Here is a 124,605-nt window from a genome sequence, read left to right as displayed (position 1 = left end):
CCTTACGTCCATATTCACCATTCGACAACTTACAGGTCTGTATTGATTATAACCGTGGCTTAAGCCTCCCGTAGATCATATTGGTGCGCTTTCTTTATTTATATTTTATGCGAAATGTTTATTTTTAAGGGGCCTTAATACTTTTTTGCGGCTCTGTATATTCGATGATATTAATTTCTTACATCGAAATATTTTCAAGCATATGCTTACACCTTCAAAACTCCAAGTTTTATGAAAAAGTAGTACCTTGACCATGAATCATTACTGAAATTTCATTTGTTTCCAAACTTCAAAGTGAAAGGGAAGAAAACTTCGCCAGTCTTCAATGTAATATGTCTGCATAAAAATACCCCGGGAGGATAACGTCACTTTGTCACTATCATATTTATTACTCCTATATTTAGTATCATATCTACAATGCTGTAGATGGCGCTGTAGACCGGCTGCCTTTTTAGTTTTCTCTCAGTTTTTACAACTAATTTTCGTTCTTATGGCGTGTTTTAAAGCTTGGTTGTCTTAATCTTGCTTTTAAAGTGTCCTAGCATCAAACGGTTCGGAGGAAGACGTCATTTGTCGCTCCAGAGACTGTAAGTTTCTGCTTCTTTTCTTCGGAGTTTCTGACGCACTTTGTGACTAGTTCAACATGGCAGCGCGTACTCTCCTATTACGTCACAGCCTTTGTTCTTCACTGTAAAAAACTTCAAAACCCCGTGGACGCAAAGCTGGACGGAAACATCCTAAGCCAGTATACCGTATTTCGACCATCGTCACTACAGATCGGACTTCCAGGCTACTACAGAAAAGTGTTCGAACAAGTGTGCTTCAGCAGGTATGTGTTCAAGATATTGTATACGGTGAGCCTAAAGCCATTGAAACTCTCGTTACAAATCGTACCATTCAACCAGGTGCAAAGAAGAGGCAACCGGTGCTGTTGAAAATTCCAAAGTTCTCCACATGTTTTCAAAAACTGCAACTGAATGCTGCCCTTTGGAATGCACGTTCAATGACTGGAAAAATTGGCGTCATTGCATCAACTCTGATCGAAGATAATCTCGATATCTTAGTCATCACAGAAACATGGCTTAAGAGTCAAACGGACCCTGTAATCGCCGATTTTCATTCTGCGGTCAGTGGCTACAATGTTCACCACCAGTCTCGCTCAAGTCGAAGAGGCGGCGGTGTCGCTGTGATCGCTCGCTCCAATTTGCGTGTTACAGAAAAACAATCTGGTTCATTCAATTCTTTTGAATCTCTGGACATCAAACTTCAATCATCAAGTCAGACAGTGCGTATCATCACCATCTACCGCCCGCCGAAATCAAAGAAAAACAGTTCGACTACAAATGATTTTCTCACCGAGTTCTCCACACTACTGGAATCTGCTGTACCGTCACCAGGCTATCTTGTCATTGCTGGTGACTTCAACTTTCATTTTGATGACGGCAACTTGCCCGATACAGTGAATTTCACCACCCTACTGCACTCTATGGATTGCGTCAACACATTCTCTCGCCTACACATAACAAGGGACACATCCTAGACTAGTTATTACACGTTCAGCAGACCAGATTCTCCACTCCGTCAATATCACTAATTCAATGAACTCTGATCACAGTCTTGTACGGTTCGGTTTGACCGTTCAGCGTCCGGCAAACAGTAAGGTGAGGATCTCGAGGCGAAATTTCCGTAACATGAGCACCGATGACTTGCGAGACGAAATCGCTGCCAAGTTCTACACCTATCCACGTGATATCGACATTGAGCGTCTATCAAAATTCTACATCGACTCAGTCACGGACATATTAGACACTCTCGCCCCCATCAAGCAGAAAGTGGTGACTGATAAAGTAAGAGCTCCATGGTATTGTGAAGAGTTACTATTGCTACGGAAAACTGTGCGACGACTTGAGACAAAATATCGCGCCACAAACCTTGAGATTGATCGTCAGATTTTCCTGACATGGCGGAATGAATACTTTCGCCGCGTGTGATGATTTGAAAGCTGACTACCATAGGACTCGCATTGAAGAGGCAGATAGCAAGAGGCTGTTCAAGATCATCGCTGAGTTGACTGATGCGAAGGCAATTCACGCCAAAGAGCTACCTTGGCAAATTCCATCGAAGGAAATTCCATCTGAATTCATGAACTACTTCAACACAAAAGTCTCTAAACTTCGCGAAAGTTTACCCAATGTCAGTGTTGACAGTGACTGCGTTTTACCATCCCACACATTTCCAGCTTTCAGCGATGTGTCTGCAGACCAAGTTAACACCCTAATTAAACGAGCAGCGCCAAAATCATGTGATCTTGATGTACTGCCAGCGAACTATATCAAGAAATTTGCCAGTGTTCTATCGCCATTCGTGGCTCATCTTTTCAATGAATCGCTGTCATCTGAAGTGTGCCCAGTAACTTTAAATCTGCCGTCATCCGACCACTGCTAAAAAAACCGGACCTCAACCCAAACATCCTGAAGAGTTATCGACCGATATCAAATCTACCATTCTTATCTAAAGTTCTTGAGCGCATCGTTGCATCGCAGTTGAGCAGTTACCTCAGTGATCACTCTCTGTTTTCCAAGTTCCAGAGCGCATATCGCGCTCATCACAGTACAGAGACTGCCCTTCTGCGTGTCCATAATGACATCATGCTTGCTCTCAATGACAAAAACGACGTTCTCCTCATCATGCTAGACTTGTCGGCGGCTTTTGACACAGTTGATCATGAGATACTACTTCATAGACTTCAATTTCGGTTTGGTGTCACAGGTACAGCTCTATCGTGGTTCAAGTCGTATCTCACCCATCGCAATCAGTGCGTCAAAGTTGGCTCTGCAGCATCAGCTAGTACACACATGAAGTATGGTGTTCCTCAGGGCTCAGTTCTGGGTCCGATTCTTTTTACTCTGTACACATCACCACTTGAAGACATCATCGTCCAGCATGGTTTTAATCCTATGATGTATGCGGATGATACACAGATTTATGTTGTGTGTAGCAGACCTGATGAAGTTCGAGTTTCTGTCGAGGTATGCGCCAACGAAATCCGCTGCTGGATGAAATCCAATATGCTAATACTTAATGATGAGAAGACAGAGGTTGTTCAGTTTTCGTCTCGTCTCAGATCCGATGCAGTGAAACTTTCAAGTTTAACCCTTTTCCTGCCAGACAGTAATAACTGTATCACTTCCCCATCAGCCAAGTCAGTAAAAAGCGGTATTGAGCCAAAACATGACGTATTTTCACCCACTTGGCTTGGTATGTTATAGCATCTTTTGTCCAAAAAAAATCAACTTTACAGTATTATGTTTTCAACAGCCTTCAAATGTACGGTATTATGTTAAAATAAATCATATAGAATACGTAGTGTTTCGTTAATTTTAACCATCTTGACCTGGTGGTGAAATATGGACTTGGCAGGAAAAGGGTTAAGGATTGGGGAGTCAGATATTGCCCCTTCTGCTACAGTTCGCAATCTCGGTGTGAAACTTACCCATGACGGCTCGATGTCAGACCAATAACAGCCACATCTGTAAGAATGGATTTTATGCATTGCGTAGAATTGGCAAGATCCGTCAATTGTTGGACAGACCCACCACAGAAAAGATGGTCCATGCATTTGTTACTTCTCAGCTGGATTACTGCAACAGTCTTTGTATGGTGTTGGGAAATTTCAGCTCGGACGCCTTCAATCACTTCAGAATGCTGCAGCTCGCCTTGTCTCGCGTACTCGTAAATTTGATAATATCACACCTGTTTTCATTGATCTACACTGGCTGCCCGTAGAAGCTAGAATTAAATTCAAAATCTTGTTGACGACCTTTAAAATAGTTCATCATGTTGCTCCACTTTATCTCATGGATCTGATCGAGATATACACCCCTGCCAGAGATCTCAGATCGAGTGATTCCTTACGCGTAGTGCCACCGCGTGGAATGTTCAACAAGGCATATGGGCAGAGAGCTTTCTCTGTCTGCGCACCTTCTCTATGGAACTCATTGCCCCCTGAAATTCGTAATGCCAAGTCCGTTGACTGTTTTAAACGCGTTTTAAAGACTCACCTTTTTGTAAAGCACTATTACTAATGTTTTGGAAGGGTCACCATTTTACCGTAACCGCTGATGCTTGTTTTATTTTAACGTTTTCTGGTACTTTGTAGAATTTTAATAATGTTTTTTGTAGTTTGACTGTTTTTACTCTGCAGAAATTTTCATCATTTTTAACCATGTACGTTTTTAGCCTAATTTGATTGTTTTTTACATTTTAGTTTGTTATGCTTTGCTGGTATTTTATCAATTTAAATGTGTAAAGCGCACTGAGACGTATGTGTAGTGCGCTTTAAAGAAATAAACATTATCATATTTATTACTCCTATATTTACTAAACTCTTTCCGACTTGCACGATTTGGATCTCGTTTCTTATTTTGCCCCGACCTCGCGCTTTAGGTCGAAGAATGGTGTCAATTTGGGGCTCCAGGTTCTCTACGATTTCAGGAATATGGTGGTAAAGAAACTTTGTGATAAAAATCCCGAAATTTGACTAAAATTGCGATTCTTTAAACTCTCGTTTCAGTCTCGCGAGAAAGATGAAAGTTTAAATATTCCATCAGTCGTCGCTACCCCTTTTCGAGGTACCGGTCGTGAATGGTTAATTACAGTGATTTTTGCAAAACAAAAAATTGAAATTGGTAACCCCTAATTTGTATGTCATTAAATTTATAATATTTTCATTTGCTAATTTCTCGATTTTCGGCAGAATTTGCACTTTTCTGTAATTTTCACTCGATCGGTCGAGCGCGTCGGTGACGCTCTTCCATTTACTGCCTGACACCATTTTCGAACGTCGTTGATATTTATTTATTTATTTAGCCGTGTACATTGGCATAAAAAGAAATACAAAAACAAAAGAATTACAAGATCGAAAACACTTCGCAAGAGAGAGATGAAAAAAGTCATCTCAAAATTACATGTTATAAGCTTTCATCAGCTCATTAAAGAACTTTGCAGTAATATGCACAAAGGAATCATCTGAACTAGACATTATGTAATTGAAGAAGGACATCTTGTCAAAATGTTTCAGCTGAGCCTGAATCTCAAAAATAGAAATACAGTAAGTATCTCTTAAACCTTGTGCAGGTGCACTTTGACAAATCATAATACAATGAAATTCATCTCCAACATTTCTTTTGCATAAAGTGCAAAGTCTAAGGTTTCTAAGAATATTCTTAAACGACCTACTTCAACTGGGAAAATATGATTTGAAATTCTTGTTTTTGTTAATGTTATTCTATCAAAAGGATTTTGTACAAAAGACAGATACTTCTCATATTTGAAAACAGTTTTAATTTTACAATAAATAGTTAGTTTCTCATTACTTTCTATGGCTTTCTTTCAGACTTCAACAAACTTTTCTTTCAAGGAATGTTTCACTGTCCTAATAACTGTAGACAATTTACAATTCTTCTCTCTCATTAAGTGAAAACAATCACAGAATGCAAAGACAGATTTAACAAAGTCTAAAAAAGTAGATTGACCCTTCTCATGTAATTTGTTTTCAAGTTCAAATGCTACGGCAAGGAGACTATTGTTTTAAAGGCTTTCTAAACGACTCCAATATTTATTCACATTAACAATAATACATAGCAGAAGTGGGAGACGCCCAAGTTCTCCCAAACAGGCATGGATGCATGCACTTTTATTAACACCAAGAATATGTTTGCATGCCTTCATCTGAACAATCTCACATTCACCGTTAGGTTTCAGGAAGTAATCATTAAATCTTTTTGAACTTACTTTTCTAAATAAGTAACGCCCCCAAACCTCCGATTCATACACTAACACTAGTTTGACTGGAGAGTAAAAAAGATGCAAGTTGTACCACCACTAGTGTCGTATATTTAGAGTTAAAGGTTTTCATAAAAGCAAATAGAGAACGCGGTGCTTTGTTTTTGATACGTGACCTCCGCCCCGTCGCTTACCCTATGCACTTCTGTGGTTTTATGATGCAGAAGGAAAACAAATAAATGGCTTAAAATTGGCACATCTTGATTGATTTAACCTCTGAGATATATGTTTTATGTTTATCATCATTTCGCAGTTTGAATGAAGATTTACCTACACCTATCACGACGAAAAGTAATGAAACTCGACATGTTACTAGTGTATCGGTGTGTGTCCCCCTGGTGTGGTATACTAATATAGGAGTCATCGAACTCTCAAGAAGAGTTTACGCGCGGAATACTGTACATCAGAATGGTCCATGAGTGCGAATCTGCAGCATTGCCTTGTTTTGTTGCTAAGGATCTGGGTATATTGCCTGCAGTTGATATCACCCATGTTGACATTTCTGTGCTACTCAAAGAATTGAAATCTCTTCGATGAGAAATAACTCGGTTGAAGGAGTCACACACTCCTTCACAATCTGATCATGGACTTGTTGAAGATTTGCAGAACCTACGCCAAGAAGTCAACAATTTGAAAATTTGTATGAAATCGCAAATAAATAATGATGAGAACACTGACGTTGTGTCACACAGTCCTAGTGTCATTGAGGTATGCGCGGAATCAACAGGTGTCAATGTTACTCGGAAGCCAGTAGCTGCTCCAGGTGACACGGTCGATCGGAATTCTACAGTGAGAGTGCAAGACAATGTTGCTTCCAGCAGTTATGCTGATATTGTTGGGTCAATTATACCCAATAACGTGGCTGACAGTGCTCTTGTCCGGGGGTCCGATAAACGTATGCAGTCGGTGTCCAGTTCTGACCACACAGGTTCCAATGCGGCCGGTTTTACAACTGTGACCCGTCGTCGTAAGAGGCGCCCTGTACCATCGATTGGCACTGCAAATGCTGGTGAAAATTGCGCCATTAAAGTTGTTAACACCAACCAAACCTTCAAAGTCTTTGTCACAAGACTGGCGCCGTCGACTACTGCTCAAGACGTGCAACGGTTTGTGAAAAGCTCGCTACAAATGAGTGTCAAATGTGAAAAATTAAAGACAAAATACGATACGTACGCCTCCTTTCTTGTTGAAACCACACGTGAGTCGGTTAGTCGTATTCTTGATCCTGCATCATGGCCTATGGGCATTCTCATCCGTAAATATTATTAATCATCATGGATAAACTTTCAATTACCTCATACAATTGTCGTGGTATTAAATCATCAATGCGCACAGTCAATGACATTTGTAAAAATAGTGATGTCTGTCTTCTTCAGGAACATTGGCTGAATAAATCTGAACTCAGCTTATTGTCACAGATAAACAGTGATTTCTATGCTGTTGGAGAAACTGCCATGGATGAGGAAGTCGGTCTCCACCGAGGTCGTCCATACGGAGGTGTCGCAGTGTTGTGGAGGAAATCCCTTGATTCCGTTAAAGTTAAACGGTTTAATGACAGTCGCTTGATTGGCCTCGAGATTTCTCATTCTGGTGGTATTCTTGCAATTTTAAATGTTTACATGCCGACCTCTAGTAGTGATAATCTTCATCTCTTTGTTGAATATTTAGCCAAAATTTATACTTGTATCGATGACTCTCCATCTAATAGTGTGTTTGTCATAGGCGATTGGAATGCCGATATCAACTCTGAATTTGGTAATGAGATGAAAGCTTTCTGTGATGCAAATGATTTAATTTGTTCAGATGTTAAACTTTTAGGTGGAAACAGAGTAATTTTACTTATTATAGCGAGGCTCATCATACAACATCTTGGCTTGATCATTGTATTTCCACTCATAGAGCGCATAGTAGTATTCATGAGATCAAGATTCTTCATGAGTTTCTCGAGTCCGACCATTTTCCACTGAATGTGTCTTGTAATATGAATTTTCTTCAAAAATATGATTTTTCATCCAGTGAGCAAAACTTCTCAAGGCCCATTGATTGGTCGAAAATCGATAATGAGTCTTTGCATTGTTACTTTAAGGTGGTTGGAAAGGCTAGAGCGTCAGTTATAAATTTCAACAAAACTATTAAAATATAAAAGTAGTCAACATTCTCTGTGGAATAAAAAAACTAGACATTTGGGCACAAAGGCATTGCAGAGTTATAGCCTTTTAAAACTTCTGAAAAACTGACCAAATAAGAAGAAGTTGGGGAGTCCTCAGTGTATTAACTATGGTAGAGGTCCCCTAGCTTTTAATAATGTTTGAAAAGGGAAAGTCATTATTTGCTGTTTTTCAGGAAAGTTTGACAAGGCGGTGCTGGCATTCTGAGTGAGTGACTGCTATTGTAAATGCATTTTTTGATTCTTTGAGTGTCAAAGAGGTGTCAAAAGTGAGATTAACCAAAAAAACTGCTCTATGACTTCAAAAGAGGGGTGCAAATATGGCTTGTTTTCAACATTTTTGACAGAATAACAGTTTTCCTACATAATTTTATACCAATTTAATCCAACTTTGAAACGAGATATGGACATTGAATTTTTACAGCCTATTAACAAGGTTACAGATAAGATTTGTACTGCACAATTTTCCTGTATTTAAAGTACTTTTTGAAAAATCACATTTTGAAATTTGAAAGAATTTTTAATAATTTTTTGATATATAAACCCATGTAAAATCATAAAAACAAATTTTATTTACAAATCCTGCCGTACAAATCTTACAATAAATAGTGTCAACATATTTATAACTAATTTGGTAATATTAATACTATCCAATTATTATTAAATTCAAATATGTAAAAAAAATATGAAAAATTAAATTTTAATATTTACTGGTGCAAATATACAATTTTTATATTCTTTGGAGAAAGTATTAACTAAGGGAGTTATCCTGAAAATTTGAACTAAATATCTTGATTCTAACACTTGAAACTTGACATTAACTCTGAGAAAAGAATTGGTGCAAAAATAGCCTTTCCAACCACCTTAATTGTTCAAACAAGTATCTGAGTGATATTGAAATAAACAAGGACGCTTTTACCTGTCATAACCCGCATTGTAAAGACCCTGTTCATATTTCGTCTATTGCTAAACTTTATGATGATATTGAGCATGCTTTATCTTTGGCTTCATCACACTCCATCTCCAGTAAGTCTTATTCTAAATGCAGAGAGAAATCTATCCTGGTTGGAATCAGCATGTTAAAGAGTATCATTCCATTGCCCGCGATGCCTTCCTTTTGTGGAGAGAAAGTGGCAGCCCTCGGTACGGTCCAATTTTCGATCTTATGAGAAAGACTCGTGCTAAGTTCAAATTAATGTTTAAGATGTGCAGAGATAACGAGTCTCGGATGAGAGCGGATGCTCTGGCTGACAATCTTTCAAACAAAAATGTTAAGCAATTTTGGAAAAATGCTAGTAGCAAACATAAGTCTGCACTTTTGTCTTCTTCTATTGGAGGTTGCAACGGGCATAATGATATAGCGAAAATGTGGCGTGATCATTTTGCAGAGTTACTATCGTCTGTTTCAAACTGTAGTAATGAATCCTTTGTAAAAGATAGTTTTTCTATAACTACTTTTGATGATGAAATGATTACTTCTCCAACTGCCATCAGTGAGTGTATTTCTAGGCTAGCAAGTGGCAAAGCTTCTGGACCCGATGGTTTAGTGGCGGAGCATCTGAAATATGCACATCATCGTCTTCATGTTCTCCTTTCTATCTTGTTCACTGCTTCACATGTTCATGGGTATTTACCTTCCCGTATGCTTGATACCACTTTGATCCCTCTTGTTAAAAACAAAAATGGTGATGTGCGTTATCGTCCAATCGCCATTGCTACAGTTATTTCCAAGGTGTATGAAATTTTGATTCTTAACAAATGTGACAGGTTGCTTGAACTCTGATCACCAATTCGGGTTCAAAGAAAATCACTCAACTGATATGTGTGTTTTCTCTTGAAAGAAGTTGTTGATTTTTACCATCGGCACGATAGCCCTTTGTTTCTTTGCTTTTTAGACGCCACTAAGGCGTTCGATAGAGTGAATCACTGGACATTATTTCGAAAATTGATTGATAGAGGGTTACCTGTTTTCATAGTTAGAATCTTAACTTATTGGTACAGACATCGAGAGTTTCGTGTTAAATAGGGGTCTGTTTTATCAGAACGTTTCCCAGTTCGCAATGGTGTTAGACAGGGTGGTATTCTATCTCCTCGTCTCTTTTCAGTATACATTGATAACCTGAGTAATTTGCTCATCAATACAAAAGTTGGTTGCCACGTTGGTGGTATGTGCATTAACCATCTGTTATATGCTGACGATATTGTTTTGATTTGTCCAATTGTTAAAGGTCTCAATAGCCTTTTGAAAACGTGTTCTAGTTATGCTGTTATTCACGACATTATCTTTAATCCGAAAAAATCGAAATGCCTTGCCGTTATTCCAGATCGACTTAAAATTGTCCATATCCCTCATGTTTACCTTAATTGCACTAAGTTGTCTTTTGTTGATAAGCATTCATACCTTGCAGTAATTTTGAATTGTATGGGTAATGATATTGACGACATGAAGCGTCAATGCCAATTCTCTTGTTCGTCAATTTTTGAACTGTTCCTATTCAATCAAAATAACTTTGTTTCAAGCATATTGTACTATGTATTGTTTGCATTTATGGCGTCTCTTTGCGAAAAAATGCATAAATGATGTCCGAGTTGCATACAACAACGTTTTCAGAATCCTGTTACGGGTTGATCGAAAATTGAGTATAACGGGTACTTTTATAAATAATAATATCATGACCTTTGAAAGCAAGCAACGCACCTTGCGTTCCAGGTTTTATTTAAGATTGGAAAAAAGTGAAAGTCCATTAATTGCTGCTGTGTCGTCTATGTATGTGCGTCTTAATAGTGCTTTTTGGAAAATATTGTACAGAGATTGCTTTTAAATTGTCGCTCTGTTGGTTTGTTTTAGTCTTTTTTTTTATTAGTTTTTTTAGTGTGTCTTATGAGCTGGTTCTCGAAATAAAGTTTATTATTATTATTAATATAAATTTGCAGACGGACAAGCGGGAGTTTTCGTATTCTGCGTATAGGGTCCTCAGGCTCCGATGATGATGATGATGATGATGATGATGATGATGATGATGATGATGATGATGATGATGATGATGATGATGATGATTAAAATATTAAAAAAATTAAGAAAAATAAAAATATATTTAGACTCAGTAAATTTGTTGTTATTATTATTATTGATTTGCCTTGGTCATCTGTAAAGATACATTTTTGTCTTTTAACGTGAGTTTCGACACTTCAGCATTTTTTCTGTATATCGGTTGCTCTAATTTTTTGTATTCCCTTCTTAGGATTTGGTGGCCATCTTCCCTCAAAGAGGAGAAGCCAGAATCGTTTATGAAAGAGTCAACAATTGTATTGACTCCATGTGCTAGACTTCAAGTCGGAGATTTACAAAAAATAAAAACATTTATAATAATTTCTCTTGTATCTCTCCTATTTCGCACCAACCTATTCGGAATTTGGCAGCCACGGCCAGGTTTTCTCAGCGATTGAATGCGTTACCTTTGAGTCTGCGCAGTAGTGAGTTAGTTTCTGCCTGCTGGCTGGAGTGATATCACCGCCGACCCTTGACCCGAGCGCGTTCGATAGACGGCGCGGCACTAGTACCACTTGCACTGCGACTCAGCTACCATGAATAATGATTAACATTCCAAAATCCAATTTATTGCAAACAATCCATCTGTAACCATCGTAGCCTAATCAAATAAATTAATATCAACAATCAAGCAAACATAAAATGGAAGAGGGTACATTATTGGTAATATGTTTTGCCAATTCGTGAAAGAAAAATATATGGACCTCTTGCAGAGACCAACCATAGTACTTCAAGGACTGTGTATCACGACAAAAAATTGTATATAATTTTTACAGTAGGCAAGATACAGAGTGTTGCTATCACATTTACTTTATATCAATTTTCAAGATAAAATGCGGCAAGTTTTTTATCCTTTTTGTGAATCATATAAAATCATGACGATGATGAATTACTATCAATTATTAATAATAATTCTGAAATGCATAGTAGATCCCAGTATTTGAAAATTGTACCTATATTGTTTTTGAAATGTGTGTTTGAGAGAGAGAGGGAGAGAGAGAGGAGGCAATGACTTTTCTGGTCAAGCGTATGTATTGTTGCTCTTGGTGTTATCGATCGCCGTCTGATTTTGAGATATTTTAGCTGACAAGAGGGATACAAAGTTGCACTGAACAATGCAAAAGTGATACATTGTACGATTTGGAATGTTGACCTGGGTTGGTAACCCCTTCGATCACGCAGTTGAACCTGCTTCTTTCACGAATTCTTTCACGAATTTTTACTGCGCGCTTTCCTAATACATTTTAACTATGCGGCTATATGATAATTTTTTGAGGGTATTGAGGGGGCGATCTAAAAAAAAAAAAAGATTTCAATCGCAATTTCTCAAGCTCCCTCCCCGCCCCCCCCCCCGTCACCATTTTTTGCTCATGTGTTTACACACGTGAGCATATGTCGCAGCGATGTCTGTCTGTCTGTCTGTCTGTCTGTCTGTCTGTCTGTCTGTCTGTCTGTCTGTCTGTCTGTCTGTCTGTCTGTCTGTCTGTCTGTCTGTCTGTCTGTCTGTTGGTCCGATATCTCAAAAACGACTTATCAGATCAGAATCAAATCTGGTACATATATTCAGTTAGCAAATGGCAAGAACTGATTAGTTTTTGGTGGGTGTGGCTTGCATACTTTTTGCTCATTTGCATAATTAATGATTTTAGAAAAAACGGATATACATTAAAAACGACTACACACAATTTGATGAGATTTGCTGCAAATGTTGATCACACCAAGATATATCAGCAGTGGGAACCATTAAGGGGTGACATGAAAGATAAATGCTAATTTGCATATTTAATGAACTTTCCTAACTAGGGATATATGTCTGATTTGACTTGATCAAAATTAACCAAACTTGGTATGTATATTAAAGATACTATGATTTAACATTATTGAAAGTCATTAAGCGTTTTAACTTCAGCCAATTCCTAATTTGCATATTTCATGAACTTTGTTAATTAGGGATATATATTTGAAATGACTGGACCAAAGTTGACGAAACTTGCTACATGTATTGAAGCCACTATGATTCAACATTTTTGAAAGTCATTAAGCATTTTTACTTCAGCCAATTCCGAATTTGCATATTTAATGAACTTTCCCAATTAGGGATATATATCTAACTTAACTTGATTGTAGTTGTTGAAACTTGCTATATACATCAAAGATACTGTGATATAACATTATTGAAAGTCAAAAGACATTTTTACTTCAGCCAAAACCTAATTTGAATATTAAATGAATTTTCATAATTAGGGATATTTATCTGAATTGACTTGATCAAAATTGATGAAACTTGCTATGTACATTAAAGAGACTACAATACAACATTATTGAAAGTCATTAAGCATTTTCTCTTAGGCCAATTCCTAATTTGCATATTTAATGATCTTCCTAATTAGAGATATATATCTGAATTTACTTGACCACAGTTGACAAAATTTGCTACGCATATTACAGATACCATGATACAATATTATTGACAATCATTAAGCATTTTTACTTAAGCCAATTCCTAATTTACATATTTAATGAACTTTGCTTATTAGGGATATATACCGGGATTTACTCGATCAAAGTTGGCAAAACATGCTATGTAGATTGATGATTATACCAGGTACTAGGTAAACAATATCGAAAGTCATTTCACATTTTCATGTCAGCTAATTTACAATTTGCATATCTAATGAGCTTTCACAGCTCGGCATATATGGCTTGAAGGACTTGGCCAACAGTAATTACACTTGCTAGATAAAGTGGTGATACAATAATAGCAGTCAAATAACTTTAATATTTTTATTTCAGCTAATTACATATTTGTATACTTCATGACCTAATCGGCGGTGATTATTGTTCATTATGTGATCATAATAATTTCAATGAAGTTTCAAACATGTGGCAAAGTTTCAAATTTACACATAACCTCAATATATAATGAAACACGTGAGCATTTACAGTTCATATCTGGTTTTTAATGCAGCCTTTACCGCTAGCTGTTGAAACGCAGCTATCTGTTGGCGGGATAGCGTGCGTCGCTATGCGGCATGCGGATCATCAACAAGTCAACCCCGCCACGGATATCCGTGGCGGGGCATCTTCGCGTGCCAAGGTCTCCGCTCCGGGCAGCTGGATGCTTCCCGAAATCAGACGGCTAACGAGCCGTGCGAGCGGACGATGGTGGCGGGGTTGACCTTTTAATTATACGCACACTATTCCGCCAACAGATAGATGCGTTTCCACAGCTATCTTACCGCCTGGGAACCAAGTACTGGTTTTCAAAAAATAAGAAAGGTACTTTTCCTTCCCCTAGATTTCAACTAAACATGAAAAATGACATTCTTTTATTTGTTTTTCCTGTTGAACACGATAGATACCTCGCAACCTCCGTTGTAATTTAAAAAAAGCGACTGCAGTACGTACACAGACTGTTGGATAAAATTTGAAGTTTTAAAATTTGAAGCTATACAGCCACAGCACAAGCGAGCTGTATACTGGGTAGTTTGTATAAGTGTAGTTTATGCTGAGTTCCGACGTTCTCTTCCGTAGCCTTATCACAAGAGAACGTCAGAACGTAGCATAAACCATACTTAAAAAAACTACCCGTAAACAGCACGCCTGTGAGCCACAGGCGCTCCTTTAATAGCAGGGTAGTTCTGCTAAGTAGATCGATTTTCTGCTCGATCTATCGATCCAGTAGTCGATAAGCTTATGCCCGCCACTACAACCTAATGTATGTATGTATTAATGCATGTATGTATGTAGGCCTATGTATGTATGTATGTATGTATCTATGTATCTATGTATCATTATGTATGTATGTATGTATGTATGTATGTATGTATGTATGTATGTATGTAGTATGTATGTATGTATCTATGTATCTATGTATCATTATGTATGTATGTATGTATGTATGTATGTATGTATGTATGTATGTATGTATGCAGCGTTGGAAACTACTGCCCGTCCTCCCGTCCGAGACGGGTAACTTTTCAGTCGGACGGGAGGAAAATTGTACTTCCACGTCCGTGTGTCGGGCTCTCGATAGTAGCCCATACGGCATACCCAGTAATCTCATCGATCAGCTGCTTCTAGATGTTGTGTAAAATAAACGAAATGTAGTATACCAATACGTCCGACTTCGACACGCTTATGCTACTGAAACTGTGCAACTGTGTGACGCCGGAACGCGAGACATGTAAACATGGGTAAACAGGAAGTCGCTCATACTAGTAAATTTCACACTGAGCGAGCTTTGCGCGATATCAGCCAGTGCTATATATATAAAGATATAAAGATATAAAGGATATAAAGGAAAATGAGGGCAACTCCACACATCGGCTCTACCAAGATTGTTTAGTATTACGATATGGTGAATAAAAGGATCATTGCATTTATTTTGTGTGGAATACATGGCGAGACACCGGTGAATCGATAGTGCTTTGACCCTAGTCATGTGATTTGGGTCCCCGGTAAACCGGTTTGTTGATTGAGTGATTCGTCTTAACGGTGTTTCGGAACCAAAAATGGGGTTCCTTCATCAGTCGCTCTCTTGTTTTGTATCCCATCCGCTTGGTTGTGTGATGAAGTCATCTTCGTCCTCGAGGAGGAGAAGTCAGATTCGTTATTGAAAGAGTTAGCCCTATATTGACTGACTCTATAGTGAGCATTCCGGTGTGTGGTGTCATATTATAATTAACATGACCCAGCATCATCGACAGGAGTTTCTGGACGCTTATTAGGATTTTTGTTTTAGGGCATATTTTGAGCGTTGCTAGTGCTCGTTATGTTAACAGTAAATGTTGTACTAATCTGTCAAGGATTAGTTTGTTTTAGGCATTTAAATCGTTTATCCGAACTTTTAGTTTTGTGTCAATTTTTCGTGGACTTTGTAATAGATTTCGGGTCGATATTGGTGCCTGCTTTCCGGTGTTTGAAAAGTATGTTGTGAAAGGCTGCTTCGAGAAATAAATCTTGTTTCTCTGTGTTTAGCCATTCCCCGGTTTCATAGTTTCGTTAACAATATTTGCTGTAGACGGCCTTTGAAATCCGTTTGGTCTGAGGAGAGTATTGGTTTATATAAAAACATGCCGCAAACTTTGATTACTTATATGGCAGCTCTCTCAGTTTTTGATTTTCTTTGCCAGATGATGTTTTCTGTATTGCTCAGCAATCTTTTCAGTTTGGTTGATTGTTGTACCAATTCGATGACAGATTGCATCTTGGTTTTATACGATAAAGTGGCATAAAATGGAGACAAATTAAAAAACAAATTGTTTCCCTCTTGTTAAAACCGCTATCGTGAAACCTTTTAACTGTTTGAGCGATATGGGCAAAGTGTGTTTGAATTAACTAATTAATTAATCAGAGTGTTATCAGCTTGTTATTGTAGAAATTTTGTATTCAAGTCCGGATTAGAATTCATTTCAAACAGTGGAATTCAGAATAGTTTGTTTGTAAGATCATAGTTAATACTCATGTTGAAAATAAAGTTGTTTACAGTTTGAAGTACATAATGGTTTTGTGTTTTTTGAATGAATGGATTTGTCAAAAATTCAGGACAGGCAACTTTCTGGCAGGACAGGCAAGTTTTGAAAGTTACCAGTCCTGATGTCTGGCAAATATTTTGGCCAGTTTCCAACACTGATGTATGTATGTATGTATGTATGTATGTATGTATGTATGTATGTATGTATGTATGTATGTATGTATGTATGTATGTATGTATGTATGTATGTATGTATGTATGTATGTATGTATTAAGTTGTGTGTGTTACGTTTGTGTGTGTAATCTAAAGGATTCTGTGAGCAACTTAATATATCCGTGTATGTCTATCTCCCGACCGACCACAGTCACTTATGATCTATTCCGCTCTAGGACTATTCGCCCCATAGCATATGCCTGAGAGCATATGTACACATGTCTATGGGGCGCATAGTCCAAGAGCGGAATAGATCACAGGGGACTGTGCTACCAACTGCAGTTTACTTAGGGAAAACTGAAGGTCAAAGTTGGAATAAAAGATTTCTGAACTTTAACGCGAAAAACAATCTCTCAGCACTTTGACTATCCTCTGTCAAGATCTGATGCTATTAAACGGGGATCGGCCATTCCCCATCCCTCGTTCGGACCTTTACTAATGCACTCTCATTGAAACTTTGAAGCTTTGGCTGCGTTCACAAATGACGATTAGGAGGGGGGGGCTGGAGGAATCTCGATTGAAATCTTTTTTTTCAGATCCCCCCCTAAGTACCCTAAAAAATGTTCAAATGCCCTCCTCTATATGGTCAAAATTTTTCAAGCCCCCCCCCCCCACTATCACAGGCCGCATATTTGTAAAGGATGTGAGCATAGAAAAAATAAACATGTATTGCGCCGTTCTGCTCACAGGTGTTCAACACTACCTGTATTAGCACTTTGTATAGTCATATTCCAAAGGCAAGTCCTTTAAATGCATCAGTGAATTTTTTAGATTTATTAGTCTAAAAGCTAACTTAAGTTAATCCAACTCTGGCCAGGTCAATTGCTCCTGCTGAAGAGCACACATGACAATCATGAGAGAGTAGGCAAATTGTGAATTCTGGCTAATTGCAATATTGCACAGTGACCTACCAAAAATTTGTTTCAAAACTACAAGACATAGGCCTATATGGATTAGATGCTACTCAAAATTGATAATACTAGAAGGTTTAAATATTCCGTCAAATAAATGTTTTAATCTCTGAAATTTTGGGTGTAATAATTGCAAATTTGGTTAAAAAAATAAATAATTCCATTTGGTCACATATTTTTTCTTTTACTATTTACTGTTCAAAGTTTTACTTCTGTATCATTTTATAACAAGAATGTGAAAATTTAGAAAATCAAACATGGTGACCCTATCTTTTTTCTTTAAGATTTGATTATTCTCATTTGCCAGAATTCAAAAATTCCTATGTGTTCTTCCATGTGTTGCTCTCTGGCCTGATCTTGTGTACAAGTATGTCTCACTGTCATGAGCGTCATCTGACCCAAACTCTTCTTCAACTACCATGTACATCAGAGTCAGAGCTATCTCTGTCACTGTTCAGGTATGCAGTGACAGTGACACTGCAATAGCAGAGCATTTATGATAGTGACACTACCAATGGGCAGTAGCTGTATTAACTTTGATAATTTTGGCAATATTTTTGTTCAGTTTTACAACTGCGTTCTTGTTCTACTCCCTGCAGCATGTTGAATTGTCAAGTATTTAGCTTGCTATCACAGCCTATGTATGTGTACCATGCATTTGTATCACTGACAGCTGACTGTCAGTCTGGACTCCAATTAAATTATCACCAAATACATATTTATATTTATATATACAGGCTTTGTCGACAAACTAAATATTGTGTGTTTGAGCATGCTGTAGGGAGATAGCAAGAAACTATAGTTGTTATATTGCATAGAAATATTGCAGAAATCATTAACAGTTGCAGCTTCTGCCCTGTTACTAGGCTCGTTTGTTTTTTACGACAAATCACACGTTTAGATTTTTTCGAGATAAAAGTCATGAAATGAGACAAATGGTTCTAGATTTTGTTAAATTATTACTAACATTACAACATTTTGATGACATAAAAATGGTATTCATTTTTCATTGAATTACCTACAAATTGGAATTGGAAAATGTAAAACACAAAAGCGAACCAAAAATTTTCAAGCCCCCTGAATTCCTCCGCCCCCCCCCCCCGCCCCCCCCCCCCCCGCAATCGTTTTTTGTGAACGCAGCCTTAGGCTCTATACTATTGAGTCTTGGTAATTTTTTTGCAGGGGGGTGTATTTTGTTTGTGTGTCTTTAGTTCTCGTGAATCAAACAAGGACGTTCGATGTCGTTCCTATGTTTTTCAGCAGTCCCGGGTAAAATATTTAACAACTGCGTTGACGCCATTACAAAGGAAGGACGACCATGATTGATGGCAAAGGGCAACGACTTTCCCGCGCTTTCTACACTGTGCCGGGTGATCAGCTTCATTCATAAAATCCGCGCCCCTTCTACATGTTTTAAGCTTTAAATGTTGCCAGCCCGGCATTGGCCAAGTCTAAGTCGGTTCATGTCGAGCAGTGTGTGACGATTTAAATCATGAATGATGACAGCATGATGCACTTCGTCACAGTTTTGATATTCGAACTCTAAAAAAAGTTAAACGGAAGAGAGATACATATGAGTGTCATCAGTACATACATGTACCATGTCGCGCAACGATCGTGTCACATGAGAATGTTTACAACTCACCACTGAGGGGTGAACCATTTTATTACCCTGGTGGGGGCGCAAAAGAACTGAGACAGGCATATCCTTTAGAAAAATCTATGTGATCCTTCATCGACATATTTGTTTTGTTGAATGACACAGAAATAGAAGATAAAACACAGAGAATAGTAGGCCTATAGTCTTGGTCACTATTGCTACTTTTGTTGTTGCTTATGTTATTATTGGGTGATAAAATTGAAGAACACAAGTATTTTCTTTTTTATTCGTTTCTATAGCGAAACTAACATTTTTTACTGATTTGCCATCGATACTTGTAGATGTATATTTGTAATCACACACAGGCCTGTCCATGCCTGCTTTGATATGATATGAAATCGAACTTGGGCGTTTCCCTAACGGAACTGAAGTTTTGGTTTCATCCACAATTTTTAAACGACGGTTTACTTTACAGTAGGAATGTTCAGCATGTAATCTTAATAAATAAATATGTATATATCCAAGAAAGGTTTTTCTCCACTTTTCAAACTAACTTGGTCACAGTAAAATCCGTTTTTGCTTTTAAGTTGCTTTGGTAATTGATACCGTGATGAATACCGAAAACTATATATTTACTCAAACTCCGTTGCTGGTCCATTTAATAACACATGACATGGAATAAAGGCTGATTGCCTAGCTGCGAACAAGTTGGAAAATCATGCCGTTTTATATATATATATATATATATATATATATATATATATATATATATATATATATATATATATATATATATATATATATATAGCTGCAACCTTTGCTAACAGAAAAACTCCATGTACTTTATTCAGATAGCAAATCCCTGAACAAACGAGCAGAATTCCTCTCAAAATGCAGACACCGAAGCAAATTCCTCCTCATTAATAACTGACTTGCCATTGGCCACAATCCGTGGCATTATTAGGCCAACCATATTTCGATGTGGAAATCAGAGAAAGACATGATAATTATGTCTAAATTGCATTTCGTCACAGATTTTAGACCCAAGGAAATGACGTTTACCAGCTAATTTTACATAAACCACTGCGATTTTGTGAACGAATTCGAAAATTTAAATTGCGCGAGGTGCGCGATACATTTGGCGGCCAGGCATCTTTCTAGTTTGAAAGAGAAAAAAATTTGTGTGGAAACGGCTTTAAATTGATATTTACGAGTGTTGACTAGCAATATTGCGCATGAAGTAGTTGCTCTTGTGGCGACGTGTTCTGTCTTATGCGTGAAACAAAATCGAATATTGCAATTTGATACGCTGCCCCTTATTTCGGATATGCGATTTTCGATATTGGTTTGGACCCGAAAATGTTCCAATTTTAGTGATAATCCCGTCTCACTGAGACTGATACATTTTAGACAAACTTAAACATCCATCCGCCCCTATACTGTCGACGGTTTCCTCAATAGCTGGTGTCTACATGTAAAAAGCGCGCTCCTTCCTGCCCTTGTGGAACTTTCTGATAAAACTGCAAAGTTAGTGTCTATGCTGAGCTGCTGTTTACTCAACCTGAGGCTGATTTGAAAGTCTGGCACAAGGACAGCTATGGATGTAAAACAGCAGTCAGTCGAAGATAGTTACATAAGAGCACTTCTTGATCCCGGGAAAAGTGAAGAAAGAAAGTAAGAAAAGACATCGAGCTGTAGAGAACTACAAATCAATTCCATGTTTATCAACCCCCATCAATTAATTATTTTATTCTGAATAAGGAACGCATCTAGCCGTAAAGTAGTTACCCTGAAACTTTGTCCTCTCTGGCACACGCAACTCAATAACAGCTCTATTGGGATGGGGGAGCATGGTGACCATAAGCCGTCTGTTTTGGAAACAAAGCAGAGTAACTCGTTTATAATTAAATATGCCTGAATGAAACGTTCACATTTAATGTAAAACTTATTATGTTTGGCATGGCCGTCCGACTTGTGACGCCAGGTCAAGGTCAACATCAAAGCCGCAATTTTCAATCCCAGGTTCTCGCATTAGTGGAGTTCTCCTCCCAGTCAAACACTTGGCCAGTATGATGTTTGATTTCTATAACATTAATTGATTAAACTGATCTCAAACTTTTGGCTCCTTTTGCTAGTCCTGCAAACAGAGTTTACACGAGAGTTTGATTGACGACCGGTTCAAATCGCCAACGGTCATTGATTTCCCAACACCAACGCTCGAATTTCCTAAAAAATCGTCTTCCAGTCGCGTTAGAATTTGAATGTAACGCACAGTTCGGTCGGCAGCAGCTTCGCGCTGACTGCTTGGCAGTTTTCTGCCCTGTTGCGGCCGGAAAAAAACTAAAAAGTGGCAGTTCTGGAGCGTGTGCCCGCGTGTTGCCTATTTGGTGTCCACTTACACAGTGAACGCAACCACGGCTTCGCGCCCTTTTAAAAGGAGGCTCCGCCTTTACAAATGAAACATTGACAAACGAATTAACTTCCTGTTCTACACCAAATTTCGATATTCGATTTATTCCTAGCATATTGCAAAGCGATGGTCCTTACATATTCTCACTTGTTTCGTGCGAACATTGCATATGTGCTGGATTTCGAGCTAATACGCGTTTCGTTCTCTAATATCATCATCATATATAAGCTGGCCGCGTAATGCACGGCGTTACATGTAAAATCCGATGTTGGAAATGCCAACTCTAAAACGACAATCACAGAAAAGAATATGACGATATTTCAGAATTCCATCTTCGATTTCGACACATTCAAATTCGGTTGGCCTAAAAATGCCACGGATTGGCCACAACCGCTTATTTGAATATGCATACTCACCTGCAACACAATATAAACAGTTCCATTCCCGCCAAACCCTCACTCCTGTTGATTGCTTAGCGCATATATATATATATATATATATATATATATATATATATATATATATATATATATATATATATTGATTAACTGTTAGATGGCCTCATCCCAACCCGATTTAAATTACAAAAACAAGTATATTTGTTCACTACAAGTACTTCTAGAGTAGTGTAAGTTGATATCTGATATCGGTGAACGAATGCTCCGCATCAACTTTATCTTGGTAGAATCTTGTTTTCAAGTTATGTTCTTGAAAATGTTAGTTTTACTGAGACTTTGTCACTTTTTTGACACGGAGATAAATAAATACTAGTATTAAGCAAGTTGTTAAAATATTGGCCTATGGCATGTCCATAATATATCGAACTGAATCCTCCGAGGCGGGGACAGTTTTCTTCCTTTAGGCCCTATGGCTAAACGTAACTCTCATAAGCCTACATTAGAAAATGCAGGAATGTAGAACACAGATCTTCCAAAATTGAGCCAGTCGGGAGCAGGATTATATGACGGTTGTTTACGCTTTTTCTGTATTTCAAGGTTTAAATTAATTTTTTCGCGTCTTATTTCGTCTATAAAGATGCAAATATTGTCAAAGGAAATCAAGCCGACCGCTCAATACCCATATCTCCCCCCTCCCTCATGTCACGGTCCACTGGCCCCTTCCACTGCTGTCGAGTGTTCCGATTTTGGGCGTTTCACAATGGCTTTATTTCATTGGTTAATATAATCATGTGATCGATTCGACTGTGGTAGGGAGAATATACAAACCTGTACGCTAAAGATTCCGTAAAGTTACATCTTTTTGCAAATATCTTTAATTTTTATCCTTTCTGTACAAACTGATATTATAAATATTGCATTGATCAGAAATTTTGGAAATAAATCAGTCAATTGTCACCGCAATTATTTGCATAGTGTACTGTTTATAAAATATTCTCAACACAAGAATAACATTTATCATGTACATGTAGACAGCTATGAATCATGACGCACGACCAGCGACTGACTCGTGACGTCGCTTTGATAGATTGCCAAGACTATATTTAGAACAACAACAAACTCTGGTTTGCCGGGCTGTAGTATACAATATACCGGCATTTTTTCTTCGAACCGAGACGAAGACATTTACGACAGGGGCGCTCAGATCATCGATCCGTCGAAGTAATTTGTGGAATATTCAGGTGAGAGAAAGAAATGGCATGTCTCACACGTTTCTTTCGTATTTTTTCGTTTTGTTTTGAGGAAATTACAGCCTCACGGGAATATCGGCCAAATAGGAACTGCGTTGAAATTGTCCTTTGTTATTGTCAGTGTCACGACGCTACGGTTTACAATACCTATAGTATCTATCCCTTCTGTTAAAGCTTGACAACAGTCCAGTGTCCGCGCGCGGTTTAACTCTATTTCACTCCACCGCATCGTACCACTTTTATCACGCCACGTGCTCATGTTTCGGTCATCCGATCAACCTTTGCCCCACAGTTACGAGTGGAGTGATACGTACCGGCCGCCGCGTTATTATATGCATAGTACGCGGCGGCCGGTACGTATCACTCCACTCGTAACTGTGCTTTGCCCTTTGAGAGACACACATGATGCATGATAATGTGAGGCAGGCACTACATCAATATTTAACCCACAGAAGTTCGTTTACCCACCTCCATGGTTTACCTTTCATCGCGTCCTCGATGCAAATATTGTCAAAATGGGCACATCCTAATCATAGACACAGTGACTGTGGCTTCTGATGATCATACGCCGTTTTTTTTTACGGCCGATTCGGAGGGCTTCATTTCCCCTTGCCTTGTACGAAACATTGAGGTACAGTAACCGGAGATTTTTCGCTACTACCTCCTCGACCAGAGCCATTGGAGAGGAAGATCATCCGCTCGAATTATCTATGCTTGCAGTGCTCTTGCACCAACCATAGATGTGAAAAACCCAGAACCATAGCCCCTAGGGTCTATGCATTAACGATTAACCACGGGGATAGCACACACACCAACCATCCAACTGAAGGTGCGCGCGCTTGCGTACCTTCCGCTCCACTGTCCAACACTGTCCACGTTAATGCCACTCTTGGCAGTTGATACAGACTATCTCAAACGAGGGATAAAACTGCAACAAGTGAAAACATGGAAGTGGGTGTTTTTTTGAATGTCCGTATATTAAACTTTTACTCTGGTAAACACCACAAGACTTAGTAATGAGTGAATCTTGGATTCAGTGTTTGTGATTACCATTTCTCGTCATCTATTAACTATATGGGGCTTTCCTCTGGTCATCTATTTTTATTACCTGAAGGGTAAGGAGGGGGTGCAAATTATGAATTACAGCAAACGAGAGTAGAAAAAGCGATGTGGTGTTGCTAATTTTAGACTTGTGGAACCCACAAAAATCAAATCTGAAATCTCAAAAATAAGTTCAAAACTGTGAAAGCTCTTCAGCCTCGTTGTCCCCCCCCCCCCCCCTCATTTTGGGTGAGTTATTTATGATACATGTACCGCGATGCGATGTGGCAGTCACAATATCCTTCATTTCTGACTTTGTCTGTGTATTGGGGTCCAAAAGATGAAAGTCCGACCTCTGAATACAATTGAGTCATTACCCTCCCTGGCACCGCATGCTCATTGTATGTAGATAGCTTCAATCATAGAGGCAACCTTGGCACTTACTGTAATTTGCCACGATTGAAGAATTTTGCAGCGTTCTTGAGGAAGAAAAGTAAACATGTTGACAAGATGTAGAAGGGCTGCATGGCAACTTCCTGTCAATACGTAGTTTTTAAATAACTTTCAGGTGCAGTCATTGTACAACTTGTGGTAAACGTCTGACTTCCAAAGTTCCATTGTATGTATATGATGTTTCCAGTGATCCATCATTGCCTTCTCTCAAAGTCTGACATCACTCAAAATGTTTGTCATTAGCCCCCGTACCTTGGAAAGAAATACACATGGTGACGTTCAGCAGTCAGGGTATGAGCGTACCACTAAATAATGCAGTTTGCTAAGCTCTGACTAACTAGAGTGCATTTTCACTTTCTTCCAGGACACTAAGCTCTGACTAACTAGAGTGCATTTTCACTTTCTTCCAGGACAGTGGAGTACAATCCAATTAGTAGAAGCTAGGTCAATCACCCGGAAGTGTAAGGTAATATAGCTTCTATAGTGTCCACAGTACCACTTGTTGAAATGTAAATCTGAGTGGGTGTTTTTTTAAAACATTTTTTTTTTTCATTTGAGCATTCGATACTGCTTACAGATTGTCCATTCAAGTACCCAGGGCAGTTTCCTTTGCGTTGTACTCTCTAAGTCTCTTGTAACAGCTACTGGTCTATTCTTTATGGGTCACTGCTCCTACTATGAATGAGTACCAGTATTTCCTTTCGTTTGGAGTGAGTGGGTGTTTCCTAATTATTATACATGTGTACAGTATAGAGGAAAAAGCCGAAAGATTTGCTTGCATATGTAATTAGAGAATCATCCCATGCTTGAAGAATACCTTGCCAATTGCCATCTCATCATTTAGTGATTCAAAAGGTGATAATTTGCGTAAGTCTGCTTTTATGATTATATTTTATGCAATGATGTAGGGTTTTCCTAAGCAATGTACAAGTAATAATGATAGGCTATTGATATTGGTGAAGTGCATCTCGATGATGATGTGTAGTTAGTAAAGTGGTATGGACATAAGACTACATGTATATCTCCTTGTCAGTATTGCTTAAGGTAGAATGTGCCCTTGGGACATATATTTGGACTCCCAAATTTTTTTTCTGTTCTGATCTTCCATTTGTGCGTGGGGGCATATTTCAAAGCTCTCTGAGTAAGAAGAATTTTGACTTTGTTTTTCGATAATCAGAATTTTTTGTTTTTCCTCATAGAATTAAAACATGGATGGTGGCCATGTTGCATTTCAGATATTGGTAAATGTTTGATAATTTGTTTCTCTAGTTTCAATTTAATTGCAGAGTGACCCCTAATTTGTATTCTTAATTTGATGAGAGAATGATTGAAAGTTTCGTTTAGGAAAGCTCTTTCACTTTCGAGGCACATACAACCTTAATAAAAATGTATGGAGATCATGTCTGTTGTTGGACAGTTAGCCAGTCGTGTAAATTGTTAAGCTTATATTTTTTAGAATTGCACAATCTGCCATGCCCTATAGTGTATATTCTTTACATAAAGACAAGAATATAGAACCAATACACTATTTATGCTGAGTATGTCCTTCTTCAAAAAAGACCAAAAACCTGAAACCATATACATGTCTGTATGATATCTATGCCACTACGACCCTGCATCGTATGTTTTGAAACACTGACACGTGATGAAAAGAGAAAGTCAGTCTCACACGCCGCTGTGTAATTTCCCAGACATAGATACCTTATTTATCAGCGACGTCACAAACACCAACTGTGGTATGGTATGCGTAAAATGCACAATATCAGTGTGATTACACCGTCTGACTTCTATAAATATATCGTTGTAATATTGTACATCTTGCCATCACATGTTTTATGAAGGAATTATTGATGGCATATCGCTGATATTTCTGTATCATAGCTGGACAGACCAAAATATCTTTATGAGTCATTATCATCATGGCAGATATCACAAGAGAGAGATGTGAGAAATCATATTTAGTTGCAATTTCCCCCGTAAAGCATTCTATTCATGCAAGTATTTTACTTTAACTCTGTAGGACTTCAATCGTCTAGTAATATACTGTCAGCCAATGACACCCATCAAGACTTTTTGTAGTTATATGCCGGAATTCAGTTTCCATCACTTTCATTTCCCTGTATCAATTTTTCTCTGAAGAATTACGTCTGCATGGACACAATTACATGACTGTGTGCAAAGTTTCTTTAATAATCCGGGAAGAAACTAATCGAGAAAACAGGATATAACCGTCAGTCCTCTCACGGATCTCAATTTATATTTTCAACATCTATTTCATTATTAATCTAATGACTTAACAGGGTGCATCCAATAAGTCATATCTGATCAAGGTTTTGGCATGTGTGTATACAGTAACCGTACATAATTGTCGACACCAGCTATCCAGCATTCACAAGTTGTGTGACAGCTAGTGGAATATACCTAACATTAACAGGGTAGTTATCATCTTCGTATTAATACAAAGTTCATATCTTCGTATTAATACAAATCATAGTCTATCAGTAATTGATAATTAATGTATATCACCGTCTGATGACAAGTTTTTACATTTGATGTCCTGTGCATGCCGTACTGTATGTATCGTTTGCAAGAAATTAGGTTGAATTATGATTAAGCAAGTTTGTTTGTTTAGCATGTTTTGATTGCAAAAGCCTGAGTTGAATATATTATTATTTAAAGGCAACTGCAGTTATGTACAGTGAAATAATCTCTTGACTTGAAATAAAAAAGCATACTTAGTAGGCTTCAAAGTGGCTTGTGTGCAGTAGGATGTGTTTCTTTTCCCATATCAGTGACTTTGAAATAAGGATGGCGCCTACATCTTTGCCAGCTTGCATCTTGCTAACTGATTTCAATCCAAAAGACTTGGTTGGGAGATATGAATGCATGCAGTTGTCACAGACAGGACCTGCATGTCACATCTTGGGTAAAGCCGCAGCAGACATTTTGTGTTGGATCCCAGCCAAGAGTGATACATGATGTTTCTACTGTATTGATACCAAAAAAAGCCTTGCTTGTTCTGCTCAGTTCCAATTACCATTGCCTTTTAATATGAAGTGTTCGTAATAAATATGAAACTCTCTCACAGCCCTTCACTGGCTGCACCTTAGTATGGCATGGCTCAGCACAAGCTGGCGAGTCTGCAGGCTGCACCAGCTCTCTTAGACAGGCTAAATCAGCAAAAGTGCATAGCCAGGGAGGGGCTATGAGAGAGTCTAAATAAAAACATGTTTAATATACATGTATGTTAACTCTTCCTGCAGCCTATGTGAATAAATAACTCAATCTAAAATCCAGAATAAATTCACATAATGATACATATTAGATCATGTAAACAACAGAGTGTACTGTACATCTATATTTAGTCACAAGAACGTCCACTGTCGGGTTGAAGTCTTATTTAGATTTAGCATATGAATATCATAAAGCCCATCACCGCATACAGAAATGTTGTATTTTTGGTTAGTTTCTCTCTCCCCTTTGTCAAATTCAGATAATATATGTTCCTGTGACACTTTACAGATAATTTCTGTGTGATCTTTATTTATTTGATTTACCCAAATTAGTCAGTATTTCTGTGGGATACTACCTGTAGTCAGGATTTAAACATTCATCCTACCGACTGGGGTCCAGTCAGACCAAACATGGTATTTTTATCCAGGACACAACAACTGTGTGCTTTACAGGTGCAGCCTTTTATGACTCAAATTTGTTAAAATATGTATGCAAGACTATTCTGGACGTAACTTTTGGCATGTAAATACGTGTCACTTGTTGTAATTACAAAAAATTTAAAATTATCTTGTATTCCCTCTGTTTCTATTGTCAATAACACAACCATTTGTCGCACTATAAAGTGTCCAGGCTTCAAATCACGAAAGCACTTCACCGAATTGAAAATGTGGCAATGAGTAAGATCGGTTCTACATAATCAAATTATGAATTAATTTTACTCTACTCTGTCATGATAATGATTACATAATATAATATAATACGCTGTACAAGTGACAAGGTTGCCACAACCATCAGATTTAACTTATATCCTACCAACATACTTCACATTTAAATATTATGAACTGGGGTCCAAAACTGGACCCCCCCCCCCCTCAAACTGTACTTTCCTCTCACTTATATCGTTCATCAGAACTTACATTTTCTAACTTGATGATATTTGTTTATAACAAAATAGTCATATTTAAAATGTTTCAGTTACAAACACTTTTTATAACATGATATTTATAAACATAATACATTGACTAGAATATTCACAATACACAGCAGTCTAGGATAACAATTTATAAATTACAATGCATATGACATACATACGCTTCTGGGGTCCAATTGGACTCCATTTAAACACTGAAATAATTAAATTAAAGTTGGCAAGAAAATTTGACGGTCCAGTCAAGGAGGTTTGTCGGAAATTTGAATGATTTGTCACTGCTGGCCTTATTCTCATCATAAAATCTTTGTTATCAATCGGTTAATGAAAAGAAGCTTTGTAAAACTGTGCATCTATTAAGATAGTGTTGGCTGGTCATGCACCATGCACGTGATGTGTTCTAAGTCCCTCTGTCTGAGAACATTGGACCATAGTTCTATTCATTGCGTATGATTGTTAAGTCATAAATTTTTAATTTTTTTTTACAAAAAAGTTGCCCCATCAGGTCTTTGACCAGCCTTAATATTCTGTAGGATTTCTTGGTAAGTTTCCATGAGACAACCTTGCAACCAGCCAATCATATGTACATACATGTACACTGGCCGTTTAAGCAAGTATCAGACTTTGTACGAGGACATCCTTTCAAGAGCTCTCCAGTATTTCGTCCACAGGGAAAACATTTAAGGACGTCCATCATCAAAACAGGAAAAAAGTGGTTCCGGCCGACTTTCAAGTCTGTCATATTGGCCTTATTAGGCAAATACATGTAGTGAATGGTGTTGTGTGTCTGATAGATGGTACAAGGAAGTGTCAGTTAGTTTTGAAAAAAAAATTGATAATTTTCCAAAATCTGATTGCAAATTGAATCACTTTTCCTGTATGCTTCCAGTGAAGGACACGCCCTTCAGTGCAGTTTAGACGTTTGAAGATGGTGGTCAGAATCAGGATTTGCAATTTTTCTGCCTTCCAAGACTTTTGCATCGTTTGCTTTTCCGTGCAGAGACAGATCATACAAACTCACCTTTCTCCTCCTGAAATTCCAAACTTTGTTTTTCACTAGTAGCGTGAATTTTTTTTTGCAAAAGAAGAAAAGATGAAAAAAAGATAATTTTTGATAATTCTCACTCAACTGGATTATACCATTGCTGACCTCCCTACCAGAAGATATCCATGTAGCGGTGTATCCCTAAATCCTGTAAGCAAGCATGGCACTGAGTAAGTTTGTTTATCTTCAGTGAACTTTGGCCCCTCACCTGATCCTACTAAGGTTGCAGGTCTAAAGGTCAATGTAGTAATTATAGTAAGACAGAAGCCAACAAACTAATACTATTTGGTAGTTCAATCCTGGGGTGGGGAAGATAGTGCAAGGCCTGGTCTCTCTTGTCTGTCTTTCCAGATTAATTATTTCTCTAACATATGTCCAAGATTGAAGTCAAGGAAAGCACAACATTTTTATCAGAAGAGTGTAGACAGAGAAGACTCAGACTTGTACACTTTGATGAGACAACACCCCTCCATTAAAATGGAATGTTCCATTGACTTCTGATGACCTCTGTTTAATAACTGGATCACCCCAGTGCTGTGAGGAGGTGCCCTTCATGATCACCTTAGCTAGGAACTGAGGTGATAGGACAGTGTGTGCACTGGACTCTCTACGCTCATCCTAAATACAATACAGGTGTTGGAATAATCACTGAGAAGGTAAAACTGTCTATGTTGTGGTGATGGAAAGTCAGAATTGATGCAATGGAGGATTTCACATCATAGATGTTGTAGTCTCTCTTTGATCTCCTCATACAATGAACTGGAGACTTTGGCCCGTCCAGAGTTTGCAACATTTTGGTTTATTGGATATTGGACGGTCTCCAGTGAAAACGAATATTTTGACTGAGGCTAGATATACACCTCTGTCTGGCTTCCTGAAAGTTTCTCATCACCAACTGAATACAAATGTCAGGATGGTGATCTCATTCTTGTAGTTCATGTTTATGTATGTGAATGCCTCTGTGATTGTGTGTACTTAATTTACATGCGTGTTATATCATGTGCCGATTGTTTGCCAGGAGTCCTGAATGCATCCATTCATTTATCCATCCATCTATCCATTCATTCATACATCCCCCTGTTCCAAAATCCAAGGACCCCCGCATCCCAATGCAGTAATGCGGGATAGCACAAACGGGGCCTCATGGTATGATATTTTTGTTCAATGACTGCCAACTGCAGATGTGGCAAGGAATTTTAAATAGCACTGTTTATTGAATTAGAAAAAAAAGAGGTGATATTATAGTGTCTGTACACGTATCATTTCATAGACTCAGACAAAAAATGGTTTTTTTTGAGAATTTTTTGCCTCAGCCACCCGACATCTGAGCAGCCAAAATGCCGACATGCTCTCAATGTATCACATGCAAATGTGAGTAGAGATTTGATAAACTGCCAAGATGTGTGCGTGTCTTCAACGATACAGGAGATTTATTTATATTTGCAAATTTACATATGATGATACATGTATAGTCTGACTGAAACACAGGGTAGCTGAATCGTCTCATATCATCAGAATTAACTGCAGTGTGTCATGACCAACCAAATATATATAAATTTAATATTATTTTCTGCTCTTACACATTTTGTTCCGTCACATTTTCTTCCAACATTCATCATATTCATGAATAGACGTTGTAGTTTGAACCCTATTGTAGATTTTTAGATTGAAGAATGTGCTACAATGTTTTTAAGCTCACAGCTAATGTTTATCATGGTTAATACATGTGTTTCCTTTCCATTAACTTCTACGATGATTGGCCCGGGCTTAATCAGCTGATGATAGTATAATGTGCTGCCCCTGTTGTTGTATAACACAATAGTTCGTTGAACTGTGAGCTGCTCATGACACGCAGACATATCCTTGATGCTGCTTGACTAATTCACCAGCGCATGTATCTTACTTGTAGCAATTCCGTGAAATTTACATCATGTTACGGATATCATGATATGGTCTACAAAGTGAAATGTTTATCAAATTATTCTGGAGGCACGGAAATCATATTTATACAGCATCAAGCATGTTACTATGTATGACTTCTATGTGTAGTGCTTTATAGACTCTATGGTTAACAGGAAATTTTTGGATGAATATTGAATGTATTATGTTTTATGAATATTGTATGTTTTTAAATACCAAAGGTCATTATATCTGACCGCAAATTCACTAAATGTGAATGACTAGTATAAATAAGCATTGCTTGTGAAAACATCGCATTAGGAGTATTTACAATTACAGGTTGGATTATTTTTGCCCATCAGTAAATTTTCATATGTCTACAATGTGTGGGCTAGCCTCCAATAGCTGTCGACCAGTGTTTATGGAGTTCAGATATATTTTTAATAGCCTGCTGTATGCTGGTCTCAAGGTCGAATGACCGATATAGCTGCGTAAAGAACTAGTCTCAAGGCTGATAGATAAAACTGCATATAGAGCTATGAACATGTAGCTCCATGGTGATAGCGTTATCACTGTCATATTGCCTTGTATTACTCTGAATTGGTATGTATACTATAGCTATATGACTGAGTATATTCATACATGCATGTGTATCATGTGTAATTTTTCCCACTGATATTATAGTGCAGAATTTTACCAATTTTTATGAATTTTTCTGTAATTTTTTGATAATTTATGACCAGATGGACATGACATTTCGTAGGCTACAGTTTTTATCAAAATTTTCGCAAATATCTGAAAAAATTGACCGGAATATATTTTTTAAAGGCAACAAAAATTTACTTTGGTGCTTAAAGGGTCAATATGAAATCAAGACAACAGTGTTTTGAATCAGTAGTGGGCAACCATTGGTGTCCTGCTAATTTACAATACTGAATGAATTTCAGATTAAGAACTTGCAAAATCTGTTACAGTACTTTATTATAAATAGTATAACAGTTTGTTCTGGAGGGACTAAAGCAAAGAAAAAGCGTGAAATTCTTCAGTACACGTATTTACTATATCTTAATTGAAAGGAGAGCCCAGACACCCAACAAATGTTTTACATTACAGTGTGGAAAGTCATCATGTAATATGCTGCAAATAATTTATGATCAGAAAAAACTCTCTTTATCATTTTACAAACAAGATATTGATATAAAGTCTATTGATAGCAACATGTTCCAAAGTGTAAGATATCACTCACAATGAAATAACAGTAATTTCTGCAGAGATTTACAAGCTGAATACATGGATAATTAGTTTACGGCCTATCCATTATGACTACTAGGTGGAAGTATAATGTATGCAAAAAAATATTATGTCTTCTCAGATCAGATTTCAGCTTCAGAAATGATAAAGTAATAAAAATACAGATACGGCACTTACAATTGAATATTTAAATATGGCACGTTCTGCAAAAATTAAAGTTTGTATAATTTATGGATCAGCCCCAGATTTACAAGTCACAAAGCCTACTTCAGTCTGATTGGCTGTAAAAGTTTTCAAGTATTCGTACCAGGACCCCTATATGGGCCATCAGTACGGGACAGCAAGGTCACAAGTTCAACTGTTCTGTGTCCCGGATGTTCCGTTTACAGCCACAATCTACCGTAAAAAGGTGCTTTCAATGGCATTGTACAAATCCTATTTTACAGCAGATATAACTTTTAATGTACAAATATGAGTTGACATATCTCATAGAGCAGTCTTGAAGGTAAAATATTTGTGAGTTTTAATCTGTTGCAAGTTTGTGTGAAGTATGGTATTTCATATTGATAGTCAAGGTATCAACGTATATATACAGTGTATATGAGCACTTTGCATAGCCCCTCATAAACTTTGTGAAGACATTGTAAAGGAATTGGTTACACGCAGTCAGTGCGTGTTAAAGAGACTCATGCAGACTGTGAATTCCCACTCAAATTGCTGTGAAGTGGATGTCAGATGATAACATCCATGACCCTATGGTAAATATTCATCACCGAGCATGCGCTGAGAAGCACTGCAAACCCACCGAGACAAGGGTCACAGATCTGAGTTTTGGTCTATGCAGTGACAGATTTCATGCTGCCACTGCCGATGACTTTGTCCACTTTTGACCATACATGTTTTATACATGTGCCAGCATATGATCATAAATACAACAGTAATCGTACATATATTGAATCATACATTTTCTAGCATGGAGCATGTGCATACGTTTACATAAAGCTTATTGCTCAGTCGGCGTGCCAGGAGGTGGCAAGTATTTAGGGTTATAAATCAGCCAAATTACCCTGGATGTGTAGCACTTGATTAAACTATTTCATTACATTTTACCTGAGCTTTTTGTACCAAATCCATATAAAACACTAGTTGGTGTAAAATTTCATCAATCATTGACAGTTTTCTGTGTATGCTGTGGTGCAGTGAAGAAAGCAAGGTTGAATATTGTCACCTGTCTCAAAATTCTATGGATTAACTTCAATCTCTTCAATGCAACAGAATTTTCTCAAAAGATCATATGCCAATGGATAAGGAATTTGATGATTTGGTTTATTTACATTATTTGTATTAATGTACAAATTCACCGTGCGACAAAAACTCTACTTCTCACAAAGGCAGTCTTCCTTATTTTAGTCTTTTGACTTGACTGATGCAAAGATCAAATTCCATAATTTCTCAAAATCACCAGAGTCCTCGTACACCGTAGAACGTTTCAACATTTTTAATGCATTTTCAAACAAAAAGAAAGAGAAAACTATTTCTTATTCGTGTCTCACATTATTATTGACAAGGTTTACATGCTTCCTTCCTGCCCATTCCCCCCAAAATTTTTTGTATTTGAAATTGAATGAAAACATGAAGAATGTCTTGTGCTAGTATATCACAGAAATGTTCTGACAATTAAAACGGTAATTTTGTTTGCTTTTTGTATTAACACAAGATTAAACCACATAAAAGAATCATTATGCAAAGTCTAGAATTCATTAAGTTAAGTTCCTTTCTGTCCATAGTTTCCAGGCAATTGTCCCACAGAACATTTTTTAATGGAATTTCGTGCTTTTTGCATCGTAACATTGTCAATTTTTACAAACCGCTGGCGCCCTCAGGATTGCTAAATTGCCTCGCAACTTGTCCCTGTACCATTGTAAATGGTCTTGTATTGAAATCACAGCAGTGAACTCACACTGCATAACATATCTCTGGCTTGTCTTACGAAATATTCGGTGTTGCAGAGATATATGCACACTGAGTGATACCTACATACTGTAAGCTGTAAATTTTGAAATCAAAGTTACCAATGAAAGTGTTTGAAGTATGTTTGTGTGGCTGTTATATAATATGTAGTAATCAATAAATTGCAAACATTCTGATCAGTGATTTACTTTGTATCAAACATCGGAAGTGTTATGTTCAGACATACCGTATTAACAAAATATGTCACAACCTGTTCGTAAAAAATCCTTGATACATTCTTGCAACCATTTTCATAGTACCATAATAATTGAAAAAGAATTCTGGTCACTGATAGCATCAGGCTGTAATGTGTTGGTACGTGTCTTCTGTACCTGAACAGCTGGATGTACAAACACCACTCGTAACTGCATTTTTCAGTGCTATAAAGATAGGGAGGATATGAATGTAAGTATTACTTGCATGTTAATTCTCTGGCAAAATCAAGATAGGTGTGTCATATTTCACTAACTTTTATGCAGTTTTTCAGTCAATTGTAAAATTCTTATATGGATTCTAGCATGTTCAAATTGATGAAACAAGGTTGGCACTATACATTTACTCTGAGCACGGACCCTTGAAAGAGGGCTCTTACCTGACACTATTATATAAAGTGTATATTCAGAAGCCGGCATTTAATTTTAAATAGCAGTTCTTACCAGTAATGTTCAGGTACTGTGCTTTGTCTAACAGATGTTTTAAGAGAATGCACACTTTCTCGCCCAAGTGCCTAGCAAGATAAAATCAATAGGACAATGGCCAGGCAAGGTGCAATGCATTAGTCTGTGCGCAAATTATTTGTTCTGTATGCTAATTCTGCCAGCTGATGAATTCGCCAATCAATACTTTTGTAGGTTGTGTTTACATCGGCCCAACTGTCTGTTTTCATACCTGTTGCATATGTTTTCAAAGAGATGCTGTAACATTCAGTGGCAGTTATTCCAAGTTTGTGTGTGTTTTTTTTTACAACAGGTATGCAAATCCCAGCTGTCTAGGTACATTCCTCGGGGGTTGAAATTCTTTTGATCAGGAAACTGGCATTGTCAACTTGCACTGTGATGTGTGATTGTGTGTGGCAAGTTTGATGCACTTACGCCTGAAATTCAGGTAGCTGTCAGTATTGCATTTTTGGCATAGGAGATTTGTGACGATGAAAAAAAGTAATCTTCTGAACCGACAAGTGTACCAATCGGAAAAGTACTCATTCCTGTTTGCATCAAATCACGGCAAAGAGATAAAACCATCACAAGCGTCTCATTAACAGCACCTTTTAAATTCTTTCTGTGTTTACATCCTTCAGGTAGACAAACTGTGAGTTACCGGAGAGAATTCTGATCAGGAAACCTTCATTGTCGTCAGGAACTCCACTTGAATAAATTGAGGAATATGAGTGCCGATACAGACAGGGCCTACAGCCCAACCGATGCTGTTAATTCGTCGACCGTTTCAAATATTTCCGTCAATGGAATTGATGAAGCAGAGTCCCCTCAGTCTAGGTAGGTCAAAACTTAAATTTGTCAAGGACATGGCAAAATTTTGTCCAAAAGTGATGTAATACCTGTAGTACTGAACAGGAATCCTTGTGAAATGTTGAGCATAGCTGGTTTTGTAGGTCGGACCATGTCATTGTATAAGATGAAAATTGATGTTTTGTCGTACGGTGAGATTACAACAGAGACTTTGCAGAGTGTATGGGAGAACACATTATTGTTTACATGTAGTAACAGTATTTGTCTATGTGACAAGGTGTTACAGAGTAAGTGTCAATTTCTTGTTGCCGAAATAGCTTGGATCACTGTCCCTTCTTCTTGAGGGATTGTGCTTGAATATTGTCAACAGCCATACGCAAAAGTACAGCATGATAGGATCAGATCCTGAGACGCTAGCAGTGAAAGGTTTGCAATGTTATTATGACTCCTTGTTTTTCGCATCTTGGTGGCCCCCCAGCCCGCTGAAAGCGCCCGACAAGAAGATATCTCCAGTGGCTGTCAACGGCTCTTCACTGGTCAATGGCACTGCAGATGAACCAGTCAATGACCATCAACCCTCTGTGTCAGCAACCAGTGTGTCGGTGACAGTACAAGCCGACTTGTCATCGTCAGAAGAGGCGGACTTGAAGAAACCAAAAGGGGGTAAGATTGGCAAGAATCACTTTGACTTGAGATTTGAGTGTTCTCATCCCAGAAACTCATATCGGGAATATATTTATATTTTGTCAATGATCTCAGTCGGCAGAGATCTCCTTGAGAGGGGTCCATGTCAACAGATTACATAATGCATTCAGGATGATGACATTTCTGCATTTAAAAGCCAAGTTCCTTTTGTTGGTTACATGGAGAATCAGCCAGACTGGCAAAAGTAAATTGGTACAAGGATTTGAAAAGCAGATCGTCGAAAATGATTAATATTTCCTCAGTGTCAAAACAGGCTAAGTGTGTCATGTATATGCTTATGTTAAACCTCAGCGGTCTGAAGGGGGTACTTATGTATGTAGTAAACAGACTTACCTTAGTGATAAACCAAGGCACTGAAAACTGACATTGTCTTAGGTGTTGAAATGGCAGGTACTGAGCTACTTGAGGTCATATAAGGTTATTATGCGCAATCAATTATATCTATAGGATTGGCATGTAGTGCAAAAATCTTGTCATGGACCTTTGGAAGTAGGCAAAGATTTACCTGTGTTCTTCCTACGTTATTTTTGGAAAATGTTATTAGTAAATGATTTGGGAACCCTGGTAACATTTCTGCTGTCACCTAATCTGACTGGAAAGACATATGAAGGGGACCTCAGTAAAATGACTAGGGAACCTTGGTGACACCTACCTGCATCAACATTAAGCTCTCTTTCAAAAAATTTTTAAGAAAATTGTAACATTTTTTGAACTGCAGTGTACAAAATCAGAGTCGCAGATGGTAGTTTTCAAAACTGATATAATTTCTACTTGATGATAAAATTACTAATTATAAAATTTCCGATGTTGAACTTATCCTCTTGAGCTAATCTTGTAAATGCAATTTTGTGCTCCTCTGTCAATGGTTTACCCCAGTCACTATTTAGCCACTCACAGCTTTACCCAAGTGTAGGTTTAATTTGCATAGTGTCACATGACCACCATTAAAATTGCCATATGTCCTTCGCATAAAATAACGGTCTTACTACCGTACAACTTGTGGTGTGTGTGTGGTGCTCTGAGTTCTATGTACACAATGCCCCCTGGCAGGATACCCTATACATCTTTCACATGGTCTTGCCCAAGTGGATAAAATGCCCTGTTGGAAAGGAACAGCAAAAATAACAGATTTTCCTGAAGAAAAGCCCGTTAACATGTGGAGCTTTCAAGAGACAGGTGATGTGCATACAGACAAAGGACATTACATAAGCTGAATGGCTAGTTTGAGTGTTTACAGTGTTTGAGTGGCAAATTGTTGTACTTTCTCCCTGCATGACACTCCTAATATGGTTCAAACATTTTATGATCTGATACGTAGTTTTGATTGGGTGCTTATATTTAGATATTTCTTGTTGTTGGGGAAAGTGACTGTGTAAATCTTCTCAATAGAGCAACTGTCATGACTTTTTCAACATGTGTGCATTATTTTGTATTCAAGTTGTGTAGCCATGGTTACTAGGCCAGCAGCCGGGGCATGGCAGAGTTCATTTTGTGTTTTTTTGTCTGTCAATAATGTCAATGCAGTGATTTCTGCAGTTTGAATTCTGTGCTTCTCGTGAACAATGCTTTTTATCTCAAATTCGTCAGATGAGAACAGTATACGAAAAGGCAAACACATATTGTTATTATCATTGAATCACCATGTCCTGCTCTCACAACTCACATTGTTCTTTCCAACGTGGTTTAATCAACAGAGTCAACCTACACCATTGAACCAGATGGAGCTGTCAAATTGCGAATGGAGAAATCCGGCCCCGGATCGGTACCCCCGATTACAGTACATGAATTTTTCATGCAGTGCGTCAAGGAACTGCCTGAACACACAGCTCTAACAACCAAGATCAATAATGAGTGGGTAACATGGTCATGGAAGCAATATTATGAAGAAGTTCGGAAAGCAGCCAAATCATTCATACAGGTGAGCCTTACCGTGGCTTGGAATCTTTATTGTATGGTCTTTTCATTAGAGGATTTTCATTGGGTTGTTGTTATTTTAATTGTGTTCAAGGACGGTCACAGCGTCACAAGGGAACTTTTGTTATTGGAAGAAACATTTCAAGACAATATTATTCGATGTTCATCGTGTAGCATGCTACTTCAATCACAGGAATATACCTAGCAACAAACCTTTGACATGAAGAGTGTATAAGAAAAAGCATAACTACTGTAAACATTTGTTTTGAAGATCTTATCACAGTACTTAATCATTAATGTACAAGCTGTTAATAAGACAGTAAATTGTTTTGGAAAGATATATAATGCATCTGAATATCTAAGCGTAGAAAGTGGATCAACTATCCACAGTATATGATCTAGGACTTGACTCAAAGTCTGCAAGACTTCATACCGTGAATGAGTTTATTGATAGTGCTCCAGTAGTAACTGATTTAGTTTAGCAAAAAGAGAGGTTTTCGTGGACTTCTGAAAGATGATGACAATTAAGGTAGTTAGCGCCTCAAAAATGAAAGACGTAACTTTTGCTCAGACTTTCCCCTGCCAAACTTTCAACCATTCTCTTTCAAGATCAAAAAAACAAATTGTATGTCACTGTGCAAATTTTCGGACAAAAGACACACATTACCCAATATATACCGATATTTGAAATTCAAAATGGCTGCCATCCCTGTGTTATCTCTTGGGGGGGAGAGGGGGAGGGGTAGAATTCCAGATTTTCATAGAATTGGTGTACAACTTATCAACGCAGCTAGGTGTCAGTGTATGTCTGTAATGTCTAATGTTATTGTTGACAATTGAATTCCAGTCCAGACCACAGGCGACCCAATAAGTTCTGAGTTTTTCACACTGTTTTCTCTATTATTTTCTCTTCTTTCTTCATGCTCTGAATGATCGGAATAAATAAAATAAATGGTTTATATAACCTAAAGTCCGTGGACTTTAATATCAGGGATTTTACGGGTGGTCAACATCGCGAAAGATAGGAATGGTTACTAAAACTAACCCCTTTTTCATTAACATCACTATCTTTCCGATGTTGACCAACCTCTGATAAGTCCACGGATTAGCATAATTAGTTGTGTTGACTAATTAATTACAGCATGTGTGTATGAGAGATATACGTCCTTGTAATGGAGTGTAAATAAATAAAGAGTCACAGAGGCTAGGTTAGGTTATATAAACCATTTATTTTATTTATTCCGATCATTCAGAGCATGAAGAAAGAAGAGAAAATGATATAGAGAAAACAGTGTGAAAAAGTCAGAACTTATTGGGTCGCCTGTGTCCAGACTGGAATTCATTTGTCAACAATAACATTGAATACTCTGCAGAATGCATTGCGTATGCATGGCTGATACATATTACATGTATTTCAACATAGTACAGAGAAGAAAAAAATGTATTTAGTTTCTAGAAGAAAATAACTATGAAAATTTTGTAAAAATCTACAGATTGTGTCCCTTTGAGGAATTACCTTGCCCATTTTCATCACGTACGGTATATAAATGATCGTGGATTGTCTGTCAACTAACACATGTGGTAGTGCCTTTGATGAACAAACTGTTTTGACACAACAAGTCATCAACAAGAATGTTTATTTTTTCTTGCAAACATAAGCTACTATTGTGTCCCTGCACTCTAAAACAATTTTCCAACTTATGTGTTTTCTTACAAGTACTCTGACTCTGTAGATAAAACTAGGGAACAATGTACAGTTGGTTTCAGTGCCATTTTACTGAACCTTTCTGAGGAAAAAAAAACACTGATGGTACTGAATGTCGTTGCATGAAGATTCTTGCATTGTTGCCTACATTTTAGTCAAGTGACATGATTTCAATCATGTATAGGCTGAACAGAATTAGCCGGTCTGTTGGTTTATCCTGTAAACCAATACAGTAAACCTCTGACTTCTGATGAAAGAATATTTTCTTGTGCATTGTACTATTGATAGTGTACAATGGTAACCCAACAACGGGCAATTCCTAGAAATTCAACATTAAGGGCCAGAAAATTTCATGCCCTAAGGGTTACATTAGTACTGATATTTCAATGTTTTAATTATAATCCTTGTTTTGTTTTTTTTTTCTCTCTCTGTGTCAGCTTGGCTTAGAAAGGTTTCATGCAGTTGGCATCATTGGGTTTAATTCACCGGAATGGTTCTTTGCAGATATTGGCGCAATCTTTGCTGGGTAAGTAGACATACTGGCAACAAAACCGCTGTAGTCTACCATGCTAGATAAATTCCCAGAATGACAAATTAAACTTCATCATCATTATGCCCAGCTACATTGAAAATGGTGTCAAGTTGTTTTTTAGAACAATCTAAAATCATGTAGTTTTCTACATTGAGGCTAAAATGCAGATATTCCACTTAGAGTATGTCAGTTTGCATTCATACAAACCTGATATTAAGGCAGACACAAAATTCATTAATTGTCCTATCAATGATTACACACAAGGTTTGGTGTTCAATCTTTTCACCGGTGATTCCCCGTCACCATTGACAACAATGTGTTTAGCCCAAACCATGTTGATGAAAGGGTTAATGCAGACCAACCATTAAGATTGCAGATTTATATGTATACTAGTGTAACACAACCACCGCCCCCGTAGGAAGTTTTCAAAAGCATTGTCTGATGTCGGCCATATTACTTTGATCATATAGAGTGATCACACAAATGAAATACTATATTCAATAGTTTTGGTACAGGAAAACTAGTCTGAGCCATCCCTTATCCACTATGCTTTTATTTATCACACCATACGTCAGACATCACTTTAACATTTTGTATTGTTGCATATTGTCCAACCCTGTACCACATGCAAACTCAAAATGTATGAAATTTTAACCTCCCAAAATAAACTTGGTATGTTATGAACAGTTAATAATCAGAAAAGGAATGATTAACCCTTTTAGTGCTAGATTCAATTTTTGTTGCCTTTAGATGATGAAATCCCGGCAATTTTTTTCCAATTTTTTTCCAAAAGTTTGTTCAAAAACTGTGAACATTGAAAAGTGATGTCTTTTTGGTCCAAAATTAGCAAATAAATTGCAAAAACTTCGTAAAAATTGGTAAAATTTTGCACTAAAATTTCAGTTGAAAAATTTACAGCACTCAAAGGGTCAACTGATCCAAATACCTGCATTTCCAGAAATGCCACATTTTCCCTTAATTGTTTATTCTCTATGCATTCAAACAGTGCACTTAGCCTGACAGATATATTTCAGCGAAAATTTTTCATCAACAGAATCACTTAGCAATGTAGAGCGATCAGTCAATATTGTTCTGTTCTCTGTGACTGCTAAAAATTGAACACATGCATTGCCAGACAATTCAAATATTTATGAGCCGAAGTTTGATTTAGAAGAAAATTGCAATAGTATACGGCTGTGTATCATTGATAACGATAGCCTACATACATGTATTTAGATGTTTAACAAGCTGATTTTTGATTAAGATTTGATCCCCAGGTTTAGTACAAATGATTTTAACCAGATAAGGTGTCACAAAGAGATATGCCGGTAACCTAAATATGCCAATACAGATTCAAACTGATGCATAGATTGTAAATACCTGGGTTTCAGGGTTGTTGTGCTTGTACATGTACTGGTAATTGTGGGGTGACCTATATTACCTACCACCTGTTGATTTGTAGTATTTATTCATACATGCAAAAATGAATTCGGCCAGAGTAAATAAATTCTTTGTTTTGTGTCCGATCAAATTTCCAAAGTGTAGGTGGGTAAGCGGTTGAAAAACACTCTCAAAATTTAACTATTTGACAGATTTTTCATACAGTTGTGTACTCTTTGCTGTAACTATATGCTTCTAGAGAATGCTGTTTTACTTCACTATATGGTTCAATTGTTGTAATATGACTGCTGTGAGGAAGTACCAGTATTTTGTTGCGTTGTAAAGACATGTCTTTATTTTACGACAGAATGTTGTCAAGAATGGAAAATTTGCTTCAAAAGTTGTTTTTCCTGGAAAATGTCTGACACCTACATGTGCACACGCCAAACAAAGAATTTACTTACTCTGGCCGCATCAGGCAAGATGTTTCTCTTGCCGTTTTGTGTGATTTGTTTCATGATGTTTGAAGTGTTAACTGCAATCTAAGTCTAATTTCATGTAGAAAATCCATGGACAATAACAAACAGACATCCTGCAGGCAGGTAGATGCAACTGGAAAAGTTGCCTGCCTGAGAAAATGTGTGCATGCCATGATATTTACGACTCACGTATTATACCAGTTATCCCTTACTTATCTCAACAAACCAAAATTAAGAAATTATTTCCTCTTGTCCAGCAGGTAATTGAAATTTTTTTTGACCTGCCTGAAAATTAATCTACCCTGGGCAGCCAGTATTTTCTTGCTCTGGTCTAATTCCAATCCAACCTTTCTATTTCTCCCCTAACGACAGAAGTGAGCTTCCAAAACCTTTGTTTTGGTCACTTCTCATACTAGTAAACCATACCATTCTCAAAAACAAGTACATTGGAAACTTTGATGGAAGGGAAATTCAACAAACTCCAGATATTTTTATGAAATCTTTTCTTAGAGACATGCTGGTCACATGAGGTTGAAGTGAAAAAACATTGTAAATGTTAAACATAAAATGAATAAGATCATAAATCTCAAAAAGTTTGCTTACCTCGGCTAGTCATTTTGTTAATGATTGAACCAGGACTCATCGATCTGCCCTCTTCAAATGGCCCCCAAAATATGACAGAAATGGAAAGGTTAATACGTCCTCATAAAACTAAGGCCCTGCTGTCATATATCAAGCAGATATTGTTTCATAAATGTTGGATTATTGATGTGAGTTCACTCCATGTCCCCATGCACTTACCACCACCAAGAAGCCATTGTCGCTCACTACTACATGTTCAACAGCCACTCCCACAAATGCAGTACAGCCACCTTTCTGTTTTATTTTTTGTGAGCCATAAAGACTTGTCATGTTCAGTGCAAAGAATCAGATGAACTTTGTCGTAGATTTCATGTGACCAGTTATAGTGAATTCTTGATAATTAACTTTTAAAAAGTTTTATGACATGTAGCCATAAATGGCTATAAATCATGGCACCAGATAACCTCATACACAGTGTCAAGGAGACCTATTGTTTCAGAATTCAACCATGATAAATTTGCTATTAGCAGAGTGATTTTTCAAAATTCTCCATCCCTTGCCATTCCATCATTTGATCACATAGGGGTCTCACTACACCAATGAATACAATAGTATCATAGTTCTCCACATGGGGATTTGGAGGAGTTAGCCACCCCTGTGTATTTTGGGGCAAATCTATTCACATGTTCAGGGCTACTCAAAAGACCTCATTTGCACCACACAAGAATATACAAATCAGGTAATTGTCGTGTAAATTAGCTGTCCCTCTGTTTTTCCAAGCTGCAGAGAATACTGAGTATTTTTATCAAATCATGATGCTGAAAGGTTTTGGATAAGGGAAGAACAAGGTACTGTACATAAATAGAAAATGCATGCCACATACAGCTACATGTTCACCTGACACCATTTGTAATCAAGCAGGAACTTGCCCACGTTGTAACCAATAAAGTCGTTCTGTAAAACACATGGCTTCCTGTTGAATCATGGGACATGATCATATTGTAAATGATGCTTTAATACATATATAGCATATTTTAATCAAGAGATGCTGCATTTTAAATCGTTCCCTTTTTTATCACAACTGGAAGTTGTGATATAGAGGTGGTTTCAACCGGTGTTTGATGTCGTCCATTTCCGTAAACGACAAAAAGTCAAAAACTGCTGAACAGACTGCGTTGATATTTGATACCGATACATAGACTGGTTCCAAGGTTCCAATTCGGAAAAATGGAGCCAAACGGAGTGCCGGTTAGATAGTTTTGGGAAATTTCTAACCCCCCTTTTTATCTAATTGATTTTAGGGGTCTTTCATATATGTAGTTTTGGAATGTACACCAATCCTGCATTGTGGACTGTTTTATTGAGTTGTTGAACAGAAATGAGGTTTTGATGAATGTTAGAAATATGCAGGATGGCTGATTCGAAGTATAAGAGATTTCTATGGTCTTTTGGGCATCAAAGCATTAAAAAAAACATATTTCATAGTTTAGATCCTCACTTTTGAGATGACCCTAGGCATTTGTTAAGTAAACATCCTTGAGTCAATATACAGACTTTGACATTCCAGAGATTAAGTATCCACAACCTCACATGTTACAGTCTTTCACTACAATGGTATGGCCCAAACCCATTGTTATCAATGGAGAGTGTGGACCTGTCTACAGGAAATTGGGGTGAACAGGTTAGACAATGACGTTACAAGTTGTAGGTTAGTTATCAAGGTAGCACCAGCATAGAGTCCTGAGCATCTGTCCATGTGTTCTCACAGCAAATTGCAGGGAAAAAAATTATTTGAGAAGTTTCTCTCCTTTAAACAGAAGTATATTACAATTTAAACCTGTCATGGATGGATTGCTCTGAAATGATCTGAAACACAGTATAATATTGCCCATTAGCAACAAATCTACAGCAAGATTTATGTAAAGTTCATGAACTTACACAAGGTATTAGACAAAAGATGACCATGACTTTGCTACTTTTCAACATTTATTTCATTCAGATTTCCTCAGCTTAGTGTATAATTTTGTAATCTTAATTACTGTCAACTTAGCTTTACTAACTTACTCTAACCTCATTATTCTTACACTACTGTTATACCTTATAACCACAAAATTTCAAGAGATGCATATATGATTGTCACTTAACAAACAATTTACAAATATGTCTTCTGCTTTTTCTCCATATACATATACATGTCTCTTTTCTCATAAAAATGAGCTTAAAATCACAATGTGAAAAATAGTCTTTCAGCTATATGTTGCTCATTGACTTCGTGGTCTGTCTAATTCACAGTGAGTGTGTTTGTTGATAAATGCCGATAATACTAGGCGGTCATTATGTCCAAGCGCCATTGGCGGTATTTTTTAAAATAATGACCATAGGTCATTATCACATCTGCAAGTTGTGATATAGGGTTAGCTTCAACAAGTGGTGGACAGTGTCCATTTTCCGTAAACGACAAAAAGTCAAAATCCGCTGAACAGACTGCATTGATATTTGGTAGAGATATTCAGACTAATTCCAAGGTTCCGATTCCGAAAATGGAGACAAACGGAGCAGCGGTTAGATAGTTTTGGGAAATTTCTAACCCCCCTTTAACTAATTGATTTTAGGGGTCTTTCATATATGTAGTTTTGGAATGTACACAAATCCTGCATTGTGGACTATTTAATGAGTTGTGGAACAGAAATGAGGTTTTGATGAATGTTACAAATATGCAGGATGGCTGATTCAAAGTATCAGAGATTTTCATGCGCTTTTGGTAATAAAATTGATAAAAAACAACATATTTAATGTTTTAGATTTCTCACATTTGTTATGACCCTTAACATTACAGACTTGATGACATAACTAGCTGCTGGACCTGTTTACTGGCGCATTGATTTAAAGACAAAGATCGTTTTATTTTGTAATAAGGACGTGTGATTTCGTAAAACATAGTCTATTAGCCTGGAAATGTGATTTTTGCGAATATTGCTTACCCCACTGACAAACAGTGTGGTTTGAAAATGGCTGGAATTCGCTACTTCGGGACTTTGTTTTCTGTGTGCATTTACTGACAAACTCCAAACCCGCAGCACCTACCAATTCAGTATTTCATGTACAGGTGTACCCAGAGATAGAGTAGTTTCACAATGTGCCAGTTGTGATCAAGTGCCATTGGCGCTATTTTTTCTCAACAGCGGCTTTGCCACCGGCATCTACACAACCAACTCACCAGAAGCATGTCAGTACGTTGCAGCGGACTGCGAGGCCAACATAATTGTGGTTGAGAACACGGCACAGCTGAAAAAGATACTCAAAGTGTGGGACCAGCTACCTCATCTCAAAGCTGTAGTGCAGTATTCAGGTCCTCTTGAAGAGAAGAGAGACAATCTGTATGATGTAAGTCTCCAGTATTCTCATTTTCAACTTGTTGAATTGTCCCCTCAATGAATTGGCCAGCCTGTTTCAGTTTGTGTCTCTCCCCATTTCCAGAATACTGTTTAGTATGCAGTGAGGTACAGTACATCTGATTGATGTTAACTTTTTCACTGACATCTGAAAAGTAATACAAGAGAAATGTCTTGTCCATGGGAATCCATGGTCAACTGGACACACATTCTGATTCATATGCTGTCTTTACTCTCCTGCATGCTGTATCTAATGATTGCTATCAAAACTTAGACATCATACTTATTTTATTATTTACCTTCTGTTTTGAAAAACTTGATTAATATTTTTCTGTTGGTGTTTTAGCACTGGTAATTCATAGTTGTACAACTGCAACACCAAGTGTCAGTCAAATCTCTAAGTCAGCTCACCCTTCTTGGAACTAACGGTGTAAGGTGCTGAGTGCCTCTAACTTGTGGGCTTTCTTTGTCAGTTTAAAAATTTCTAGACATATTCTTTCATCAGCGAGACCTTTTGAGTTGATGGCATGTCAATTTGACTTTGAGGGGGCACGCTGGGGAGGTCATTATCGCAGTGTTCAAAAGAATGACTTTCTTCACTCTAATGATGGAGCTTTCTCTCAACATCTGCAGTGGGCACAGTTCATTGAACTAGGCATCAAGGTATCGGATGACGTCTTGGATGAAAGAATCAAAGGACAGAAACCAAATCAGTGCTGTACCTTGATCTACACGTCAGGAACCACAGGCAATCCTAAAGGAGTCATGCTCAGCCATGACAATGTAAGTTTATTTTTAGCTCCCATATATGCATATGTATATATGCAAATGGGAGGTATTCGTATAAGGTGAAAAATGACGTCTGTATGTATGTATGTATGTACGTATGTATGTGTGTATGTATGTATGTATGTATGTATGTATGTCCGTCCACATCAAAACTCCTAAACCGTAGCACCTACTGTCTCAGTATTTGGTTGTACAGGTGCACCTACATGTAGGGATGGAGATGTGAATTTGTTCAAATGAACATGTCAGTGCTAAAAATATGCAAATGAGGGGAAAAAAAGAGAAAATCCTGCAGATGGCTAAAACTCAGTAAGCATTGGTCAGATTTGGTTGAAACTTGGTATGCAGACTTCTTTAGGTATTCTAAATTATGTGTGCAAAAATTGGGATGAAATTTGCATGTTTGTATTTTTAGGGTATTTTTTCCGTTTTTAGTCAAAAAATCTTGTTCTCTGAAATCGCTCGTCTGATTGCTATGAAACTTAATATTCATGTTCCTCAGGATGACCTCAGTCATGCTTGTACAAATTGTATTGATATTGTCACATTTGTAATTTTGGGGCAATTTTCCCAATTTTTGATAAAAATTTTTTATCCAAAAACTACTGATTTGATAGCTTTGATATTTGGTATACAGGTATCTAAGATTAATCTCAATATAATGTATTGAAGGTATGTTGAAACTGGCAATTTTTTTTTTTTTTGGGGGGGGGGGGGGCAATTTTTGCCTTTTTTGGTCAAAAATTTTTCTCCTAAAACTTCTGATCTGGTAGCTTTGATATCTAGTGTACAGGTTCCTAGGGTTTATGTTAATTAGATATATTCAAAATTAGGATGAAATCTGCAATTTTGTATTTTGGGGGCAATTTTTCTCATTTTTGGTCAAAAAATTTGTTTCTCAAAATTTACCAGTCCGATTGCTTTGATATTTAGTAAACCGGTTCTTAGGGTTTTTGTTAATAAGATTTTTTTTGGTAATTTTATACCTACTGGAACTAAGAGTATATAATGTGGTGATTTAGTAAGCATTTGATATGGTAAACTGTATTTGATGTTGAAATGCGGTAAAAAAATCCTGGCAGATTTTTAAAAATTCCAACAAATGCCAATAAAAAATTCAGCCAGAGAAGGTTTGACAAAAAGAAAAGGTGGGAAAGTGGGGAAAAAAGAATGTACAATGGATCGGATAAAAAAGATAATGTACCTCATCGATCTTCCAGACACCGTCACTTATCAAATGGTCCACCCCGATGTATTTTTGTGCGCAATTAACCGTGCAGTGTATTTTAGTTTAAGATGTCAATTTAGGTAAGGATTTGAAAGGAATAGTCAAGTTCACCACAGTTTAACTTATCTCTTGTGTCATCATCCTTGTGTAATTGTTAGTTTGTAAGTTGTTCCAGATATGGATGCACCAGCTGTTCTGGAAGAAAACAATGTTTACTTTTCCCTGTAGGGTCTCTGAGTTGATGATTGTATGTTGAAATTCCTCCATGTATCTGGTGTATGGGCAAAGTGTAAACATTGGTTGCATGTTATGTATTTCAGTCTATGTCAAATGTCAGTCTATGTAATGTGGTTGTAAAAGATAACATATTTATCAATACATAAACTGCCTTGCAGATTGATTTTCTTAAAGATTATCACAGAAGTAGAAAAGGAAAGAAAACTAATCAAATTGCTGTAACATATTCACTCTCAGTGCCTGTATAGGCCTATACTTAACTATTTTATCATTATATTCAGCTGTTTGTTATATCTTTATCACTCTCCATGGGCCAAGGCACACTTGGGGTCGAATGTCATCACTCTGTGCCAGTCTGTGTATGTCAGTCTGTCTGTATATGTATGTCCATGTTTCATACAATTGTTGACTCGTTTTGATAACTATATGGGAGCGAACAGTGATGTTGTCACTATTTTTTTCTAATATTCTAAGTACCGGTATCAGCTATGTTTCAAATCATGGGTGCCAGGCCATGTTTCTCCTGATGATGTTAACAAGTATTGTATCCTCACGTGACGCAGTTGTGTTTTGTTTGTGTTGGTATGTTGTGGTTTGTTTGTTTACCTTGGTTTCTCAGGAATGAATTGGCAAAGTGCCATCACTCCTGTCTAAAAACAGAAGCACTTGATGTATTTTGTATGTATGTGTAACAGTCAAAATATTGGCCATGGCTAGCATGACCTGCATACTTCAAATATCAGGTATTTTACGTACAAGGAACTTTTAAAAATAACATCGCCTGCTCATACATTTATTGTGTCTCAACAATGTAGACATATTTTAAAATTTTGGTTTTTATTTATAAAAACAGAAGCACTTGATGTATTTTGTATGTATGTGTAACAGTCAAAATATTGGCCATGGCTAGCATGACCTGCATACTTCAAATATCAGGTATTTTACGTACAAGGAACTTTTAAAAATAACATCGCCAGCTCATACATTTTATTGTGTCTCAACAATGTAGACATATTTTAAAATTTTGGTTTTTATATAGCTTATCTAGCTGAGCTTCCCCGAAAAAATTACCTAGCCTTTCAAACCAAAATGAAGAAGGAAGTCTGAAAAAAATTAAATAGCGACAAATGAAAAGCTATATAGGCATTTGTCCTCAGTGTGTTCGATTGCGGGATATTATTGAAGAGTCATGTTTACTGTACTGACAACATGACAAGAAGTATGTTTTGACAGCTGTACTGTGGTGGATTATGCTATTATCAGATCATTTAATCACAGTGCTTCAGCTCATTCTTCATCAATATTATGATCAGTGTTACCATGGAAACGTTTACATAAAGTCCCAGTCTGATCCATACCTATTATGTTTAGATATTAATAAGGGATTTATGTAATAAATACATGTATGTTCAGAACCAGTGCAAACATGGAGTAAAGCTTCAGATTTCCACATTTTCAAATCATAGCAATTATTCATACAAATAAAAGATTACTTGTGGCTTGTTTTAAACATGAATATTTTTATCAATATAGTTACAGCAGAGTTTTGCTAAAGCGGTTGAAATCTGCTCCTCACGCTGACATAAGAAATTTGGGGGTTTTTTTGAAGTGACGTAAAATGTAAAGGCAGTCAATTTAAATGAAAACAAATCTTGCTCAAATTATCCGCCAATAAATCTACCTTAACGGTCGTACTTGTTGACATAATATGATCTGGAATGGAATTACAGCATTACCACGTTTGAAAAAAAAAATGATATATGCTTGTTTTTGGCTACCAGAGATATGACGTTGTTTTCTATTTTGAGTTGCCTTGCATACATGTTGTTTGACTAAGTCACTGGACACTTTATGAATCCAGTTTGCAGAAGTTGAGGTCTACAAAAGGTCTTTGGGGCAATACACATTGGAAATTTTACCAAGAAGTAACAATAACAGCTTTTCAAAAAAAGACATTCACTTCAATTTTCAGCAGCCATATCTGCCCTATATTTGAAAACTGACAATCATATATTTGATGAGTAGCAATATCAGAATTGAAATTTCCCAGAATGCCCTGGTATATGTGATTTGTTAAATGCATTGTATGATTTATAAGCATAAAGTTCACTTTTAATGGTATGTGAATAAAGAGAGAACAACCCTTCGTTTTCCTGATAGATTGAATAATTTTGTGTTTTCGATGTTAGCATTGGCAAATATAGCATGTCATGTATCTTATCTTTGCTTTACAATACCGTACAGCTCATCTGGACAGCTAAGATGTGTGTGGGTGCTGCCAAGCTGAAACACGGGCAAGACACCATCGTCAGTTACCTGCCACTCAGCCATGTCGCCGCTCAGCTGTTCGACATCTACATCCCAATGGCTGCCGTGGGAACCACATCATTTGCCCAGCCAGATGCTTTGAAGGTCAGTGAAGCCAATAAAACAAGACACAGAAAAACAGACAAAATAGGTTGTTCAGATGAAAATAAATTGACTCACTTTGTACCAGATGGCATGTGAATACAAGATCTGTGTGTGATTAAGATCAGAGTAGAGTTTGTCAACCTTGATGTCTGGACAGGTCAGGATGACCCGTCATTAACTGACCATGTCTTTTATGACCGAGCTGATGATTATCTTATCTGAGGCTTACTGTCTGTAAATACACATGTGCAAAGATTCCCTAGTAAGACACTCACAGTGTTACATTGCTCGCCTTCATCATGAATTTGTATGAAATGTGCTTTGCGAATTGGATGTTCTTTGGTCAATTTTCCATGTTGACCATACCAGCAACTTTCCCGTACCAACCAGTCAGCAATTATATATGCCACAATGAAAGAAAAATGTTCAATAATTAAAAGTGACTTGTAGTGTTGGTACAGTAAACTTATCATTGTGTCAGGAAAGCAGAGGCAATGGCTTATCCTGTTCACCCACAATTCCCTGTATACAGGTCCACAATGCTCATTGATAACAATGGCTTAGGGCAAAACCGCGGTGGTGAAATGGTTAAGCAAACTATGTTTCCTGTGAATCCATTCTGTGGTAATACATTGTTTCCTTAAACCTTGCTCAGCCACCTTGACCCTTTCACAATTTCCTTTTTTCAACTTGACCTTTCAGGGGTCACTGGTTAACACTTTGAAGGAGGTGCGACCCACGGCTTTCCTGGGTGTTCCCAGAGTCTGGGAGAAAATCTATGAGAAGATGCGTGACCTAGGGCGAAACGTCACTGGGATGAAGAAAAGAATCTCCACTGGGCAAGAGGTGTTGGCTATCAGGGTAACATCAAATTAATGAATGGGTAAGGAAAAGATAATGTGACACTTTTCTTATCTAGAGTTTTCACAGACCCTTTATGAAATCATCAATGCGGGCTGAAAGTTAAATCCAGTTTGCATTTGGCTCACATGCACTTTGTGTAAGGTTTTCAGGAAGGGGCCACCAGAGATTGAACCAACAGGCAAAGCTGCCACGAATAGTTTAGCGAATATGAATATCTGTCTATGCTGTCATTGGCATATTGAAGGTTGGGCCTTGTTCATGATAGTGTCTTCTTTAAGAAGAAATTGCAGTGCACCAGCAGCGTAGGTTTGTTCTGTGAAGATGCCAGACATAGGGAGATTCATGAACAGCGCCCTCACAGGTTTTACTTGCCATTTTCGGTGTCAGTACAATGTAGTTCTCTAACCTCAAGGATTTTGTCCTTTGTAAACGAGATTACAGTTTAAGGTGAAGTCAGTAGACTGGTAACTGTTTCATACTTAATCTAAAAAATTAGTCAGGTCTTATCTACAATATGTACGGGGCACAAAAAAGTGCACACAGTAATATCACCATTTCTTCTGTGAAGTACTTTAATAATCTTTGACTCACCTCGTAGGCTATTTTGTCTGTCTTCTCTTTATCCCAACTCTTCTTTCCTACTGCACACATGTTAGCAAGAAGAGCCTTTCAAAAAGGTGAGATGCAATAAACCATAACAGGAGAGATCACCTCCCTCCCAGCAACACAGATTCTGAGTTTTGTCTGAGCCAGACTGTTTAAATGCACGTTTCTTTCTCAATTTTGTAACTTTAGTTCTGGTTTTATACGATGGATTGACATTTTTGGTGGCATTCACGTATATTTTGACCTTGTTTCATGCATCTTTTCTGCTACAGCAAACCTTTTTTTTTCTAACGTGCATTTTTGTATCTATTGTGAACATATTTGCATTTATGAAATATGGTGTTTCCTTTTCCTTTTTGAGGTATACTTATTGTACATGTTTAATGTGAAAAGCTCGCTGTGTTTGCGCTGGCTGCGATGTTTTATGTTATATCAGTCATGCTTCTTGTATGCTAACTCTACCTATCTGAAAACAGTGTAGGGGTTAAAAAGTTTAGTGTTTCAGTTATTGCAGGGTTCTCCACAAGAGGATTGTGAGAGGTGGCCCACCCCCTCGGGGTTTTTTTGGAACAATCTATTGATACGTTAATAAATGTACAAAAAAATACATTTTTACAACAAAGGAATATGCACATTTTACATGGTTATGTAAAATGGCTATCCCTCTGTTACCAAGCTGTGGAGAACACTGTCTCGTTAATTATTTTTTTCAAGCTTGTATGGTATCATCCTTGTATCATGGAGGTCAGTTTGGGTATATTGTGGAATGTATTTCCGTTTTTGTGTGATTTCACTTTTTTTTTTTCATGATATAAACTTTTTATAGTTTTGCAAGTTTTGTACTCATGATATGAATACTTTTTTGGTTTTACAAGTTTTGTACTTATGTTTCGTGTCTCCCCATGATTCACAACTTTTTTTCATGAATAGTGTTGTATCTATGTCGCACATACAATGCTGAATGAGTTGTACCTGCCGATAATCAGAGTCCATCTGTTTTGTCATTGATCCAGTCCAAAGCCATCAAACTTTGTTCCTATCGATATTTACCTATTACTACCGTATGTTTTCTGATTTCAAACCCCTTTCCACTCACAACCCTCCTTGCATTGGAACAGTGTACAGCCTAAAATAAGTACTTCAGCCACTTTTCAAACCTTTTCCACATGCTCAGCCAGCATCTGATTCCTGTTTATCTCAATAGTTTTCGGCAAAGACAATATGCATCTTTCTGCTTCAATTTCTGTCACTTTTTGTTTCATCTGAGAAGTCGTTAATGTTATCCTCAAGAAGTAAATTGCAATGTGTTGCAAGTTATTGACTTTAATTGACTATTATCATTAACACTGAAAATGAGGTTTTCTACTCCAAATATATAAATTATTGTTACCATAATGAACTCTAGATTCTCTACTCTTCGAAAATATATAGTAATGGTGGAGGGGGAGGGGTTCATATCATCATTGACAAGAAATATTGCTTTGAGAAAAGTGTTGGTTAAATAAGGGACAAAGTCAGCTATTTTTCCATGAATTTTGTTTGATACGAAATACTATTTATGTTGTTTGACATGTTGACAGATACTGAATGAATGGGTGACCATGCATATATTCGACCCCGGTTTTAGACACGATACATTAAACCATCGCGAAAATGAAATAATGGTCATGACGATTAATACATTTTCGCGATGGTTTCATTTAATTTGTCTAAAATCGAAGTCGAATATATGCAATATATGGTCACCCATTCATTCAGTATCTTTCAACATAGTGTCTCGTATCAAACAAAATTCATGGAAAAATGGCCGACTTTGTTCCTTTAATTTCTGGTAGAAATAAAATCTGAACAATATGAAAGCACAGCTTCTAAGAATACAAACTTCTCAGGTTTCAATTGACAGAATAAGATAAATTTTTTTTAAGTGGAGACACTGTCAGAACCAAAATATTGTCAATGATATGTGCTCTGAGTTTTCCAATGGCTAATACATTGCTCTGTGGTTAAACTTTCAGACAATCAACACCATGGGGATGGACATTGGCTAACATGCTGGTATTCAAAAAGGTAAGGCGTCACATACCCTCTAGAAACAAATATGTGCCTTTGTGTGATATTGGATGTTCTATTTATATTCTATTTATACCTACATCATAAAAGCTGTTGCGAATCATGAAATAGGACAAGAAATATTCATAAAATTAAATATGTTACAACAAAAAAGTGGATCTGGGATTAGGGAAAGCTATTAGGATTATTTTGTGGTTCCCAGATCTGACCACTGTCGAGGTAAACCCAGAAGTTCGACAGGCAAGTTTTCAAGTATTTGATTTAGTCTTTACTGTCCATCAGTATCCACTGGTCAAGCAAGCCAGTGGAATGGCAATTTCACAATTTGGTTAAAATATTCATAGCCCCAGAGTTTCTACCAGTGTAACTTCTGCCACCTGTTGCTTTTCTCTCTTTATTCTGCTGACAAGTGCCCTCGTAGGTTATACTCACTCTGTTTTATAATAGTGCTGCTTCCTTTAATTCTCACTTCCTTGAATAGCTTTTGTCTTCTGTTTTAATAGGGGACAAGATATATATTGCAATGCATTGTGGGTGACAGTTGATTTCTCACTACAGCGAGAGTTTGAGATGGTGATCTCATATGTACTTTAACACAAATGTAATCGCTGTCATTGCCAAAAAGTTCTGTTTGTTTGTGGAACTAGCGAGACTCATTCATCTTTTTTTTGTGATTTCTAGTATGAAATCCCTTTATAACCTTTAACTTTGAGGCTTCTGTAATCTCATGTGTATTACCGATAGAGATCTGCCATATTGAAAATATGGCCAACCGCCTGCAACTTTAACGACTCATTTGTTAGGTTGTAAAATCATTTAAAGTACCAAGAATTCACTTGAGTTTCAAAACAGATATGAGGGTCTAGTTGAATTGAACGGTTGTTTAGTTTGCCTTGATACTCGCAACATATTAATGCAAGTATTCCAAATTGTTGTATCACAATATGTCACCTATCTATTTTCTATATTTCAGATAAGAGCTGCACTTGGCCTTGACCGTTGCTATCTATGTTTTAGTGGTGCTGCACCAATAGCTAAAGAAACTCAAGAGTTTTTTATGAGTCTTAATATTCCAATTTACGACATTTATGGAATGAGTGAAAGCTCAGGTCAGTCACTGTTTAACGTCACTAGTTCCCTCAAATCCCTTTTATTTCTAACTTCGGTCATTCTTTAAAGTCAAGCGTTGAGACTAGGCTCAATCAAGAACAAAGGGGAATCTCTAAATGGACACAAGAGGGCAGTGTGAATAATAGAAGTGCTGTAGGTACATAATCGAAGCTCAATTCAGTTCAGTTCTCTATCAAAGCGTACATATACTAAGTTGTTCTGCTGTGTTTATTCAACGTGACTTGCCATTTAAGATGAGGCTGATACCGTCAGTTATTTGTTGTGCCATGTATCTTATATAGGGAGAGTAACTTGCCATTGCCATTATTGGCAGATTTCAATGGAATAGCAAACCCATTGATCAAGTTTACTGTCAGTGACCATGACTTGTTTTCTTTTGACAGGTCCCCACACTATATCTTTGCCAAGTTTGCAATCAGTAACCGTGAGCTGTTTTCTTTTGACAGGTCCCCACACTATATCATTGCCAAGTTTGCAATCAGTAACCGTGAGCTGTTTTCTTTTGACAGGTCCCCACACTATATCATTGCCAAGTTTGCAATCAGTAACCGTGAGCTGTTTTCTTTTGACAGGTCCCCACACTATATCATTGCCAAGTTTGCAATCAGTGACCATGACTTGTTTTCTTTTGACAGGTCCCCACACTATATCTTTGCCAAGCTGCTTCAGAATCACCAGCGCGGGAAAAGAATTCCCAGGGTCTACCACAAAACTTGCTGATACTGACAAAGATGGCAATGGAGAAGTAAGACTCTGCTCTAAGATTTTCCAAGCCTAAGCTAATAAGCCCTGACCCATTGATGACCTTTCACGTTGAACCCTGACACAAGTGACCCATGACATCATGTAGAAATTTAAATTTGAACAAGGGGACAACGATTATCCTTTCATGTGTCCCAGATTTGTTTTTTTAACTTCAGAAATACAAAGTTTACATGCATCAAAAAGTATAAGGAGCTGTGGACTTTATAATCGCCACTTTTTTTGTTTCAATCAAAATATCTGTTTCCAAAATACAAGAGAAAAATCACCTACAGTCATAGCATTGGTAACTTTTTAAATAAGTCAATGAAAGACTGACCTATTAAACTGAACTATATTAAAATCAGTGTTAAAAGTGCGTGGTATTGCTGTGTTGTTCCTCATGCAGATGACAGTAACATTTGAAGCCCATACGTAGTACGTTCAAAGATTCTCAAAATCTTGTAGAAAATCATCCAATTTATTCCTAGATACATTTAGCGTAGCAGTTTAAGTATAGGGGAAGTCAGGTACAGCAATTATTCATCATGTGTTTCCTGTGGTTATGTAGATTTGTTATTCTGGTCGTCATGTGTTCATGGGTTACCTGAAAAACGAACAGAAGACCAAGGATGCAATTGACGAGGATGGCTGGCTTCACAGCGGTGACATCGGTAAAAAAGACGACAAGGGTTTCCTATACATTACAGGAAGAATCAAAGGTAAAACGTCATGATGTGTTGTGCGGGGTCCGTACGCATGTAATAGGTGTAGTCTGCCAACCAACAAGTCATGAAACTTACATGATGTAATGATGTTGATGTGTATTGATGCAAAGACAAATTTCAAAGTTAGTGACAACTTAAAAATTTGTTTGGACAAAAAAATATGTGCGTACACGATCTTTAAGAACAAAACATGCTAATGTTCATATGAAGGAGAGGAATGAATGCAAAGTTGTTGTGGTAGGACTCCCAAAACATATTAGGAAAATTATCAAGCTCTTTTGTTTTTGTTTTCGTTTTTTTAGAATTAATTATCACAGCAGGAGGTGAGAATGTTCCTCCAGTGCTGATAGAAGACCTGGTCAAGGAAGAAACGAAGATTATAAGTAACTGTATGCTAATTGGAGACAAGAGAAAATTCCTCTCCATGTTGGTCACTCTGAAAGTAAGTAGCCCAGTTCCACTTTGCGGAAAATGTAGTCTTCCTGCAGGGGTTCGTCTTGTTAAAATAAAATTCTGATTTTGTCGTCTTGATGTGTTGTGGCAGAGCCATAGTAATCATGAATGCAGTTTCCAAAACATAACTTTTTCCTTCGATATGCTATGGGAGGTACGTGTATCACAGCCCTATGGGTAGGGTACTGTACTTATGATCAGATTAATTGTCAAAGTATAGTTACCAATCATGTCATATCTAAAGAGTGACAATGCAAATCATTTTAGAAAAAAAGTGTATCATTTGATACCAGTCCATGCTTGTGCTCTGTCTCCAGCAATACAGTTGCTACATGTATTACTGGCTGACCACCACAATTTAGCTCTGTAGACATTGTTGATTAACCCTTTGAGTACTGTAATTTTTCCCTCCTCAATTTTAGTGCAACATTTTACCAATGTTTATGAATTTTTCTGTCATATTTTTGATAATTTTAGATCATATAGACATCACATATCATTGGCTACAGTTTCTACTCAAAATGTTGGCAAAAATCTAAAAAAAATTGACTGAGGTATATTTTGTGCAACAAAAATTGACTTTGGCACTCAAAGGGTTAGCGCTCATTCCTATTCACAGAGTCATTAAGAAACGGTATTGAGCCAAAACCTGTATAATATGTCCACCGACTTGGGCTGGTATGCTAGAGCATGTACAATCAGTAAAAGTCATGTATACAGTATCTATGTTTTCGGGCGCTTCCAACATTTTCGTCTTTATTCAAATGCAACCTACGGGACATGTTCATGTTCAAGTCTTTGTTCAAATGCAACGCACATCGTACCTAACTGGATTTTTAACTGACTTGACCTGATGGAGACATATGACACTCTCTACAACTTTCCTTGCAGTGTGAAATGGACGACGAATCACAAGGACCACTGGACAAGCTCACAGGGGAGGCCATGATCCTGGCCAAACAGCTTGGCAGTGATGCCACCACCGTATCGGAGGCGAAAGTCGATGACAAGATTTTGAAAAGCATTGAGGAGGGAATAGAACGCTACAATAAGAAGGCGACATCCAGAGCACAAAAGATTCAAAAATTTAAAGTCCTCGATGAGGACTTCTCTATACCTGGTGGTGAATTGGGTAAGTAGGCCCTCATCTTAGCCCTGCGTACAGTCTGTGTGTTTCCGGCGTTATACGGCCTCCACCACAGCCCTGCAATGGTCTAGGGAGATAACTGGCGACTCTGCGGTCCGGATCCCGATCCGGACCGCAACAAAAAACCGGTCTTTTTGGCCGAAATTCTACTGTATCGGGGCAAAATCCTTTCCCTGCCTACCTTTACCTCCTAACCGATCCCAGAAATGATGCGATTAACTTCTCCTAACGTCCAAAACCGCTCGTTTTTTCCTGAAACATAACGTACTCGACAAGTTGTTTACCCATGGAGATCGCCATTGTGAATCTTGCCAGTTATCTCTATGGACCGTTTCAGGGCTGTGGTGGAGGCCGTATAACGCCGGGAACACACAGACCTGTACGCAGGGCTAGCCCTCATCTCTGCATCACTGGAATTAATACATTCTTTTGAAATCCTGTCTGAAGCTGGGTCATCATGAAATAATGTGTCTTTTGCATAATATTCATATACTTTTGTTATGAAAATATATTCTATTGTGTAGATATGAACATGTAAATAGATTGCCTTAAAAAGCAGAAGGATTCGCCAACCCTCAAAAATCCCTTTTGGAGAGAACTGTGTGCAATCTTTATTTTTCTGTCACTTCAGTTTACCGTCTCAACACCATCAACCCTGGATATAAAACTGTAGGGCCAGCCAACCTATAAATAAACAATGTGAAAATATTGAGATTCTCATGAGATTAGAAGCTGCCATGCTTCTGATATCAGTTTGATTGCTGTTGCTTTACAACAGAATTAATTCATTCATTCATTCATGGAACAGATATCTGCTTAGTGTACTCACAATTCAAGATTTAGTTCACAGTCTATTGTGTTAGCAAGACATATTTGACAGCAAAATTTCAAAATACACTGTAATTTTGTAATCAGCATATATTTGTGACTCTTAGTGAGTAGATGTTTCAAGGTATTAGATTGAAGGGCGAGAAATAAAGCTTCTGTATTACTAATCTAATGCCAAAACGATGGAGACTTCATCCCCATAACACAGGGGCCGACTATGGGCCCTTGAGCTAACTTTGTCCAGGTTCAAAGACAGCTTGTATGCAAATTAGTTATTGCCACGGTTTCTGGACTATATGTAAGGCTACAACTGTTAAATATACAATAGCAAGAGAACTCCATGTGCACAAAAGTAATATATCTGTTTTTTTCTGTCTGTCCTCAAGGTCCCACGCTGAAACTGAAGAGACACTTTGTAGTCAACAAGTACAATGACCTGATCGATTCCATGTACGACGATTGATGTGATGTCACACTCAAATCCAAATTGTAAGGCAGAACGGAAAACAGCGCATCAGAGAGGGAGAGAGGATGAAGCTAATGAAATGCTCCCAGTGACTATTAGCTTTGAGGTGCGGCAAATAAGCAATGCAGTGTATATAATAAAAAAGATACTGAAATCTAAGAGAGTGTAATTTTTGTCGTGACATTCTATATTTTTTTCCAATTCTTTCCTGTTTATGTTTTCTTACAAGATATTGTGTGCTTTTGATTCATTTTTGTATCTTTTGAAATGGTTTGTGGTTTTCCTTCTATTTCTGCCAACAGGTTTTTGTATTGTATCGGTGTTTGAACAATATATAACACATACATGTATAGGGTCAATCTGGAGATTCAGTGTTATAGGTGACTGAAACGCAGACTTTCTGGTCAGATATCTACGCTACAGGCGCTCATTTAGCACACGGTCGCTGTTACACCAGCGATGTAGCCAATGTAGGGTACGTGAGACTTGAGTAAGTAATGTTCACTCTCAGAGGTACTAAATTGTTGAGGAGATGCATTTTTGCCACAACTATCCAAAGATCTTTTTGCTGTTTGAGAAATCAGGTTCTATGTTAGATCAGAAAAATGTGATAGCGTTAAACAGGATACATCAAATATCGTGTTTTGGTACACCATCGGTGTCCCATGACTTGTATTGCTGTCTTATCAATATGTATATATGCACAGCGGAGAACGCAAGACAGTGTGTGTATTTGATGCTAGTATCATCATGTGAACTTTGACCCGTGTACCAGCCCGGTGTAATTCAGTGATGCAGTAGCATAGACGTAGCAGGGGAACGTGAGAAACATCCTGGAATGTAGTGACAATTTCGTAGATATACAGCCACTTATATGTGAAATGTTTCACTGCAGTTCAATCCATTGTATTAGGCAAGTCCACGTTAAAAATAGTTGGGTGCACCTTTCGGCTGAAAAGCTGCTGCGCACCATAACTATTAGTAGTCAGATATAAAATATACAGCAATTGATTTGGGACTCTGTCAACTTCACACAGCAGTTTAACAAGCTTCTTGGTCAAATCACAAAACTGTGATCTACGTAGATCCTTAATCATACACAGTAGTATTGGTAGAGGTAGCTAGCCGAGTCAATCATGCCAAAATGTGAAATATAAAGGCACTTCTGATATCGTGAATTACATATGTCAATGTCAATATGGCACATTAGTGACAGAAATACAAGTCAGTTCAGTGTCAGCCTTCAATCATCCTATTCTCAGATTAGTGTTTTATTCATTGCTTTCATTCCATTTGTTCATGACAAAACGTTACCTCCAAGGACCAAGACTCTCTCTTTGATTATGAACACAACCAACATATGGAGTTTGATTGGTGTTCTTATGCAGCAGTCACTTTTTGTGGCGGATGTTATTCCCAACACCCTTGACTGATTGTGCTGTATGAATGTCACAGCCAAGTCAGACCCCCCTGAGTTTGCAGATAAAACTAGGTTCCATGACAACACCACAATTTTGCAGGAGGCATACTCTGTCCTCCAGCTGTGAGTATCAGTGGGTTATTCATGGCAAATCAGACAACTACAGTGGGCCTGCCCATGGAATGATTTGAAAATCAAAGCGAATTCTTTACTTAAATACTCGAGTATTCCGCATTGGATAGTGAAATGCCACTGAATAGGTATGGTTTATTCAGAAAATGCTGTCTCTATACAAAATGGCACAATTGGTTTGACTTGGTTGTAACTTTAGAATACACAAAGAAACAGCAGTACATATATATATACAACAATTGCAAACGCACAGCAGCAGCAGTATGATTTACAGTCTTATCCTACTGTGCATGTTAGTGTGTGAATGGAATGCAACAGGATTTTCTCTTTGATGGTCTCGGACTGTTTCATTCATGTGGTGTTTTTGCAGTTTCAAATAGCTCAGAGTAAAACTGCCCCAGACTCCGAGTATACTGCTGCTGTTGTGTTTTGATCAATTAGCAGATTCTACAACCCTCCCTCCCCATTTCTAATATGAATGAGTCCTCTAAGCTTTACCCAATGGGGAAACTTTTGGTTTTTGGTTCTTTCAATTGGAAATGGGGGAGATAACAGGTTTTACTCTACAGGAGTGAGGGTGCTATGGTGTGCTATGGTGTTTCTTTGAAATGTGAACCAATCAGGAGCTGGCACTACTATAGGCCTTTCACTGTCCAAAATTTTCCCACCAACCCTACCCCAAGCATTCATCATCATTACTCAAACGGCTCACCTTAGAGTGTAAATGTCTTTGGACAAGACCATTTCTGTGATGAGTAAGGGTGTGAAGGTTGGCTGTCTTATTCAATTTGATTTGAGTGTGATCAAAGTTGATTTCATTGTCAATAAAGCAGGTGCATTAAATTTTACAATTTTTAATTCACCCATTGCAATGAACATACAGTATACAAAGTTGTAAATAATGCAATAAAGAAATATTAGAGCTTTATATATTGATGGACTTAAATATAACGGAACCTGTTTGCGGTTGCTGATGTTGGTCAAGTATTCCTGAGTATATATGCAGTGGTTTTTGGTATTGACATGGTAGATAGCTTAAACTTGACTTGTAGCTGCCATAACTAGTTACAAAGCAGAATCAGTTGCAGTTTTATGTCAGATATTTTTGAATTGTTGGAAGAATTTGCATCCCTATGGGAGAGCCCAGTGCGCCCCTTAAGTCAATTTGGCACAGTCACCTACTCTAGTAGTAGCAGCATTTGTACATGATTGACTGAAAGAAATTTCCCAAAAAAAATTCTAAATTGACTCGGACCAAACAATTCAGCTGTGATTTGGTCCTCCACCACTTCCAACCTTTTGACCCTGGAGGTCTGACCACCTGCACGCAGCAGAATTGTTCTCCCTGAAATCTGCTGCTAGGTTCAGAATTTTGAAAAGTCAGAGAGTAGGATGGTAGAACCAAAGTGTTGTATGGCTTACATTGTTGTGTATAATACAGCTACAAGGTTCTGAAATGTTTGATTGTGGTGACATGAATAAAGTCACCTGATGGTGTTTTTCACATATTACAGAGTTTGTTGTTGTAACGGTCACGAACCACATACCATTTGTTACAGAGTGATTTAAATTTGTGAAAATTTTGTGACCAACTTCCTTCTACACCTTAAAATTGATGTTTGCTCAGGTGGATGTGTAAATTGATCTCGAACTCTTATAAAATGTAAATCTTGGTTTTGCAGATGATAGTATTTGTACACTGTAAATAGTTACTCTTTAATGCTGGCTGGCGGTTTTGAAATGAAATGTACTCTGTGCTCAAGTTGACAAGCCAAATGCAGACAGTCATTGGTTACAATGCAAAATTAGATGCATCCATTTATTCAGAGAGGTGAGACATGTCTAGAAAAAGCGATCTGCTGTCTAGTTTTTTGGTATCCATGCACTGAAGTAGACCATTTTCCATTCTGAGTGAGAATTTCATGCAACGGCGTGCATATCTATAATTTGTAGGTCAGTGTCTCACAGCAGAGGGCACACAACACATTGTTTACAAAATTTCGGACAGCACATAAAGTCTTAATTGTCCATAAATTGGGTAAAATTCCGAACTGCCATACAAAATTTTACTGGCATGGTTTTCTTCTGAACCATATATTTTAGATATCATGCTCTGCATGGCTCTCATAATGATTGGAAAATAGTCTACAGCGTATTCAACAACTACAGAAACCGTGAACTGAAAAAATGTACGAGTCCGTGACCCACACAGTATTAATCAAAGTAAGCATTTTTATGCCACACTGTATGTATCACAGTGTTATCAGTGTAATGAACTGTGTCAGGGATAACGTATTATACGGTACAGTGCACATTTGAATTTATTATACCCATTGTTACAGTAAATAATTTCCTGTATTATGCTCATGACAGCAATTGTATACCAAAGGATCATATTTTTTTTACCAAAGATATACTGTTCTGTTTGTATTTTTTGTTACATGTATTTCACATGATTTAGGTTATTTAGGGGAATCGGAATATTTATGATTTACCCAGTTTGTGTTGCATTTTTTCATTATTTTACAAGGGGTTGTGAGTTTGAGATCGATTGAGGAATGATGGTACAATTGTTGACGTATTACTGTTCAGTGGTTTTCAGTGCATTTCTCAGCTCAGATCAGAGAGTCCCTCTGCACTCGCTCTCCAAACGTGCACCGAACACCAACTATTCATGAATTTAATGGTACATATGGAGTCCTGTTTGTGTAACCATGGCCAGTGAAATAAAGGAATTCAATATATACCGTGTGTGTTGTGTCCTCTCTTGATGTGTGAATGCAATCCCTTACACAAGATGATATTCACTCAATGTCTGAAGATTGTAAGATATCTTATCTTTTCACATGGAGAATAGGGACATCCCGGCCCCCAGCATTTGCCAAGGACTAAGCTATTGGCCGCATGGTAGATTCAGCTTTGGGCTTATACATGAAGGGTTGCTTGAGAGCAACGTTGAAACTTTGAAGTACTAGAATTACCATATTCTGAAAGTAGGGCTCATTCAGGTTCAAGAAATGTACACTTCATGTCATACAGTACATGTCTGATACTCATTCTGAAAGTTTTGTGTGTAGCTCATTTGTTTTTAACAATAAAAGAACATTTATGAATCCTTAGAACCGGTCCAGCTGTCAAATCTCATAGTTTGTTGTCTATAAGCAACAACAAGGGCATTGGCAGTCAGGGCCCCAAATAGAAAGCCAACAATCCGGACCCCAAATAGAAGTATTTCAGCCAGAAGAACTTCATCTCAGGGACTGGACAGAAATTTCAGAGGGGGGGGGGAGGTATAGCAGTGTTTTCATGACAAAAAAATTTGAAAGGTGTTTCAATGAAAAAAAAATGACCTTCCCCAATCTTCATGTGAAAAGGCATTGACCTCCCCTGTATGGTACAGTCCATATCAATAATATCTTAATTGACATAGAATTTCTCATTTGACCTTTGGTCTTTCGTTGCATATTTTTAACCTTGTACAAATAATCATATGTATGCAAGGTTTCAATTAACATAATTAAATTTCGAAAACTACATGACATTTTAGGATGAGTAGTTCTATTAGCTACTTGAAATACACGTGCCTATTCAACATTAAGAAAAATATCATCTGTAGTGTTAACATTCATTTTAACTTTGGCTTGTTGTACAGAGAGCATATATTGGCCTATTGATTGTCAAGAAAATTATTATGTCTAGTCAACATTTAACAATCTATCAGCTTACTTGTAAATACACCGATAAAGCATAGACGCTTAGAGAAATTTGTTCCCTGTTCTGTGATGCATGCAGGCAAATGTGTGGCATAAAAATGCTTGCTAGAACGACCGTTGAGGGCGCATCACCACATGGTTGAAGATAAATCTGCGGAGCATTATTTACTGTATTACTTCCTTTTTAAAATATACAGTTTGAATATTCGAAATTCGGTTACTCTTGATGGGATTACAGTTTCCTTCAATCCTATGTCATGCAATTGAAATGTCATCTCTCCTCATGGATGAATACATTGTATTTCATTTATAAGATGATGAACAAAACTGAGGATTTTATCACAAAGTTTTCAAGCCTTGTAAGACTGGAAGGAGAAGAATGCATCCTGAATGCATTCATATGATGATCTTTGTAATCAAACAGCTAATTATTTGTTTTTTCACACAAGACGCATTGTAATTCTAACGCATTCACAGTTATGTAGATTTGTTTTATTTGTGACTATGTTGAAATAAATTTATCTTTTTCAAAAAAAAAAAAAAAAAAATCTGCGGAGCGAACGAGGGCACAGTAAGTGAGGTTACCCCTTGATTTGTTCACTCAGACATTTTTTGCTAAAGGCTTTTTCAATTTTATCAGTTTCTTAACATTTTTTAACTTTCAATTTTAGTTCAGAATTATTTGTTAAAACTATGTTCCAAAATTATTGATTATGTTTAACTATCAAGAGTAAATTGAATGAGAAGTCGATGTTTGGAGGTGCTAAAAATTGCACACTTGTCAAGATAAAGTTATCAGCAACTAAGATGGTCTCATCATACCACCTGTCAGACATGCAAATTTCCCTTGTTACGAACATTAAAAAAAATCAGTACCCTTTCTTTTGCCAACACAGATGCAACTTATTCCCTTAGTTTCCTGGAAAATATTGTGTATGGCTGTCAAAAATCTATGTCGACAAATTACAAAATTGCTATCTCCTCCGCGGAAAAGGGGTTGATCTACTTATATTATTCACAATCAGAAAATTATGATTATCAGAACTATGTTGCCAGAATTTTGAAATATGGACCGAGTTGCTCTGTGTACAGAAGAAATTTGCTTCAGTGAGTGATATCCGTGTGTACAGATCATGGTGAATTGTGGGTAGCCTCACTTACTGTGGAGGGGCTGTGAGAGAGAATAGAGACAGGGATTAGACCCGCATCAATGTCCCAACACGGTACCGCAATGCGAGATCAGCTGTTTATTGTTTGTGACATCCCACTTCAGAAGGTGCATTACAGCATGGAGGTAGTACTCCTACTACCTCCATGATTACAGCAAGTGCAAACTACTAGACCGGCACCACCGACATCTTCAACAAAGCTTCCTCAAGTTCCAGATCATCATACCATACACCATTCAACATTGTGCCGATTGTGATGCTCGCTATGGTATTTGGATGACTTTCTGGAAAGATGCTGTTGATTGTTTTCATATTTCTGAACGCGTACCTTGATGACCTTTAGAAGCTGTGACCACAGAGTAACATAGACATCTATCTTCGTGTATGCTGTGACACACAGCTACCGCAATTATCCATAATTGGGCAAAGTTTTGATCATTACCGAAATTTCAGCTCAAGTTTGAGTCATACCATATTGATTCAAATCAATCGAGAACTCTCCAAGATACAGGAGTTTAAAACTTGCGAGAACTGATATTCACTGACAATCAGTGAATATGCCATTCAGTGTATTTTTAGATTTTGTGAATACAGTATTTAGTCGATTTTACATCTTCAAGATCCAAGTTTTCGACGTGTTAGTTTATTTCAAATTTACTTGTTCAAATATTGGAAGGAACAACGGTTTGAAAACAGTAAAATTTTATATTAACAGGTCCTTGTATATGCGATGTCATGCCATGAAATGCTGTAAAGTTTTGCCTCTCTTTGCCAAAATTTCAGAGATGAAAACATTTATTTGATGAAATATTTTAACCTTCAAGTTTTGTCAGTTTTGAGTAGCATCTAATTCATACATGTCTTGTACTTTTAAAATAAACTTTTGGTAGGTCACTGTGCTCAGTTTTTCACAATATGACAATTAGCCAGAATTCAAAATTTTCCTACTCTCATGATCGTCATTATGTGTGCTCTTCGGCAGAAGCATTTGACCTGGCCAGAGTTTGATTAACTCATGTTGGCTTAGACTGTTAAATCCAAAAAGGTCATCGATGCATTTAAAAATGAATCACTACAAACTGCTAATAACAGGTAGTGTTTAACAGCTGCAAGCGGAAAGGCACGATATGTGTTTATTTTAGACGGACTACTACCTTATGAGCTGCTAACGAGGTATTTGGTCAGGGCGATAAACCCCCGCGTCAGTGATCGGCAGAACAAATTAATGAAGGGGATTAGGGAGGGCAATTAACAGATATAGACTGTTTTCTTTGAAATACTATCCACAGATAGCTAGGGTAAAGTAATAGGCACACACTAGACACAGGTAAGGCTTGTATAATGAAAAAAAGTTTAATACAAGACATTTATTGATCATATTCATAATTTCTAGACGAATATTGCTCGCCGGACCCTGTGCATAGACCCTCGAGGGTCTAGGTTTTAGCTAAAACTATAGTCATTAGGGGTGGACCATCTGATATCCTTAGGGGGGGCTTGGAAGATTTTTTTTCAACCGTGCAAATTATGGCAACTTGTTTTTTCACTCACTGTCTGAAAGAAATCATTTTTTTTTATTTCGCACACGCATATTGTAATGATCACAAGACCAAACACTGCTGTTGGTCCAAAAATTACCTAATCGCCTACCGTATTGAACTTATCAGGGGATCTTGCAATATACTAATGACGTTAATCCCCGAGGTTAACAGGTAGTCGATTAGGCAGTGAAGCAGATTACATTGTAAAACTAGTTTCCAGAAACGAGAGCATTTACGATATGAGTACGATATATCAATGCACGTCGTCCAAACGTAATAAGCTCTCGCTGCACTTGCAGTGAAGATGTATATGTTACACAACGTAATGTACAAATCCTGCAAGGTTTAGGTGAGAACGGTAGCCAAATAATAAAAATCATCGCAAGACTATGTTTTTATTGAGTCATTCTTCATATGATTTTAACGGCCTCCTTAGCTCAGTGGTTAGAGCACTGGTCTTGTAAACCAGGGGTCGTGAGTTCGAATCTCACAGGGGGCTTCACCTGCCTATTTTTGTGAAACCTTTCGATTTTTACAGTAAAATGTACTTGATTAGATGAATGAGTGGGCAGATATCGCACAGGAACATCTCTGCAACAATCAATCTTCCTGCGTTTTCCCCTTTACGATGCACACGCTACGTCTATTGTTTTGCTGTGTACGTGATAAAAGAAATATATTTTTGTATGTCACTTAACTATTTGTTTAGTGCGACAGGGTTTTTTTTGTAGTGGTCGCCCATTTGTACCTCTATTTATGTGTCAGTGGAAAAATGGTTGCATATTGGAATTATTGTGAGCAATCTTTCCTTGGAGAGGCATGTGGAATGCAAGCTACCCTCATTGGAACGAACTATTGGTCACAAATGCATGGTGTCTCATGCAACCTTAGTGAGTGGAATGTCTTATGTTATTGTTGATAACTGAATTATCGTCCGGACTAGAATTTGTATGATGACTGTAACCTGTATATCATACATTATGCGTTGTGTTAGTAAGGCCAACAATTTGTACTGTAACTTAATAAGAACAGACATTTACTTTATAAAACAAGAAATAATGATGTTATTAAGAAAAGATACAGGTATTATGTTGAACTAACGAGTGGTCGAACCTAGAACGGAAGAAGTGGTCAAATATCCATTTGCTCCAATAAGGAGTTTAAGTCTTCATCTCTGTAAGAAATACGTTTTTTAATGGTCATCAGCGTAATAAGCAAACAAGGAACGAGACAACATATCAGTCTGTTTAATACACACAGGATAAGTTCTTCGTTAATTCATGAATAACCAAAACTTGAGTTACATAAGAACTTTCTCCCACAGAGATGTCCAAAAGAACTCGATGTGATAATAATTGTAGGGAAAAGTAGACCTAACTGGAATGCACTGGCCAATGCTGACATATCATCAATGTAGGAGAGATATGCTGAACTTTCCAGTCCCCTATGACTTTGGCAATTTCACCTTGGATACCGCGTCAGTAGAGTGCCAACGTTGCCCCAACCATTGAAAACTGAGCGGATAAATTGGCAGACAATACATGTAGCCGACTGTAACCTCCATAAATGTAATAATCACCATAAATGTAACATTAACCACAATTGTGATTAATCAACCACAAAGGTTAGAAAACAGTCAACCATTAATGTAACAACCCGGAACCACAAATGTAATGAACAAATTAACCATAAATGTAATAAGACTCAACCATAAATGTAATAATATGATCATTTGCTTATCAATGCCCCGAGTAAATAAACTTTAATAAGACTGGTGTAATGTTATTTCATACTTCCGGAAACTGGGTTTCCTTTCAAAAAAACCCAGAATAGAATACATAGGGAATACTATCAGAAAACAGCGAGGTACCGATCAAACTGTGAGATAGAGGAAGTGGAACAGCAGTTATAGACACTAAAGACGACATAATGGAGAAGCGTAAAAATGGCCAGTCAACCAGTGATACCTCACACAGTTTACGACAGACGACTCAGAACAAACAACAGAGAAATATACAGAAACTTATGACATAAAACATTTTGACAAGAACATATATCTATAGTTCAATCAAGTAAACACAACGCAAACACAACTTTGAACACAGTAGAGCAAATTAGACATCCTAGCATCCCCATTGAAGGAACAAACATCAAGTGGGACAACATAGGAATACAGACAATCTATCAATTATTCCAGACAATTTATCCACTGAAGATTAATTTGAGGTCACTGATGAAGAAAATATGGCAAATTTTCAAAAAACAGTGTAAAAGGATCATCTTGTTATAAAGTCTCTCCACTTTGGAGTAGCGACTGCACTGGCCTGCAGATTACTGTTGTGTCTCGCTGTGGCCAATCAGTTCTACACACGTAACAGCGTAACGCAAAATACACTTTCAAAATACAAAAAAAAACACACTAAACGCAAAATTAGGATATGAACAAAGTGTTGAGTTGCTTTCCTTTATTACATACATAAATATTTAAGGGCTGCTTCAATTGTAATGTTAAAATAGATTTATTACATTTATGGTTGACAGGTATTACATTTATGGGTGATTTTTTTATTACATTTGTGGTTACCATTTATTACAATTATGGTCGGTATTTTTATTACATTTATGGTTGATTTTTGTTACATTTATGGGGATATTACAATTATGGGTGCATTTTATTACAATTATGGTGGATTTTACATTTATAGAGATTATTATAATTATGGAGGTTACAGCCGATGACATTCGAATATGTTTAAAATGCCAAGGTTGCACAGGCTATGGCAGTCATCCAACTTTCATTCCAAGCGTAAGGCTTTTACGTCTAACTGCTCCCACGCATTTTACCTGTACAAGAGCTTTGACAATTCATCAACGTGCGAACTTTAACTTAGTAGGTACTGACCCCCAGATGAACTTTCAGTTTTAAGTAAACATCCCCTGTGTCAACTTTACATACTTCCCTGCTTACAGACCTTATTTACAATGCAACATAGCATTTTTGTTGGAAAGTGTACGAATTTCAGCTTTTTTCAAAATATGGGGTTGCTGACAAGCACCCCCTTGAATACATTTAAAACTGAGCATTTTGGTCTTCCTCAGATCGGTAGTGGTAGTTATTTAGATTTCTTTATTTTTTCAACTCACCGTTGGTAAAGTTTGTGAAAAGTGCGCAAGGGCTGGCGGCCTTGATGGCTTGGGTTTAAATCTCTCGGGTGTATGCATTACTGATAACTGTCCAACAAGCCACTATCTACGTCACAGTCTGCCAGAGTATACTGCTCTAATTTACTGTGTTTTGATATTGGTATGTTCACAGACTTGGGGCAAGCCTATGGGGTCACATGAAACTAGCAAAATTCTAATTAGACGTGTGAGGGCGCTGGCATTTCCCAGACGTGTCTAGCGTCCTCGTCTTACAAGAAAACTCCAAGGGCGATTAAAACTCCAGGGCACAGTCCCTCCACCCACGGGGTAGGGGTTAATCCGAAATCTTGGAAATTACTAACTGCCAAGTCTTTCACCAAGCTCTATAGGGTGATTTGACAAAGGTACCCGTCCCCCTTCCCTTACCTGGTCTGCACCTGGCAAAGTTCAACGTTGATGGAGTTGTTATCTGTTGTTGTTGGTTTTTTTTCATTTTCTAAATTAATGACAACTTATTACTTTAAACTGTTGGGCCAATAGAGTTATCAGTGGTATTCGTTCGCAGTATATTAGACAAAAAAGACGTCAATATTAACAAAATTAGTTCATGGTAATCATTCTATCGAGCCATCAGGCTAAATATATTACCGATAAAGGCGATGGTAACCTCGTTTTCAATGTTGAAGGGAAGTATTTCTATACTCTTTGCCTGAATAGGGTGTTGATAAACATTGGCAAATGAACTCTTTGTGGGAAGGTACTAGAAGTTGCAGAATATATATTTGATTAAAATTTATATTTTAGCATCAAAATGTGTCTCATTAACAATAAAAGCATTGCATTTATTTTTAAGTGAAAAAGTGTTATTTAACAAAAGATACTGAAATAAAATACTGACATGTCGCAGATGTCGCTTAATGGTATGAGAGTATCCAATGTCATCACAATTGTTGTATTTTAGTGCCTTACTGTGGACAGTAACCGGCAGAATTCACCGTCACATCCATGAGGATACGGCGACATTGGACCAGGTGTCATCGGATAATATTGTTCAACACGATGTCTAACTGCGAGCTTAATATTATAAGTGGGTGATAGATCGTTGCCCGGCACGCTGTTTTATTGAATAATGTGTGATAAACTTGATAATATGGTCTAATATCACTGAAGGTTTATGGATGTCAGTGTCGATTGATATCAGAGAAAATCAATGGTGTTCTCCAGTTTCTAAGTTAGAGTCTATTAGACGGGTTTTAGAAATGGCAGATGCCCGACATGTTGTTTCATCGGATAATATCGGATAAAATCGCAAGTTAGATTCTAATATTAGAAGAGTGAGTGAATGACACACGCCCATGGTCAGCACGCTTTTTTCATCGGATGAAATCGATAAATTTGTCCATGTAACAGCCAATGGGGCTCCTGACGTACTTTGACCTAGATATCGTAGCTGCAATTATCCGATTATAATAATAATAATATGTTTATTTCGTACTTTGACTTTATCCGATTGTGAATGAACGCCATGCCATGCCTTCATGGCTCTCCTCGTCTGCCCGTATGTATGTTCGGCTCCACCGTAGGGGGCGCAACTGTATGTCATACTTCAGCAGCCTTGAGTAGCGAGACATTTGTCCATGCAAAGCACTGTAATTTTTACTATATCACACAGCGAAACAGTGTTTTTTTAAATTTTTGAACTCATAAAAAAGAGTTACATAATAATCATAATGATGTGGTACAAATTTCTTTACAAATGTCGTCATAATTGTCTAATACACTGTACTTTCAGACAGAACTGACAAAAGAAAGTTTTACCTGGTCCAGGGTATAAGAAAAGATACATATAGAGAAGTCAAATGTTTTGAATCTATCTTTTAACTATTTCTGTAGATTGTCATTTTCAACACCTCAACAACTTTGCGATCATATGATATTTGGAATGATGAAGACCGAGGAAACTTGTCGTGAAATGCGCATGTGTCAAATTCAACGGGAGGCCCAAGTGAAAGACGCGCTCTGTGAATTCGCTTCACACTAGCACGGGCAGTTAGAAACCGTGTATATTTTCTGGTTCTGTTTCCTGGGTGTTTGTCGTCATATAAATCAAAATTCCAGAAGTCAGCGTGATGACGACAGTGCCATATATGAATAAAAACAACCGATCGATCATCCTGGCGATTTCTTTCCACTCTTCCTGGTAAATGTCGGAGTCCTCCCGGCCCTCTCTGCCGCCTCCGGGCGACTGTTTCTTTTCGTGCCCCACCGAATTCCCGGGAAAGTCCTCTAAAACTGATGTACTGGAATTCAAATAGGCGAGCGGGACGCCTTCACCGGACTCCATGACACTGCCATGCGATGATTCACCATCTTTGCTATCACGATCGAAAGCGTGTTTGGCCCGAAAGCTCCAGCAACAATTCTTCGGTCTTCGCCGACTGTCCTTGCGCACAGCGACGTCAGCGCAGAGAAGCCAAGCCATGTACCGCAGAACGAGTCGTCTCAACCACAGCGGAGGTCTCCGACAATTTGATCCCCGGAAGTGCATGTTGAGCGTCATAGCTGTTGTGCCACACGATACTGTCACCAAGGCGATAGTGACAAAAAGATATCGCTCTGAAAAATGAAAAACAAGAAATTTCTTAGTGGAAAGTCGAAATTCCTCATTCCTTCACTAGATGGCATTTTTGATGTTACGATAATATTCACAAGAATCGTCAAGGGCACGACTTTTGCTTCAAGGTACAAGAATCATTTTTCGTCTCTATTTCTACTGCAAGCCTAAAACGATTAAAAGCTTCATTTGATTAAAGTACAACGCGCGTCGGGACAGATATTCGGACTCTCAAACTTTTACAATTCTTTTCTGATATACCACTTGTGGGGTTTCATTTTAAACCTCTAGGCACAAAAAAGCTTTTGACCCGCTTAATTTTTTCGAAATTTGAAAATTTATTTTTTCTCCATAGAGTTAACACAAGGATCATGGCGGCCATTTTAAATTTATTATATTCGGTAAATCTTAGGTTATTTTTTTCTCCATTACCAAAATTTGCTCAATTTTTATTCTTGATTTTGAAAAAAATGGTTGAAAGATTCCTTAGGGAAAGTTTGAGCAAAAGTTTAAGTCTTTCACTTTGGAGGCACATACGACCTTATTACCTATGATTATGCAAAGTTCACTTCAGGTGAGCTACTGTTGACATGGCTATGATAATGCCCCTTGGCCAGCAAACGCAAAATGTTTTTCATTAAGGTATCAGTTTGAAGACTCACCAAGATAAGGCACTGTTTCAGAGTTTGTTGGCATGTAGCTTGTTGAAGTCGAGAGTAATACCATCAAGGATAACATGCTGGACACGCTCAAGGTCATCCTCTCACCGGAGTCTGACGGAAGAAATGAGCCAATCACGACCAAGGTGGACACCAGAAAAGCGGGAAGAATGATGTTCAACACGTAGAAGATTGACCTCCGCTTCATGCGTATGGTGTACGTGATCATACTGAACGGTTCGTCGGGGCAACACGGAAACGCGTAGAAGCTCCTGTTTATGGGCATCGCCAGGACGTCCCATTCGCCATTGTCGATGAAGTTGTCGATGTTGCTGCCGGCGCTGGGAACGATATCGATCAAGTCCAGTGGGTACGACCAAGAGCCGAATGTGAACAGGCAGTTTTGTTTGTCGAATGGGAAGAAGGTACTGTCTATGTAACAGCTCGATCTGAACATGAACGGTTGCAGCGCAATCACCTGTCCCGATGACGTCACTCTGGCGTCGGTGTCGTAGTGCCTGATGAACTCCTCGTCCACGCTGTGAGTCCGTAAAATAAGATTGCATTTTATTACATTAAAGCACAGGTTTGGCCAAGAATACAAACGGGGAAATAGTAACAGAAATATCAAAAAGTAAAAATGATTACTCAAAAAAACCACTCGAAGTAACGATTTGAAAAAAAGAGACTACGGATTTGTTTGTATGGTTCATAACTTTTTCTGCTCGTAAGTACTTTATTGATGTGCATTTGAGGTAGAACGCTGCTCGAGGACAGATACTCGGACTCTCAATTTTTTACAATTCTCTGCTGGAATGTTTCTTGCGTGCGCTTACTTCACAATATAGATATCGCGCAAATCTAAACTTTCATTTTCCCTGTTGATTTAATACAGTGGTGGCGTATATGTAAAATGTCAGTAAATTTTAAGAACCTTGTTTCTCTCGCACCAGATCTCGCAAGTTGACTCTTAAGTTTTATTCTTGATTATGGAAAAGAAATGTTTGAAGTTTCCTCGATGAAAGTTTTAGAAAAAGTCTACAACCTCTGATCTTTTCCGGTGATGTTCATACATTTGGTTGCTCGCGCTCTTTCCTTCCTGCTTTCATTCGTGAAACCATATACATATAATGTGTGTCTGTGTTTATGTTCTTTGTGTGTATATGTGTAACATGTATGTTACACATATACACACAATGTACATGTATACATGTAACATGTATGTACATATATGCATATACTTTTTGTACATACATGCATATACTTAATTTGTTCAATTTTTATTATCAAATATGAAATCATTTTCAAATTACAGATAAGAGAATGATTGACGCGCACCTACACTAAAAATTCTTACTTGGGCATCGGAAAGCGAGTATACCATACCTGCTGTATAGGACGATATCTGGCTGCCATATCTCGCTGACGGGTAACTGTATTTCCTGTGCACCGTCGTATTCCATTTCGTTCCACGTCAGATAGTCATCTCTCCATGCCTGCAGTAAAAATGGAATCACTCAACTTCACAAGAAACGAAAGACAGTGCAACACAAGAAATGATCACTTGTGAAATATCAAGTGCTGGTTTCTGCTGATCCCAAAATCTCTCGCGCTGTCCTTTCCTTGATGTTTTCAAAGGAGAGGAATGCTTAGTCGATTCAATTTAGTAAAACAGCTTTGTGAAACGAGGACTAATTATTTTCTGAAGTGAAAATGATTTTGATATTTATGAATGTTTACATATTCATGAATACTGGCCTAGCATTACCTCTTGAAATACTATACTTAATGTGTCATAGAAAGCCCAAAATGATTCGGTTAAAATTTGGATGTAAAATAGTGACTTGATTCTATCTTAATGAACTGGTCTAATGAGATGCATATATTGTTAAAGCGCAATATGAGAGTATAGACAGATATCAAGGTTAGATTGGAACTTATATAATTTTAATGGCGCCGGCCTGCACTTAGACCTAGGTTGTGTTTAATTAATTAGCGCCCTGGAACAGAAAGTTTTAAACTTTTGCTTTCCTCCGGAAAACTTTAAATACTGTTCTTTTTATCATAAATAATAAAACAAGGGGTCTCTGTTTCAATTTTGCGATTAGAAAAACAAATTACTTAAAATTTACCGTTTATGTCATTTGCAAATGGCTGCTATACCCTGTGTATTAACTATATGACCGGGGGATCTTGATAATGCTCCGACTTACCACTAAGGGGAGGGCTCATTTTGAAGCTCATGGAGTAAATACAGTTTTCACCGACCTTTTTTTTGTAGAAATCGAAAGTTTAATTTTTTTCATAGAGTTAACACAGGCATGGCGGCCATTTTGAATGTCAAATATCGACACGTTTATGGTAATTTGTTTCTCTTGTGCCAAACTGAAGATTTGCACGTTAACTTTTGATTTTTATTCTTTTTTTTGAAAGAAAATGGTTGAAAATTTCATTGAGGAAAGTTTGAGCAAAAGTTTAACTTCGTTTTTCACTTTCGAGGCGCGAACTGAAAATATTTATATTTCGCTGGGGATTTTTCAATACATAAAACAAAATATCATAGTTATTCTGTACCTTGCACAGTCAAGTAATAAATTTCATAAAAATAAACCCAAAGATTATGGTAGGTACCGGCATTAATACGGCACTTTTCACCGCGGCAAATGCGTTTCACATTTTGAGTGTGCGAACTCGAACTGACTGAAGGGTCAACTTAACAGATAAGCTAACGTCTTTGCATTCTATCACTCGTCAGTTGATGCTCTAATAAAGCATTCTTAACGGAAGTATTTTCATTGTGACGCAAGGCAGAGTTTGTATCCGATTTGCTAGAAACAAGATTGGTTATAAAACTTGGTCCCTAATTTTTTTCGCGCTATCAATTTTCTTCTGACCCCTCTATGCCAATTTTAGATCCCTAATATAGCCACTTTCAAACGATATATTGCGCCGTTTATCTTCACAAGTTAAAATAACGTAAAAGATTGCCGTAACTGGTGGCTGCAGTGCATTAAGATGTTCCGTATATACAGGTTAAGGTCATACTAGAACATGAGAGCCTAACACTTAATTTGCACAGCCAATTAAAGTCGAGTAGATCAACATTCGTCGCTCATGTTTTCCGCTATAGTTAGCAAGTCGTGACATGTTTCCAAATGTACACATTAGAAATGGTTACAGCGCGACGATTTCATGGCTCGCGTTTAATTTCAAAATACATCAAGGCGATGTAGTAAATTGGTCCATTGAGCCATATTATCAATCAAGCTATTTTTGATTTTGTCCTAACATTTTGTAGTGATGATTTGCAAATAAAATTCTGGAAAGGCAACTGTTGCATTTATAAATGAGACAATATATACTTGCACACGACGCACTGCCGCATGAATGATATACTTTGTTAGCGTCATAAATTATTGACATCGGAGAATACGCATTAATTCCACAACATGTCTTCAGGATTAAAAGAAAAATAAGGTATCATTTGATAAGCTTGCCAAACTGCCTATGTGATACTTAACCACTTTTTGCTGAATCGATTTTATGACTGTTTTTAGGTTAAGTCAGTCAGCTAGGCAACCAACCAGTCATCGTCTGAGAATTCAGAACAGAAGGCCAGGGCCATTTGAGTACGTGATTTATAACTTTCAAACGGGTGTTGTCGTATTCATACAGTGTGTTGGCGACAGCTGCAAATATGAAAGTAAACATCAAATGTGCAACAAACAGCTATTTGCTTTCATACTATTAATAAATACATCTGTGTGGTGCCGAACCCACCAAAGGGCATGCATAAACTCACCTGTTCGCACCAACTTTTCAGTATAATAACCTGGTTCCTTTCATCCTGGGGCAATAAAAAGCAAATACACAAAGAAGACGTCAGAAGAAATTTCAAATTATGTATTCCAGTCACTCAAAATTTAAGGGATCAGGAGGGGGGTATTCGGAAATGCGCATGTGTGACTTTCTTTTTTACAAACAATGTATTTCATGCACTATATATAGATGGACCATGTCAACATAGCTACAGCATTAAAATTTTACGGTGTACATAATGACAAAAAGGTTTCAACTTGCATCAATCTCCGCGCCAGCGTACCTTGGATACCGTGTTTACATTGGTCGTACGGGTCCCATACGACATGTGTTAGCGCAGTTCCGACGACGCCTCCCTTTAACTCCAATGGAGGGAGCAGAAAGCATTACACAACACAGATAGAACCTAGATATTTGTAGCTTATGTGTTGCCATCAAGAGAAATTTTACCTCAAAATATATCGAACAAATATCATTATGTATGTATGTATTATGTATGTATATATATATGTATGTGTGTATATATCTACATCTATATCAATCAAACACACACACACACACATACATATACGTATACAGATGGATGCATACATTGGTACATACATACATACATACATGCATGCATGCATGCATGCATGCATATACATACATACATACATACATACATACATACATACATACATACATACATACATACATACATACATACATACATACATACATACATACATACATACATACATACAGACAGACACACACACACACACACAGGCATACAAACTGACATAGACTACCGATACTTACGACATCCATAATTTGTATCGGTGTCATACGGTGCTTGACGACAACTGTTGAACTATTTTTGACAGGTCGGACGCTCTTTGAATAGTTCGCCTTGAGGTCTCTAACCAAATGACCAACCTTTGCACGGCTCGTTGTCAGAGCGCTCGACAAAACAACTGTGTGGAAAAAAATCTTCAAAGTTTTAAACTTTAATATCGCCTCGGATTAAGTAAGAATTACGTGACTAATGGTGAAAATGGTGACCCTGCATTGCGAAAGGTCTGGTATTTGGAGACCTAGATAAATTTAACGTACCGGAAAGCACGGATATTACCAAAAATATTCTCGAGAATGCTCGTGAACCATCATTTAGTATTGTTAAATCATAAGTAAAATACACATCTTCAGTATTATTTCTGTCTCCGTCTGCCCTGCCTTATTACTGATGGCAATTTTCAATGCATGATTCGGTAACACAAGCTAAGTTATTCTAGAATGACGCAAGAATTTTCACATATTATGGAAACCAGAAACTCCATTGAGACATCAGCAATTTGCTCATAGTAACGTGTACCAAAATAGATCCAGTTTTACTGGAGCTGTGTGGGCAAGCTGACACCTTTGAAGTCTGAATTCAATGGGAAGTGAGGATCAATGACACGTGTCTTACACCAACATGCCTTATGCGAGTATTAATCGTGGACACTGGCAATATATACGGGTTCTATAAATAATTTGTTTGATAGGAACAAAACAAAACTGATCAAAAGTTGACAATTCGGACAATTTTCATAATTGATCATTATCTTCGTAACAGAATCAGCAAAACAATATCTGCAATGGATGTATCTTCATGACACTTAGGTACTCGTCCCAATATGGCAATCCAAGTTTGAGGGAAAACAGAGTTAATTCCGAACCGTTACGTCACTTTGCAAAGCAATGTCCGACGTCGCGTTTCAAAAATTCATTCACGACTCAGAGTGTACAAATTTTAAAAAGCAGAGTCTGTTTCTGCCGAAAAGGCATATTTATTTGATGATTGATTTATCCAGCTACTTAATTATATGTTTTGCATCTATTTATTTCAATCAAAATTTCTGGTTCTAGGTTACATATTGAAACGCAAAAAAGACAGATACATAGTTACAACTACAAGTTAATAAAACGAAACAAAAACAAAGCCAAAATTATTGTCATCTACATTCATATATTCTAGAGATTTGTCTGAATCATGACAAAGATAAACACTGATATTGTCGTATTGAACAAATTTTGAGATTAAGGTAGTATGCGCCTCGGAAGTGGAAAAACTTGAACTTTTGCTGTAACTTTCCTCAGAATATTTCAACCATTCTCTTTCAAAATCAAAAATAAAAATCGGGATAACCATGCAAATTTTGGTACTAGAGAAACAAATTACCCAATATATCAGCTTGCCGTCATTTGAAATTCAAAATGGCCGCCATCCCGGGTTAACTCTATGGGGAAAATACAATTTTCGATTCTCGGAAACTACAAAGGCGGTAACAAGCTTTCTTACATCAAGAGCTTTAAAATGAACCCCCATAAGTGATAGATCAGAATAGAATCATTAAAGTTTGAAAGTCGGAATATCTGTCTCCGAGGCGCATTTTATCTTAAACCAGCAGAGCTATCAACTCAGAATAGAAAATATGGCTTAATACCTGATCCCAGCTAGTTTGCGAGTTAGCGTGTCAATTCATACAGTATCTTGCTATGACGAATACGAACGCCATAAAGAATGCAATAAAATGACATGCAATACTTTGATTTCTACCGACATTACAACAGATGAAAAAGTACAAATTATTACTTGTTTGGCATGCTACAATTTAAAACCCAAGCCATGAATAAATTAAAACGGTAATAACAGCTCAATATTACGACGGGTTGAAATACAATAGAACATGTGGGTATTATGGAAAACCTTCATGAGGGATAAATTACTCTGGGGAATTTTTAAATGTGTAAACAAGTCAGACTATGTTTTCGATACCGTGCTGGCATTTCGTTGCGCCAATATTTTTAGAGTCCAATTCGAGAAGAATTTCGCGGGATTTATCGCGTCCATGGACGCTGATGAATTTCAGCGAGAAGAATTTCGCGGGATTTATCGCTTCCGTGGACGCTGATGAATTTCAGCGAGAAGAATTTCGCGGGATTTATCGCGTCCATGGACGCTGATGTCCCGAGAACGTGAAATATTGATTTTCTTTCTGTCAGTTTTGAAGATTATGACAATACTTTCATTTTGTTGTGTTTCAGCAATTAAGGTAGAACGCGCCTCGGGGACAGATAGTCGGAATCTCAAATTTCTACAATTCTTTTCTGATCTACCTCTTGTGGGGGTTTCATTTTAAACCTCATGAAGAAAGAAAAACTTTCACCGTCTCAGTTTTTCGAAAATCCAAAATTTTATTTTCTTCCATAGAGTTAACACAGGAATGTCCGTTATCTTTTACAGAGACCAAGAATGCTTACGGCCGCCATCTCTTGAACATGTTATTGTTGCCTTTTTCACGTCAACACGATTTGAACTGGGATAATTGGATAGTGAAGTCATGTCACTTTCTGCTGCAAATGTAGGCTTATCTGCTTTTCTTTTTTAAGTTACACACTTGTTTTTATGAGTAATTTGTAATATTGCAACAATCAGCTTTTGGGCATCTTACACTTTTGAGAAATTTGAAAAATACGCGCATCCAGTTATCCCAAATTAGTTCTAATAGTGTTCGTCACTGTTTTATAGTGTTATTGTTATTGTAATTTTTGCTTATTTTCCAAAACTAATAATGGTAATAATAATAATAATAATAATAATAATAATAATAATAATAATAATAAAGCTTGCTTCTGTCCTTTTGAATACTTTCACTGAAACATCGCGGCTTGAACAACTGTACAAAATACTATATCGGTTGCCTTGGTAAATAATTGCGCAAAAGTACACATTTCAGCTGCAATTTACTGTTGTGATAAATTTCACTTTAGCGCATTTAGGGAAAAATAAGAATCATGACATTTCACTATCGTTGGAATACTCGTCAGAGAGAGAGAGAGAGAGAGAGAGAGAGAGAGAGAGAGAGAGAGAGAGAGAGAGAGAGAGAGAGAGAGAGAGAGAGAGACAATTAAACGGTCTACACAGCATAAGCATTCATGATTAATGAGTAATCTGTATTTTGTGATACGGTTTTGTTTTTCATACATACCATGCATCGTTTATGATGCATTTCAGTGATAGGTCAAATAGCCTCTCGTGAATCTGATAACACTTTTTCGTGGTCTAGGGAGTTAATTTTTGCGATTTTGTATTATTCAAAAGGTCACTACAGAGACTGGCGTTCCGAGAATTGCTAAGAGGAGTGGTCGACTGGACAGATGTTTGGCCTCGCTGACAGAAAACCGATAAACCACTACAGTGTGCTTTCTGGTACCCAACATGTATCTTGTAGCTACCTTGTCGATAGCGAGGCTGTACTGGAAAATCATTAACATACATTCCTATTGGAATTTATGTTCGGATTTGCTTTAATCGCGACTGCTCTCTTTCAAAGTTTCCCAAACGTGACTGCGTTCATCGAAAACAGTAAACTCGTTCAGGAACGTCGAGGGTAGAACCAAAGCGGGACCATGATACGTAGCTTCACAATTACCGTGACTATAGGCAAGGTATTTATTCAAGAATGAAGCCAACAAGTTGGATTGACGCCTCTCCAGCTTGATTCCTTATCATTTCAGTGCCAGGGTCTCTTGCCTTTGAAAACGCACACTGACCAATAAATTGTTTAATAGAATATTTTTCCCGGGAGGGAGGTACCCCCGTTGGAATAGAAACATGTCTGTACCACGATTTGACCCTAATCCATTTTTCGCGTCATGTAGTGTATAGCTTTTGACCACAGAAATTTTGATATTGACTCAGTTGTCGCGACTTTGATCCCCGATGGCGGTGTGACTCATCATTTGGTAGGAAATGTGTAGCTTTGACATCTGCATTTGGCCAAAAATGTGTACTTTCAAACCCCTTATGTTAATGTAGATTTGAAGCACCCAGGGTACACCTACACTGAATTCAGAACCAAGTGCCCCGCACCCTTTCCTCCCCTATGTTGAAACTAGTTTTGAATTTTGAAACATGTTACCTATGAGTGACACGACACTGGGTATATTCATAGCAGGCCCTTCAATGGTAAGAAAAAGTTGTTGTCTTCAGACAAGTTTAACAATACATTGTACTGGAGATCAGAAATATTGTTCAACATCACGAAGCACGCTTTGAGACAGTTTACGTCTTTAAATACACCTCTAGTGCTTCTAAATGTCAGAGGGGATAAGAAAAGATGACATGTCTAGCTTTGTTCAGTGATTTTGCCATAAGCCTGCACGTACATGTTTGACATTGCGCGAATAACATAAGTTTTACAGTCATAGTCTTCGAGTCCCGGGGTGAAAGCACGCTGAACATTCCCGGCATCAAAGGCATGCCATGAAAATGTTCATGTATATCGTCGCGATCAGTCAGTCTATTTACAATTTACTCGGCGTCTGACCAGGGCAAACAATACAGTATGTTCCATATTGTGTTGAATGTTTGTTGATTTTATATTTCAGTGAATTTAGACGGTAACAGTCATTTTACACGTAGGCACAGTGAACGATTTGCTGCATTATCAAAAGCGCCGCTGGCGGCTCCAGTACCAACCACAATATTGCCATACATGTGTCTCGGACCCAAGCTTTTTGTCAACGGCACAGAAACGTCCCACCCGTTTAACGTGACTGTTTAAAAAAACGACTAGGTGACGACGATTATGAGATTAAAGTCGATCGTGATTATTCATTGTCGGCAGAATCATTGATTAGTTTCGGTTTTTCGGTCTGTCCTGGATGCCGTGTCCTTCACTGAAATACAGGATCTGCCGAAATTGAGTCCATGGCAGTGAGTGTATTTCTCCAGTTAAGGTCCCTGGCATGTCAACTTCTCAAATTCGCGAATCTGTAAGGTTGCCATGCTGGCCTGACAAGCCACATGCCTGTCCTTCACTTATGTATACCAGCAGCACGATTGTAATTTGGGACGATCTGATTTTCATATTTTTCAAATTTCTCAAAAGTTTTAGTTGCCTTATAGCTGAATGTCACAATATTACAAATTACTGAGAACAACAAGTGTGTAACTTGAAAAGTAAAGCAGATGAGATAACATTTGAAGATTTTAAAGACATCCAATTATCCCAAATTAGTTCCAATCGTGTTAAAAAAATGAACAAGTGCGTGCTATGAAACGTCACATCTACATCAGACCATGTACTACTGTGCAACGGTTTCGACATGTTTGTTTTGTTTTTTGGGGGGTTTCTTTTGTTTTTGTGGGGGAGGGGGTTCTTTTTCGGGTCTATGATTACCAAGAAAAACCTTCTATCCTCGACAAAATGTTGAATCGTCATTGTTACTGAACAACCACTCGTATAGCCCGCATGATGAGACGACACCCAAGTCCAAATAGCCCAGCAACACGGACTGACCTATTTATTACAACACATTTCTGATTGTGCCATTAATGTAATTTGAATAATAACTGTATTGTACATAAACGGACACACTTACCAGTCAATAACAGTATTAACAGTGAAATGTGCAACATGTTTCCACTCCCCAGATTAGCGACGTCCATATTGTTCCATAAAACTAGTAATTATGCCGAACATAATGAGAGTCGATACCCGTTGTTCATCCGGTCCACAGCGTGCTTAATTCAGAGCTTTTAAAGTGCTCAGGGTGTTCTGTTCGAAGGCTTGATTTTGTTGTCGTCATTGAGAAAACGGCATTCTTCACTTCCAAATACGTATAGAACTTACCATGCGATGTACAAAAACACCTGATTGTTTGACGGTCGGATGCTGCGTACGGACTTGCAGAGTGGGCGCTCTCCGGCGCTAATGACTAATTCAGGTCAAAGCACTTGTACCACATAGGCGAGTGAAAATTCAGCCGGCATGCGATACCGAATAGAAAGGATGAACCAATCGGTTCAAAGTGGCGTTTGTGCGCAGGTTTAATTGATATGTTTAACCAGATATAACACGTGTTCAAGTTGGTTCTTTGTAGTTTGCCGACAGCCAGTACCTGAGATGGTGACGATGGCCCTTGCTGGCGATAGCGATGTCGCTAGAGTTGATGGTCACCGAAAGATGCCGCCTGACTTACACGTAGACTTTCTGAATGTTACATACTTCTTATTACACATGCATATTTCGATCTAGTCAGCATGGACATTTCACAGATGACATTGACCATGGGTGATCTATTGTAGCTCGGCTTTAATTATTGGTAAATAATATATTCACACTTTTTTTCTTTTATAAATGGTGGTTGGTGTAAAGAAATAAGGCTATAGGGAATATGTTTCGAAAAAAACACGTTGAAATTAACAAAAGCATCCATATTTACCAATTTCAATATACAGTAAATAAGTCTTTTATAAAACGCCACTTATGTAATCCATCTATCTATCTATACCTACTTACGTTTGTGCCCATACTGTTCATTAAGTTTTATGCTGCGTTGTTACCAAGGCAATAGCGAATCAAATTAAGTTAACATTCCGCTCTAATTTTCTATTTTACAATGCTGGTACCGTTTTAGATGGAGCCGTTGTAGTATAGTGGAGCGGAACGAACATTTGATGCCCCGAGGCCTTCACAAACCCGATACACGTGCAATCTAGAACAATACATCTATCGAAACAAGTTAAAACTGGAAAATTTATACTAATTGACGACAATTTATTCAAATTTTGCCCATACAGTTGTTCACTTAATCGACTCTCGACTTGGCCAGGTATTTGGTAGATCGGCCTGATTTTATGACGTTTCATTTTCCAAGTATCAAAATTCAGCTGACGTCAAACATAACAGATAACTGAATTATCTCGAACATAGAAAATAAACATAATTAGTGATATGGACAATATCAAGGACTACATTACAAAATTAGTTTCCAGAAACAAGAGGACTCGCGACATGATCACAAAAACTAATTTGTTAAGTGTTATTTTATTGACTCTTTGGTTACACACGACAAGCTCTAGCTTGCGTTGATGAAGGTAGATGTCACAAACCTCAGTATACAAATTCCCCCCTGTGTTTCGAGATTGCTTATGAAGCATTTAAACAATGTTGCCATTTTTGGATTCGTGACTAATGACAGCTTAATGAATTTTTCGGTTTATTAAAATGGGTACACTGTCCATTTATACTTTTGCGGAAGAGATAATATTTCATCGACTCCCCCCCCCCCCCGACAACGCCATTCATAATTTTCAAAGCCCCCATCTTTTGGCAAGAAAATGTTTTGTGCCCCCTTCCCCAAAAATGTAAAGCCGACTGGCACCAACTAATCCCGTAAGCAGCTACTGCTGTCATTATATGTGTATATCTTCCTATATCTGTATGTATTATATATATATATATATATATATATATATATATATATATATATATATATAAGCAGCTACTGCTGTCATTATATGTGTATATCTTCCTATATCTGTATGCATTATATATATATATATACTTTGTACTTTTTCAAGTACAAAGAAGTACGAAGTAATCTACAGATGGATGTACCACACATACACACAAGACAGGAGTTTATAAAATCTATACATACATGTAAATGAAATTAGCCACCATCTATAAATCTACTTACAATAGTACGGCGATTAGCGCATTTGTGTACAAGAAATTTGATAACTGAATTTCACCTAAAAGTGTCATTGCACCATCCATGTACATAAATATATATAGCGCACACTATGAACATTTTTCCAATACAAAACTGGCACAATTTCTTTGCACGTATGTATCTTTGAAAACTTGTATGAATATATTACACTTGAATATGGTTATGAAAATAGCCATTTGTACAAGAAATTTGAATTTGAACTTTCACCAAATAGACCATGATCATCAAGGGAAGATACGTTTGCTGCGTTAGGCGAAGTGCATTTCTGACATGTCCGTGAGGCGCTCTTTAATGAATTAATCGTTAGTATGTCGTACACTGATGTAAGAATCACTTCATTTACAGAGAGAGTCGCCTGTGCAATTAAAGAGAAAGTGCCTTTACTACTGTTGGCAAATTGACTGACCGTGCAAACTTTCAAATGACAGCAAAGGACTAAAGTAACATAAACAGTCAATGTCGACGAGTATCACTAGCGAGGAAAAAAAGTTTCTTCTACATTTCTACGACATTACGTTGTGTGTAACGGTTGTTCTCTAGCCAGTATGTACGAGTTGATGTGACATCTCGCGGGAAACAATAGAAAAGTCACAGAAGGCGAACTGCCGAGTGTTTGCTTCGACAAAACTCTGAGAGAGAGGTGAGAGAGAGGGGAGAGACAGACAGACAGACAGACAGACAGACAAGGGAGGGAGAGGGCTGCAGACATGGCAGGTATGCACATGGGATCATTAGGGAGGGATACAGACAGACAGAAAAAGATAAAGAGAGAAGTAGGCTCAAGAAGGATCATCAAAATTGTTGTCGTATCAATATCTTATCAAAAATATTTTAAAAATACAAAAATTCCTGTCTTTCTACGTACGTAGATGATGATTGGGATATTCAAAGGTGTGACATATCTACAGAACCAACATCGGAGTTTGTGATCAAGCCAAGAACAAAACCGGCTGAAACTGTCACAACGATAATGACATATATCCACAGAACCAATCGATCGGCTATCCTTGCTATTTCTCGCCATTCCTGTAGATTCTTAACGTTTGTTAGGTCATTTTCGCTGTCCATTTGAGTTTTAATGTTCCTACCGTCGTCTGAGTACCCTGACGGAGCAGTTGTCGGCGTCTGCGATACGTCCGAAAGATGAATAAAATCTGTGGTCGGTGGGATATCGACAGCTGTACTCCGTCCTTCGGCGATGTGATCCACGGCCGTTCTTCGTCTACGCTTGGAGGTTGTACAGCACATTGTCTTTTTGCGAATTTCATCTCGCTCTACCCTCGCACTTGTGCAGAGCAGTGCAGACAACCAGTCGAAAACGAGGCGTCTCATCCACGGAGGGGGTCTTCGGCATTTTGGACCGCGGAAATGCACAGTTAGCGTCATAGCTGTAGTGACGCATGAAAGAGTCACCAGGGAAACCGACGTGAGGAAATATTGCTCTGAAACAAATACATAAATAAGATATGTAAGTCTTTACCAAAGAGCATTGGTATCTTCTTGTCGATGATAACTCTCTCAGGGAAACGATGTTCATGGGCGTTCAAAAAATCACGGAAACAGGGTGGGGTTTTTTTGTTCAAGGAAAAACAAGGAAAACTACTTTTTCCCAAAAACTTAGTCCGTGGAAGAACTAGAATCCAACCTCGCAAAAAGAAAAGCTCGAGGCTCCTATTTGCAAACTGCACAACTTGGTTACAATCCTTACATCCCTTAGATATCAAACGTTCGTGCAAATTGGTTTGTTCTGGCTCTATGATGCGTTGTAATTGTTAATATTATACAGAGCCGTACAGGTAACGTTGAAAACATTCTTATCGCCCTATCAGCATTGACATTGTTGAATGTGTGAGCACTCCCCAGTCCAATCTTGTTAAATAAAAGGCGTCTTTTGTTGAAAAGTTCCGAAAGGGGGGTACCTTTAAGTTTTTTTCAAAACGAGCACGGATATCCAGCCGTCTTGAGAGTGTGTCTTTCTCCCAAATATCTCTTGGCTAAGTGTGATAGAGGGATTAATCGCCTCGCCACTGGTGGCGCACTTGGCATGCAGTTCTCGACGCTCGCCCCGGTCGGGCAGAACGGAACTGAAATTACCGGATACATAAAAATAAAATATTTGAAAAAATGCCTAAATTTTCCTAAGCAGTAGATTAGATTAAAGAAACACGGTTGTCGTCTTCGGGAACTTTGCGCCAGTTCTTTGAGAGTTTAGAAGTACACGGTCAAAACCGGGAAAACTGCTGAAAGATTGTATAGTAAAACAGCATACCCCATTTCAGAAATCCAGAACTGATAACACGAACAATTTGCCATGGTACATCATTATTAGGGTTTCCCTCACTGGCTGTAAACTGCACCTGCTGGCATATCGACCACTTATTTGAAAATGATGCCATGCTTTTAATAGCATCATTTTTATAGCATCATTGTTTAAGAAATTGTTACTACATGCCAAGCCTGTGGCGGACATTTCAGCATCAAGGATTGTGACAGATCCAAACAATAGAATACTTACGAAGGTATGGAATCCTTTCCGATTTCATCGGCATGTAGCTTTTCACCGTAGAAAAGACAACCATTAAAGACAACATGCTGGATACACTAAGTGTCATTCTTTCACCGGTATCCGACGGAATACAGAAACCAATGACGACAAGCGCCGATACCAAGAACGTCGGTAGCATAACGTTGAGGGCGTAGAACACATACCGTCGCTTGAAGATGATCGCGTACGTTGTTGTACCGAAACGCTGATCGGGGCAGCATGACCAAACATGGGTATCTTTTCCCACGATCATTTCCACAATGTCCCATTCGCCGTTGCCGATAAAGTTGTCCGTGTTGCTGCCGCTGCTTGGCACCGTGTCGATGAGATGTAGAGGGTTCACGACGGATCCGAAAGTAAATAAGCAGCGTTGAATGTCGAAAGGAAAGTAGGTGCTGACAGTCTGACAACTCGATTTGAACACAAACGGCCGCAGAGCTGTAACTTGTCCAGATGACGTCACTCTGGCGTCAGTGTCGTAGTGTGTCGTGAAATCATCACCAACGCTGAAAGTCAAAAGTGAATCCATGGTAGCGTTCAAAATGAAAAAGGAGAATGCCAACATTTGGCTAGCTGCACTAATTGTAGCCCCAGGGTCATGCAGTGGCTTCTTTCATGTTTGTTGTCATTGCTGTTTACTTATTTTGACAGTTGTATGACCACAATTGAGGAGCAACATACCAAAAACGAAACGCAATCAATGTGAACTGTGTTAGAACAAGTCTGAAATAAACTGAGCAACGTTGATACGTTGGAAAGCCTGTACTTTAATTTCTGCTCAATATTGTGCTAAACTGGTTACTTACCTGCCATAGAGGGCGATGTCCGGTTGCCATATCTTTGATGTGGGCACTTGTATTTCCTCCCTACCGTTGTATTTCGTCGCATTCCATGTTAAATGTTCGTCTGTCCACATCTGAACGAAAAATGAGACCAAACCCAGAGAGTCGGAAAATTTTCTGGCCATAAAAGTCATTGAAAACACCTAGTGCACACCATACACCAAACAAGGTAAATCAGATCGTTGGCCAGTTTAAAGCCCCGAAATTTGTTGACCTCAAAATATCTTCCTATTTTCTCCTAGTTTTCTCTGAATTCTACCCTCTGAAGGGATGTGGGCTTTTACTACATTAGGAAACCATTCCTTTGTAAAAATTTTGACAACTAAATTCAAATTTTAACGGTCATTTTGATTTCACACCATTTTCAAAATTTTGTAATATAACATAGGAAACAGAACAAGCAATGTCACAGTTGAAAACATTCACCCCTATGCATTACATTGGACTACTCTGTGCAGTTTATGTGAAGATTTCAGTGCAGATATGCACAGTATCCATGGGTTTTTTGCTTTTCCGCATGGGGCTGCGATTTAATGAGTGGGCACATATTTAAATTACAGTGTAATCTTTATGTTGTTCAAAATTGCACATACAGTCCCAGCGGGTAGTGAATAATAAGTGTATAAGCACACCTAAATTAGTACAGCCTCACAAACTATCTTTAGCTTGAAAGTAAAACCATAAGAATAATGCTAAAAGATACAGCAAATGGGGCTTTAATGACACGTTTTAGAGACACTAAAGATTGTTTTAGCCTGAAGATGGAATACTGTTAAACAAAACCTGACTTACCAGACCACACCAACTCTTAAGTGTTATTGATTGCTCTTTTTCATTCTGTGAATACAAAGGGAAGATCTGTGTTAAACTCAACATATCGCCTAGACTGTAAAAATGCCTAGCAGCTTTGCCACTAAATCACTAACAAGTAATAAGCGTGATAAAAAATACCATGGAATACGATTCTATGCTAGAACAAGCGTTCTATCTACGTTACTAACGTCAAGCTCGAAAATTTAAAGGAGGAGGTCGTCGGAACTGCGCTCAAAGGTCGCATTGGACTCATTCCACCAATTTGAACACTGTATCCAAGGTACGTTGGCGATTGATGAAAGTTAAAATACATTTGTCATAATGTACATCGTGAAATTTAAATGTTGCAGCTGTGTTGACGTGATCGTGTTGTCTTTTGTTCTGTACTGATGGCAACTAAACTCAGGGAATTAGCTCGCCAGTAGTGGGATGCAACTACACAGGGACGCCACAAAGTTGAGGTCGATAACTTTGATTGGAACGTAGCTGTTTCTGACCCATGAAAACTCTGTCAAGACCAGGGGACGGCTGGACCGACAACAGTCTAAGCCCCCCCCCCCCCAAAAGTTGAAAGTCCCCTTATACACATCAAAACTCAACCTTGTAACATAGACAGTAGGTGGGCTACTGTCTATGCTTATACAGACAATTGTAAGGGCGTATCTGAGCATGTACAATACGTAACAGCAAAGACAGTAGTCCTCCCCCACTTTCTGAGGTAACAGGAAGTTATTGCCCTTTGGCTAAAAAGTAAAAAACGACTTGATTGGATAAAAATTAAAATTCTTAATACTCGACTGGGAGAAAATCTTTAAGATTTCGGGGATATCAACCGACGCTAATCACTATTTATGATATTCTTATGAAGGACAACGCCGACTTCAAACATTTGATGTTATCACCATGTGTTGTTTCTAATACAAAGTTACTGCAGTCATAATGTCAGATATGTGGAGCCCAGGAAAAGTTCATTGAATATGTTTCAGCTGTTATTTCATTCCAGTATGCATTGTTGCATTGGCTAGATTGAAGTATCTATAGACACCAAATAACCGGTATCATTGTCAATGTCAGTCTACATCTTTTGTTCGTGTGAAGTTGTTTATGCTCCATTTTTCATAATTTGAACACAAGGTAGCTGCACCGTATTTTTAATTAGTACAGTAAGTATGAGGAGAAACAGTGCGTTAATCCTGAAATGGTCTGAGAAAAAATATTCCAACAAACGGGAGTAAATAGTTGCCGCGAATGTGTTGAAATCAGCCTAACTTGGCGGCGTTAATATTTTCAATATTTGTGAGCAAATCTTATTTCTTTTGCCAGCAGATATGATACGATAATTTAAATCCATCACACACAATTTTTTTCACACATTCAATTGTGACAGCTGTAAATATTACTATTAAATATTTTAGTGATGATGTTCTTTTTGTTTGTTTCTTATGTTTGCCAAACTAAAATAGAAACAACAGCCTCCTTAGCTCAGTGGTTAGAGCACTGGTCTTGTAAACCAGGGGTCGTGAGTTCGAATCTCACAGGGGGCTTGCGGCCAAAGCTTTTTACCCTGCCCGGCATATATTTCCATCGTGATGCAGACATGTGTCCCAGAGTAGTCCAACATTCAAGTCGGTATCGACAGATAAACTATTTCTATATTGAGGACTCTTCAGCTTTGAATTTAAATATTAAATGTTGGCAATGTTATAAATTATTCAACTAGAATGGTATCTATTCGGAAAACGCTCAATGTACCTCAAAACATACTTTAAACGCTAATGCCGAGTAGCAGCAATTTTGTTTGTAATTTGGCTGTAACGGCCTCCAATGAACAAATATGATAATATTAATATATATTATAGCCCGAAAATGGGACCATTTGCCTGAGGGCAGGTGACAATTTCCCCGACGTTAGGAGAGCAATGGTCTCCTGCCTCGACGGTACATAGTCCCTTGTTTGGGCTATGATTTTTGCATGGCTGTTATATATAGTTTTAACTCCAAATTTTAGTGATTATTTGCAAATGACCATTATATGGTTTATTGCCATGGAAGCTGAAAATCCCTTAAAAAAAAACAGAACGATTTTCATCGTCGAACGGCGCATTGATACATTTAAATCACCGTTTTGCGGCCCATCGAATTTGTTTATGCAATGTCTTCTGTAAACTTGATTCCCGAGGCAAAATATGTAATTATATCATTTTTAAGTCCCGAAGTTGTTGAGTTGAACATAGTTCCGGTTCACTTTCAGTCAAATGATAACTATGCGACCCGGCTACGTCGTCAACAAGTTACCATTGAATCCTGGGGGCATGCAAGGTTCCATATATATGGGGCATGTAATAATATTATTTTCCTGACACGCAAAATATTATGAAAACCTGCTTCCCCCTAAAAATCTCGAAGATTTTCTGAGACAATAAATAAATTATCAAAGACCTAACCTTGGTTTAAATTTGAATGACATTCACGAAATCTGATATCTGCTCATGAACAAAAGCCCGCCTTTATTTTCCACAATCCCGGTAAAGGTTGCTGAGAGAGATGATGAGTGACGAATATACGCATTGAGCATTATATCAGCGACTGAAATTTCACATAATCTCGGATACCTGATCTAAAATAACCCATGACAGTAAGACTAATCTTCTTGGCGTCGGTGTCCTAGTGCCAATTGAGTGAGTGTCTCTTATACCCTGAAGAAGTACGGGTAGTCTAAGATAGAATAAGTAGTTTTCAACCTGATACATTAATCTCTGATATACGGTTTTTTTGTTATATTAATGAAGTTGAGATCTTTGAACAGGTCACGGATTTAAGTGATGTTACTGACGCAAAAGTGGAGACTGTCCTCTGTGTCCCGAAAACGAATAAACTCGCCTATCAGTAGTCTTGCACAGATACCCACTTTCATCATTTGTCATGTCAGTTGAAAAGGGGTAACACAGAAAACAGGAGGATTTTAAATGAGGACAACATCGATAATGTCTTTCAACGGCAGAATACAAAACGTCGGTTCTGATGAGTAGTTTAAAGAGCTCTCATGAACCTCTGACTTGTTCGACTGTGTGAGAGAAATAATCACGAGAACACAACAGAAGATTGATTACATAAAAAAGTCATTTGCATTTCACTTACGTGAAAAGGGATACTCGGATACTGAGTCAGAACCCTGTTCCTCTGTTTCGTACACAATATTTTGAAAACGTAGTCCAACAGAAATTTGTGTCCAAATTAAATTCATAATTGTGACTTCTATTACATATACAGTGGTTTGAAATTGGAAATTACAACACAAATTTTTCCATAATGTATTCATCAAGTGAACCCAAACATCACTTCATCACTTTTTGACACATTAATGATTACTATAATGGCAAAACAACCTTACTATCAAACACAAACACGCGGTCGCAATAATGTTGATATATTTTAGATAATTAGGTATGATATATAATACTTACTATGTCGATGAGCTGGATCGGCGTCATACGATGTTGGACCACGACCACCGAACCATTCTTGGTGGGGCGGGTTACGTTCGAATAATTGGTAAACAGGTCTTTCACCAACGCTTGCCCGATGTTGGTTCTCACGGCCTTTGTATCGTGAACTGCAAAAAATAATTATGATATTTATATCACTGTTATGCTCATAGACGTCTGTAAAAATTTCCAAACATTCTGCGGATGAAACCCGGCACTTCTTTTTAGGGCCGAGCCAAATACGATATCTGTCCAGGAAAGTTGGACACTGACTTTGACGGTCACATGTCATTTTTTGCTAAACAAAGTGACGGACAATAACTACATTTTCTGCAGAGATGATCAATATTTGAAGAAAGTTCAACGGATAATTTATATATATATATATATATATATATATATATATATATATATATAATTATATATAATCCCATGGTATTTTTCTCTGTTTGACGTCATCGTATACGAGTGTTTTTCGCGGAGCCGTACAACTTCGAGCCGAAGGCGAGAAGTTGTGCGGCTCCGCGAAAAACACGAGTATACGACGACGTCAAACAGAGAAAAATTCCATGGGATTATATATTTATCACATGAACAGTCTTCTTATTTTTCTTTGATGTGGATGGATCAAAATTATTTTAACAAATTGCATGATTTTTATCGCGATTTTGTGTTTATTTACGCGGATTACTTTCATTGGGGCCCGTCACCCAGGAGATGTGCAAATGTTTACAGGTATACTTTCATTCATAAATCCGATTAAGCTGAAATTTCGCTACAGCGAAAGGTATCTCCACCAATCAGACATCCGGATTCGGTCACGTGCGCGTGTCAATCATTGTCTCGCGCTGGAGCGATGCCAAGGCAAGTCTGCCATCATAGCTTTCACCGTACCGTGCTACCGACGGATAGCCATAGTATTTTGGGTTATTTAGAATATTTACAATTACATTTATGAAGTTAATACAATGGCACTATCGAAACAGTAGTTATCATTCTTAGAGATGCTGTGCTTTTTAAAATACCTTAGCGAGATCGATGACACACAGAGTGTACGCTTGTTGTTGTGGGCACTGCCGTACGTCACCGGTCTCCGCCGCGCCGGTGGCCATCTCAGTCGTCAATGTTTTCGTTTTATGGACTTTGACGTATCTCCCGTAGGTGCATCTCAATGTTGTTACTTGATGGGAACTCTGTTCTGTTGTACGCAGTGAGTGTTGTCCGAGTCAACTTTCGAAATAAATCAGATTCTACAGCGCTGCACTGCAGAGTTAGGGCTACAGGTCGACAGCTGTATATGTCTTCACTACAGCCTTCCGCTGCAGGTTTGATCTCGATCGAGAAACGACGGAATAATTTGTGTGATGAAGGAAATTTATCGTTGTTCGAATGACTTTATGCTTGTGCCTTCTATGTCGCTTTCCCGAAGATTATACGGTACTCATTTATTAAGTTGAACTTTCGTTGAGGTGTATCTTTAGGGTTTATCGCCAACCGGGATCGCCAGGTACGACGTCGCTTGGCGATCGCCAGGTACGACGACGTCCACACTGAGCCTTACGACTGTAGCAGTGACGTTACTGAGCCATTAAAACGATCGAGGGTATCCTCATTCGATTCTTGGGAATAGCTAAAGCTTTAGCGACTTGGAATTTCGTTGGACATGCCTTCTATGTTTCCATATCTGGATTTATCGCGCCGGGTCACCTTTTTGTCAAAATTCCATGAGCACGGCCGGAAGCACGGCATCGATCACGACAAATCGGTCTGTGTTGCGACGCGTCGACGAACGGTACCATTGCAGGAAAAAAGTTCCGGTTGATGACGTACAACAGGGGTAATATGGATTTCTTATCTGTGCTGGTGTACGTCACACAGGTGGAGATACGGGCCAGTTCATGTGATATATATATATATATATATATATATATATATATATATATATATATATATATGATATATATATATATATATATATATATATATATATATAAAGTTTGATACTAGAATACATTTGACGAATGTAAAATAATTGAGCAATTTAAAAATAATTCAATTTTCAAGAATTAAAAAAGAATTATGCATTATATTAAAATTTGATAAATATTTTGAACATTTGAGGAAATAAATGTATTTTTGTATTGTCATAGGTCCCATACAACGAAATTGAGCACAGTTTATTGTCAATGAAGTACGACGGGTCTAGGGCTAACACTCACAGGCGTAACAATCAGACCAGAAAAGTTGTTTTTCCAATAATAATAAGATGAATACAAATTTTTTGAAATTTTGTAGCATAATACTAAAATGGTCACAAAAATTGACTTAACGGTTATGATTATGGTTATAGGAAATGGCATGAAGTTTCCGTGTAACAAGTACGCACTCAAAAAACTCAGTGATTTGTGTTTTTGTCTGCGTGGGTAATGAAGCAACTGGTTGGAATACCAGTGAGACAGAATCAGGCCGCAAGAGATATAATATTATGACCTCTTGAGAAGGGGAGGCATACGGGTGGCATTGAGATCACAAAAACATATGCCGCCAATCAAAATAATAGAGAATTGACGGAGTCTCTATCGATCGTTTCTGGGTTTGCACTCGTCGTTTTACTTACGGTGTTTGGATAGCGACAACACCAAGTGTTAAGTGTAACTATTATATCTGACATGTATTGCGACACTGGTGTGTAAACTATATGCGCAACCATATGGTTCCGCCGTTTGGCCCGACAATGAAGTCATTAGTACTCCGCTTTGTTATGACATCGATCCTGGTGTATCGATTTACTGTTTTGTTTTTTTTTTCAAATGAAAGAAATGAATCGGAACAAAAACATGTGTTTAATTATGTGATATACAGAAGACCAACGAAATCGAAGGGACCGAGCACAATTAACAGCAGGGGGAACGGAAGAGAAAATGGGGGGGGGGGGCGCACGAAAAAAAAATTAGTGTTCATGGGGTGGGCCATGAAAATTCCAGGGAAGGTAAGGGGTGGGCCACCAACATTTTTTACACCATGACAGACAGAGAATATTTTTCAGCATTTTTGTTCCTTGTTGAAGCTGGAGTTCCTTGTTAAACTTCTTGTAGCATGATGAAATACCAAGTCTTAAACCTCACAATGCAGTTGTTATGTGTAAAATGAGCAATATTATTATTGAAAATTGACTTGAGCTTGATAGACTTACTTGGAGATGTGCAGTGAACACTGTCATCATTAAAAATAATTCATGTCAATGCTTCAACTATAACAACTATAACAGCACTGAATGAACTTGTAGATTGTTTATAAGGTATTTGGTAATTTCATCATTCTTTGAGATTAAAATAGCACAACACAATACTGAAAAGTAGCTGTAGGTGTTACAAGTAGTAAAGCTTGAACATATATTATTTTGTTAGTTTATTATTTATATATTTATTTGTTTATTATTTATTTCAAGAATGCAAGAATTTTGTTTTCACTAAAGCATATATTAAAAGTTATAAGGATTATATATATGTGTACAACTTTGTAACTATGTAATCTTTCTTTTTTGGGGAGGGGGGGGGCACAAAAATTTTGTTGCCGGTGATGGGGGCCACTGAAATTTTTGCTGGTGTTAGGGGGGGGGGCTGTAAAAATATATGCACCACATATTTTCTCTTCCAGCCCCCTGCCGTTAATTGTGTTCGTTCCCTAATGGACATTGCGTTTTAGCGAGTCAATGGTAATGGAATGACGTCACTGGTTCATTTTTGCATTGCAGCATAACTCCCCATACAGTGCTCTAACACGGATTTTCAAACAATTTATACACTTGATCGAAATGTCGGATACTTATTCTTGTATGGCGATAATTTTTCTGCACGCCCTGCAATAATTGGCCTTGCGATACAGCGCTTAGCGTATTTCTTTCATTCAGTAAGATCAGTGTCCATTGGATTAGTTAGACAGAATTACTCTTTCGATCGGACAGTTTCATTTTAATCGGTGACTGTCTGACCCTTATGTCGATGGCATTCTTCTGATAATCTCTCGCTGTCGATCTTCATTTCGGGACAAGTCGTTCATTTTGAGCGAAAATGCGAGCGGCGGAAACTTAAACCCTGTTGCCATGGAGAAGTCCATCATTTCTGAAAGACTGTATAAAAACCCTTCTTTTATCTGTGATAATTTATACCCTGTCTACTATGAGACACGTCAAGATTTTCAATAATACGGAATGTCTCGATTCTATTTATCAATATATCCATGTGTATCGTTTATTTGGTCGGCGCCTTTTGAAATTATCTGTATATTAACGCAAGCTAGTACTCTTTTCTGTAATTATCGTTGAGGTAGATTGAATTAGATTCTTTTTTGGGCGATCTTTTGATACTCTGCCGGTAGCCGTTTGAGCCGGTGTGGCCTATGACATAGTCAGACGTTGCATAACGTTCGCGGCAATTACTGGCACCGTCAGCCACCCAGCATGCAGCACACTTGGGAGAATCCGCCTCGTGCAGGTTATAAACATACAACAAAACATGGCAACTTAGGGCTGGGTCTACTAAATATTATGAGTACTGTCATTTTTCTTATTTTTACCCACTGTGCAATTATATTACCAGTAAATGGGAGGATTTCCCGTCCTACTTTTTTAGTTAGGGGGTCTCAAAGTACCCATACCTTACGCTTTTTTGACCACAAAAGGACCTTCCTGGACATTTTCGGTGATTTCAGCAAAGAACATACCAAAACAACTTGTCAGAGTATAATTTGCAACTTTTTCTGTTTTTTGTATACTTGTGCTTTTATTTATTCTAGTGACAAAAATAAACAGACAAGGGGGTTCCCGTTCAACTTTTTGAGTTACGGGGCCCTAAAGTACTTCATTTGATACACTTGCTCCTTCTTGTTATTTTTGATAGTTTCACAAAAACAGACACCTAAATCTTATTAGGGAGTATCGTCACCTTTCTGATTTTTACACCTGCTGTGCTTTCGAACAGAAAGAAGGAGTCACCGTCGTACTTTTTGAGTTAGAGGTCCGATAATAAATTTTTCCTCAGCTTGTTATTGCGAAAATCGAAAATTACATTTTCCTACAGGGTTAACACACAGGGAAGGCGACCATTTTGAATAATTTCAAAAATCAGTACTAAAATTGGTGCGTTGTTTCCCTTGTACCAAAGTTTAATCGGTGATTCCTAATTTTTATTCTTTATTTCTAAAGGGAATGGTTAAAGCTTCGTTGTTGAGGAAAGTTTGGGCCGATTTATCGCTCATTTTCGAGGCGCAAATAAAATGAACAAACTAGGCACGAATAACCGTGGGTCCATAGCTGTGGTGTTTTCGAACGGGATTTCTACCTTTTACGGGCTGGTTTTGACTTTTACGTTTTTAACGCGGGGTTAAAAAAGTAAAAGTCAAAACCAGCCCGTAAAAGGCAGAAATCCCCTCCGAAAACACCACAGCTAAGGACCCACAGCTAAGGCACGAAAGGCTGTGGACAAGCTATAGGTGTTTTGAAACCAGGGCAACTAGCGACATAATACAACCTGCAATATGGGACGATTGCGGTGTGCTTTGAACACTGAGCCCACATTCAAGCTTCTGTTTAAGTTAATTAGAATTTAGAACACGTGTTTATAAAGTTTATAAATTACAACTTGTTTTCAATGAGCCAAGGCCGCGTATTTTCAACATTACGAGCTTTCAAGTCGTTCACACAAGCGTGACGGGGCTGTTTTTGAAAGTCAACCGTAGTTGAAAACAGATTGTAACTGACATTAGGTTTATAATGGATTGTGTTTCGAGCTGTCATTTTTCTTTTATTACAGTCTGTATGTACACATTGAGTGTCACGTTGTCAAGCTAAATTTTAGTCAGGTATGGTCCTCAATGGAATGAGCAACATCATAAACGACGTCAAGGCATTGTCAAACAGAAACCTCACAAAATATTAAAATGCAGACAGACGGAGGACTATAGACAAAACGATTTTGTAGGAAATACAGGCCGGGCTTGCTTTAAAAGTGGAAACAATCCTAGCTACTAAGTACTCATGCATTAAGCAAGTGTGAGGTATCAACAAGCGCATCAAATGAGACAGAACATTTACGAGTCAACCATGTTTGAACATCTGTAAAAATTACAATCTTCTCGGCAGGAGAAACAGAGAATTTTTCCGAAGGAACCGGCCTAACGAAATCATGCAGCGGCGCTCTCAGCTCACGTATGTGCTGCCAGACTGCTTAAAGTGTGGCATATTATGCCCGATTTTTAAATGGCACAATTCGATTTTAACAAAAGATGACCCCACTCCAAATTAATGCACTAGTAGACCAACTCACCTAGTATCAACAGGGATAAAAGAGCAAGTGTTGATGACGGCATAATCACAGAATTATGCACCGAATCAGGACGACGTGGCATGGTTCAAAGCGAACCTCACTGGCAGGCAGTAGCCTGAGTGGTGTCACGGTAGGGATACATCCGGCGGTGTGGAGACACAGGCTCCGTGTTCAGGACAAAAAGGGTCTAAATGCATCGCGATTTCTCGACTAATTTCACTGCATTGAAGTCGGACGTCGCTAATGGTTCGCACACTGGAGCGCAGCTATCAGGTCACCCTTGATTATTAGGCCTATGGGTTGAAATCACGTGATCCTGATGATCATTAATACAAATATGGCATGGTTGTCATAGCGACATAATTCCGTCTTTTTTTTCGCTCCTTGGGACGGTGTGTAGGACTAGTCGTATAATTACAGTCTTTACAGTTGCCGAAATTATCCAACAGTCGCCATGGTTACCTGTTCCCCATATAGCTGGTCTCCCCTACGGTGATATGCAGCTATCCCCTGTATGTGATTTTCAATTAATATGTGTCGCTTTTGCACAAAACATGCTGGACCCATTACATAATAGTGCACCATGCCTTAAACATATGCACGTATTGATCGTTAAAATATCATAAGCATATTTGTAGACGGATATTTTTACCAGTTTGTCACACCAGCCGAAAAAAAAAATATATCTTTTCCGTGGGCTGTTTGACAAAAGACACCAACATAGTTCATAAGCTTAAATGTTGATTGTACATTATATGTATGTAAGGAGGCGGCAATAATTGACACAAGATCATGATTAATAATGGATTGCTCCTAAATTAGATAACGTATTCATTCGATATTATTAAAGAAGGCAGTGTTTTGTCGGAGATAATTTTGAATTCAATTCAAATCCACGATCACAGGGAAAATACAGGCAGTGCAATAACCCAGTTACACACAAAGACTGTTGACATTTTGCGATTTCCGGATGAGGGCGTTGCAACAAGTCATACCCTTTGGTTGTCAGATCATTGAGATTCTCATAATGTGCGACGATTTCTGGCTTGCATCTCTTTCTTCGATGTAAAAGTCACAACACCCTTCACAACAGAAGAGGTCAATTTATTTTATGTTATTATATATTGGATTATGACGCCCACAAAACTGACAAGTGGAAAAAAACCTAAAGTCGTCCTCGCGGTAATTTCACTATGATCTAACAGATCATTGAGCTACGACACCCTTTACAACAGAAGAGGTCAATTTATTTTATTTTATATTAGATTATGACGCCCACACAACTGACCAATGAATAAAAAGTTGTCTACGAGATAATTTCACAATCTCACAGATCAGTGAGTATCATCCAACAGATAATTGAATTATTGCAGAGTGACGGGGGCCTGCTGTGCTTGACTTGTCAATTGTTACTATTGCCATGACGTAACGAAACACATTATCCTGATTTAAGTAAATTAGTCTTTCGCAAATTCATCGTTGCTGTAGTATATTTCATCTCGTTAAATACACTTTCAACAAGCTAGAATAAAAATGGTTGGCAGGGATCTTGTTCATGAAGGTTTACGATTAAAAAAATGACTATAAATGAGGAAATTTTGCCAACATTGACGACAGTTCGCATATGCTAGCTCCCTTCTCGGATATATAGTACGTCTAGTTACACTTTAGGCTAACAACATAACAGACCCACAGTAAGGGAGCCGCCATTATTTACGGCCTAGGGAGGGGTCGGAGGAATTTCATTGGAAACTCCGAAATTTCGAGTGACCACCCCCTGCCAACCATGATGAAATATGAGTAACCCCCTCTCTAACTCAGAAATTTTGACTGACCCCTCCCCAACTTAGGAAAGTTAAATACCAATAAATGTATTTTTAAAATGTACAAAAATACACCAAAGTGAAGACCTTTAAGTCCTGATGTACCGTGCCTGATTATCATCGGTTATCTCATGACGTTTGAAAAGTTAAAACCAACAAAATGATATTCAAAGAGACAACAAAACACAGATATAGTTGAAACGCTCACGCTATAACCAGTATCCGACTATAGTATTGTTTAATTTGGATGAGTATCATGACAGGGTTTTCACTACATTACATTGGGGAGAACACGTGAGAGGCTGAGTAAGAAAGTGTCAGAGGGGGGTATCGACGTCCCCTATCTTGTGTGGAAATTTTTGAGAAATTGATGTGTGCAATGGTGCAGTCTGGTGCAATCTGAGGTGTTATTAATTTGCCTTTTTACAAAGTGACACTGCTAAGAATACTCCGGGGGAGCACGAGGGGGGTCGCCCCCCTCGCATCGAAAATTTTGAGAAATTGATATGTGTGATGGTGCAATTTGAGAGGTGTTTCAGTTTATTTTGTACTTGGAAAAACTGTTTGAAAATGACATTGAACACTGATCTTTTTGTTTCATTTATTGCATGGTCAGTGTTTGAGTCACAATATTCAACAACCAAACAATGACAATTCATTTTACATTTTGTCAAAACAGTTCTCAGTTTGCCAGAGATTTAAGACCAAAGAATATGCAGGAATGAAAAATCTGTGACTTTTTTGTGTCATTCCCCAGCTGCCAGCTTCTAATGAAAAGCCTGAATACGGAATGGTTAAATGTCAAAATGGTTATAGAACTGAAGTTGATTAAAATATAATATGTTTCTGTGATAATAAAGGATTAATTCACAACAGTTCAGTTTTGTCCGACATCCTAAACTTTGAGCAATTGATGTGTGCAATACCCATGGCGCAATCTGAGAGGTGTTTTCAATTTCTTTTTCACTAGTAAAACTGTTAGAACACACCAGGGGGAAGAGCATGAGAGGGATATCCTCCTCTTGCATTGAAAATTTTGAGAATTGATGTGTGCAATGGTGCAATCTGAGAAGAGTTTCAATTTATTTCGCACCAAAAATTGAGTAAGCCTCCTTCTTCCTCTCCACATTTTGAGCACCCTCTTGAAGTTTTCAATTTTTTTGAGTGACCCCTACATTCCTCCGACCCCCAGGTCGTAAATAATGACGGCTCCTTACGTGTCCAAAACGAGTGCATGACGATATATAAAATAACAAATCGTCATTGCTCATGACCATGTAGCTTGAGGCATTTTCACCAGTCTTTAGCATTCTTCTATTAAAGCCCCAGTGCTGCTATCTTTTGGTGGTTTTTCATTATTTTTATTCTATGAATCAATTGCAACTTCTTATTCTACTCCCCAAAGAATGTTGAAACACCCACTATTTAGCTTGTCAATTTAGCGTCTATATATGTCAAATGCATGAATATTGTTTAAATTTGAATTCTAGTCCGGACCAGAAGTCAGTTTTCAACAATAACATTGCACTTTACAACCATAGGGGCTGAGTTGACAAGCTGGATACTGTGTGTATCAACATTCTTTGGGGAGAAGAACAAGGAATTATGGTTCACATTCAAAATAAAAATGGTGAAATTATCATCGAAAGTTAGCAGCACTGGGGCTTTAAGCGCAGACCTCGCGAACTGCCGGGAACCGTGAGAAATTTTCAGACGCTCAAAATCGTTCACCACTTTTCTGCTCTGGCTTGGGTGGGCTCATTTTGAAAGCTGTGGGGACACATAACATTTCGTCATATTGTTTTTATGAATATCGATTTTTCCCAATACAGAGAATTTGAATTTAGAACGATGGTCATCGTGAATTCCAAATGTTGGAAAATTTGAGAACAATGCTTCTCTGCTCTAAAACTTGCACTGTGACCCTCTGCCTCCCTTATTGTGAAAGGAGAATACTTCAAGGGAAGTTGCCCTTGGCAACGGTAGAGTGTATGCAAATTTCGATTTCTGAGATGCGTACACAGCTCATTTTTAGACTCAATCTCTATGTTGAAATATTATAATCTCTAATGAAGATTCGCCCATGTTGAAATATCTTGAACCATATTGAATTATCGATGCCGTCCACCTGAAAATCATGGATATAATTTGTTTTGATCACTCTGTGATTTTTAACACCACACAGATTTGATCTGATGGTACAGTTTCAATCGATTGTGGAAATGGTTTTTAATTATTTGCCGATCAAAGGTGATTTACCCTAATCTGCAAGATATACAGTCACGGTCAAAATGACAGTCATCCCTTTCAAACGCCAAACTCTTACTACAATAAGATATTTCTTTTATTTCGGAGGGAAAAAAGAGAAAAGTTACAGATGGGATATGTCTGTTTGTCTAAACTGTGAACAGATGACTTCAGCTGTGCAACTTGTGCTGCAATTGAACAGAAAATGACCAGTAACTTTAGCGAAGACACGGAAACAGTATCAAGTCTGTACTATGGGTAATGCGACAAATTATTTCATCGGTACGTCAGAGTTAGTTTTGTCGTAACTCTTTCTTTGTCGATTACATGATTATGTCATAGTAGGGAATAATTTTGTCTATGAAAATACGGTGTGTTAAGATGAAACGAATTCTAGATAAAGTGTGTTATGTTTTCAACTTTTCTCTTTTCTCCGAAATGAAAACCTTGTATGGTAAGAATTTCGCGTTCAAACGGGACATCTAGCATTTTGAACTGATACTACCATGCCGAGGGCAAGCTGTCGATCATTCCGAGTTTATCAGCTCAATAGTGTGTCAGTCTTTCGCTCACCATTTTGATGGAGCTGCCTTGACATCGAGATACAAGGAAAAGGCTGAACGCTGTTTCAACAAATAAATGATATGGTCAGATGTCTTGACACAGGATTCACCTTCAAATCGCGCACTGTGAACAATTTCGACCGTAAACTTGTATTTGACATCGTGAGTCCTTGTCGCAATCAGCAACTCTATTTAAAGATTGCCAAAGGTTGAAGTTAACGTGTCTGAATAGAGCAATAACGAGAAAGACAATATCTTTCGCGATATTTATAAGTTTATGACATGTGATGAACAGGTGGTAAATGCCACAAACAATGCACCAGTAAATTGTATTTCGAAGTAATTAGTCACAGAAATAGTGTATATCATTTGTGTTTATTTGTTGTTTAATGCATGTACCCGTCCCTCCGTGTTAATGTCATCGTTAATAAATTTAATTTGCATTTCCAATTTCATTAATTGGCTACAATGTGTTGCCAAGCCGATGACATTTACCTTACCGTGCTGTTTATATCCTTTGGTATATGTATGTATATGTAATATTTCTCCATTTCTTTCATCAATTGAAAGGTACACAAGCATCAAGTTGGTTGAAACCATTTTTGGTGATGGGTTGGATGGAAATTTGACAGGTAAAATGTTTCGTGTCGGCACAAAGAGATCAACTCATACCGCTTTATTTATAGGTTGGACTCATCTGCATTGATTATGAATAGCTTATATATATATATATATATATATATATATATATATATATATATATATATATATATATATATATATATATATATATTAAAACACTGTGTTGTATTTAAGATTGCAGGATGCTTGATATCATTACTTTGCACTTGAAGTATTTTATATATATATATATATATATATATATATATATATATATATATATATATATATATATATGTATATATCACAATATAATAATATATATAACACGGTTCCTTAAAACAACTCTTTCGAGAGAATAACCAGTGTAAATCTGAGGTCTCATTCGGGGAAGAAAAAAGGCCAACAAGACGGCGCACGTCAAACCAACTTGAACTGATCCGTTAGCTCAGTTGGTAGAGCATCCGAACTGAATTCGGGGGATGTGGGTTCAAGTCCTGCATGGGTCATTTTTTCAAGCCCCAAAAATTTGCTCTGCAGAGACACTCAGATGTAGTTGTGTGTTTTTCTAATTAGTTTATAAATATATATATATATATATATATATATATATATATATATATATATATATATATATATATATATATATATATATATATATATATATATATATATATATATATATATATATATATATATATATATATATATATTTATAATCCAACCATAGACCCTCGAGAAAAACGAGGGTCTACGATCCAACCCACCTTGTGAGTCATGTAACGTACACACCCAACATTCATCAAATTTCTTGTTCCCGTATCGGACCAAAATTAACGATACTATGTAGCCCCCTGTGAGATTCGAACTCACGACCCCTGGTTTACAAGACCAGTGCTCTAACCACTGAGCTAAGGAGGCCGTATAAACTACATGCCTCAACAAAAATATAATTACAGAAATGAAAACGCACATCAAAAAAAAATGGATTTCATTAAAGTTTGCGTTTTAAACAAGCATTAATCACACTGAAAAGCTTGTATAGCATCAATATTATGTTTTCAATTTAATATGTTTAATGGCCATGACTCATAGAAATGAACACAGTACAATTTCAACGTAATTAAAGTCATTAATCAATCACAATGATCCTCTATGGCGTTTTAATAAAGCAATTTCGTCATTTGTTACAATCATGATACTCTTTAGCTTCGCATATTCTAGTACCTTTTTGAAATTGTGTCTTCTAGATATCTGGTATATTTCAATATTCTCATCCAGAGTAACAGACAGGAACCAGATATGACATAGAGTGTAGGATACCACTGAGGCTTTGAATTGCCAGGTGATGAGACCTACATAATTGGTTTGGCAACTCTGTTGTCCCCTACTTGGATTGAATTGTTTTGCCAGGAACCACTGTGACACGATTGTGGAAACCTGGTTAAAATTTAATCCTCTTTCTACCAGACTCCATGAGCAAACAATAGAAATAAATAACACTTTGGCGAAAGAGGATTAACTGGGTGGTGCCCTTAACAAATTTATGAGGGTTCATCGTGTATTATGTGTCAAGAAGTCATAAAAATGCTAAATTGACGAAGTGGAGGTGGAATATATCTTACTATCTTATTTTTAGGGGGAATCTGAAATTTAATTTTCCCTGTTGAGTTAACATTTGGGATTTCAAATGTTGGTAAATTTCAGGTTCTTTCTGCGGTACGAAAATTTTACACAGTGACCCTGGATTTTTAATCTTGATTTTGAACGAGAATGGTTGAACGCTTCATTGGGGAAAATTCAAACAAATGTTTAAGTCTTTCAACTTGAAGATGCATACTTCCTCCTAGTAGTCAGTGTTTTAGGTGATACTCTTTAAAAACATAAACCCTGATGTTATATATGTTATACCCCAAAAAGGACACAGGTATCCATTTGCCAGACACCATGAGTGCAAATGGACTCCCGCCTAAGGAATGCATAGTCCATTGTTGGGGCTGTATTTTTATTACATGCCTCTCTTACACACTAGTACTTTTTGCTCCACATTGTTGGGGTTTATATGCAAATGACAATCATATGCTTTATTGTCCACGTAAAGGTCCACCAAAAGGTGCATATATTGAAGTCACCGTTATGTGGTTTATCATTATTTTGACATAATTTTCTGAAAAACCAGATTCCCTATGCAAAATATGCAATTTGGTTAAATCCTGAAGTTGTGAAGTTGAAAATAGTTCTGGGTAACAACCAGTCACGTGACAGCTATGATGACAAGCTTCATCATCAACAACTTTTAATAACACTGAATCCTATGGGGCATGTGACATTCAATGTATGGGTCATAGAGACTTGAAAGTCAAAGTCTACTGTAAATTATATCTGCCTGCAGGCTTGAAATTTTATGGTAATACTTGACAGAACTTATATTCCTGAACAGCCCTCCCATTCAAGCTTTATTATCCGATTAAAACGGATTGCCTAACGGTTGTTTTAGCAAAGTGAGTCAGCTTGTGGCAATATATTCATATAGCTAGTCTCCTAGACTGTAGGAAGGAGATTAATTACATAAAATGATGGCGTAGGAGTATTGCATTATTTCCTAGACAGGAGAGGTACATCCATACCAAAAGGCCATCTGGGTACACTCCATTCCACAAAGCACCCTGGGAATGAAGATCGGTTGTGGTCACCATCTATACTTTCACCCTTTCACCACCATGGTTTGAACCAATCCCATTGTTTTCTATGGTTAAGTTGGACCTCCACATTGGGAAATAGGGGTGAAAGAGCTAAAGGGAGAATATATCTACCAAATCTGTTTGAGAAGATGAGGCACAAGCCAATGGATCAGTGGTAAACAAAAAGAAGAAAATTCCCTTGAACTTGGCTCCATGACATGATGTTAAAGCCCCACTAGCTGTAACTCTTGAAATTTGTTGACCTCAAAATATCTTCCTATTCTCTCCTGGTTTTCTCTGAATTCTACCCTCTGAAGGGATGTGGGCTTTTACTGCATTAGGAGACCATTCCGTTGTGAAACATTTGACGAGTGAATTCAAATTTTAACGGTCAGTTTGATTTCCCACCATTTTCAAAAGTCGGTAATATTACAAAGGAAACAGACCATACAATGTCACAGTTGAAAACATTCACCCCTATGCATTACATTGGACTACTCTGTGCAGTTTATGTGAAAATTTCAGTGCAGATATGCACAGTATCCATGGTTTTTGCTCTTCCGCATGGGGCTGCAATTTAATGTTTGGACAAACAGATAATAGCAGTGTAATCTTATCTTGTTCAAAATGGTACATAAAGTCCCAGCGGACAGTTAATAATAAGTGTATACACATACGTAATAAGTACATTCTTACAAACATATTTTAGCCTGAAAGTAAAATTATAGAAATAATGCTAAAAGATACAGTTAGTGGGGCTTTAAGAAAACAAGACACTGCACACCTCATCTTTCAAAGTCAACACACCTTATGTTTTATTTCAGCTGAGGACTAAAATTACAAACAGCAAAACAGAACATGGTCCAGCATGGAAACTAATGCAGAGACGAAAGTTTGGTAAACGATGGTTATGTATTTTACACATGGCTTCTTGACATCTGCATCTGCTATAGCCGGTACATTTTTTCAGAATTGTACCTGCTTTCATGAAAACTGCTATAATATCTGCGTAGCTATTTTTCTGGCTGCGAGCCGTTACTGCTGGCTTCGTAAGTTCATTCACTCAATCACTCCGTGAAGCAATTAAAAAATACACAATGCAACCGTCTATTGGACATGGACAAATCTACAAGTCCGAACAAAAGGACAAAAAAAAGCTTCTTCAAAATAATTACATCAAACATACAGATAGTATTCGTGGATTTTCTTCACCCTTTCCCTGTTTGGGAGGAGGTTGTACATGTCGCTCTCTGAGGGCCACACCCAGCGGTCTGAGTGGTAGATTTTCTCACCAGGAACCCATCCGGGGACGTCCTTCATGATCTCAGCTTCCTGTTCGCGCAACTTCTTCATCTCAATGAGGAGGCTAGAATGAGATTCAAATTGCAGACAATGTAACAATATATCTTGTGACAATGTTACGTTTATGCAAACGCATCTACTTTTCTGGTTTACCACTTGAGTGGAGTCATTTTGGAACTCCTGAAGTAAGTAAAAATTTCACTGCCTTTAGCGTTTCTGTTTCAATTTGAAAACTTGCATACAATTTTATGCAACTGGGTTTTTATTTGCGTAAAATGTATCAAAAATGCGTACGGTAGGAATCGGTATCTGAAGTGAGTTGGGCAGTCTTTTCTGTACAACTTGGGGGGAGGGGATTTTCCTTTAATGCGCATGTTCTATTAACAAAACACAACAGCCTTGGGGGCTTCAACGTATATGTAGCTGAACGCTTGCAATGCCATGATGCGTGTCTCGTATATGATTGTTGAGCAGCCTAATGACTTCATGTTCAAAGAAAATACTTTCTGACTACAAAATTAGTGTTTTCAAAGGGCCAACAAAAAGCAGATACTGGTCAAAGTCCACTGGAAACTCAAGAATGCAACCCAGCAGAGTCTAAATGGTCACCCGTAAACACTTTCCAAATAACATGCAACATAATGACGATTAACTGTATTGTGTTACCAACCAGTGTGTCCGCTAAGCCTATTTGACGCGTCATGACGCAGGGCAAATCTGCCTGACGCAATTGAAATTACAAGTAATCTGACGCGTCACTGACGCAGCTATAAAAAGCCTGCCAAGGACTAGAAATGCTTACCAGATTCATAATTTACACAGAAAACATGTTTTCCTGTAGTTTTGGGTCAAAAAAATATCTGAAAACATCGTTTCTGTAAGTCTCTGCATTGATACTACGTACAGATAGTAAAGTTATCTTGCCGATCGATTGATGGGCAAGGAGGCAGCCATTGTTGTTTTCGCTGTCTTCTCACTAAGTGACGAGAGAGTATCAGGAATCAAGAAAGATATACGACCATAGAGGGCGCTATACTTCTTGCTGCTGAATTTTTAGTTATAACCTGTTCATGCATGTGATGACGCACAGCATGTCAACTTTTCTTCAATTTGACTCAAAAAAAAATTTTTCCACCTGCTCTTAGAGGGCACACTGTTACCAACATAGACTCGATCGATTCTCGAATTTTTTGTATCTGATTGACATGACACTTTGTGATGATAAAATACAATGTTGCATAAAGAGTTGCAGTCTGCTAAAGTCTAAAATGGTGCAATATTATGATAAATGTTGCAATGCATAAAGAGTTGCAGTCTGCTAAAGTCTAAAATGGTGCAATATTATGATAAATGTCACTTGCAAGCAGGTGCACATGTTCTATTTTTGTCCTGCATTGAGCCATGTTCAGGCCATGTAGTGCGGGCCAAGTACGTCACGTCATGGGATGGCATTTCTCAATGTGTATTAGTTTATGCAGTTGTGACTTTTCTTTTTGCGTATTTCAGAACAATTTTGCGTAAAATACGCAGGATTTTGCATAAACGGAAAGACAGTGCCTTATTTTTATGAAAACAAAAAATTTATTTTTCCCCATTGAGTTAACACAGAAATGGCAGCCATTTTGGATTTCAAATGTCTCTAAATTTTAGGTAATTGTTTCCCTAGTTCCAACATTTGCATGAGTGTTCCCTAATTCTAATTCTTGACTTTGAAAGAGAATGGCTTCAAATTTCTGGGCAGAAAGGTCGGGCAAAAGTTGAAGTCTTTCAGTTATGAGGCACACACATTGTACTATTTTAAACTGTTATCAGGTCAAGTTGTTCACTATCAGCATATCAATAATGATGTTTTAAATGTTTTCTCGTTGTACTCCCCAAAGCATGTTGAGATATAAAGCATTCGGCTAGTCGACTCAGCATGTACATGTGTAAACTGCATTGTTGTCATTGATAAATGAATTCTAGTCAAGACTCTTGTAAACAATAAAAGGGCATTTTCTACGTGTAGATGTTGCGTTGACAGGATGAATGTTGGGTGTTTCAACATCCTTTGGGGTGTCGAACAAAAACTTGCAAATAAAACACCAGACAAATATAGCCACAAAATTATCAAAGATGACACTTTCTAGCCCATCCAAAAACAGCCAAAGCCATATTTAGATGCATAGTACCCTAAACAAATACTCTGTTGTTTGATATGTTATGACACTCACCGTCTGTCTTCTTCTGCCATCAAAATTGGCATCAGAGTGATCTTGGCTTCTTGGTCTTCAAACTTCCACCGCCTGATGAAGGGAAACATACAGAGGCACAGACTTAATTGTTATTAAAGTGATAGGTTTTGTAATTGAGAATGCATCTCAGGACAGATATTTCGACTCTCACTTTCACCATTGTTTTTGAGTCTACCACTTGTGGGGGCTCCAGTTGAAGCTGCTCAAGGTGTAACTAAAATTTCTCAAGTTTGTATTTGAAAATTGAAACTTCAATTTCTCTCCGCAGAGTTAACACAGGGATGCCGGCCATTTTGAATTTCAAGTGTTGGTAAATATTGGGTAATTTTTCCCTAATGCAAAATTCTCCATTGTAACCCCTGATGTTAATTCCTGATATTGAAAGGGAATGATTACAGAGCGTTTCACCAAGGTACCGCAACTCAGCGTATGAGATGGACACAATCCACGTACAAAAGAAACGATAAGCTTGGGTATCACGACACATTTGAAAGTCACCGACTTATTGATTAATTACAGTACACCAGCATGGGGCAGCCGCTCTGTCTAGACTGAGAGATACACTTGATCTAAAATGTGTGGCTTTTTAGTTAGTTTCTGTTGAGAATACCTTCACCTCTTGAACTCTTAGCTGAAATTGTAAAAGAAACAGTTACATTGTAGATCAAGTCTAGTCAACTGTTTATCTCTCAGTCCAGACAACGGCTGCCCCATGCTGGTTTACTTTAATTAATCGACGAGTTGGTGGCTTTGAAATGTGTCCGTGATACCCAAGCTAATCGTGTCTTTTGTACGTGGATTGTGTCCGTCTCATACGCTGAGTTGCGGTACCTAGGTGAAACGCACTGTAAAAGTTACCTAACAAAAATCTTGAGCAGAAATAGTCTAGTAAATTCATGGCACATACTACCTTAACATATATAGACAGCTATCAACATACATAAACAGACACAGATGCCTGACTCTGGGTCAGCTGGTGTACAAGGATGTATGCAGGCAGTGAAGCAAAACCACAGGACACGAAGACCACTAAATGTGCACTCAACATGTACACAATTATGCCTTTGTTGTCAAATGCACATATCCTGCCAGGTCAATGACTGTGGGAGAGGCAAAGGGCTCAAAATTAATGGTAGTCCATGGTACAAGGACAACCAAACCTTGCTTCAGCACTACTAAAGTTGTTCCATGGGATTGCCAATTTATGAAACCACAGTGTACAGCTGAATAGGGTGTGTTGGCTCTAAGCTGACTTGTGTCAAACATCAGACAGTGGTGGCATCTAAATCGGGTGAAATTTTGTAAAATTCTGATCAATTGATCACCATCTATTATTCATTCATGTTAAATCTTCTTTGGCCCTTCAGGACAGTACGAAGAAAGAATATGTAGAATGGGTTCACTTAGAACACACTAACAGGTATTCCATTTGCATGCAATCAAGTTTGCCAGAACAGACAAACAGAGAATTTGATGGCTGTTAATCTTTCAAAAACCTTTCGCACCTTTTCAATGGCATGAAATGAGTACGTAAATATAAATTTTGTCTCTTTTTCCCTTCATGAAACAGATACACAAATATTCAATTTGTCTTTTTTTCTCTGAATAAAACAGCCCTCTCTCATTAATGGAGGACATGAAATTGGCAATGTGTGGGAATCTTAGGGATAACAAATGCTTTACATGCATGTTACTTGAACTTTGGCATTGCACATGTGCACATGATGACTTACATACCTGTAACCTTTGAACCCTGACCCCCCTTCTTGATCTATGACATTCGCAGGTATTTACCCTAGCTGGAGTTCAGAGGTTCAAAGGCCAAAAGCTGTAACTTCAGATGATTTTTTTCTTTACCTATTTATGTCCAGCTCCTGGGCCTCTTAGTTACTTAACTAATTCAATATGCGTTTTGTTTCTTTTTAAAATTATAAAATCATATCAAACAACACTTGCCTTCTACGTCTGTTGTTTAGACAGAGACCAATAAATCCAACAGTCATTGTTGCTGCACAACCAATAAACATCATATAGCCTGCAACATGAAAATAAAAGAGTTTATACCAATAAATTTCAAATCTTTGGATGACAGTCTGCTGTGAGTAAATGTGAAGTACATGCTTCATGTCATTGATTTCATGCTGAGGTTTGGGAACATAGATGCAAGATTAGGATCTCAAGTGACATTTCTAACATCCCTAACACTAATGTGTTAGGGATGTTAGAAATGTTATACAAGCGTTATACGGCCTCCCAACACAAGGAGGGAGGCCGTATAACGCCGGTAACACACAGCCCTGCCATGCAGAGCTACTAACACATTAGCTGCAGTACAGTAGCTCGAGGTTTTGCCTGGGTATTTGGGTCTTGTTTTGCCGTCCGAGCTACTGTACTGCAGCTACTAACACATGTACATACATGGCTGTATTACATTGTATTTGTAATATATCAAATACACAATGTAAAATGGCAGGGGAACTCTGAGAATAATTACAAGACTACGCCACAAAACTTGGTAATACATGGCATACAATACAGTAGTTCCATCAAACTGAGGACGAGAGACTCAGAGAATTCATTTTTTGTATTACTGGTAACTACAAGTAGAGCATGCTGTTCGTGCAGGTAGTACAACCGTACCCGATCGTCTGTTCGATCTGTAGCTGGCTGGGTTTTCAATGGAATCATGAGAGGCCGTATAACGCCGGTAACACACAGCCCTGCCATGCAGAGCTACTAACACATTAGCTGCAGTACAGTAGCTCGAGGTTTTGCCTGGGTATTTGGGTCTTGTTTTGCCGTCCGAGCTACTGTACTGCAGCTACTAACACATGTACATACATGGCTGTATTACATTGTATTTGTAATATATCAAATACACAATGTAAAATGGCAGGGGAACTCTGAGAATAATTACAAGACTACGCCACAAAACTTGGTAATACATGGCATACAATACAGTAGTTCCATCAAACTGAGGACGAGAGACTCAGAGAATTCATTTTTTGTATTACTGGTAACTACAAGTAGAGCATGCTGTTCGTGCAGGTAGTACAACCGTACCCGATCGTCTGTTCGATCTGTGGCTGGGTTTTCAATGGAATCATGCGTTAGTGACGGTTGTATATAGTGAAGCCATGCCTACTGATTATAAAGTCTACCAAAACATCTCTTCGTTTAAACTGATGATCGTACGGTATTTTCAGTGATGTGGACGTGACCAAGTTTGGCTTGTAGAACCGGCACCATTACCAGGTCACTAACACGGCACAACTTAGCGAGGTCACGATCCACGGTTGCATATTGTCAGCCAAAGACGGCGTGGGCTAAAGAAATAACGCAATGATGACCTTCCTTAATATACTGGGTGCTTCTTAAACTTACCTGACACTCCTCTCCTCGGCAAATGCCGCTTATAATCGATGGGCCCGTACCCACCTTTCGGTGGGGCATCTTGCTTGTACGGAACCGACATATTGGCTGCGCCCTCGTTCTGAGTTACACAGGCTATAGCGCCCTCTGTTGTGCTCTCCGGAAAATTCAGCTTTTAATTTAACCAATATCATTTCTTTGGCATACGAAGTAATCAAAATGAAACCAAAATAAATTGTAAACCAAATTTAAGAAAGGATGAATGATACGGAAATCATACTTTGGTGTGGTCAACGTGCAATTAGTTAAATTACTTTTCGTTTGGCCGTTGGTGGCGCTCTTAAGCGCATGGCTTCGAAAAAAGAAGCCACAGAATCAGTTCAATCTGACTGATGTTTGGAGAAGACTACACCCACATCTTCTCCAATACACGTGGCACAGACTTTGCAAATACAAAAAGAGCTATCAGACAAAAGTTAGGCTGGACCGGTGGCTCTTCACGGGCGACTTGTTTACTGAGGTTAAAAGTGTGAAAGTGTGTTATTTCAGATCATCAACCAGTTGCAGTTGATGTGGAATCTTTAGAAGGTGTAAAACGTGGGAAAGGGACATGGAAATTCAATAACAGTCACTTGTCATGTATTCATTTCAAAAACCAAGTAGAGAACCTTTGGAAATTTTGGCAAAGTCAAAAACCTCTTTTTTGATGACATTTCAGTTTGGTACGGACAAAGGCAAGGATAAAAAAAGTGAAAATCCATCGTCGGATACCAGGGTTTCTTCACGGCAAAAGGTACAAGTGTAACCATCACAATTCTTACGTAGTACCACAGGGTGTTGTCTACATGTCCGTCCCCAGGGGTGGGTAGGTGTTTCGTTGTATTGCTAATAAAGATATATTCTACCAACCTTTGGTGTTTTGGTCTTAAACTTAGCACTGCCCTTGACTATCTTGCGTTAACGTTTTCTCAACATGCTGTATCTATTATCTGATGAGTTTGAGTGCCTAATTGGCCAAAGTAAGCAAGGGTTAAATAAACTAAGCTTAGGACGCTCTCACCAGATTATCACCGGATTAAATTTGACAAAGTCAATAACGAACGCGCCAGTAAGGTATCTCTTCAGTTATACCTTACTGGCGCGTTCGTTGTTGACTTTGTCAAATTTAATCCGGTGATAATCTGGTGAGAGCGTCCACAGATTAGTAATTTACCCTTGATTACTTTGGCTAATTAGGCACTCAAACTCATCAGATAATAGACGCAGCATGTTGATAAAACGTATACGCAAGATTGTCAAGGGCAGTGCTTAGTTAAGACCGAAACACCAAAGGTTGGTAGAATATATCTTTATTAGCAATACAACGAAACACCTACCCACCCCTGGGGACGGACATGTAGACAACGCCCTGTGGTAGTACTATCGTATCGGACCGGACATAAAGGCTCTGACTTGCGAGAATGTGGAAATCATAGTGACGCGATTCCAAGTTCGTTTCCCCCGTCAATTTCGTGAACATAACACAATTATTGAAGCCAACACGGCGAAAAGTTTTGTTTCTGATTCTCAGGGGCTTTGACATCGATCAGCCATCAACTTCGCTTGGGAAATATAAATTGAAAAAGTAACAGTGCGCCACCCACGGCCAGCAGAGAATATCGATATTCAGATCTTGAAGGATTGAAGGACCACATCATGGTTCTGAACTGTGAACTTGTCGTCGCCATCTTGTAGCTCTTCATAACTACCACTGTAGTCATTCATATTTTGTTGTTTTTATGTCGGTAGTTTGATCTAGTGAGCTGAATCAAAAGTGAAGTAAAAAGTGCGTTGCCTTATCTTTTTTGTAAAAGACCAAAATGACAAGCAAACCTACAAAATTTTGCTGCCTTCAGGACGGTTTAAGATTGTACAACTAGTTATACAAGAGTCAACATCCCGGCAGGCTGTGTTCATCGACAACTCTGGAGGGGGGGTTGGGAGATTCTTCGAAGTAACCCCAACAATAAAAGTAAAATTTTAAGTTCTCCCTCCTTTCCAACAAAATAATTCTAAAAGTGCCCCCTTCCCAAACAAAAGTTATATCTCCTGTCTACAGAGGTGTTGGCGAGCGGCATATTTCAATTTTCTGTACATTGCAAAACACTCATTACCTTTCTTATTACAGGTTGTCTTAAATATTGTTAATAGTGGTGGCAAAGAGAGGAACAAAATAGTGACCAGCTTGCTGATTGATTAGGAGAGACATAGGCGGGAAGAACAAATTGGTAATTTGGTGCATGTTCAGCGATTTTATGCATTCTTATACCTCGAAAACTGCAAAGGTAACTGTCAATAGAAAACTTTTTATATTGTCCATGTTCAGCCGTTTATACTGAAAATAGTAGAGGTTTTGCAGAACCTCAAAGCACTAGCTAAATTCTGGATAAGACGTTACGGCAAAACACTCTACGGTAGGTGAAACAGCTCTGAAGTGTAGTCGGTAAAATGTAATTGATAACTTGGAAAGTTGGTCAGCAGCTGGCTATAAATGTACTGGAATGTCACGTAAATGACATTGTTACAAATAAGTATACTTTCGACAACACAATGTCTTATTCGCCCTTGACCTGTCACAATAAGTCCAACAAAAAGTCATCTATTTCTTGAGCAAAAAAAAAACCCGAAAAATTATTTTAGTTAACTCATTCCCAAGGGGAGCTATACGTTCAGCTGGCACTTCATAGTCAGTCACTAAAGGGAGCCTTCATTATCCATGGGGAGGGGGCTGCGGAAATCAGGGGGGCGGGATTTTTAGAAGACGGTTATGAAAGGGATCAAATTTTACAACAGACAGTTTAAGGGAGTTTATACAAGTATTTTACAAAAGATTTGAACGGCACTATGACATTACGAAAGTAGAAATGATAATTCAAAAATGACAGACACACCCTTTCTTGTGTAATATACCCACTGTTTAACAGGTGACAAGCAGATTACAAAGTGTAATGCTTCTCTATCTGTAACTTAAAGCTAGTTTTTTTTTCAGTATTGTTTTGTTCTGTGGGACGGTGTGCGTGTCTTATTCAACTCCTAACAGCCATGGCAGCAGAATGAAATGCAAAGTGTTTAGCTCCTCAACAAATGCAATATGTGTGCCAGTAGCATTCTTATCGTCCAAAATTGCATTCAAGTTCGGACTTCAATTAATTTGTCAACAATAACAACGGTTCTGTCACATATTATGGGTATGTTTACAATCAATATAACAAACATTTTAGGATTCTGTGGGGAGCAGAACAAGAAACTGGAATTAAGTGCACTGAACAAAATCTGAAAAAATCCAAATCTACTCAGATCAATAATTTTGAAATGGGACACATGTTACAATTGATGAATTGAGGGGGTTCATATTTTAGGATGAGTACTTTAAAGGGGCCAACTTTATATTTCTTATGTTTCTTAAATTCCATCGCCCGCCCCCCCCCTCCCGCCCGTAAATAATAAAGGCTCCCCAATGTTACTCTATAATCCACTGCATAGACAGGGGTCCACTTGGTCTGTCAGGGCCATCAGTTTCTAATCAGTCTCACCTTTGACTTCATATCCCTGCTGGAGAACACATATATTGTCGTATTGCAAATTTAAACTATTAAAGGGACATAAGCCGTAATTTGTGGCAAGTTTTTTAGTATTCTGCTTCTGTATATCAACTACCGTGTCTGACCCTAATCCGTTTGTCATGTTGAAATTTCAAGTATTCTTTTTGTCAACACAGCTTGTATGTGTGTAGTGATCATTGTTTATTGTTTACAAATGAATTCTAGTCCGGAATTGAATACAATTTTCAATAATAACAATGGAGATTATACTATATAGGTTGTGTTGGTATGCTAAATACTTGGCATTAAATTACAGTTTAGGGATTAAATGCAGAAAGTGTAGGGAAACCACAAAACAAAAGTTCTGAAAAAATAGCCAAAAGATACAGCTTATGGAGCTTTAAACTGCCACTGGCGCTTATAATCACCAGTGTCGCACGCAGCAAAATAGCAGCAGTGTAACGAAATAAGGACATCGTCTAGGTTATTCTTCATATGACCCTTAACATTTCTACATGTCGACTTTGGGCATAAATAGAGACATTTTAACGGCCCTATTAAAGTTACGTTATGAACTCATCTAGAATTTGGGTCAGCAGTCTCACGGCGATCACTTTTCCAAAGCCCGTTTACGTCACTTTGTTTTGACAGTTTCTGCTCGACCGTGGCTGTTGTGAGTATTAATGACAATAAACAGATTATAGCCCGCTAGAACACTACTGAGATAACTTCATCAGTTCAGGTTAGTTTACGTGCGTGTAGCTATGGAAGCCGGTCCAACATCACCCGATGACATTGCTCAAATCATTGGGTTCTGAAGGGTCATGGCCTAATTTACAGTGCGTTATTCCTTTTTTAAATACGCCACTTCTTCTCGTACTGGGCAGAGACGAAACGGCCGATCTGCACCACGGTCACCTATGGTCTATTCCGCTCTGCGTCTATACATGCGCCCCATAGACGTGTGTACATATGTCTGAGAAGAAGACCACAGTCACCTGTGGTCTATTCCGTTCTGCGTCTATATATGCGCCCCATAGAAGTCTTCTTCTCAGGCATATGTACACACGTTTATGGGGCGCATATATAGACGCAGAGCGGAATAGACCACAGGTGACTGTGATCTGCACAGTATGCAGTTGCCATGGCCGCTATCATCGGAGAAGGTTTTTGTTGCTTTACGGTTAAAGGAACCGCAGAGTGTAAAATCTTCACACTCTTCAATATGACTCTCATAAAGAATCGTATGTGATATTTTTTTCCAGAAGCTGCAGGACAGAAACTGACTTTAGTTCGGTAGCCGTTCTTCAATGTCCAGGTCTAGGGAAATCCGAAAACACATACAAGATTGAAGTTTTAATCTCGATAGGGTACCGTTCAGTTTTTACGGCCGGGGGGGGGGCGGCAAAATCCAGGGGGGGTCATCATAATTTTGGAATCCGCAAAGGGGGGTCATCGCTTTTTCACTGGTAGGAAAGGGGGGGTCACCACATTTTCAAAAACATAATACCAACAACAAAGTTCACTTTATGCCATGGCCATGATCGACCCTCTTTACCGGCGGGCCGCCTTCGGCGGCCCACTACAATAAATATACATTATGTATTACCCATGACCCTCTTAACGGGCAGACGCCTTTGGTGGCCCACTCCAATTAGGTTTACTTCATGCAATGGCCATGATTGACCCTCTTTACCGGCGGGCCGCCTTCGGCGGCCCACTACAATAAATATACATTATGTATTACCCATGACCCTCTTAAGGGCAGACAACTTTGGCGGCCCACTCCAATTAGGTTTACTTCATGCAATGGCCATGATTGACCCTCTTTACCGGCGGGCTGCCTCCGGCGGCCCACTACAATAAATTGACTTTATGTATCACATCGGCAATCTTACCGTAAAATTCCCAATTGAAGCCGCGGCTTGTATTAGAAACATTTTTGAGGGACCCCTGGGATCACGCACTGAATAATGGTAATGGCCGCGCGCCTTCAGCGGCCCTGTCCAGTAAAGTCTACTTTATGCAATAGCCATGATCGACCCTCTTTACCGGCGTGCCACCTTTGGTGGCCCACTAGAATAAAGTTGACTTTACGTAATGGCCCATGACCCTCTTAACCGGAGGGCTGCCTTTGGCGAACCACTCCGATAAAGTTTACTTTATACAATGTCCATGGACATGAGTTGTCTATGGAAATGAAGTTAAAAATTGACTTACAGTCGTCCTAATAACAGACTTTTCAATGGATGTGGCTGAGAAGTTTGTGCACTGGCATCGAATAAAGTGCGCCGCGTACCGGAGTTCAAATCCAAACCATGCGGATAAATTTGACATATGGGTTTGGTTATTTTCAGGGGGGGGGGGGTCATCAATTTTTTTTCGTCTGACAAAGGGGGGGTCATCTTTTTTCACAAAAAATGCAGGGGGGGTCTATATTTTTTGAACACCGGCGACAAGATTTTGCCGCCCCCCCCCAGGCCGTAAAAACTGAACGCTCCCTAGATAAGCTCTAATCGTCGTCTCTCCGTCAGTGGTCTGGAAAAACGGCTGGTTTCTGTCTGACAGAGCGTGATATGGATGGAGTAAGCTAACAACAACTCACACTTTGGTAAATGCTGTGTATGTAATATAAATCATTGAGGTAGGAAGGCAGGTCTTCTGCTTCCATGTACATAAAATTTTGACTCGAATACAACAAATTTCACGTTTTTCTTGCTGTTGGTATCAATTGTCGCAACACTGGAGGCCATGTTATCTTTGACAGGGCTCAAACTCTGAAAACTACCACGTTTGTATATACTGCACCTATACATGTAACAAGTATACTATGTAAGGGGTGACAAAAGCATTGTGCATTGTGATCACCCAACAACGGTGAATCAAACAGGAAATGAGAGTGATTGAAAATTTCTCCGTTTTGAAATTGACACTTCTGACTTAGCACAGTAAAGAATACTTCATTCCATTTTTTAAAAATTATGATTCATCAATTTATCCAAGTTAAGCAAGTTGTATCGTCGTAAACCACGCGCCTCTTTACGGCAACAGCTCAGCGCTACCCGTCAAGTTTTGCGGAGTCAGCGGAGCAGAAATTATTGCTCTGGCTTGCGAGAATGGCAAGTTGTTTACTTTCGATGATAAAAAAAGATGACAAATTTGGAGACCAATCATATGAAGTCCTGTCCATTTGGATGGGGTGATTCACACCTTAAACAATAGGGGTATGAGGACCGGTGGTGGAGGGACTGTGCTCTGATATACTACAGTGGATCGAGCAGATGAGGTGTTGGACTTTTGACGCGGGGATGACGCCGCTTCGTAAAACTTAGTTTTATAGCGTGCTCGCTGTACATTGTACAAAGCTGTACAACTTCTTAGTGCCAAAACAACATGGTTCGTGGAAAAAAGACAAGATTTGAACAGCCCTACTACACTAGGGATCAGAAATAGTCGTTTAAGTTCATCTGAGATGGTTCAACTTGACTTCCTTATTATTCATGGTACCTAATACTTTAGAAAAAGATGCGAGCTGCTATATTTTTTACACCCAGCTTTGATCTACAAGTTTGCAAACGAGAGGATTAGTGCACTGTTTACGGGTGTTAATCCCCTCCCCTCCCCAATGATATTGGAGCCCATTAGTTGTTGAAATGTTTCGAGAGGGATTGAGTGTTGTTCACTTGCTAAACCAAGCGTGCAAAAGAAAAACAAAAAATGACCATGTAAACTTCAGCAGCCATTGGTTCGGCTGTTGAAGTACCAGCTGTTTGGTCTCCAACCAGATTACGCATAGCTGCGTACCGTGAGACCTTCCTCAAAGTGTTTGTATGTGTTGCCAGCAGGGAGGTTCGCAGCGATTTTGTTACGTAAAGCATAGACAGTGCGTAAACCCACACAGCACGTAAAGTTATCTGACCTTGCTGTTGTTTACCCAACATCGGATGTTTAAATTAACAAATTAATCAAAAAAGGACAAAGTGAAGTTTTTTATGGATCTTTTTGAAGTCAAGTGATGGTATATCCTCTTAAAATCATCTATGAAGTCAAATATTATATATTATATCATACCAGTATATTGATGGCGCAAATGCAGCGATCTGATAGGCCGAGATGCAAAAAGAACCGTGAATATTGGCGATATACCACGGCTGGCATACGCGCAAGCTCTCAGCTTGAGCAAAAACCCGTTTTTGACGTTCCATGCCAGAATTTAAATATACTGTTATGATATAATAGCAATAAATCACACCCAGCGAAGGTATACCACTCGATTTTGACCAGTTCACTTCATATATGCACTCGCTATCGCTCGTGCATATATGTCCTGAACTGGTCAAAATCTCGTGGTATACCATCGCTGGCCTGAATACA

General features: G+C 38.1%; 4 protein-coding genes and 3 non-coding genes across 7 annotated transcripts; 3 read left to right on the top strand and 4 right to left on the bottom strand.

Moving 5' to 3' along the window:
• The first annotated feature begins 25,082 nt into the window (after nt 1-25,082).
• LOC139121725 (long-chain-fatty-acid--CoA ligase ACSBG2-like) lies at nt 25,083-65,331 on the top strand. Its single transcript, XM_070686847.1, is given in 18 exon segments — nt 25,083-25,104; nt 25,224-25,279; nt 36,478-36,673; nt 37,125-37,309; nt 39,046-39,269; nt 41,408-41,496; nt 47,126-47,327; nt 47,969-48,118; nt 51,834-52,001; nt 52,704-52,833; nt 52,836-52,884; nt 55,487-55,538; nt 56,515-56,650; nt 57,308-57,417; nt 57,985-58,135; nt 58,444-58,583; nt 59,486-59,726; nt 60,956-65,331. Coding segments are annotated over 16 exon segments (2,214 nt in total). The 5' UTR covers nt 25,083-25,104; nt 25,224-25,279; nt 36,478-36,563; the 3' UTR covers nt 61,033-65,331.
• A 4,105-nt stretch (nt 65,332-69,436) lies between these two features.
• Trnat-ugu (transfer RNA threonine (anticodon UGU)) lies at nt 69,437-69,509 on the top strand. The gene has a single exon. It is a non-coding gene; the product is annotated as a tRNA-Thr (tRNA).
• A 2,637-nt stretch (nt 69,510-72,146) lies between these two features.
• LOC139121724 (neuronal acetylcholine receptor subunit alpha-10-like) lies at nt 72,147-86,013 on the bottom strand. Its single transcript, XM_070686846.1, has 6 exons — nt 85,661-86,013; nt 80,051-80,205; nt 79,230-79,274; nt 76,814-76,923; nt 75,431-75,966; nt 72,147-74,770 (listed from the first exon to the last, which is right to left on the bottom strand). Exons 1-6 carry the CDS (start codon nt 85,725-85,727, stop codon nt 74,205-74,207), a joined length of 1,479 nt encoding a protein of 492 aa, XP_070542947.1. The 5' UTR covers nt 85,728-86,013; the 3' UTR covers nt 72,147-74,204.
• A 1,076-nt stretch (nt 86,014-87,089) lies between these two features.
• LOC139121723 (neuronal acetylcholine receptor subunit alpha-10-like) lies at nt 87,090-102,109 on the bottom strand. Its single transcript, XM_070686845.1, has 7 exons — nt 101,808-102,109; nt 95,464-95,612; nt 91,979-92,023; nt 91,151-91,260; nt 90,315-90,850; nt 87,610-89,241; nt 87,090-87,387 (listed from the first exon to the last, which is right to left on the bottom strand). The coding sequence occupies exons 1-6, from the start codon at nt 101,887-101,889 to the stop codon at nt 88,685-88,687; spliced, it is 1,479 nt and encodes a 492-aa protein (XP_070542946.1). The 5' UTR covers nt 101,890-102,109; the 3' UTR covers nt 87,090-87,387; nt 87,610-88,684.
• Trnat-ugu (transfer RNA threonine (anticodon UGU)) lies at nt 93,471-93,543 on the top strand. Its single transcript has one exon. It is a non-coding gene; the product is annotated as a tRNA-Thr (tRNA).
• A 5,800-nt stretch (nt 102,110-107,909) lies between the features above and the next one.
• On the bottom strand, nt 107,910-107,982 carry Trnat-ugu (transfer RNA threonine (anticodon UGU)). The gene has a single exon. It is a non-coding gene; the product is annotated as a tRNA-Thr (tRNA).
• Nucleotides 107,983-110,532: 2,550 nt separating this feature from the next.
• On the bottom strand, nt 110,533-116,785 carry LOC139121722 (NADH dehydrogenase [ubiquinone] 1 alpha subcomplex subunit 13-like). Its single transcript, XM_070686844.1, has 4 exons — nt 116,663-116,785; nt 115,235-115,313; nt 113,258-113,329; nt 110,533-111,108 (listed from the first exon to the last, which is right to left on the bottom strand). Exons 1-4 carry the CDS (start codon nt 116,751-116,753, stop codon nt 110,919-110,921), a joined length of 432 nt encoding a protein of 143 aa, XP_070542945.1. The 5' UTR covers nt 116,754-116,785; the 3' UTR covers nt 110,533-110,918.
• Between the last annotated feature and the right edge of the window lie 7,820 nt (nt 116,786-124,605).

The sequence above is a fragment of the Ptychodera flava genome, chromosome 21 (genome assembly GCF_041260155.1).
Source record: "Ptychodera flava strain L36383 chromosome 21, AS_Pfla_20210202, whole genome shotgun sequence".
Classification (NCBI taxonomy): domain Eukaryota; kingdom Metazoa; phylum Hemichordata; class Enteropneusta; family Ptychoderidae; genus Ptychodera; species Ptychodera flava.
The sequence above is the reverse complement of the archived record's forward strand: the minus strand, read 5'-3'. Positions and strand labels throughout refer to the sequence as shown.

Excerpts from the sequence above, each read along its gene's own strand:
- LOC139121724 (XM_070686846.1), bottom strand. The coding sequence starts at position 85,727 with ATGGACGTCGCTAATCTGGGGAGTGGAAACATGTTGCACATTTCACTG. Across the intron at positions 80,206-85,660 it reads GTTAATACTGTTATTGACTG|TTGTTTTGTCGAGCGCTCTG; the intron begins GTAAGTGTGTCC and ends TTTTCCACACAG. Across the intron at positions 79,275-80,050 it reads CGATACAAATTATGGATGTC|GATGAAAGGAACCAGGTTAT; the intron begins GTAAGTATCGGT and ends TTATTGCCCCAG.
- LOC139121723 (XM_070686845.1), bottom strand. The coding sequence starts at position 101,889 with ATGCCACGTCGTCCTGATTCGGTGCATAATTCTGTGATTATGCCGTCA. Across the intron at positions 90,851-91,150 it reads GACATCGCCCTCTATGGCAG|CGTTGGTGATGATTTCACGA; the intron begins GTAAGTAACCAG and ends TTTGACTTTCAG. Across the intron at positions 89,242-90,314 it reads GGAAAGGATTCCATACCTTC|AGCAATATTTCCTCACGTCG; the intron begins GTAAGTATTCTA and ends TATTTGTTTCAG.
- LOC139121722 (XM_070686844.1), bottom strand. The coding sequence starts at position 116,753 with ATGTCGGTTCCGTACAAGCAAGATGCCCCACCGAAAGGTGGGTACGGG. Across the intron at positions 115,314-116,662 it reads GCCGAGGAGAGGAGTGTCAG|GCTATATGATGTTTATTGGT; the intron begins GTAAGTTTAAGA and ends TTCATGTTGCAG. Across the intron at positions 113,330-115,234 it reads CTAAACAACAGACGTAGAAG|GCGGTGGAAGTTTGAAGACC; the intron begins GCAAGTGTTGTT and ends TCCCTTCATCAG.